Source organism: Micrasema longulum, unplaced genomic scaffold (assembly GCF_059751315.1).
Source record: "Micrasema longulum isolate JH-2025_06_02 unplaced genomic scaffold, ASM5975131v1 h1tg000818l, whole genome shotgun sequence".
NCBI lineage: Eukaryota > Metazoa > Arthropoda > Insecta > Trichoptera > Brachycentridae > Micrasema > Micrasema longulum.
Window position 1 is genome coordinate 252,370 of NW_028278010.1, and position 144,179 is coordinate 396,548.

Consider the following 144,179-nt stretch of genomic DNA (forward strand, 5'->3'; position numbering starts at 1 on the left):
TACCAATGAATTTGTTTTATATCAGGGATTTCAGAGATTTTTTTACTTTTTTTAAAAGACAAAAGAGAAATACTACAGTTCTTATTATTTACTCAAATATTAAAATTTTCAGACCGTTTCCTAAAAGTCATAAATAACTTGTGCTGGAAAAATGCAAATCCAGTTGCGCTAGAGTGGGATTTGAACCTGGGACCTTTGGTCCGTGAGTCCACAAGACTACCATGGGACCACAATCTGGCTGTGGTCTTCAAGAACGCCATGGACTCGGGTTTATATAATTTAATCGGGTCGCGGTCCCGCTGCTAGTGTCCTGGACTCGCAGCTCAAAGATCCGTGATTTGAATCCCACTCGACCCCAACTCAATTCCCATTTTCTAATAGTGAGTTACTTACAACTGGTTGAAAAAATCATGTACAACTTAAACCATTTTTCAATATAATTAGATGAAATTGGTCATTTCAGCACGCCACAGATCTTTATTTATTTACTAAAGTAGAAAGACACAATGGTATATAGTAGACTCGGTGGGAGTGGAAGCGGGAGAGAGGTGTTTATAATTGCATTTGATTCAGTGATCGTTTGAAAGAAGACAACTTGTTATCAAAGAAATCAAGACGGGTATGTTTGTTGGCAGTCCTGAGAATTCTGGGCATAGGGGAATATAAACCATAGTCAGCTCTATGGTTATCGGTATGAAAGAGTCAATTTTGTCTGAGGTTTCTAGTTGGGATATGTAATTTTATTGAGCTAAGTAGTTCAGGCGCATCGAAGAGTGAGTTGAGAATTTTAAATAGGACTAGAAGGTCGGATTTATTTGGACAGTCTTGAAGAGAAGATATATTTAAGCTAGTTACTACTACCATCACGCCATTTCCCCGTAGGCGTAGGCAGAGAGAATGGACCGCCACACACGTCTATCCTGGCATACATTCCTAGCTTCTTCCACATTTATACATCTTGTCATACATGCCCCTTGGTTCTGTCTGCTTTTAACATGACCAGACTGAAGATGCCACGTCTTCCTCGGTTGTCCTCGTCTCACGTTACCGTTCATTTTCGCCATATATACTTGTTTTACCATTCTTTCGTCGTCCATTCGTTCTACGTGACCGAACCATCTCAGAGACCCTTTCTTAATCTTATCAATTATACTTCTTCTCTTAGTGCCCTGTCAGGTATCCCCAACGTTGGCAATCATTTTGGCAATAGTCTCTCTGTCCTGTGCGGCCCGGAAAATCTGCTCCACAGTCCTGAAGCCAGTCCAGTCTCGTATATTTCGCAGCCGGGACATCTGTCTTCTTCCAGCCCCTCTGTGACCCTCAACCTTGCCTTTCAAAATTAAATGAAGCAAGTGGTACTTTTCTCCACGCATTATATGCCCCAGATATTAAATTTTACGAACTTTTATGGTGGTTGAGAATTCTCTTTTCATTCTAGCTCGACTTAAGACTTCCGAGTTCGTTATCAGGTCTATACAAAATATCTTAAGAATTCTGCGATGCAACCACATCTTAAAAGCCTCCAGCCTATTCATTTTTCACTTTCAGAGTCCAAGTCTCACAGCCATACAACAATACAGACCACACATAACATTTTACCAATCTTTGCCTTATTTTCAAGTTGAGATTCTTGACTCAGATTATACTTGATTTCAATTATACTTGACTCAGATTTATACTCTCGCCTGATTTCAACATTCGTAACCCTGTCATACATTGATTTCCTACGCATTCGTCTAAGAGATCGCATTTCAACCGCGTTCACTCGGCTTTCATCCTTCCTCTGCTAGTTCCATGTTTTACTTCCATACACAAGAGTCGGGACTAAAACCTCATTGTGCACTGCCAATTTAGCTTCGATTGACATATTTTTATTAGCAATTACTGTGTTTAGTGCTCCGTTCATTTTGTTGCCCGCATTCACTCTCCTTTCAACATCTAGCTAGTTTCTAACTCATTATACGTATATTGGTCTCCGGATAAGCCCAACCTCCGGCCTATCTTTTTTAAAATGCCATTTTGAACTGATTACTCATTGTAAACTGGGACAGTCATTTATCCCGGGTTAGATAAAGAGGTTAACGAAAGTTCCAACTAACCGATTGACAAAAAAACTTGATTCTTATCAACCTGTTGAACAAGCAGGCTTTCGCAAAGGCTTTGAAACTAGAGACCACATCCAATCAATTCGACTACTCATCGAAAAGTCAACTGAATACAACATTACATTACATTTAGCTTTTATTGACTATCGAAAAGCGTTTGACTCAGTTGAAAATGGACTGTTATTGAAGCACTCCAAAATGCCCGAGTTGATTCGAGATACATTCTTCTTCTTCTAGTACCTTGCCCGGTCCCCCGGACGTTGGCGATCACAACAGCGAAAGCATATGAATCTTTCCTGCGCTACTTTTATATTTCGCAGCCAAGACGACTGCTTATTGATTTACTCGCCCTAATGATTCCTAGAAAAAGATGACCAGAGTGGTTTCCCGTTGCCTTCTCTGGTGGATTTTTCTGTCGGGGTTACCTTCCCTTAGCTGGTTGGTTTTGGTTTTGAGGTGCCAAAAACTCACCATTTATCCTTTCGTTATCTGCTGTGATCACACCGCTATGAGTGTGATCACATTGCTCAGCGTTCGCGACGTGGATGCTAACGAGTTGGACTAGTCAGTAGTGTTGCTGATGGAATGCGACTGGGCATTTGCTGCATTTTATAGAATCGCATCCTCCAGCAAGATGCGACTCACTGCGACCCACTAACATTAGATTTATCAAATTCATTTTTTATGACAACGCTACTATAGATGTGAGGATTAATGAGGACACAAAAACTGATAAAATCAAAATAGAGAAAGGTGCCAGACAAGGGGAAACTATATCGCCAAAGCTCTTTACGCTAGCCTTAGAGAATGTATTTGAAACCCTCAATTGGGAAAATAGGGTGTAAAGATCGATGGCATGTACCCGAGTCAACTCAGATTCGCAGATGATATAGTGGTCATAAGTAAAGACATGGATGAACCAGGCGAAATGATTATGGAACTACACGAGGCTTCAAAAAGGATTGGTTTGGAAATGAATATTCATAAAACAAAGATTATGAGTCCAACAGGACGAGACATTTTCATTAACAATAATAAAATCCAAGTGGTTGATGAATATATATATATCTAGGACACAAAGTCAAACTTGGTAAAGATAACCAGATAGCGGAGTTACCAAGAAGAATAGGGCTAAGTTGGGCGGCTTTCAGCAAACTAAAATATATTTTTGAAAATAAAGAAGTCCCCATATGCTTGAAAAGACAAGTATATGAATCGCGCATGTTGCCGGTGACAACATACGGACTAGAAACCATGTCTGTAACACAAAAAACTAGCTTGAAATTAAAATGCACGCAACGTTGCATGGAAAGACAGATGCTCGGTGTATGTCTAAGAGACAGAGTAAGAAATTAAGAAATAAGGCGACGAACTGGAGTCGTGGATATCATGGATCGTGCAGCAAAATTAAATTGGCAGTGGACAGGACACTCGGCGAGCAAAATGATGGCAGGTGGACACCCAGAATGATAAAGTGGAGACCATGTCAAACAAAAGAAGTGTTAGAAGGCCACAGAAAAGATGGGTCCGGTAAAACGTGGATGATGAAAGCGGGTGATAGGAAGGAATGGAGACGTTTGCAAGAGGCCGCCATCCAGCAGTGGAGAGAATAAGGCTGAAGAAGAGGACAAAGTGGTTTCTGAAAGTTCAACGGTCAAATCCACACGTAAGCGTATTTTCGGCATTAATTTGCAAGTGTAGAAAGCCTCAAACCCCTGTAAAATCACAGATTATTCTAAATTGTGTTAGTTTTACAAACAATGCTAACGCCTATTTGCTGAAAACACTCTTGTTTCTGATTGCTCGTGAGAATTCGACAGGGAGCCATCACTCCCGGGGCAGCTTTGGTATTTCTCCCGAGTTCGATTACTTGTCTTGTCCAAATACTTGTGTATAAATTAAATTAGATTTATTTATTTATGAAAAACTTTACATATTTTATTTGTACGAAGTGCTGGTATGAGGGGATATTATATATAATAACACAATAATCTAGATAAAAAGTGGATAAAATAACGTCACATATCACTCGTCACACGGGCTGTAAGAACTGTTTTATTTAGGTGTTTTTTAAGTACGTATATGTTTAGTATATTTTTTAGGTCATTAGAAAGTGAATTGTAAAATGTGTTTATTTAAATAAATAAAATTTACTATTGAAATGAAGCATTTTTCATGCATAAATTCCATCTAAAAATGAAATAACTCAAGGAAAGGCGTATTGAATACGTACACAACCCATATTAGGAAAACATAATACGAATTACGAATAAATTCAATTTTAAGAAGTTGATAAAACGTGATTGAACATATTTTTAGAATGTTTAATTTTGACATTTGAAATTTCATTTTTTTTTTAATTTTTTTTTTTTTATTTATGGCTGTCGAGTTTATGTATTCATTTTTTTTTTTAATATTTTTTTTTTTGATTTATGGCTGTCGAGTTTATGTATTCATTTTTTTTTACAGACATTAGAGGGAGATAGTGCGAAAGTTAAGAAAAAAAGTCAGAGAAAAAACATTTTCATACAAAGAGTGTAATTTGTGGTCAGTTCTTCTCGAAAATTCGATCGCGCAGCACGCGTGTAAAAGTACTGTATTTGCAAACGTTTTAACAAAAAGTTGGTGATTTCGCGAAGCGTTTTTTTTATTAATTTAATAATAAACATCTGATTGCTGATGTTCGTATAAAAAGTGGTGTACTGGGGTGGCAATTTCTCTCTTTAAAAATAAATTGTTCAAATTTTACTACTAAAATCCTACCGTTTTAAATGTTTTTTTTTTGTGTTAGTAAGTGAAGTGCGAAGTGTCGGGTTAGTGATTGTAACTATCTTACTGTTTTAAAGAATGGGGAATCGAACCCCGAATACACAAACGTGAATGAGGCATCGTCTTGGCCGTTAGACCACGTTATCCGCCAAATCGGCGATTTTGTTATTTTATTAATTTAGTTACATACATAAGTTTACTGTACATCATAAGTCCCAACTCCATGGGACTAAAAGTCCTGTGTAGAGATGGGCCGAATTGGAACTTGTCCAATCTCGAGTGTTATAAAGTGTAATTAATAGTAAAAAAAAACTTAAATCGGTTTAATAAGTCTTGGCCGTAAGACCACGTTATCCGCCATATCGGCGATTTTGTTATTTTATTTACATATATAAGTTTACTGTACATCATAAGTCCCAACTGGGACATGGGACTAAAAGTCCTGTGTAGAGATGGGCCGAATTGGAACTTGTCCAATCTCGAGTGTTATAAAATAGTCAAAATAACTTAAATCGGTTTAATCACTAAAAATAAAAATAATTGCCCCCTCGCGTTTTCTAAAAATGTGGTTTTAAAAATAAAGTACATTTATTTTCGGGAGTGGTTTGCCCAGGCTTTAGGAAATGTAATTGTGACCTGGCTGAAAATCGAACCCGAAAATTCAGTACGTTAAGCAAACGTCCTAGCCATTCACCACATGGCCTGCCAAAGATAATTCTGGCATTTCGAAAATTATTTTTGCACAATAATAATTATTGTTAAATCTCGGGAGTGTTCAAAGTGAGTGTTGGTTCGATTTGATTGAAATTAAAAATCGTAATGTCGGTTTAATAAAAGCGAAATTAAAAATAATTACCTTTTGCTATTTTTGATAAATTTGTGTTATAAAATTAATAATTATTTTTATCCGGGCGCGATTTATTAAAAATAGTTACTAAAGAAAGTGAGTGAGTGAGTGCATCATCAGGGATGGCGAAATGCATTGTAGTCAAGCAGAAGACAGCAGTATGTCAAAGCTTTAAATTATTATTAGATTTAAGGGATATTGATATGTATATGTTATTTCAGCTTTTCTTGTCTTTTGTATTGTGAATATTCTAATCAGCAATCACACGTTTTTCATAAACGCTTTGTTTGATTCAACAATACACATCGTAAATCACTGATTATTTTCTTCTTTTTTCACAAATTATTTATTATCAAAAAAAAAAATATTGAAAACTTGTAAAATAATTCATTTAGCAATAATTTTTTGTACAATTAAATTTAATTTTGTGCATTTTTGTGAAAACGCAAGGTAGGTTTTTTAAAAAAAATTTATACTTATAAACATTTATTGCAGATATGACAAATAAATAAAAGGATGCATAATAAATATACCGAGTGAGAACCAATGTATATTATGAAACAAAAATAATACAAGAATCGTTATTTTAAGGTGAGAAAAATGAAGATTTTTAAATATTATTTTTTACATTGGGATAAAATACAGTAAAATAAAGCCAGATACTCGAAAACCGTTTGAAAGACTGTGGCTTTTTCTATCGGCTTTCCCCATACTAAAACACGATAACCTGTAATAAAATATATTGTCAATAACCGAGTTATGCTTTGAAACTTAAGATACATAAACTTAAAATAATTGCATGTTATTCAACTATTTAGGTTTCCCATTAAACTGTCAATGTGGTTAGTCATACAAAAGCCGTATATTGGATATTGTCAATCATTCATTGTTGACTTGTAATAAAATCTATTTCTATTTTAGTTTTTTATACATTGAATAAAATAAATGTATGAGAACACAACTCTGGCGTCTTTTGTATAAGTCACTGAATGATTGACTCCATATTCATACAATCAGAGCCCACATTAAGCGATGATTTAAAAAAAATCGTTTAATTCAATTACCAAAAAGACTTTTTTTTTAAATAGATTGAGAGCAGATAGCCGATAGAGACATCGAGACGCTGTTTGATATGGGGTAATGATGTTGAATATTGGTTGGTTCGATTCCCAACATGAATTTTTTTTTTAGATCGATTGACAGCAGATAGCCGATAGAGACGTCTAGAGGCATTTTGTGAAAGCCATATGCTCCAACTATGGAGCGCACATGGAGTGATGTTTGTTGAATGTTGTTTGGTTCGATTTCCAAGAACACTTTTTTTAAACTTTTTTTTTACAGCAGATAGCCGATAGAGAGATCAAGAGGCCTTTTGTGAAAGCCATATGCTCCAACTATGGAGCGGACATGGAGTGATGTTTGTTGAATATTGTTTGGTTCAATTACCAACAAGAATTTTTTTTTTACTGTGTTTGACAGCAGATAGTCGATACCGACGTTTAGAGGCTGTTTGTGGAAGCCATATGCTCCAATTATGGAGCGGACATGGAGTGATGTTTGTTATATATTGTTTGGTTCAATTCCTAACATAACATTTTTTGACAGCGATTGACAGCAGATAGCCAAAAGAGAAGTCTAGAGGCTGTTTGTGGAAACCATATGCTCCAACTATGGAGCGCACATGGAGTGATGTTCGTTAAATATTCTTTGGTTCGATTCCCAACAAGACTTGTTTTTTAAAGCAGATAGCCGATAGAGACGTCTAGAGGCATTTTGTAAAAGCCATATGCTCCAACTATGGAGCAGACTTTGAGTGATGTTTGTTCAGTTTTTTGACAGCGATTGACAGCAGATAGCCAAAAGAGAAGTCTAGAGGCTGTTTGTGGAAGCCATATGCTCCAACTATGGAGCGGACATGGAGTGATGTTTGTTATATATTTTTTGGTTCAATTCCTAACATAACATTTTTTGACAGCGATTGACAGCAGATAGCCAAAAAAGAAGTCTAGAGGCTGTTTGTGGAAGCCATATGCTCCAACTATGGAGCGGACATGGAGTGATGTTTGTTATATATTGTTTGGTTCAATTCCTAACATAACATTTTTTGACAGCGATTGACAGCAGATAGCCAAAAAAGAAGTCTAGAGGCTGTTTGTGGAAGCCATATGCTCCAACTATAGAGCGGACATGGAGTGATGTTTGTTGAATATTTTTTGGTTCGATTTCCAACAACACTTTTTAAACTGTTTTTTTACAGTAGATAGCCAATAGAGCGTCTAGAGGCATTTTGTAAATGCCATATGCTCCAACTATGGAGCAGACATGGAGTGATGTTTGTTAAGTTTTTTGACAGCGATTGACAGCAGATAGCCAAAAGAGAAGTCTAGAGGCTGTTTGTGGAAGCCATATGCTCCAACTATGGAGCGGACATGGAGTGATGTTTGTTATATATTGTTTGGTTCGATTCCTAACATAACATTTTTTGACAGCGATTGACAGCAGATAGCCAAAAAAGAAGTCTAGAGGCTGTTTGTGGAAGCCATATGCTCCAACTATAGAGCGGACATGGAGTGATGTTTGTTGAATATTTTTTGGTTCGATTTCCAACAACACTTTTTAAACTGTTTTTTTACAGTAGATAGCCAATAGAGACATCTATTGACTGTTTGTGAAAGCCATATGCTCCAACTATGGAGCGGACATGGAGTGATGTTTGTTAAATATTGTTTGGTTCGATTTCCAACAACACTTTTTAAACTGTTTTTTTACTGCAGATAGCCAATAGAGCGTCTAGAGGCATTTTGTAAATGCCATATGCTCCAACTATGGAGCAGACATGGAGTGATGTTTGTTAAGTTTTTTGACAGCGATTGACAGCAGATAGCCAAAAGAGAAGTCTAGAGGCTGTTTGTGGAAGCCATATGCTCCAACTATGGAGCGGACATGGAGTGATGTTTGTTATATATTGTTTGGTTCGATTCCTAACATAACATTTTTTGACAGCGATTGACAGCAGATAGCCAAAAAAGAAGTCTAGAGGCTGTTTGTGGAAGCCATATGCTCCAACTATAGAGCGGACATGGAGTGATGTTTGTTGAATATTTTTTGGTTCGATTTCCAACAACACTTTTTAAACTGTTTTTTTACAGTAGATAGCCAATAGAGACATCTATTGACTGTTTGTGAAAGCCATATGCTCCAACTATGGAGCGGACATGGAGTGATGTTTGTTAAATATTGTTTGGTTCGATTTCCAACAACACTTTTTAAACTGTTTTTTTACTGCAGATAGCCAATAGAGCGTCTAGAGGCATTTTGTAAATGCCATATGCTCCAACTATGGAGCAGACATGGAGTGATGTTTGTTAAGTTTTTTGACAGCGATTGACAGCAGATAGCCAAAAGAGAAGTCTAGAGGCTGTTTGTGGAAGCCATATGCTCCAACTATGGAGCGGACATGGAGTGATGTTTGTTATATATTGTTTGGTTCGATTCCTAACATAACATTTTTTGACAGCGATTGACAGCAGATAGCCAAAAAAGAAGTCTAGAGGCTGTTTGTGGAAGCCATATGCTCCAACTATAGAGCGGACATGGAGTGATGTTTGTTGAATATTTTTTGGTTCGATTTCCAACAACACTTTTTAAACTGTTTTTTTACAGTAGATAGCCAATAGAGACATCTATTGACTGTTTGTGAAAGCCATATGCTCCAACTACGGAGCGGACATGGAGTGATGTTTGTTAAATATTGTTTGGTTCGATTTCCAACAACACTTTTTAAACTGTTTTTTTACTGCAGATAGCCAATAGAGCGTCTAGAGGCATTTTGTAAATGCCATATGCTCCAACTATGGAGCAGACATGGAGTGATGTTTGTTAAGTTTTTTGACAGCGATTGACAGCAGATAGCCAAAAGAGAAGTCTAGAGGCTGTTTGTGGAAGCCATATGCTCCAACTATGGAGCGGACATGGAGTGATGTTTGTTATATATTCTTTGGTTCGATTCCCAACAAGACTTGTTTTTTACAGCAGATAGCCGATAGAGACATCTAGAGGCTGTTTATGAAAGCCATATGCTCCAACTATGGAGCAGACATGGAGTGATGTTTGTTGTCTGGCGGCGATCCTAAAAATATAACTTAATTAGAATAACAGTTGTCAGCAAAGTGACGACATATCTTTGTAGTAACATCTAAGGAGTGATTTATATCGACACATTAAAAATCATTAGTATCTGGCATGTTGATTTATTTTTTTAATACAATGCTTGACATATAAATCAACATAATGTATAGAATCAGCTTTATAACAAAAAAAAACCAAAATAAACTTAATCATTAACGATGTTCTTACAAGGTTACATCATTTAGAAAAAACGTTAGAAATGGGACAAATTGATAAATGTAAATTGATCGAATAAAAAAATAATTCATGTGATCTTGTTCATGAAAAAAGTATAAATGTCTTAATTTTTGGTGAATAATTCATTTTAATAAATAAATAATATATCATTTTCCACGGCTATATAAGTTATTTATCAAGTGTATACATTAAAATAACTCAGTAATATGATAAAATTAATTTAAAAGTTAAGAAATGTTAGTAATTCAGAAACTGCAAAATAAAAAAGTAAATATAATAAATAATAACAAAAAAGTTTAAATAATAATAAATATAAATAAAATACATATGTGTGATAAGTTTGTTTTCTTTTTTATAGAAATAAAAATAAAATAAAAAAACTATAAACAATATTGAAGATAGTACAAACATAAACATGAATATACAGTTTTAATGACATACTCATTCTTTCTTGAATTTGTCCTGGGTATCGGCAAATTAAATGTAGTTTGGAGTCTTGTCCTGTTGGGCACAAGAGATTCTAAATAACTTGTAAGTATAAGGCAATATATTACATTGTTCACAAGTTTAAATAGAAATAATTGATTTCAATCACTCTTCCTGTACTCCTGAGTTTGAATTGCATTTGGAATACAATCAAATTTGTATTTTATTAAATTTAAAAAAAAAATCTGTATCCTTTCTAGGTTATTAATATATATCTTATATTGGGGATTCCATATAATAGAAGCATACTCTAATTGACTTCTCACATATGTGTTATAAATTAGTGCTAATGTTTTTATATTTTTGAAGTCATAAGACATTCGCATTAAAAACCAAGCATTTTGTATGCTTTATTAATAATTACATTAATATGAATATCGAAAACAAGCTTGGGATCTAAAACTATTCCCAAGTCTCTTATGACGTTCTTTCTAGGTACAATTTGATTCATTAGGGAAATTTAATGTGTTATGTTTACGCGAGAAAGATATACAATTATATATATAATATATAAAAACACATACCTATATTAAAGGGATTGCAATATTTTGTTATTCTGCAAGCACAGATCAATGACAAGTGTGAAGCGATGCCATGACTTATCTACAAATACATTTAAAACTAATTCAAATAATTTTATACCTTTACCTCATATCCTGAGTTTTAACTGCTCCTATTTCTTAGTGGATACACAGAAGCCGACTGATGTAAATCGCCATTACATTACTGCAAACAAAACAAAGATGTATTGATTAGCTAACACTTTGTGTAATAATATTATGTTCACTTGTTTACTAAACTCTCGAAGTAAAACTGCCCGTGTAAAACACTTTTGTGACGCCGTTAGGCGTCCTTGCGGACCAACCGCTGGCAACTGCAAATCTCCATTAATTGAAACACAAAAATGCATGAATTAGTTCGTACTTAACGTTCTCAGACTAAGCGTATGAAGTAAAATTGTAATTGTATACAAACCATTCCATGTACTCTATCAAAGTGGTCATCTGTGAATCGCTAAGTCGCCTAGAAGCCACAATTGCGTCTGTAAAAAGTAATATTATTTTGAGTTTGTAAAACAATATTTAAGTATTTCAAATTCATTTATGTAATTTGTTTTAAAACATTAATAACTCACCTAAATAAACGACCGGCTTCCGAGGTTTACAAAACTTCAACAACATCGTACCTAAAGATTGTATCTGTGTATATAATATTAAATACGTTAAACTAATTTATACCTATGAAGATTAGAAAGGAATCAAGAATTAATAATTTAGAAATGATCCGCCTCTTGGTGTAGTGTTGGTGCGTTCGCCTACCATATTTGAGGTCCTAGGTTCGATTCCTGGCAAGGTGGATGTAAAATACCTTCATACATATAAAATAATCGCTGATACGTTGCGATTGGCGCACTGGTGCAATGCCTTATGTACCACGGGCGCGGATTAGAAAATGATGGCGCAAAGGTTAAGTTAATATGTGGCAAGTTAGAATAATCGGCGCGCGTACGAATGAAGATATATGAAATTTGAAGAAGAAAGGTTTATATGTATTACTGAGGAATTGGTTATGCGTTTTATTTTGTTATTTTGATATAAGTTTTTAAAATACAAATATTATTTTAATGGCCATTGGTTTGCGAATTATTATTAAAAGTGTTATGTTTTTTCCCCAGCGGAAAAACATGGGTCAATATTTATTGTTAAAGTTATTATTTTCAATAGAAAAGGTTTGGAATTCCGGGTAATTCGCCGCTCGGTCATTTGAATTTAACCCGAGGTCGTAATTGACATTAACAATGGACGAAATATTTGTAAATACCTAGTAACGGCTCGGGAAATGGGGATTTATTTCAATGTTATGTATCTTTTTTGGGTGATACCGTGTATGTTGGATTTGATCCGACGTTTCGGCTACCATTGCAGGAGCCATCTTCATCGTCGGATCAAATCCAACATACACGGTATCACCCAAAAAAGATACATAATATTGATAACAGTGACCGTGAAAACCTTCGCACCTATTAAACTCAATGTATTTATTTGAAAAGGCTGTAATTAAAATGGGGTTATTTTCGGAATCGGCTAGCATGAACTAAAATATTATATTTAAATGCATTATTGCTGAGAAACCCCAGATTAGAGAACAATATAATGTATTGGAAAGTTATATTTAAAGTATTGAAATATTTTGAAACATCGCCGCGTTTTTTCCCAAAGATTGATTTTATAATCTAAAACGAAAATACCTGCGTATTTTTACGGGGACAGAAGATTTTAATGCCTGAATATTTTAAACAGGTATGTTTAGCTCGTATCAACTTGTGCTACTGTTTTATAAAAGTTTTCGCGTGGAAGAAGGATGGTAACGAAAAATGATGTGATCGGGCCCCAGATATTTTTCGGGAAATCCCTCAAACTCAAACAAAACAAAATCGTCGATTCTAAAAGATACGAGAATTTTAGTAACGCGTGGCAATGTGCAATCAAAATATTGACGTCAATATTTCGGCCAGCACTAATGAGTATACCTTTTTATAATTTGCTTCAATATTACTTGTATGGTTTGAAATATGTGTGTACGTTTATATATGGATGACACAACTTTTCGTATGCGCTCAGCGCTACTCAAAGTGTTCACAGTTTTATTGCACATTATTTACTTATTAATTTTACTTACAACATTTAAGTTTGTAAGTGAAAATTCTTGATAGTTCATTGTGATTTATTATATAAATAAAATACGAGTGATACTTTAATCCACAAATTTGGAATATCCAAGGAAGAAAAATTTTCGATAATGATCCTTAAGATAAAAATAACTTTATTTAATTTACTTTCGTATAACTTTGAAATATCTATCCTTACCTCTGTTTTGTATAAATACATTGAACTCCTTAATAAAGATACCAGTCTCGAAGATGTCACGAAAGCGATGAAACCGGTCACTGGATATTCCAAATTTGTGGATTAAAGTATCACTCGTCTTTTATTTATATAAAACATTTTTTTTACAATACATTAATACAACAACAACACACTGTTGTTGTACATTTATGTAACGTTTAATTAAGACACAAATCTTAACTCCATGGAACTAAAGTTCTGTGTTAAGTTGGGACGAATATATGTATGACACTTTAACAATCAATATAAATTAAATTAATTAATTCAAATACTTAGCCCAAAATGAGTCTCAAGTCTCGAATGGAAGCCCTAATACAAACCGATCTCTTTCAGTATATTTAGATTATATTAATACATACCTCCAGAAATCAGCTTAAAGAAATGTTTCCCTAGAAAAATATGACGATGAGATTCTAGGTTGTTGTAATCCAGCATCCCTGCTAGAAATAATGATGGATACAATAGTGGATAGTAATTATATTATTTCATTTTTAATTAGGTACTAGCATCTTCTTCTTAAGTTTTTTTTTTTGCTTTTTTCACTCCTAACTGGGGTGTTCTAGCCAGTGTCGAGTTTGAGATTGACTCATTTAAATAGTTACACATATGTTAGTACTATACATACAAGTTAGTGTGTTAGTATTTAATATTACATACAACATACAACTTAATACCATTTATAACTACATATTTACATAAATTTTTTAATATATGTTTATTGGGTGGGGACGAGAGAGTTAAAATATGAATAGGGAATGGGACGCTGATATCGGAGAGGTCCTATAGAAACTCAGGATAACAATCATTTATGGGGCATCCAAAGAAAACATAATGTAGATCTTCCTCCTCAAGCTGACATTCGCACATGGTAGAGTCCCGGACATGGATTCTAAACAAATGATAACCATTAGGTACTAGCCTCGAATAAGAAGACATTTTATAGGAACCTATCTAAAAATATAGATCAAACTTAACACTGTCTAGAACACCCCAGTAGGGAGGTGAAAAAGCCAAAAATCAAAGTAGAAGATTTTTTTATTATTTGATGGCAGCTTAACAGTGTAAACATACTGCGAGATGCTATTCTGAATCCTCTAGCACAGGTAGATAGTGATTTATTTGTGGATTTTTAGTTTTTGCATGCAACTTCAGTTTACTTTATATTTGGACAAATTGATAATTAAACGTCAAATTACGTTAAATAAAAAGTTTTATGATTGACATTTCATATAATTCGACATTATAAAACTATTTTAAAAACGGAAAAAACTAATACGGTTGGTCAATTCAACCCAATTAAATGTCTTGGGTAATGCTTGAGGTAGCAATTCATCATGTTTAGTTTCACGTGTTCGTATTTATTTTACGTAATTTGACGATTAATCATCAGTGTGGCCATACATCATGCAAAAAATAAAAACCGACTAATGAACCTCTCTCTACCCCCGCAAGAAGATTCTGAATGCACACCTGAACACACTCGTGTCTCATGCAAAGCATGCCTTAGGCATTGTTAGATTAGGTTAAACAGGGGTTCTTTAAACCCTGTCACAGCCGAAACCACCATGATCAGTATGGGCAAGAAGACATATTAGCATATTCAAAAAAATATTTAGAACGAAAAATTAAAAAAAATAAATAATTGTGTTAAGCTTTGTAAATCATTCATGAACAAATATTTACGAATGAAAAGTTACAAAATCCTTTTTCCAATGTTTATCCGAAAGGTTTTATACTGTCTTCATGACACAAGTAAGCATTTTTGTATCAATTCTAACGTCACGCCTAGCTGGCGATCGAAGAACGACTAAATGCGCGTTGGGCATGACTGAGCGTTCGGGCATGAGTTGAGTGCCATAATTTTTTGAGGGCGCAGGGTATGTCTATGTATTAATATGTCAATGTCTGTGGTGGACCAGTGCAGGCTGGCATATTATATGAATGCGCACGCTGACACATAAACTTTTTTGTAATGTAATGATAATTACGGCCCCGTGGTGTAATGGTCAGCGCGTTTGCCTACCATGCAAGAGATTCCCGACATGGTTGAAATGAAATATTTATCTAAAAGGGTGTTTTCACCCGAGAATATTTCATAGTCCCTGAAGCATAAGACTGATCATCTTACCTTCATGTAACAAAAAATAGTCCCTGAAGCATAAGACTGATCATCTTACCTTCATGTAACAAAAAAATGATCAAGATACACTGCGATTGGTGTACCAATGTAGTGCCCTATGCACCATTAGGTGCGGAAAGAAAATGATGATGACGATTAATGATTTATTGTGTTTTTGGAGGTTCGTATTTCAAAGCCAATTTTGTGTCGAGTTTCTATTACAGTTCATAAAATTGATTATTTAAAAACCCACACAGTTTGAGAATTTGCGCTAGTCATGACGTTCGCTTTTTGTTTTGACATGTTTCGTTTGCAGTTTGGCAATTTTTGCGAGTTACGAACATTGCGAATTTTAATAAAGTTTTTTGTTTTTACAGCAAGTAGAAGTACTTAGTTCGTCCATTATTTGTAATCCAGTGTCTAGAATTCAACATGTTTCAGATTTGAGTTAAGTTTTACTGCATTGCATAGATATAACTTTTTGACACTTATAAATAATTTCTAGAATTTGATAACACGAACAAAAAATACGTGGAAACCGATTATCCGCAATCAATAATCAGTGAGTACTTGTTCAAATGATTGTTCGCGGTGTCAGTGACTATAAAAGTACTAATAACAGTGTTTTTTTTTAAAAAAAGTTACAAATTAATCTGAAAATAATTTTGCACTCCTTATGATGGAATCTAAGCAATCAAGGAATTCAAAAAACACCCAAAACTATTTGGACTTATATTCTAAGTCTAAAAATGTGTTTCTTGCCGCGTATAGAAAATGTAGCGAGTCCAGTTTACTGGAACATCACACCCAGTTATTTAGAGAAATGGAGAAAAGAGTCATCAGAGGTGATCTCAGCGGCCTGAGGGCTCTGTGCCGAGTTCTCGTGTGGATCACTTCCGTCTCACCTGCAGTGCGCGAGATCTACAGCGGGCCGTCCCACGTTCCTCCTGTATTCGTGGGGCTGCTACACCTGGCGTGCAAGCTGCGGAAGGTCGACATCTTGAGGCATCTCGTCAGCGATTGCGGGAATATCGGACCCGCACTTGCTCTCTCCGCGCGGGATGACGAAGGCCACCACGCCTTCTACTACGCCATCCGCTCCGACGATGTTGAGATCCTCGACACGCTCCTTCTCGTGTGGCCCGATTCCGAGAAGGTGGACTCTCTCCTTACCTCGGCTTACGAAGAATTGAAGTTAAAGAATGTGCTAATCTCGCCAGAAATGGATTTGTTTTTCCACCGCAAGCTTCTCGGATTGAGTTTCTTTTCCGACAGCAAAGTGTCGCAACCGTCTCCCTTCGAAATAAAAGAACGAATAAATCTGCTTCTTGAGAAAATTCACTGTGTTGTTAATGAATATACGAACCGACTATCCATCGACGAAAAGTTCATCTACATCGTCAAGTTTATAGCGTCCAATATACACAGTATCAAGCAAATGCCGGAGTGCGCGTCTTCCCTTCTTCCGTGGGAGGAGATGGAATTCTGCCTTGTGCGCTTCCTGGCCGCACAGACCCCCGGGGATTCTTTAAGTTGTTTCACCATAGACCAAGGAAGCCTGATAGATAAATTGAAAAATTTTTGTGGACCTCTAGAAGATTTACTAGTAAATGTGGAAAGTATTAATTTGAACAAAACCGTACGGCCAAGCAACGACCGAGATAAAAGTAAAAGTTCCATTCTAGGTAAGTATCCCAACTTGTCAGATCTGTACGAGGATTATGAAGAAATGAGAGATTTATCTTCCCTCAACGTCCTATCAAGCTGTATAAATATTGCTCAGCAAGCCGACGGCGGAACTAGGAGCGGCCAACTGCTGATCATGCGAGCTCTGCAGGTTATAGGGGAGAACCTGAAGAGCACTTCGGACACCCCTAAGTTATCCACATCCATGCACGATCTACTGCTTCTATCGCTGCCCAGAGAGTCTCAACAGCTTCTCAAGGATATACGTAACTCTTTATCCCACCCGTACTTCTTGGACAAGGAAGAAACTGCGCATTCTCGATTGTATTCCAATATTCAGAATGATATTACAAAGGTCGGGTTATTGATAACTGAAGTTCTTTACTTTAAAGAGTTGAACAAAATTCGTTCATTGCTGTCTCAAGTAGTTAAATTTGAAACATTAGAAGAATTTCGCAAATTTCCTTTCAAATTTAGTAACTTTGATAAAAGAGCATCGATTACAGATACGCAAGAGGTAATTGAAATTAAGGAACTCATTGAAGAAATTAATAGCAATATTGTTTACAAATCGCCCTTAGAATCAAAATTGCTCTCAGAAATTTTTGAAATGATCGAAAAATCAAAAACCTTGAAAAATATAAACATGGAATATGTGGCTGGATTATACTACTTAGAAAATATGCCAAAAAAAATTGCGGAACTTAAACTGAACAAAAAAACTACAGAGAATTTAATACGAGGTACAAAATTCACCGCCAGCAAAATGCTGGAGAATTTCACATCTTGCAGTTTGAATTTTAATGGCATTTCAATGAAAAAATTGACGTCTTTATTAATGTTTTTTTATCACAGTGTCAAATATAGAATATCTTCAGAATGCAATCTGAAAATTCAGTTCCTTATTACTAAAATCTGCAATATCGCTTCCTGTGGAATAGGAGATATCAAGTGGATAAACGAATTTCGAGTTCAGCTGGCAGATTGCAACAGACTTAGTTCTCCCAAAGTAAAACAACCCGAGGTAACTATGAAAGATGAAACTGATAATCTAGAAACCCAATTAAAAGAAAAGATTGCCGAGCTCAAAGAAATATTAAAAGATTTTCCTAAAAAAAGCCAAGAAAAAGAAAGTCCAATAAAGAATATGTCGCCTCTTTTTAAAACGATAAAAAAGCTAACTCTAATATATCCGGACAAAAAAAGGGATGATAAGGAATTTATGATTGAGATTTTAATGCTAGATATCCTAAACTTATTGAAAAAGGCGAAGTGTCTACCGAACAATTCTCTGTTTCTGGATGCTGATGTTCCTCTGCTGAGTGGAAGGTGCCTGCGCAACTACTTGGCCCACGGGAACGATCTGTATGATATACTTCATAGTGGAAGTCCATTCACCGCTGTACTGATTAATGCTTTAGAACTTGTGCAGAATGACATTACAATTAAGACAAAATTGGGTAAAGTTGTCACTCGGAATGCTAAAGAATTAGAGGAAAGGTATAATTTAAATTTAAAGATCATACAGAATAACCAGGAAATGTGTGCAACCGCAATTGATGGTAACATGAAAGAATTTTTGAAAGCTTTGAAAAAAGGGGCAGACATCTATTCTAGAACCGTAGATTTATCCACCATGGTCCATTTAGCCGCTCGGGGACCAAGTTTGGAAATTGTACAATTCCTAATAAAAAACCACGTTAGCCCAAATGCCTTTGACGTAAATGGGCAAACTCCCTTACATATCGCAGCAGCATTTGGTAGGGAAAACATTGTAAAATTCCTTGTAAATGAAGTTGGATTATTGATCGAAGAACAAAATTGCTTAGGACAGACACCATTATTTTTAGCCGCAATGAAAGGACACGAACAAACTGTTCAAACATTGATATCTCTGGGAGCAAATACTGCGGCCAAGGATAGTGGAGGAGACTCTCCTGTTCATTTTGCAGTGAAAAACAATTATTTGGCAATAGTAAAATTTTTATTAAAAAATGAAGTCAGTGTTGATAGTAATAAAGTAATTGGTGATTTTACACCATTACATGTTGCCTCTGATTATGGTCATATAGACATAGCCCTGTTCTTAATCAGTAATGGTGCTAATGTTAACGCTGAAACCTTAACCAGAACAAGACCTTTGCATTTAGCCGCTTTTAATGGTCACATACTTGTAGTGAAAGCTTTGTTTGACAATGGAGCTGAAATGGATGTCTCATCTAGCGTGTCTACGCCGTTGTGGTTAGCTGTGGAAACTAAGCGGGAAGATATTGTGGAGTATTTATTAGGGAAAGGCGCCTCTGCAAATGCGTGTTGCAGGGAATACAAACACACAGCATTACACATGGCCGTGGCCAATGGTGATAGAAAAATCGTCGATCTATTGATAAAGAAAGCCGACGTCAATGCTGCGAGGCGTGATGGGTTTACAGCGCTGTTGTATGCAGCCAAGAAAGGTTATAATGACATTTTGATAAACCTGTTCGAACAAGGTGCTCGCTTGGAATGTAAAGATTCTTTGGGCTCATCACCTTTACATTTAGCTGCAGTGGAAGGTCATAATGATATACTTAAGTCTCTGATAGGCAAAGGATTGAATGTAAATTGTAGAAATTTCCAAGGGCTGACTCCGTTGCACTTAGCAGCAGCACTTGGCAAAAAAGAAACGGTAGATTTTTTGCTAACAGAAACAGATGACTTGGATGCTGTGGATTGTAAAGGAAATACTCCTCTACACTGTTGTGTCCAAGAAGGTCACACCGATGTAGTGGAAGCTTTACTAGCAAGGGGTGCCAATGTCCATGCTACCAATAATAAAGGATACACACCATTACACAGGGCTGTTGCAAGACCTAACAATGAGAGAATAGTCCATCTTTTAATCGCATACAATGCTAATTTTGATGTAAAGCACCAATTTAACTTCCGAACTCCACTGCACATAGCCTCTTTCTTAGGCCACAAAGAAGCTGTTAAAGAACTAGTTCTAGCAAATGCTGACCTTCATCCCCGAACTGATATCGGTGAAACACCTTTGTGTTTGGCCGCTCAAGGCAATCATAAATCTGTTGTTCAAATCTTACTAAGTAGAGAAATAGATAAAAAAACAATAGAAATTAATCACTCCCTCGCATTGTGCAGCGCAGCCAAACATAACAATAAAGAAATAGTAGATCTTTTGATAGCGGCAGGAGCTAATGTCAATGCCGAGGGAGGACAGCCTTTAATAGGCGCTGTCTCAGCAGGGCACCGGCTCGTTGCTAAGGCTCTGTTGACTAATAAACATATTGACCTCGCTGTTAAGAGCCGCGATGGTTTATCCCTGTTGCATATAACAGCCGGGAATGGAGATTGGAACATCGGCAAAGAGCTCATTAAAAAGGGAGTTAAAATCGATGTAGAGTGTGGAAATACAACACCTCTATTAATTGCAGTTCAAAATGGTCACAAGGAGTTTGTAGATGTCCTTTTAAGAAACACTAAAATTAACGCCTCACCAGGATACATGTTTTTGTTACACGAAGCGGCTGCAAGAGACTGCTCCCACATTGTAGAGAGCCTTCTTTCTTGGGGAGCTAAGTCTGATATTAAGCATGATCAATACGGTACACCATTAGAAATTGCAATTCGGAATGGTCAAATAAAAAATGTTAAATTGTTATTTAACTTAGAAAATAATAAACAAAGTGATACGAGTTCACTGTTACAAATTGCTTCCCAATCTGGTAATATAGATACCATAAAATTCCTGGTGGAAATTGGAGGTTGTAATATTAGTTGTAAAAACAAGTCTGAATTGCAACCGATACATACAGCAGCTCACTTAGGCCACAAGGCTGCTGTTCAGTATTTTATAGACAACGGTTGGAACCAGGACCAGCCTGATGAAGAACAGACTACTCCCTTATTCTATGCTGCAGCAAGAGGTCACCTCGATGTTGTGGAGTGCTTGATAGAAAACAGAGCCAGTGTAGATGCTGTAGATTCTACCGGTATACAGCCTATCCATGCCGCCGCTGAAGGTGGAAACATCCACGTTGTGAAAGCCCTTTTGCAGTGTGGTGCCACATACAACTCACGTGACAAAAATGGAAGAAAACCACAGGATTTCACTAATGATAAGAATGTTAAAAAACAATTTGACTCCATAAAATTGCTCTTTAAAGCTGTAAAATCTAATAACATTTTATTGGTGAAAGAGTTACTAGATAATAATGATGTTATTGTCAATGCGAATAGTGAAAAGAGTTCAACTTTATTAAATTTGGCTTCTTGGAAAGGCTATCAAGAGATTTGTGATATTTTACTCAAGAATGGAGCTAATGCGAACGCTGTTGGAAAGGGAAAAATGGCGCCCCTTCATTACGCAACTCAGTATTCTCATTATGGAATTGTAAAATCACTTTTGAAGTCTGGTGCCATGTACGATATGAAAACTGAACATGGAAAGACCGCGCTGGATTACGCTTCTCAAAATAAATGCAGAGCAATTATTGATCTATTAAATATAGTTACGAAATCATTCAGAAAAATTCAAGAAGGTCACATCAAGGTGGTTCAAGATTTAAAGAAAATAAAGGATATTGAAACTCTTAAAGCAGTGTTAAAAGCTAGAAACTGCGATGGTTTCACACTGGAAGCTGTAGCCGTGCAGAGTGGGTTTCCCCGAGTAGATTTGATAAATCAAATTCTTCAAGAAAATATTAATATCATTTTAACTGCGGCAAGTGCAATGTGCATGAATGAAGATTACCCACAAGCCTTAAGTCTATTGGAACAGGCTCTACAAGAAAGAATTGAAATATTTGGAGATGATAATCCGAGTACCTTAGAAATACTGCAAAAGATTGCTGGAATATTGTACAAACAATCCAAGTATTCGGAAGCTTTGTCTTTGTGGGAGAAAGTTTACAAAAAACAGAAAAAAATACTAGGTGCAGATATAGAAGCTACCTTGGAGACCAGGAGTAATATAGCTTTATTGTTGTATCGGTTAGACAGGAACCAGGAGTCTTGGGAAATTCTGGAAGACATTATTCCTAAATTGAAGAAAATTCGAGGGAAGAACGACGATGCCTACCAAAATGCTAAAAGTCGGGCTGTATTGACTCTCGACGCCCTGGGACGGCACGAAGAAGCTCTCCAATTGAATACCGAGACTTACGAATACTGTCTTAAACAACTCAACGCCTGCCACCCGTCCACTCTGGTGGAGTACAATAATAGGGCCATGGTGTTGTTGCACCTCGGAAAGTTAGACGAAGCATACAGTATTTATAAAAAGGTTTATACTGCGAGAATAAAGAAATTAGGATTCACGCATTCTGATACCATGAGAGCTCACCGAAATATGGCTACTGTATTGGAAGCACAAGGAAAAACAGACGAAGCTCTTAAAATTTACGAAGAAGTTTTAGCTCTGCAGAACAAAGTCCTCGGGCCTGACCATATTGACACAGTCATGACACAATCCAGTCTGACCTCATTTTATTTCTCTCAAAAACACATCTCCAAGGCTTTGAAAATACACAAGAAAAATAAAGTCCACAAACAAAATATATTAGGCGAAAATAAAGAATTTTATGATGATATTTTAGAAACTGTTGAAAAATATGATCAACTTTCCGGTCATGACCTTTTTAAACTCAATTCATTAGAACCGGAAGAAAATGATATAGTTGAAAATTTATTAGGTATGTTTTTGGACCTAACTCAGCCTCGACCCGTTTAAGTTTTCATCTATAAAATGACAAATAAACATAATATTTATTTTTTACATAAATGGAGTTTTCCTGGGTTATTGTGCCATGTGTCGTTCGCACTCTTTGCCAATGTTTCGGATCGTTTGTAGCGTTCATTATCAGGGTTCATATGAATTATAAATGACAGTGACACACAAAACTTACTGATGAGTCCGCTAATTTTCATAAAATTCCAAATCACGCAATCGGCGTATCATGTTTGATATGAGCTTTCTCTATAAAATTGTTAATAACCTAATCGATAGCTTATAAATTGTTAGAAGCATTTCGTATTAAGTCCCTGTCCGCAGAACTCGTCATTCTATATTCTCTGATATTCTGAGCTCACAAACTAACTATACGAAGAATACAGACTACCTATAATGACAGTTTTAGTGAAAGACATATTACACTGTAAATACTATAGTTTCTGTTAAAGACATTTGAAATTTATCTCCCGTTTAACTTTTACATACATCTTCTACTTGTATCTAATGAATTATTGTTGGTTGTGAATTTTTAGTAATAAATATAAATGTTCATGGAAGCAGAGAGAGAGAGAGGAAAGTAAAGTGGAACTATACCATGTCTTCTCCCTTTTTTGTACTTTTTCTTTAGTATTAATTTTTCCCCCTCTCCTTCTGTATTCATAATACATTAATGTGAAATATCATGATTTATTTTTTTGCATTTTTAAAGTAATAAGGGTCTTTATAGACATTCTTTATCTTTATAGCTATTTTATAATACTGTCCAGTAAAAAAATAATCTTTTGCTACTTATTAGTAGTACTTATTGTCGGCCTCGTGGTGTAATGGTCAGCGCATTTGCCTACCACGCAAGAGGTCTCGGGTTCGATTCCCGACATGGTTGATATGAAATATTATTTAAAAGGGTGTTTTTACACTAGAATATTTCATAGTCCCTAGACTGGTACCTGAAGCGTAAGACTGATCACCTCTTATTCGTTTAACAAAAATGATCAAGATACGCTGCGATTGGTATACCAATGCAGTGCCCTATGCACCAATAGGTGCGGAAAGGAAATGATGATGATGATTAGTAGCATAAAAAATATTTTTAAATTCCCGCAAAAACGGTCATTACCACGCCCCGTCACAATTCATGTTTTTTTTCAACTTTGTTCTTTTCCATTCAAATTTTTATGGAACATCGTCATGAATCTTGGCGTCACAACTATCAATTCCAAACATGTCGCGTTTTTTTACAATATGCATAAGAGGTAAAACAGAGTATTCAAAAAAATAAAGCATTATTACATAGCAATGAAATACATATTAATAGTAAAAATAGTTTTATATTGACAAATTTTTCTATATTTTCATTTTTAAAGTTATATATAAAAACGTTTCTCCACAATATCCATATTGATTTTGAAAATACAATCAATTATTTTTAATCCATTTCATATATTTTTATCGGTATTCGTAGAATGTGATATTTCCCTATTGGTCAAACTTTTTAAAATAGTTTTCTTGTACCCTGAGTTTGTTTAAAAGACTGTTTGATTTCCATAATAAATAAATAATATTGCGGGATAATTTCTGCAACTAGGTAACTTCAAAATCAGGATTTTTGAATACCACTAAAGCACACCTCTGTACCTTCTCCCACGAATGCCGCAAATAGACAAGTCATGATGCAAATACTGTAATGTTCTGATGATTTGAACGCACGACTTTTCTATTTTTGTAGTATTAATTTCTTTCTTTTGCAATTCATATTAAACATGTTATCAATAAATCCTTAAAACTTCTTGGATTTATTAACAGCAGCACGGCTGACTTAAAAAATATCAATACCCTTAAAACTCTCTTCTGTTCCCTAGTTCGCCCGCACCTAGAGTATTCCTCTGTTATCTGGTCTCCATATTATGATGTTCACATCAAGAATATTGAATCAGTTCAACATCGATCTTTGAGAAAGATAGGCTGGAGGTTGGACCTTTCCAGAGACCTATATACGTATGAGTTAGAAACTACCTTGAATATATCTTCTCTTCAAGACCGTCAAAATAAATCTGACCTTATAGTCGTATTTAAAATTCTCAACTCACTCTTTGATGCGCTGAACTACTGAGCTCAATAAAATTAAATATCCCGACTAGAAACCTCAGACAAACCTTACTCTTTCATACCGATAACCATAAAATTAACTATGGTTTTCATTCCCCTATGCCCAGAATTCTTAGGTCTGCCAACAAAAATACCAGTCTTGATTTCTTTAATAACAAGTTGTCTTCTTTCAAACGATCACTGAATCAAATTCAATTATAAACACCTCTCTCCCGCTTCCACTCCCACAAAGTTTACTATAAACCATTGAGTATTTCTACTTTTTTTATAATAATTTTCTATGTATAAATGTGTCCATAAAAATGCCCATTGGGCGTATATATAAATGAATAAATAAAAATTAATGGAGGAGTATATAAAAATGTGTTTTTAGTAATTACCCTACAATATTATAATCTTCTGTAAGTAAATTACTATGTTATTTTTAAATCAAGATGGATAAACTTTTAAGTCACTAATTTAATTTCTTAGATTCTTAAAACCACTCAGTAGCTCAATCGCAAATGATTATCGACGTGCTTAAAAACGTGCTGAGCATTTGAGGGATCACTATGAACAATAATGAACATGCTTAAGTTATCGCGGTCATAAGTCATCGCGTGTGTAATCTCTAAGCCAACGCTCGTGTCAGTTTGTTTTTTGTTTTCCTCGTAAATAAATACAGTTTCAAATAAAGAGTTATTTTTGCAAATGTCAAACTCCGCTCTTCTCACCAACAGGGGAGCAGTTTATTCATGAATGCGATTTTAAGAAATGTATTTATTAAAAAATAAAAAAAATGGGAAGAAATTATAAGGAATGTAAGGAAAGAATCCGATTGGGACCCATAAAAATCTAATGTTGTTTGTAAACATTCAATTAACAAACTTTAAACACAAAAAAACACTATCTTTTAAAAAAAAATTGTAGATGCATTCTCTTCGAATGCGTTCCTGGTAGGTTGATGAAAAAAAGATTTATGCTTTTAACTTTTTTTTCACAGATTCGATTGAAAATTTTAATATTTACGAACACGCATAGCACAAAGATCTACATTTCGCTGAAAATCGACTTGTGTTCCATTCAACATAGGTTCCGGAGCTTATCTTGTATTTGGTGGGAAATAGTGTTGTTCCTTGTATTTGCTACGCAAATGTGAAGCAGCACGAAAGGGCGCGGCGACATACAGCTTTGTATTCAGAATAAGCGCTATGAAGAAAAGGCAAATTCACAAAATATAATTTTATATAAGGCAGTAAAAAGATATTATGATATGGGAAAAATCATTTGTGAAGAAAAAAAAACTAAATTCAAAGTGAAGGTTAAGAAATATGTGTTAAACAACTTATAAATGAAATATATGTACATTGTTATTTTTAGAGGACACATAAGAATATGTTTATGTGAGCCTTATTTTAAGATTCAAAATAAAATAATATAAACAACTAAGGACTTTTTATTTCACTACCCGTTTTGCACAGCAATGTTGATTGATAATTTTTAGAACACGATTTCAAATTCGCATTATAGTGTCATGGTGGTTTTTAGACAACATTTTCATTTATTTATTCAGATATTTAGAACATTACAGAAAAAAGACCCAATTCATTCTAAATACAATAAAAGATCACAAATTACAGTAGATAGTTATGTTATTAAAATAATATAACAAAATGTAAAAAGAAAAATTAAAAGTTAGAAAGTGCTTTCCAAAGGGAAGGCCCACTGTAGTGAAATATGTCGACATCCGAGGCGATGCAATTAAGTAGCAAGATTGCTCTACCAACCGGCATAACCATTGGCAGGTTGGTTCTGCATCGCGGTAGGTAAAACAATCGATGCTGTCTTTGTCGAAGATAGTTATCAGGTACGAACAGACCTACATCCATCAGAATTTCTGAGTTATGTATGCGACCACCGATCACCTGGAAAAAGTGAACACCCAAATGAACGTCCCTCCTCCTCCATTATGACTGATAGCCTGGCGTCCCCAGTAAAAAGTCGGTTGGGAAGAGCCAAGGATAATATCCACACTCTTTTAGGTACAGGTAGCGCAGAAATTTTTTCTGCACTCTCTCCACCATCAAAGAGTATCGAGTCTCATGTGGCGACCAAATAATGGAACTAAACTCCAAATGACTTCTTACCAAGGAATTATACAATGTCCTCATAATCTGAGTGTTAGAAAAGATCTTGGCATTTCTAAGAACAAAACCAAGCATTTTAAGGGAGTCATTACATAGATTAACTATATGAAGATTAAAAGATAACTGAGCATCAAACAACACCCCGAGATCTCTGGACATTGAAGCCCTTTCAAGCCTTACTCCAACATCTGGACCTTTGTGGTTTTTAATGCAAACTAAACAAAAGTTAATATACATAGTTGAAATAAAAATAGCGGTTTTTCAAAAACTACTGGAGTTTTAGTGCCAACACTTACGTATAGAAGTGAAGCATGGAACTGGCAGAGGAAGGATATGGGAAATCAATGTAGGACAGGGTTACGAATGTTGAAATCAGGCGAGAGTGTAAATCTGAGTCAGGCATAATTGATAAGATTAAAAAAGGGTCTCTGAGATGGTTTGGTCATGTAGAAAGAATGGTAAAAAAAGTATATATGGTGAAAATGAATGGTAACGTGAGACGAGGACGACCAAGGACGAAGTGGCATGATTAGATAAACCAAAATCTTAAGTCTGGTAATGTCAAAAGCAGGGAGAACCGAAGGGCATGTATGACAAGATGTATGAATGTGGAAGAAGCTAGAAATGTATGCCAGGATAGATGTGTGGCGGTCCATTCTCCTATGGGGAAATGGCGTGATGGTAGTAGTAGATTAGTAAAAATATTCAGTAAACACTGCTAAAAACTAAAAACCTAAATAAAAGAATATCTAGAGAACATCTTTGAACTGGCAAACAATGAGTGATGGATAGATTGATTGGCGCTACATAGTGGCAGAAATGATAATTAAAGGATATATTTTGTTCATATAAATTGATGTGGACAATATATGGCTGTTTTTAAATAAATTGATATGGACATTGCTGTTTTTAAAGAAATTGATATGGACATTGCTGTTTTTAAACAAATTGATGTGGACAATTGCTGTTTTCACAAAAACACAGTTTTTAAAAAAATAATTTAAGGTACCTACGATTTTTTTTTTAAATATTTGGAAAGAATGTATGGACGCGTAGACAGAATTATAAAATCCAATAGTATCACTTTGGAAAATTTGATGTCTTTAGAACCAAGCCTTCATATCAAGAGGGCTTGTACCTTGTAACCTATCTGTCATTGGCTGGTTTAAAGATGATTCGGTCATATTGGTAATATACCCAGGACATCTCTGTTGAATCCCATAGAAAGTTCATGCAACATATCTTTAGATGGGTTCTCCCCAGAAGAAATACTGTTCCTTATACTGTCACGAAGATTCTGTAAATAATAAAATAATTCGATGTATTAAATTTTTCTTATTTATTTTTTGTTTTCACAAAATACTTTTCTTTTTTCTTTTCTATATGAACACCTCACTGGGCACAACCCGTGTCGAGACATTCATTTACACTATTTTTATTATGTTCCTAGGTACAATAGTCGGTATCTATAATACATAAATAGTAACAAATATGAATAATAATGTAAGCACAAAATTTCGTTATCCAAGTGACTTGCAAATACTTATATATGTATAAAACAATGTTATAGTTAATCAAAATAGTATATGGATATAAATACTACACACGACATGAGATATTCATTTGAATTCAATTAGACTACTGCATAAGGCAAGGAGTTTGGAAGGAGACAGAGGGAGGATTCAGAAAGAGATAAAAGATACACTATTTACATTGGGATCATGAAAAATTACTATGCATATTTACCTGTAAAATCATGTAATCAAAATGCGGCACATTCTTCATGGCAACATTGGTGTAATTTTTTACTATCGATCTCACGTTGTTTAGTATAAACATATAAACATCCCAGCAAACTTTTACATCCAAACTAGAAATCTTTATCCTCTCAAAGTTATTTTCCACTTTTTCATTTAGAAAATCTACATCATTATTGCAAAATTTTAGGATGAGAGGTTTTCCACCGACAAAGTCTTTGCTGCATATCATTTCTTTTAACTTTGCCGCATAAGCGAATGGCATTTTTTCTGCAAAACAATCTGATAATTCTGACACGATATCTTGAAGAGAAAATGGAAGCTTTATGTAATAAGATGTGATCTGTTTCTTGAAGTTATTTCCAGCCGGGTTACTAATGTCGACGAGCAAACCACAATTTTGCGATGCTAAATGAAGGATTCGTTCGCATAACGTACCCCCAGTTTTGACAATGGATAATGATCTTTTGAGAGTATTACAATTGGGTAGCTCTAAATAATAAAGTGAATCGATTATCACAGAATTTGAAGGTAACGAGCACCAGAAATAGTTTTCTTTATTATGAACGCCCGGAACGAGAGCGATTAGTTTAGTGTCTATTTCAATCTGCGGATTTAGATTCCTCTTCTTGATGGGAATAGCAAATCTGATGCATGGAGTCTTATTTATCGTAATGCAGGCACTGTATGAGTCAAGACCGGTGTTGAATTTCACATCCCAATTCCAAATCTCATTACAATACTTCATCATATTTTCAACCTTTTCTTTCAAATGTTTAAAAACATTGAATTCGACAACATAAATAAAGACATCTTCGTCGCAATATTTATTACAATTTTCAATCAAAGTTACATCAGAATCTTTTTCTAGTTCCGACACGTTATAAACTTTTAACGCACACTGAATATTTTCAATCAGATTCCTTTTTTTATTTAAAAATATTGCCGTAATGTAATTATCTTCCGTAATAACGGCATTTAGAATTTCTTCATTTTGTTTTGTTTCTATTTGAATATCTGTTATGATTTTGTTTGTATTAAACAAGTTTTTAGGCACGTTGATATCATCGCTAACATAATTTTTGGTTGATATGTCATAAAGATTGACATCCATTTTGTAAAGAATATTATGTAAAGTAGTACAGAGCATCTGGTTGTTTTCTTCGATGTAATAAAAATCATAAAGAGTGTAAATATTCAATAATTTATGTTTGATACTAAAATCATTGTTACTTGATTGGATAATGCTGCACCATGATTTATCTCCATCGCTGTATATTAAGGAATCACTTGCATAGATAATTCTTTCTATTTTCGCATTCAAATGGAGAATCTCAGTTGCCATGCACCGGTCTATTATGTCGCAGTATATAATCAATATGGATCCTGTAGCCAAAATGAGATAAATCATCGAATTCGATTCCTTCATCATGTGAACATTATTTATGGTACCCGGACAAGATAAAATGGCCGACAAACACGCAGTCTTATTTTCACTGTCTTCTATGAGTGCCCAATACAACGTATCGCCAATTGTTAACAATAGTAACTGCGATTCAAGAGCCGTTGGAGATATTTCTACATGAAAAACACTCGAGATAAAATCGATTGAGAACGATTTTAAAGGTCTTATATTCATTCGAATATTTGAATCTCGAGATCGAAGTTCAGTGATGATTCTGATAGTTTTTTTCATTTTCATTTTTGAAGATCCCAAGATACTGTAAACATATAGAAAAACACTGTTTTCCCTTTTTAACAATACAAATATTTCGTCATCGCTATGCGAAACGCTCAAAATGTTTTTCAATATAGATTTAAACTCGAGGTTCTTAGACAATTTTGAATCGCTTTCCTTCCTTTTTAGCACTGTGAAATGCAAAATTCCCACTTGGTCGAGGCAAAGAAATATATTTTTGACGAAATAAATATTACTGATAGTGAATTCAGAGTAGTGAAAGGTTTCCGTGATAGATATACAACGGAGATCTTTTACTAAAATGGTAAATTTGTTCCACAGAATAATGTAAGATTCGTTGTTGTACAAATGATAAAATAAACGCAGGGGTTCAAAAGTTTTCTCACAAATGGTGCAGCAGTCCTTAATACTTGGAAAAATTATATCTTTTGTCGAAACCATTATTAAATAAATATCTATCGAACAAATCAAATCTGGCCTGTTAACCTGAACAACCGAAACATCAATTCAAATGTCAAATTAAATGTGACAGTTCGTTACCGCCATTTTCCCATTTTTGGGCTACGTTCTTATTGGTTTTGCTGCGACCAGAAAAATAATTATTGTCGAACGCTCACACCTATCATAACAAACAAACCATCTTTAGTCTTTGCAAACAAAACCACCGCTACAGAACAAACTCTAGAAGGGGTTGTGGTGCAAACCATCACGCCGTTTCTCCGCTAAAGTAGACAGATAACTCCGTTTATTAAAACTAGTGTTTTTTTTCATTTTTTTATTGATTGATATAATGACAATTGAAACATTTTTTTTCTATACCATCTACATTTATATTTTTTTTAATTTTAAAGCTGTTACTTTCCGTCCACTACTTACTTGTTTATCTAATTCTTTTTTCTTTAATTTCTGGTAAATTATTTTGAGAAAAATTTATAATTGACACATTTGCTGCATAACATATTAAACATGGAATCGACTAATCAGATTATAAGTGGAGCATATATTAATGGAAGCTAAAATTCTTAGAATTAGAATCCCGCGAAAGCTCACTTTTTTATAACAAACTTGATTCACTCCAGAAAGGTAGAAATCAGGGTATTCGTGGTCACGCTGCGGTGGAGAGGGAGTTGAGCAAGAGACTGCCCCGGGGTTCTGTTCTGAGCTCAATTCTTTTCAATATCTAAACGTATGAAATTAGCGATATTGTTCCCACGGGGACAAGTTTGCTTCTATACGCGGACGCTGTTTTCATGTATACACATGGGAAGGACCCAAAGAATCTGGAAAATGTACTAAATTTAGGTATGAGAAATATCAGGAATTGGTTAGTGAAACATGGCTTAAACCTGTCGACTGGTAAAAAATATGCCATAACCTTCTGTAGACTATAAAATGCTTCGTCCGAAAAACTAACCTGCTCTTCCAAAAAGTAAAGTTCCTCTCTGACTGGGTGACATCAGCATCATCTTTCTGATTCCATTTCTCTCTTTACTAGTCAACAACTCTCATTTTTACAAATCGTTTGAATTTAACATTAACCCTGAAGGAATTCTTCCCCTTTATCGTTTTTCATTTAACGTTTCTATATTGAATTCGCATTTGGAGTTGAAAGCCATCTACTGCCACAGTTTACGTTCAACCGTATTCGTATATTAACAATTGTAGAAAATAATTTCTTCAAATAAATAAATATAAAGCATTGAAAAAAATATCAAAAACTTATTTTTGTTGTATTTTACTGACACCTAAACGATTCAATTACAACCGTCTAACACAGAGCCGTGGGCATTAGGTACAGAGGTGAGAGAAAAGTAGAATAGACACATAACAAGAGGAGAAATGTTTGTACAAGGAAAATAATCCCATGTTACTAACTTGTACTTTCATTTCTGGTCTCGAATAGACATCGTGCATCAAAATGTTGATCAAGGGTGCAATTTTGGACCACTCTCGCAGCACGAGAAAAAACTTTTTCTCTTGTATTTTGTATGTAAATGCACGAGATAATACGGTCGCGAGAGCGTTTGGAATACCAGCCCAGATGATAAAATATGACAGCGTACATATGAACGCGTAAGGAATAAAATGAACGTAGCCCTATTTTTGAAATGTCATGTGTCAAATGTCAGCGTCAAAACTAGTCAAAATATGACACTTTGTCAGCCAAAATCTAATGTTTTGGATTTAGTAAATTTATCCAATCAAAACATGGACAAAATAAGCTTGACATGCCGAGTATGTCTCACAGAGGATAAACCTGGTAGCCCTATTTTCGAATCGGTATATTCTTCATGTTTCAGCGACATGATTAAAGAGTACACTGGCTTAGAATTCATTCAACATGACAATCTACCCAGCAATATTTGTGACGATTGTACCAACGAGCTGATGGTGGTTGTTAAGTTTACCGATAAGTGTCGTTTGTCGAACAAAAATTTCGAAAAAGTACTCAATTTAAATGCGTCTCTATTGAAAGAAGAAAGTAATAATTTTTATGTGAAGGGTGAAGATGTTAATATTAATGCATTTGTTATGACAGATTGTCAGATAAAGTCTGAAGACGATGACTTCGATTCGTATAATGATCCCCCAGTGTATAACGATGATTATCCAATTGATGATAAAGCAAAAATCAAACAGGAAGAGGATACATCTTCTACGAGAATAAAAAGAAAGTACACTAAAAGAATATCTAGGATAAAAAAGCGATTTAAACAAGAAAAAAAAGTTTTTTTGAAGTGCGAGGATTTGTCCCTTGCGAGTCAATCTGCATTAAAAATCCACAGTAGAAAACATACTGGAGAGAAACCGTTTCAGTGTCCCACCTGTCTGAAGCGCTTCGCTCTCCTCGGGACCCTGAAGGAACACATTAGTCGACTGCACGCGACAGACGCCGTCAGAAAGCGGTACACCTGTGACGTCTGCGGCAAATGCAGCGTCAAGAAAGCCGACCTCGTTGTGCACATGAGAATACACACAAAAGAAAAACCTTACAAATGCCCCCACTGTCCGCGAGGTTTCTCTCAAACCGGATCCCTCACAAACCACATCCGGCTTCACACGGGGGAGAAGCCGTTTGCCTGCCACAAATGCGGGAAGTGCTTCAACTCTCAGTCCTACCTCAAGGTGCACGTGTCAGCACACACTGATGAAAAAAAATTCCAATGCCAAATTTGCAACAAACTCGTAAAATCGAAAAAGAACCTCAAAGTTCACATGATAAAAATGCACACGACGGAAAAACCGCACATTTGCGATAAATGCGGCGCGGCGTTCAACTGCATAGCCAACCTCAAGTGCCACATGAGGTCGAAACATTCTGGACGCTCCGGATACTGCGAGGACTGCAAACGCCCGTTTTCCAACTTATCGCAACACATGCGCATCCACAGCGGATATAAACCTTTTGAATGTGATTTCTGCCAACAAAAATTCACAATCCAACGAAGCCTCACCAAACATTTAGTTAAGCATGTCAATTCTAAAAAGTTTTCTTGTACTCACGGTTCGTGTTCCGCCGCATTCTCCCTGGAGTACTTGTTAAATTACCACATTTTAAAAGACCACACCAAACGCCATACTCATGTTTGCGATATATGCAGGAGAGGATTTTTCCGTTCATCTGACCTTGTAAAACATGTACGGGCTAATTGTTGTCATAAATATAAGAAAGCACTTGCCCTCATCGATCTAAAAAAGGAATAATTAGTACTAAATAAAGCCATTGTAGTCAAATATTATTTCTTGTAATTACCGATACATTTTGAGTATTAATCAGGAGAGCCTTAACCCAAGTTTCCTCTTTACGCCTGCGGGCTCCCTCCGTCTTGGAAGACCGTCGATGATAATCCTTCAGGCTTATTCGTTTTATTTATTTATTTATTTGACACTTTATATACATATACAATAAATATAAATATAAGGGCGGGCATATTGCCTTAAGGCAATTTCTTCCTACCTACCCAAACCGTTCAGTTTGAGAAAATTATAAATACATGGACATATTGAATCTTACAATTTTATACAAAAATTAAAAGCAAAGATTAACAAAAATAAATATATATATAAAAAAAAAATAACACTATACTATGAAGAGAGGAGAGGGGATGGGAAGGGAAGAAGAAGTTTGTTGGAACTAAGGAACGTTGGATTGACATGAAAGGAGGCGAGAGTGCTGGCTAGCGATAGAATCTCCCGGAGGAGTCTGGTTATGTCCACATGCTCCACTTAGGAGCGTAAAAATCCTGTAGATAAAGAATATAAACATAAAAAATTATGATATAAAAATGTTGCTATGTTTTCAATGGTTTTTTATTTATCCCTTAGAAAACCATTCTCTTAATTTCGGTAGATATTCCCTGAATGTACAGACATTCTAAGCAACACGAGCACAGAAGAAACTAAGCCTATTTGGTTTAAACATTTCCTGCGGTAAATAATATTAATCATTTAACAGTTTTTGTGATGAAGTAAAATGAAATATTATTTACTAACACCCTTGATATGATTTATTATACGTTTGTTTCTTTTTTTTTTTTAATAGTATAATTATACATTTTTACAATTCAAAAAAAAAAATTCACTTGTTATATTTTTACTAAAACTAAAATCCCACCAAGCCACTTTTTGTAGCTTGTTGGTGAAGATTATATTTATACTAACTTAATATTATTATTTACATTTATAAAAATAATGAATAACAGATAAAAGTTAACAGCCGAAAAGATCAGAATAAACATGTTTATACAAATAATAATGTATAAATTTATTTTTTAAATACAAGAAAATATATGAAAAATTAAAATATTTACACCCAAGCTACTATTCATATATAAACTCTTGATCGAGTAGCCACTCTCTTATTTTGCTCTTGTTACAATGTGAGTTAAATTTAAGTTCTTTTGGTAATAAATAAAAAATTCTAGGTACTAAATATTTGACAATTCTATTTCCATACTTTTGGTACTACCAAGCCATCATTAGACGTGAAGCGTGTATTATGGTTATGTTTGAGAGGAAACTTGAATTTATTACTATTAAATTGTTCCAAAATGATGCAATGCCACAGTAGTCCTCGAACAGGCAGAGTTTTGATTGTTTTGTACAGGAAATCATTATTACTTCTTTGTTCGTAAATCCCTGCAGGTACAATTGACTTAACTATAGAGTACTGTAGACCCTGGATCATAAAAATGGTTATATAAAAATTTACCATTAGATTAGTACTATTTGAAATTGTAAATTAATTGTGTTTTCTTGGATAAATCGGTAGCCCTATGCGAAATTTCTCAAAAATGTTGAAAAAAATATAAATTATTATGCAGTGGATTTTAAATACGCACGCATGCATATTTTGTCATCACTTTCCAATTAGCTTTTCCACAGATTACGCAGAAAAATTAGGCGGAGGTGATGTCACAAGTATAAATAAGTCGCTCATTTCCAAAGTTCATCTTGCTTTGTTTTGATATTCACAAAAATATGTATGGACCTCTGTATTTAAAAAGAAAAAAAAAACATTTTGAAAGAAAATTGAATTATGTTAATTAGAGTGATAATGAAAAGCCCAACATTTCTAGTATACATATTTTTTTATTATTAATAATACACTAGCAGCTATTAAGCTGATGCGTGTACATAAGTGTACATGATTATTGAAGATTGTAAATTGATGTGTGCATCTAGGTGGTTTTTGATCACATTAACTGAACTAGCACCAATCACTTTCTCGGGAAGAATGAGAAGGAGGTTGTGTTTAGTTTCAATTAATGACCTCTGAGATAGTGGTTTTCATTTATAGTGAACATTAATTTCAACTTGGGTACATTATATTGCTCAGTTAAAATTTTGAGCATTTGAATCAAGTCACCACGCTGCCTCCGCTCTTTCAGTGAACTTAACCCGAGCTCCCTTAAGCGGTCCTTATATGATTTATTTCTTAGAGAAACTACCATTTTAGTGGCTCTTCTCTGGAATTTCTCCAAAAACTCTTTGTCTTTTTAAAAATAGGGACTACAGATTTGGTAGGCATACTCCAGGAGTGAACTCACATATGCTTTATACACATATTCTTAGACACTGTTATAGTTATTTAGTACTTTGAAGTTATGTAATTTCGAATATACGTGAGAACATAAAAAACAAAATAAAGAGAAAAACAGTAAATAATACATAAATGTATTGAATGTTGCGGATTTCTTTAAAATTACTTTGTACTGATTTAAGAGGGTTTAATATATTATGATAACATGATATAGTTTTTTGATCATTTAAAGATATATCATGGACAAGATGAGTTTTGTAACTGTTTCGTGAATATTATGCATTCTAACATTTAGAACACTCCTAAGAGAAATGTTTTAAAGGGACAATACGAATGATGGTAATATTTTCAAAAGTAGTTTTTAAGGGTAGAAAATAAACCGTGTTTATTTTATTATAACAACGAATAAATACAAAAGCAAACAAAATAAGTAACCTCAAAATGGACAAGACAATATTATTTGGAAATAGGAAGCAAACTGGAAATGAAAACGGTTCTTGATGTCTCTATGGTGGGGATAAAACTGATGCGTTTTACTGAATTTTTCAACTGATTTTGTTACCAAGATATTTAAAAAAAAAAATGGTTTTAAGATCACCTTGTGAAACATTATCAATCAATAGGTTAAAATTAAATTACTTTGTCTTTTATGCACCACTTTATTTTTTCAATTTATAAACGGATTACCGTATTTTTTAAACCATAAGAAGCACTTTTTTACTCTGAAAATTTATAATACGGTACTTCTGAATATGGTGCGAGACATCAGTTACTAGTAAGAGATAATTCGGCAATCCGAGGAAACACATGTTTTGGCCAGCCAGACCCATAATTCAACCCCATGTCGTGAAACAATAACTCCACCGCCTCTCAATCTGTAAAATCAGTGCTTGTCAATCCGTGTAACCAACGATATTGTATTTCTTTAATTTCCTAGTGCTTTTACTGTATGTAATGTGTGAACTGAATCAATAAATATATTTGAAATATAACCAGACGTGTTATATAATTCATTTTCATATTCATCATATGAGGGGGTTTAATTAGGCTTACCATACGTCTCGGTTTGACCGAGATTGTACCGGTTTCAGGTATTAGGTTTCTGATAAAAATGCTGCAGTACATGTTGTGCCTCTCGGAAACTTCCGTACCCTTAGAGCATGTTTTTTCGATGATGAAACACATTTGGTCGGACGATCGAGGCCGCATGGTGGAGTCTATCTGTTCGGGCCAACTCTCAATCAAATCCATATCTACCTACCCATTCTTCCCATTTCCTAGCGCACTCCACGCAACAATAATTCTAGATGTGAGTGCCGTCAAAAACATTAAAATGGCAGTACACAAATAACATTCTACGAGTGAAGTGCTTTTTTCTTTCACTAAGCGAGCTGTGCCAGCGTTCATTTAGACCGCCAGGTTTCAGCACACATCACGCCTCATCATCAGCAGGTTAGTGGAGTTGGGCAACCATCCTTCCCCAATAATACAGTCCACTCTAAATTTTCCTTCTCCTAGGACGAGGTATTCTTCACACCTTGTCCGCTCCTCAACACTACCGTACAAGCGCTTTTGTATTGCAAGCTAAACATTGGAATTTTGTCAAATGACTTTTATGAAAAAATTAAAAAAGAACAGTAAAGTTCTGAAAAAGGTACACTTTAATGAAAAATACAAATGGTACAATAAATAAATAGGTGCGAAGGTTTTCACGGTCACTGTTATCAATATGTTTATTTTTTGGGTGATACCGTGTGTTGGATTTGTTCCGACATTTCGGCTACCATTGCAAATCACTAGTACTTAAACACACACTTTTCACTTTACCCAGAAGATGGCTCCTGCAATGGCCAGTCCTTGTCTACAAAAAATTGGACAAACTCAAACTATTGTTAAAAGAAATAGTCATTTGGCTACTGGTTTTGTCGGTCTTCCCAATAACAGTGATCGTAACAGTGCCGGTTTTCCATTTAACCCCCTCATATGGCACTGAACTGAACTAATGGACTTATAAAGAATAGACTCTGATCTAAAGATCATTTATTTCATATTATTGAATAAATATACATAATATTCCGTTTACTTAACAATCTGAAGATTTAAAAATATCACCCCTCACCAATGGCAAACTTAAATGTACTTAAAATAGCTTTTAAAATATATATATTACATAAACAATCATTACTAATATCATCATTCCATGCTCGCTCCCTAGTTGGAGCATATGGAGCCCATGAAGATCCTCCAGGAATCTCTGTCGACTGCCAGCTCTTGTGCATCCTTCCAACTCAGGTTTGCATCCTGTAGTTCTAACATAAACTGCCGACGAATAGTCAGCAGCGGACACCCAGGAGGTCGAGAACCTGATGCCTTGTAAAGTAGGCAAGCGTGGTTAACTCTCCCGGGAGGCATCCACAGTATATGGCCCAGCCAACCGCATCGCCTCCGCTTGATGAAAGTTGTCACCCAAGATTCTTCTTAGACATCTATTCTCAAAACTCGGAATTTTGCTGTTTCGGGCCCAAAAAATTCTAATACTAAAAAATATGCACATATTTATAGAACACACGGTATTGCTTTACAGCTTATTTAAAAAATAATCATGTAAATATAAATAAAAGAAGAGGAAAATTTATAAGTGTTCCTTTCCAAACACAATAATTTTTTTTTTTTTTAAAAGGTACTGCAAATTTAATTATTATAAGTAGATTATTATTGTAAAAATACATGTGTTTTAAATAAATAAAACACAGAATATATTCTCTTAAAATTGGTATAACTTGTAGTATAGGCGACCACTGTAAGAGTGAGGTAGGGAAGATACATACATGATGGCATAATATTGTTTTAAGGTTGAAAATAATTTTACGAGGTAATAGTAGAGATTAGATATATTTTAAATATATATTTTTAAATATATCAATCAAGTTATTGCTTATCAAATTTATTTATGAATATATGAAATACTTTGCAAGGATTTTCAATAATACCTTTCTTAGCCATTAAAAAAACATATGTAACAAAAGATAAAACTAGTTAAAATAAGTAAATAGTTGAAGTGTAAATAATTTTCATGTAAAATAACATTATTTAAAATTAACCTAATTGAGTAAATTATTTCTTGTATTTTTTACAGCAATTAGCTTTAAGATGTTTAGCAAGATCTGATGATCGGAAAAACCCTCTGGAACAAATTTCACAAACATGGGTGTAGTGTTTATTGTGAATTTTTAAAATGTGTAAATCTAATCTAAACTGCTGAGAGTAGGCTGCGGTACAGGAATCGTGAGGACAGGGGAATTTGTTGGAATTTTGATGCCTTATCAGATGTCCGGTCAAACTTCTTTGAATTGTGAATTTCCTGTGGCAAATTTCACATTCAAATGGTTTCTCTCCATTGTGAAGTCTCATGTGTTCCGCTATGTTAGAGTAAGGCCGTTTGCACTGTTCGCAGTTTCCAGAACGTTCCGAGTGCTTGGCGCCGATGTGGTGTCTGAGATTCGCTATATTGTAGAACGCGGCTCCGCATTTGTCGCAGATGTGTTGTTTTTCTAATGTGTGCATGATTCTTATGTGGTTTTTGAGGACGTACGTGGATTTGAGAGGTTTGTCGCAGATGTGGCATTTGTAGTTTCTCTCGCTCGTGTGCGCGATCATGTGTCGCCTGAGAGCCGAGTGCGACATGAAGCGCTTCCCGCAGACGTGGCAAGCTACCCGTTTGTCGCCGTTGTGGAGCCTTATGTGGGAGGAGAGGGCCCCGCTTTGAGCGAAGCTCAAGGGGCACCGGGGACACTGATACGGCTTCTCCTTCGTGTGAGTCCGCATGTGCACGACGAGATCGGCTTTCTTAAAGCAACATTTGCCACAAACATCGCAAACGTACTCTCTCTTTTGCAGTTTGTCTTCGGTGTGTAGCCGGCTGATATGCTCCTTCAAGGTCCCGAGGTGAGCGAAGGTCTTTTGGCAAGTGGGGCACTGGTACGGCCTCTCCCCCGTGTGCTTCCTGTTGTGAATCAACAGAGCAGACCTACTTGGAATGGTTAAATTGCACTGCTCGCATCTGAATATTTCCTTTTCCTTTTTAACCCTCGGTTTCTTTTTCTCCTTGGGGTGTTTTAACTTATTTTTAGAAGACTTTCGCTTTTTTAATCGGCCGTATTTTTTTTTCAATGTAATTATATCGTCCGCACAATCATCACTGTAATTTATCGGTTCACCAAATGACTCCGAGTCGTCTAATTCTACCTTTATATGGTTGTCTTTTCTCCGGCTGTCCCTAACGAACAAACTGCCGAGAGGAATATCCTCTTCTTTAACGACAGTTTCCTTCTTGAACTGTTCGGCATTTAAATCGAGGATTTCTTGAAGTTTATTATTTGACAGGCGACATTTATCGGTAAACTTAATAACGACCATTAGCTCGCCGGTACAATCGTCACATATAATATTAGGCAGGTTATCGTGTTGTATTAATTCTAATCCTGTGTATTCTTTAATTAGATCGAAATATTTCGCTGAATTCGACGAATCGCAAACATAGCTGCCGGATTTATCTTCTGTGAGGCACACTCGACAAGTAGAGTTTATTTTATCCACATTCATTATTGCATTACCAATTAATGTATCTAAAATCGACGAATGAAAACTATCCAGTTATAATATTGTTACATTCATTTGATATTTAGGAGTTTGACATATATTTATTTTGACATTTTGACGTTTCTCAAACACAAACATCACAGATTATAATCGAAAATAAAAGATACTGAAACATAATATGGTGTTCATAAACTAACGCGAACGCTTTTCGATCGCCAATGTTATGAGTCATAGAGAATAGAGGTGGTAAAAAAAAATGTAACTGCTGTTTTAAAACAGTTACCCTTCTGGAACACTTAAAACAGTTTCTTTCTGTGCCATATCAGGTCTCCCCGAGGTTGGCGATCACTCTAGAGTAGGCATTCCGGTCCTGCGCCAACTGGAACAGCGCCTCAACCACGCGCATTCCCGTCCAGTCGCGGATGTTTCTCAGCCAGGACATCTGTCGCCTTCCAACTCCACGCTTTCCCTCAATCTTTCCCATCATAATCAGCTGTAGAGGCGTATATTCGCTTCCGCGCATGATATGGCCCAGATATGCGAGTTTTCTCTGTTTTATTGAAGACAGTAGTTCTTTTTCGGCACTGGCTCGTCTCAACACCTCCACGTTGGTCACTAAATCTGTCCACGGGATTTTCAGCATTCTCTGGTGAAGCCACATTTCAAAAACCTCTAATCGGTTCATGGAGTTCACCTTGAGAGTCCACGTTTCAACCCCGTAGAGTAGTATTGACCACACTATTTCTTTAAAATGTCGACCCTGCCTTTTGTATAAAACGAAAGCTAAGTTTACTTAGTGCCTTAATTTTAGTGTAAGCTCGCGTAAACATTGTAAGTAAAAAAAACCCACCCAATTTGAATGTGCATTTTACAACGACAATTTCTTGTATTTATATTTATTTATACTTATATAATTCCTCTGTACGTGTGATGTTACCGCGTGTACTCCTCCTAAACGGCTTAACCGATTTACGTGCTGTTTTCAGAGAAATATATAGATCTTTGCGCTTTGCGTGTTCGTAGATATTAAAATCTGCAATCGAATAAGTAAAAAATAAAGTTAGGAGCATAAATGTTTTATTCATCGATCTACTAGGGTTGCATTCGAGGAGAATGCATTTGCAAAAAAATGAAAAGATGTTGTTTTTTTGTGTATTTAAAAGTTTGTTTTTGAATATTTACAAACAGCATTTGTTTTTTGTGGATCTCAATCAGATTTTTACCTTAAATTCCTCATCATTTCTACCCATTTATTTCTTTTTATTGGATTTTTGGAAACACTCAAACAATATTAAATTTAATACATTAAAAAAAATCGTATTCCTACATAAGTACACCCCTTTGTTGGTAAGACGACCGGAGTTTGACGTTTGCAAAAAGAAATCCACTTTTGAAAAAAATATATTTTATGTTTTGGAATTCAACCATAAACAAGTACCTAGGTACCTACTTATATTAAATATTATCAATTTTAAGTTTTGGACAAGTACCTAGTTAGGTACCTACTTATTTATGAATTTTTTTTTTCCAAGCTAATAGTACTTATAGCGGGGAAGCCCATCCATAATCGTTCTACATTATCTCTGATCCTCTGATATCTCTGATCTGATAAAATGTGTGTACTTTTTATGAAATTTGGTCTATGGGTCTATATAAATTGGTTATGTTTTTTATGATTATTTTAGTTTTTTACTGTTCATTATGTTAATGATAATTAGGTTAATTGGATTAATTACGTTTTTTATTATTATTATTATGTTTACTTTGGTAAACAACTAATTTAAGGCATGTTTCACATTTTGTAAAATGTTTCCCTCGGCACGGGACACCCCAGTGAGGGAACATTATTCTGTATAAAAAAAAAGAATACAAACAATGTAAAAGTATAAGTATAAATAAATAAATAAAATAAAAAATAAATCTTAAAAAAATAAATAATGAATGAGTACTTAGTTATTTATTTATGGTTATTGGTGTGCGCACAGTTCTATGTTAGTATAATATATGAAAATTGTTACAAAAAATATATAAACCCAACACAACACAACCCTGAGCCCTACTGTGGGTTGCCTAAATGTGCTCCTCGTAAAGAGCTTAGGTCATGGGCCACAAAGCGGAGCATACATTCTTACACACTGATAAATGTTTCGTTATTTCGTTCACTAGAAACATAAATAAAATTATTTTCAATTATGAAATTAACGGTAATTGTCTTGTCCGGAAAAACGAGCTAAGAGATTTAGGTGTGATTATGGATTGAAAACTCTTATTTGATTCCCATATTCAGACGTCTATAAATAAGGCTTACAGAAATCTGGGCTTTATTATACGCACCACTCAACCATTCAAAACAACCGCATCCCTCAAAATCTTATATAATGCATATGTTCGCAGCCATCTTGAGTTTGCATCTGTTCTTTGGAATCCTCGATGCACAATTTATATATCACAACTAGATAAAATACAGAATAGATTCATTAAACTTCTGGATCGTAAATCTCTTACATATTTTGACTCGTATGAAGACCTTTCTTCCTTTCATAGTTTAACTTCACTTACTAAACGTAGAAGCATTTCTGATCTGTCTTTCCTCTTCAAAATTTTAAACAATTTTATCGATAGTCCATATCTCTTGGAGCGTATTTCCATCAATTGTCCCGTAAAGTCAACACGACAAGTTAATTTTTTAAATAATTTATTGCCCAAAAAAAAACTATGTTTAAAACTCGTTTATTTATCGTTGCTACTCCAAATTTAATTTATTTTGTCCCCATTTAGATATTTTTAATACAAAATTTTGTGACTTCAAAAAAAACTTTTTGAAACACTGTAAAATAAAACATTTGTCAGTGTGTAATAAGTTTATGTTCCTTTAATTATGTTTATTTTATTATAATATCAAAATTTTGAATTGGTCAACTATATTATGAAAATCCCTCTCCTCCGCTCAATTTCCTCATCCCTTAACCTTCTTAAGAGCTCTTTTTTTTTTTTTCTCATGTCTTATATAATATATTATTTTTCTCTTTACTGTGTAACATGTTGTCTCATTATATTTGTGAAAAACTTTAACTGGATGTATGTACTATTTTTTATATTTTGTATTCTTATATAGCTGTTGTTTTTCCTTAATAAATGAAAATAAAATATATATAAATATATATTGCTCTGGTACCTACTGAATGCAGTTAGCACTGATGAAAGGGTACTCGCAAAGGTTTGCTTTCGATCTAATAAAGCTCAGCCCAAATCAAGTGAGGGTGTTCACTAGAGCTGCACTGCAGATTACCCAAACACCGCTCTAAAATGAACCTTTCCAAAACTTTTAGATGTAGGTTCTGCAGTGTAGATGAGGAAATATATACACATTCTATGTGAATGTGAGGCTTTACCTTATACCTTCACATTCTATGTGAATGTAAGGCTTTACCTTATACCTTTACATAAAAGAGGCCTCACCCTTAGGCGACCACTGGTTAAACCTGAGGATGTTAAGAAGCTCGCCTTCTACCTAATAGCTCGATACTTATATACGAAGTTTATTCTCTTATTATACTCGATACTTATATACGATTTAGCAAAATGAGAACTCTCGACTTTTACACAGTAGCCAGGCGCTTTAAAGACCTGGACTTGGAGGGCAAGAACTATTCATGGTAATCCGTCAAAATAGAGCTTTACAGGTCGCAGTGACGTCCGTAGCTCCTATAAAACCGACACCCACCTCTAATAGTAATAATAAGAATACAATACGTCTTTTTAAATGTTTGCAATTGTCTGCTACACATCGATAGAGACAAGGTTGTCTACTAGTGATTAGTGAAAATTTTCTATATTAAATTTTTCTATTAAATTCATTAAATGAAATAATTAATTATAACATTTATTGCTTTCCTTCCTGACCGTTATTTCCTCTTTATATGTTTTGATGTTTTGTTTTCTATTTAATATCGTATAAACTGTTATATCGTTACATTATTTATTACTTTTAACTATACTCAACAGTTTTAAATTTGTAGCAACAGAGAGGCGGCCTCCGTGGTGTAGTGGTCAAGACGCTTGACTCTATATATGTAGCGTGAATATATGTTCACCCAATAATTTTTATTTTTAGTATTCTTCAATAATATGCATGCTTCCACTTTCCATTACCCAACTCAACACTGGGCTCTTGGCCTCATAGAGTTAGGGATATATTATATATATTTTTGTAATTGTATGAATAAATAAATCTTAAATTAAATGAATCTTATAATTGTATTATAAAATAGAACATGTGGTGACGCGAGAGAGAGGCGCAAAAGTTAATTCCTCGATAGCTTAGAGAACGTATGAACAGATCCAAGATGGTCCAACAAGGTCAGCCAACACACACGTTACTAAGAACGTTTTCTGCCACTTAATATGCAATGGAAATCAACTCACCTGTGTTGAAGTGTTCCCCCTTGCTCCACCAGATATTAATTTTTATTTATTTATTTTTTTTATTTTCTTTTATTCAGGAAACATACAGTACAGTTACAAAGTTCAATATTTTACACAATTAGACTTAATTCTAATGGACCAGTGAAGTTTCCATATTAAAAAGCAATTATATGTAAGGTTAATTATGAAAGCATAAAAAAGAGAAGGAAAAAGAAAACATAAATGAAAGTTGTTTAAAAATTAAAATTTAAGTGAAAAAAAGATATTTTAAGGTTTGTAGTTTGTAGTGAGTATTTACAAATGGTAATAATATTAAAAATGAAGAAAATTTGTAAGAGTAATTAAAAATTAAGAATTATTAAAAGAATATTAATGCGGGAATGATGCGGATGTCAAGTTCTTTCTTATTCTATTTGGTGTATCAGGATTAGATATTGGTTGCGGTGATGATATAAATGCTGACACTTAAGCGGTAACTTCCTATAGCAAGATAGCGGTACGAATCTTATTTGTTGTTGTTAGTTTATAGTGCGGATCACAGAAGACATAATTTATTTTAAGGAAAAATACAGCTGTCAGTTTTATTTGAAAATGGAATTTGTGAACTGTTGCAATGCGGTAGGTACTGCCAGGCTGCTCAGGTTCCTACTTCTCAAGGAAAAGCCGACAACCAAAACATATAAATGGCAGTAAACATTCACGCGTAACCAACATGTATACAGTAAAACTTCAATTATCCGGCTTAATGAGTGCCAGATGTTATTCCGATATTATTAAGAAATTCAGATAATTGGATTAACCATTAAATTAAGGAAATATTTTGAAAGATAACTCAAATTTTACTCTAAGTTCACTTTTTAATTGCTTTTAAAATAATACCGCCAATCGGAACCACATTAAAACTTACTCAATTAGAGCGACGGGCAGGCGCGCCAGCAGCCAGTGCCCTCTTTTTATTTGTGTTTTATTGTAACATGTCCTTTATTTTTTATTTTCTGATGATTCAGATATTTGGCAATCCAGATGACTGGAGTTAAGACAAATGTAGTTCTAGTGTAATTTTTTTTACAGAAACAAAATATTAACTAAAAATCTGCACTATATCCTGTGGAAAGGAAAGGAGGAGAAAGGAAAAACTAAAATATTCAGACAGTGACATTTCAGTCTAGATTTAAATGTAAATAAAGAAGAATTATCTTTACAATATCGTCATTTTAATTAGGTAAGTATGCATGTTATAGAGAATGCGTAATTGTAATAGCGTAAATTGAAGCTACGAGAAAAACTAATTATTAAAGACTAAGAATTTTTTATACTTAATAAAGGGATATCACGAGTTAGAGAGAAATCCATCTTGTGGAAGAAGTCCAATAAGATGGACAGACTTGGTGACAGAAGTGACTGGCGTCTCGTCAGAAGTGTACTGAGGCGGATCCTAACTACTTGTTTTGCTCCTGCCGAGGTGACCACGACTGTTCCATCAAGAGTAATCTACTCGGAATAATTGACGATTTAAAATAATAAGTATGAAAATGAGAAATGTGTATGTTGGCAGAATGGTGAAGTGATAAGTCAAACTAGCCAGACAGGTCATATGCAGTGTAAATGCGTAAACTAACTTATTCCTTTCTCAAAAAAATTAGTCTGTGTTAAATCAATAAATTTTTCCGACTGCTTTATAAATAGATGTGCTAAAAAATTGAAATCAAATTGTAGCAGTGCGGATCAAGCTAACATTTTTTTTTATGAAGTCTGCAAGATCTCACTTTGATGAGGGTTAGGAATACACATGTAATAAAAAAATTGTGACAACATATAAATCTATTTATCCTGAATAGTTCTAACACATACATTATTCCATTAGAGTAAATACAACAAAAATATTAACATGTTACAAAATTTTTATTCCACTTTCAACTCGACGCGTGCAATAGCTTTTTTATATCTATAACAACAATTAGCTCTCACGTGTTTCAGCAAATCGGACGAGCGGAAAAATCCCCTAGAGCATGTTTTGCAAACATGGGTGTGACATTTATTATGAACTTTTAAAATGTGATAATCTAATTTGAACTGCATCGAAAATGCGGCCGTGCAAGGATCATGCGGACAGGGAAATTTGTTTAAATTTCGATGGATGACCAGGTGTGTGCTCAAACTTTGTAAAAGAGGGAATTTCTTATTACAAATATTGCATTCGAAAGATTTTTCTCCATAATGTAGTTTCATGTGTTTGGATAAATTGTTAAATGAGCGCTTGCATCGGTCGCAGTGCCCCGAACGCCCGGAATGCTTGGCTTTAATATGGTATTTTAGATTTGTTAACACGTTATAAGCCGCCCCGCAAGTTTCACAGACATGCGGCTTCATTGCCGAGTGCATGTTTTGCACGTGCAACATGACGGAGCGTTTGGATTTGAGAGGTTTATCGCAGATATGACACGCGAACTTCTTCTCGTCCGTGTGGGAAATCTTGTGTTTGTTCAAGGCCGTGCGGCAGATGAAAGATTTGCCGCATATTTCACACGCGAAGGGCTTTTCCCCCGTGTGCGTTCGTCTGTGGGTGATGAGGCCGTTCGATTGGGAAAAAGATCGCGGGCACTGACTGCATCTGTACGGCTTTTCTTTGGTGTGCGTGCGCATGTGGACGACGAGATGATTTTTGCTCTTGCTGCACTTGCCACAAATATCGCAGATAAAATCGCTGTTTTCGGGTTTGAATTCTGCGTGGGTCCTCAGATGTCTCTTGAGGGTCCCGTACAGACCGAAGCACTTAAGGCAAGAAGGGCATTGGAACGGTTTTTCGCCGGTGTGTTTCCTGCTGTGACCTATTAAGAGAGATTTATGCCGAGTGGAATAATTGCACAGATCGCATTTAAAAACTGGTTTTTCATCCGTTGCACTTTTACCCTTTTTTCTAATTCCCTTTTTTCGCTTAGATTCGGTTTTAATATAGTTTGCTTCGATTTCCTCGCGGTTGTCTTCACTTTGAGGTTCGGGAGAGTTCTGCGTGTCGTCGTAATACTTGTCTTCGATTTCTTCCTTTATATTGCTCACTACAGAACTTATTGGACCGCCCTCTTCCTTCGAGGTGGATTCATGTTTTAAATTCAGATGCTTATCTTTCACTGAACGACATTTATTGACAAATTTTACAACCACCATTAGATCACTCGTGCACTGGTCACAAATAACACTCGACAGATTTTCATCATGAGTGAATTCCAAGCCAGTGTACTCTTTGATCAAATCACTATATTTTGCATTTGTATCATCTCTTGACTCAAAAACACTGCACACGGATTTATTTTCTAAACGGCATATGCAACACGTGGAGATATTTATATTAATCATAGTTACTCAATTAAATTAAAGAAACTGATCAATAAACGAATCCCCAAATACAATAATTATAAACTTTATTTTTGACGCCTGTCTAATGTCAAACGTCAAAGTCAAAATTCAAGATGTCAACTTGTGTCTTGTGTCAACTATTTGACATTTCATGATCGGGGTGCGTTTATAAACACAATTCGACTAGTGAAGAACTTTTCAAAGTATCGAATAGTTTTGATAATGGATACAATATAATACCAATAAAAAAATTGTACTAGACAAAATGGCTGACTTTTTATTAAAATTATATACAATGCGTTTTAATGTTTAATAACCTTATGTAATGTGATAGTGCCTCTAGATGAACCAAATAAATATACAAATTTTGTTTGTACCTAAGGTACATTAGAATATTTTATTTGAAAACGTTCTGTTAACAAGCTTTAGACAGCCACGACTGCGACATAGTAGAAATACAAAATACATAACGTTACACATTTATCTACACAAATAACATCGAACTTGATGATGGACGCTGTAATGCAATCCGAAACTTCAGTCGGGAGTACGATCGATACATAGTAATCCAGAAAATCTTACTGTGCATCTGAACGACTGAAAATTTAAAAAAAAGTTTCAGCACTGTACTTATTTTATCCCTATGCTACCACTTGATTCTTCAAATATAATTATTTATTTGTACATAATTATTTGATCTTTTTTTTTGTGATCTTTCTCATTAATTTGACGCACTCCAAGAAACTAAAAACATCAACAAATCTATGGAATCTTCTCGTCAAATCTCCCTCAAAACTTCAAACTTATAAACATGCCAGAAATATTATTTGCATTTTAGTTTTTTTTTTAATTTGTATAAATTTTCACAACTTTGAAATGTTTTAAATATATTACATCCAAAATAAAAATAATTATGAATAAAATCAACTCGATGTGCCGAGTTTGCCTGATAGAAAAAAAATCAGGTAACTTAATTTTTGAAGGGAAGCATTCTAAAATGAAGTACAGTGAACTTATAAGGGAATACACAGGACTGGAAATAATTTACCACGAAAACTTACCCAGCAATATATGCGACGATTGCACTAAGGAACTAATGGTTGTTGTTCAATTTAACGACAAATGTCGACAGTCAAACAACAAATTACATGAGATATTTAATTTTAACGTATTGTTGAATAAGAATGAAGTTGAGATTGTTTTTAACGAAGACGAGGATATTTCCAAAAAAGAGTATCAAGTAAAGGAAGAAATAACAGAACTTGATGATATTTTCTGTGAATCCCTAAGCAATACGGACGCCGTAGATGAAGTTAAGAATAAATCTGTATGTATAAAAACTAAAAACAAAATTTTGAAACGAAAATTCACCAAACAAAAAACTAAATTTAAATCGAATGTGCAAAAAAAATTGTTTAAATGCGATGTTTGTAATTTTTCCGTTCCAAATAAGTCGGCCTTGATAATACACAGCAGAAAGCATACAAAGGAGAAGCCTTATCAGTGCCCAGTTTGCCAGAGATGTTTTGCTCTTCGAGGCACTCTTAAAGAACACATTGACAGAATTCACAGGGACGACAAATCCACAAATAGAGAATTCATTTGTGATGTCTGTGGAAAATCTAGCATTAAAAAGTGTCATCTTGTGGTGCACATGCGAACACATACAAAAGAAAAGCCGTACATATGTTCCTACTGCCCACAATCCTTTTCGCAATCTGCATCCCTTATCAAACACACCAGAATCCATACTGGAGAAAAACCGTTTTCCTGTGATATATGCGGGAAACAGTTCTCGTCTCACTCTGGTTACAATTCACACAGAGCGGTACACACAGATGCAAAGGAACACGTCTGCCCCTTCTGTGATAAGCCTCTAAAAACAAAAAACATTCTCCGGCAACATATCACAAACATGCACGAAACAGGGCGGCCGCACATCTGCGATAAATGTGGCGCCGCCTTCAATCTGCTCGTCAATCTGAAGTCGCACATTTTAAAAGTGCATTCGGAACTTTCAGGAGATTGCAGAAAATGCAAACGGTCGTTTTCCAACATAGAGGTGCACATGAGAATCCACAACGGGGAGAAACCGTTTGAATGCAGTTTTTGTAAACAAATGTTTTCTTTTCAAAGAAGTCTCACGAGACATTTGATCAGGCATCACGATTCTAATGAATTTCCCTGCCCGCACGATTCGTGTGGATCTACATTTTCTCTTCAGTTTAAGTTGAATTATCACATGTTGAAATGTCACCCGAATCCTTCGCATAACTGTGATGTTTGTTCTGAAGGATTCTACCGTTCTTGCGACCTTTTGAAACACATAAATAATTGTCACAGAAAAGAAATTAAATTAAAACCAGAAAAATAAAAATAATGTTATTTCGATTTATTATTTTATTATGCACAAAAAACAAAAATATTAATAATTTCATTTGTAAATATACTGTAACATCATTGTTCACAAAAACATAGATAAAACAAAGGATTCTAGCAAGATTGGCATGTTACAACAGAGATGGAGAATATTTTAGAGAAGGAAATATTGAATTCAAATTTCTGTTGATTTTTGTGAAGTTAAAGAGCCGAGTTAAATCGATGGAGTAAGATTCATCCGATTGAATTATTTTACCTGCTAGGCAAGGCCTGAAAACATTTTCCAATATTTGTATTTCTTGAAGAATACAGATGACTTGTCCAAATATTTGTAGACAGGCTGAATTTTACTCCCTAGGGAGCTAAGATCTAAATTGATTGCAACAGAGGGAAAACAATTTTGACAAGGTAATATGGAAATCTAGGCATTTACGGGGCTTGTGACTTGCTATTGGCTGGTTTAAGTGGCCACTCAACACACTGTATAATATTGACCATTCTGCCCGTGTTTAAACATCCAATTTTCCTCAACTCTTCCATCTGTTGACTTCTGTGAAATAAAAGAGCTAAATCCTTTCAATCCTTTCAATGTATGTTATTTACATATTTTTTTTGCACTATAACAGGCCAGGAGGCCTAATTACAGTGGTGAATTACATCACAGAGCACCCAGGCTTGAGAAAAATCACATTTTTTAAATTTTTGTGTTCTCACCGGTAATCGAACCCGGAACCTTCCGTGCGTGAGTCAAGCATCTTGACCACTACACCACGGAGGCCGCCATTGATGTGGGTGAGATTTATCTGACTGAATTTTTAAATGCCTAGACTTCCTTATCCCTTACTAAAAATGTTTTCCCTCTCTGTTGTAATAAATTGAGAGTTGTAAATAATTTACTATTGGAAAACTAAACTCCCTTCTTTAAACTTTAGTTAACTTTTTTCAACTCTATTTATTTAATGAACTCTTCTGGCTCTAAATGCAACTGGCTCTAAATGACATTACGAAAATCAATTTATCTTGCTAGGATATTTTCCAACCAACTTAAAACCATAATATTATAGTAAAACTGTGTCACTTAAATTATCAAAAGTGATGCAGTTTTTATTTTGACCTGTTAATTTCAACCTGTTGAAATTTGCTTATATCTAGTGGCATTGTTAAAATTGGATACTCTGTAGGTGTGTTTTAATATTAATGCTATTTGGATGTACATAAAATTATATTTCAATAGAAAACTGGTATTAAACACTTGTAAAATAACTAATCATTGAGATTTATTTATACTAAATCTGTGAGGAAGATAGTGTCCATGGGGCTCGACTGTGGAATCATCTCCCATCCACTATCAAAGATGTTTCTACAGTATCTCTGTTTAAATCACACCCGAAAAAACATCTTTCTCTTCCTTAATCTCTCCTCTTTTCCTTTCTCTTAATTCCCTTTCCCTATATTCATTAATTTATATATGTACACGTATTTCTAGTTCTATTTTCCTTTTCTTGCATACATTTTGAAACTTAAATAATATAAATAACACCCTTTTTATTTTTTAATCTTGAAGTACTTTGGCGGACTTATTGCTAAAATTAAAATATTCCAGTCATTCAAAACACAGTTTGGCAAAAATATGAACTAAAAAATATAAAAAAATACGTATATGAAAAAACCTAATTAATAAAAAATAATGTCTGTTTTTTATTAGGGAGATAAAGCTTGCACGTATTAACGGAATAAAAGTACATTATGCTACACACATCAAAGGATGAGGAATGTAGGACCAGGTAATGAGTTTGGAAGGAGACTGGAAGAGGAACCAGGAAAGAGAAGAAATAAAAAATATTTTATTGGCTGGTTGAAGATTTGAATTGCCATTTGGCAATAAACCCGCCAATGTACAAATATCTACATATAAGATAGAAATAAATAAGATAGACGTTTTCTTAATCCTTGCTTCCCATCATTTTGAACCTGGCTATTGTTTTTCCTATCGTATTTAATATTTGCTTCGCCCCTTCGGATCCCGAGCCCTGTGCCTCCACCCCCAGAGCGCGTGCGCTCTCCCTGACCAAGAAATCCAACTCCGCTTGGACGGAAGTGTTGTTAGCGCCGCTGTTGGTGCTCTGGTTTATCGGCACGAGACAGCTGTTGGTCAGCTGAGCCAGTCGAGCTCGCTCGGAACTGAACGCCTCATCGAGGTCCAATAGTTCTAATGGAGGAGGGGGCAAGTCGCTGAAACTCGGAGGAAATACCTGTAATAAAAATAATTGAATTACCAATTTATTAGATAAAAAACAAATTCTCCCAAACTTAATAATACACATCAATACGATTATGTGCATAAATTTCTCATGTAATATAATGTATATTAATTGTATTGAATTTTGGTTTGCCAGTACATCTGAAAATACACGTGAAATACATACACAGATTTGGTATATTGGTAAATATGTGGATGATTTATGCGAACATTTTCAATTCAACTTACCGCTACTTGGTGTGAAGGGAGAGGTGTTTCAAATTGTGGAGTAATTAACTTGAGAGGTTCATGTTTTATTCCCAGAAGTTTGTACAACTCTATCGCTTCAGAGACTAAAAAATACAGCTATAATATTATATTATGTTCATAGGTTTTATTTTACATTATTGTATCCACCTAAAAACGGACCAAAGTATTATAAAATGAGTAATTAGTATTCATAAAATTAGGGCGAATTAGAAGTATGGTGTAAACAATAAACTTATACGTGCAGTATCACCTCTATGAGGAGAGTTCAGCTTAAACAGGGAGGCGTAATGTCGCCATGGTTGTTTAATCTATACATGGACAACTGTATGAAAGAGATAGAATGTATGGGTATTGGAGCGAAAATGGATAATTTTTCAGTAAGCTGCTTGTTGTATGCTGATGATGCCGTTCTGTTAGCAAGCAGCAAGGATGATTTGCAACAAATAGTCTCTAGAATGTATGATTTATGCCTGGAGAGCGAATTGGTGATGAACGAAAGTAAGTCAAAAGTGATGGTATTTGAAAGGGGAAGTGAGGTTGCTGACTGCATAATAAATGTAAACAACTAATGTCTCGAACAAGTAGAAGAATTTGAGTATCTGCGAAGCATGTTTTTAAGAGATGGAAGAGTAGAAAAAGATGTTGAAAGGAGAGTGAATGCGGGCAACAAAATGAATGGCTCACTAAGCACAGTAATTGCTAATAAAAATGTGTCAATCGAAGCTAAACTGGCAGTGCACAATGGAGTTTTAGTCCTAACACTTATGGAAGTGAAACATGGAATTTGCAGAGGAAGGATGAAAGCCGAGTGAACGCAGTTAAAATGTGATCTCTTCGACGAATGTGTGGGAAATCAATGTATGACAGGGTTACGAATGATAAAATCAGGCGAGAGTGTAAATCTGAGTAAAGTATAACTGATAAGATTAAGAAAGGGTCTCTGAGATGGTTTGGTCATGTAGAAAGAATGGACTACGAAAAAATGGTAAAACAAATATTTATGGCCAAAATGAACGGTAACGTGAGACGAGGACGACCAAGGAAGACGTGGCATGATCAGATAAACCAAAATCTTAAGTCTGGTCATGTCAAAAGCAGACAGAACCGAAGAGCATGTATGACAAGATGTATGAATGTGGAAGAAGCTAGGAATATATGCCACGATAGACGTGTGTGGCGATCCATTCTCTCTGCCTGGCCCTACAAGGAAATGGCGTGATGTTAGTAGTAGTAGGACTTGATAATTGGCAGTTTTTAATACTGTAATTTGATGTTATGATGTAATTACTACAACTAGGTAACTTTAAAACCAACATTTTTGAAAAACAGATATTCTACAAATAGACAAGCCATGCATTCAAATCATATTATGATGATTTGAATGCATGACTTGTCTATTTGTAGCATTTATTGAGGAGGGTAAAAAAAAGGGGTTTTAGGTGGGTAACTCACAAATGCTGATGTTGAAGTTAATGTTGAACTTATTTACAATAGGTAGTCAAAAATAGTTTATATATGTAAAATTTTAGTAAAAAATATCAAAATAAAAATATGTGGATTTAGAAAAATTAATTGTATTTTCGAAATCAATATGGATATTGTAGAAAAATTTTAAAATCAAATTGTTAAAAATTATGTCCCTAGCAAAACGCGACATGTTTAGCTTTTAAAATTGTGACGAAAGATTCATGACGATGTTCTTTTTAAATTCAAAAGATCAAAGCTCAAAATTTAACCGAATCGTGATGTATTGTGAGCGCGGCTAATGCAATGGACTATGGACTGTTTTCGAAGGAGTTAAAAATTATAAATTTAATATATTTTTTTTACTCTACAGTATTTCATAAGCCCGTATTGACTTAAGATTGTAAAAAAAAATAATCGTGGTATTTCCCTATTTTATACAAATTTAACTAACATGCATGAAAATCTGCGGAGCTGGACCTACCATGGGTTCAGTTGGCACAAAGAACCAGACACCTGCTTACAACCCTTTTAATACCCTATCATCGCTCTAATTTTTTGCCTCCTCTTTCACAGTAGTAGCCGCTCGATTGTGGAATAATCTACCCACTAATGTTAGAGACGCCCCTTCTTTATTTACATTTAAGTCAAGATTGAAATGTCACTATCTATATATTATATTGTTCCTTTATTCTTCTTCTTTCCTTTCCATCCCCTCTCCTCTCTTCATAGTATAGTGTTATTTTTTTTCTAAATATATTTATTTTTGTTAATCTTTGCTTTTAATTTTTGTATAAAATTGTAAGATTCAATATGTCCATGTATTTATAATTTTCTCAAACTGAACGGTTTGTGTAGGTAGGAAGAAATTGCCTTAAGGTAATATGCCCGCCCTTTTATGTATATTTATTGTATATGTATATAAAGTGTCAAATAAATAAATAAAAATAAAATACAAGGGAGGGGAGAATAATATGCTCGTATTAATTTTTAAATGTGTATATTCCCGTCCCCTTTCAGAAAGTTACGGGGCGCTGGGTCCCTTCAGGTCCGGCCTAGAAGGTCCGAAGTTCGATTCTCTATAAAATAAATATTTCTCGTGACATTTAATATGTACCATTATTGTAGTTGAAAGAGAAGAGATGCATATCAAACATTCCTGTGAAGTCGGCATTCTTCGACTTGTTGTTCAAGTCTCCGAGGTCTCCTCCGATATCACTCACTGCCAGACCAGGGCGAAGTATCTCCGACATGAACACAGTGTCCGGGAGAGTCCTGTACGGATTTATCTGGAAAACATTTACATTAGTTACCTCGAAGGGATTGGTAATAAACTGAATTTCCAAAATGAAAGTGTCAGGATCATCATTTTCTTCTAACTTTAAATAGAGGAAGGAATTCATTTTCATAATATTGATGTTTTTTGTTGATATTTCTTGATAAAACTCCATAGTTAATGATTTTGATAAAATTATAAATAAAATTATCAATGAAACTTCTTGGTTTAGTTTTACTCTTTTATTATTTTGACCAACGAGCGCTTTCACCTAAGTAGGCATCTTCAAGACTGGTATATTTCCCACTCTGTTGTATTTCGCCATGTGTTATTTTCCCACCTTTTAAACAATAATTGCTTAATCCCAATTTCGGTCTGAAAACTTCCAAAAATGAACTGTTTAGCAAACTAGTTGTAAATATTTATGTTTTCTGTCCTCTGTTAAAATACTTATTTGATCTTCTTATCTCCAAAATATGTTAAGAATAGTATAAAAGCTGTAAACGTTGTAAACAATTCACCAGTCTTGAAGATGCCTACTTAGGCGAAAGCGCTCGTTGGTCAAAATAATAAAAGAATAAAACTAAACCAAGAAATTTCATTGATAATTTTATTTATAATTTTATCAAAATCATTAACTATGGAGTTTTATCAAGAAATATCAACAAAAATCCTCAATATTATGAAAATGAATTCCCTCCTCTATTTAAAGGTTAAAGAGAATGATGATCTTGACACTTTCATTTCGGAAAACTTAGTATGGATCAACAATATTATGAGTTTGTCCAAATGTTTGCAGACAAAAGACTGAATTCACTGCTCAGGGAGGGATTGAGATTAACATATCGTCCTTGGATGCGTAATACCTCCAATTTGACAAAATTGAAATTACACAGGAGAGTGAAAAAACCGATTTTTAAGCAAGGAAATGAAGGAAAACTGCCAATTTCTTTAAAAAACGTGTAAATAATTATGTATTTTTATAAATATATTTTTATTGTATTTGAATAGATACATTTAGAAATATAATTTAAATTGAAATTATATTATGATGATTTGAATGCATAACTTTTCTATTTGTAGCATTCATGGAGGATGATAGAAAAATATGTTTTTAGTGGTTAACTAAAAAATACTGATTTTAAGTTACCTAGTTGTAAAAATTACCCCGCACCATGAAACTCTAGGCATTTACAGGACTGCCACTTTAAACACTGTAAAATTCACTATCCTGCCTATCTTTATTTAAACATCCGCATTGCCTCAACTCTTCCATATGCGGATGTTTAAGCATGGGCAGAATGGTGAATGTTACAATATGTAAAGTGGCCACTTCAATCAGCTAATGACCGGTCACAAGCCCTGTGAATCCCTAGAGTTCTATAAATTCTTCTCTAAAAAGTCCTCTATCTCTGTTATAATATGTTAACTTAGTACAAACTTAATACATATTTTTTTGAACTCACATCTGGATCATCAGCATCGACAGGATGCAACTGCATCTCAAGAGTTGAGGTTAAGAAGCCGAAGACAATTTCCCTTATGAGATCGTTACTCTCCTGTTCTATATATTGATCCTCAAAGAAATGACCGGAGCCAAAGACAACCAGTTTTCCTGTGAATAATTAATAAAATGTCGATAGATTTTTTACAAGTCATTTGACAAAAAGAAACAATAAGATTCAATAAAATAAAATAAAAACATTTTTTTTCAAATTTTTGTAGACAAGAACTGGATTCAACCCCCTAGGAAGCTTTTAATAATAACATGTTACAACAGAGATGAAAAACATTTTAGATACATGGCTTATGACCTGTCGTTAGCTGTTTTTAAATTAAAAGAATTTTTTTTACATCAGCATTTTTTGAACATTCATCAATTCCCGTCAAACTGCAAAAGCAGTTTTTTTGCAATTTTAAGTGGCCACTTTACACACTGTGTAACATTCACCATTCTGTATATATTTGATCATCTATATTCCTTCAATTCTTCCTTCTGTTGATGTTTGTGAATTTTTAAAAGATAAAGTTTGTGTTAATTCAATTTCAATAGTTTCCCATATAATTAATAATGTATGTATATTATTTACCATTTTTTTCTGTGTTGCAAAAGGAAGCCAATGGTCTCTTGACTGGATATGCCATTTCTCCGCTGGAGAGGATCACAATAGACGGTTTCTTCACATTCAGGGTGGCTCCGTGTGGATAAACAAAACTTGGAGACTCCTCGTCACTGTAACCATTACAATCGGTCATTTAAGATAAAAATAAAATAAAAAATAAATAAGAAACTAATATTTCAAAAACACAACCTCCAAAAAAAGTTTGGAATCACATTTTTATTTTTTTGTTTTAAGACTTTTTTGCAATTAGTTTACACTACTTGAATTTTTAGATTGTACTAACCAGTTCCAATTAAATGTCTATTATCTTACTTATGTTCTGAAAAAATATTGTATTGTCCGGGAACCAATCAAAATAATCCAATGGTGTAAAAAATGTAATAATAAATTCTCTAAATGAATAATTAACATGAATATTTTCGCATAAACATCACAAACCTGTATTCGATACTTTCAGTTCTATAAGAAGATAATTTCTTGATTGATTTTACAACAGAACGATTAACAATTCCATTTGTAACAAGACACTGCTTCGGGTGGAAATATTTATTATATTTTGCTCTCACTGCACAATCTAAAAAATTAGAATAACCAGGATTTAATTTACTAACACGCCATGTAAGATATCTTCTCTGCCTACCTAAACGGGGATACGGCGTGATGGATCGTTTGTTCTTAATACATAAATAAAACATTTTAATTAGTGTTTTCTATTTTGCTGTTTTATTATATTTAATTTAACTACATATTTTTTTAATACGAAAATAAATACAGTCAAACTTGGTTATTAAGAGGAAGACGGGACCGACTAAATTTGCTCGTTATACCAGATAAAGGTTTTTTAAATCCAATCGCCATTGAATAATGTCACTATTGATAATTGTAATTGAACGTAGTTATGCAGAAAGCAGCCAGTCTACAATTTCGGAAAAATGATATATTGATGTTATCGGGTGCAGTAAGGTCGATTCTATGTTCTGCTAAAAACAGCCAGACCGCTTTCATATAAAAAAAAAACTGTATTAATCACCTCTGGAAAAAGGTGTCGATCACAAAAACGGCATTTCTCAATTTGCAAAAAACACCCACAAAACTAAAAAATTTTTATCTTACTTTAAATATCTTTTAAACTGGTCAAATACACAATAAGATTCTTGTTTGTAAAATATAAAAAAACTTATGTATTCATTGTTTATCGTTTTTTATAGTCAAAAACATTCAAACTATTGTGTAGATTTTATAATTCACTCTTTTCACAAAATGGCTATTATCTCAGTTTCACTTTTCTATGGCTGGCTGCTTTCTGTATAACTACGTTCAATTGATGCTTGCAAACATACCAGTTCAACAATTTCAAATTCAGATAAATAAATGTTTGTATTTTTTCACAATGTTGACAATGTGATAAGGATAGAGAAAACTTTTTACACACTTTAACATATTTCGCGTCACATTCTATTTTATATATAATTGCCACTTTTCTGCAAATTCAAACACTTCTGCTTGTTAGTAGTCATGTTTATAATTCAAGGGTTAGGTTTTAACTTAACTGACATCACCCACTCCTAATGTTCATTATGCATTGACCATAGAACTGTTAAAAAAAAACATTATAAAACCCCCCAAACGAGGATGTCATTCATAAACTACAAAAGACGTTGTAAATTGTAATGAGGTGCCGAGCCTGCGCTTACTAAGTCCACAAAGCTCGGATTTTTTACACGCAATTCCAACCATATGTGTGATACTTTGTCAATGTTGTCGGCCAAAACACCACTTAGGTATTTAGACGCTTGCATAGTATCATAAACGTAAACCAATCCCATCGCCCAGCGGCATCGGTAATAAGTTAGTCCCCCATTTGGATTTATTATATAGGTTCTTATTTCGACAATGATTTTTTTAAACAATTGAAGAGTTAACAAATTACAACAGGGATGGAGAATACCTTAAATAAGGGAATATGGAAGTCAAGGCATTTACAGGGCTTATGACCTGTCATTGGCTGGTTTAAGTGGCCACTTTACACACTGTGTAACATTCACCATTTTGCCTATGTTTGAACATCCATATTATTTGTATGTGATGTATTGTAGGGGTTATGTCTTTCAATTGAGTAAGAGTAGTTTTTGAAACTGTAAGTGAGTATTGTTTTAGCTTACAATTGTTTTGGTGTCATAAGTTGTAAGATTCAGCATACTCGTTTATTGCAAGATTGACTCTTAACAGATCTAGCTGTTTACTCTAGGAGAGAATATCCTGGAATGGCCCTACCGGGGTATGTGGGTATTTAGATATTGTTACAGTTATCATACCTACTCCCTTACCATTATTTATCACGACTCCATATTCTTCCAGAAAGAAATTAATATTTGTGTTGTTATTTTCCTCTCCTCCATCGGTCAAGGTGACCAGAACTGCTCCTCCGTCTGCCACGAACTTCTTCAGGCAGGTCAGTTCAGAGTCAGTAAACACGTCTTGAGGAGTTCCGATGACAAGGACACGAGCGTCTTCCAGAACAGTCGCAGAGAGCTCTTCGCGATTTCTAAAAAGAAATAATATTTGGCTGATTTATATAGCGCCATTTTTGTAAAAAATCACCTCAAGGGCGCTTTACAATTGTATATCTAAACTTACATTCTAATTAAACTTAAGTGATATATTATATTTCCAGATTAAAAAATTGAGGGTATGTTAGTTTAAAGAAGTGGGATTTTAGTTGGGATCTGAACTGACTAGGACTGTCGATGATTCGTAAGTTTGAAGGCAATTAGTTCCAGGCAGAGGGGCCGGCGGCGGCAAAAGCACGATCTCCAAATCTAGTGTTTGGGGAGCGTCGAATTTCGACAAGTTTTCCTTTTCCTGAATCAAATGCTGACCTAAGAGTAGGTTTTTTTTGGCATGTATTTTCCCTAATACAAAGGTCCGATAGGTATTTTGGAGCCATTTCATGAAGGGATTTGAATACTGTCCAGCACAGCTTGTATTTTATTCTCTCTGGGCTTTTTAACCAGTGCAAATCTCGAAGATGTTGTGAGATGTGAGAATATTTTTTTACTCCCGTAATCCTTGCCCGTAATAATCATGTAACATGAAGGATTAGAGGCAGCGCCGGATCTAACGCCCCTGCACTTACTGAAAAGGGATGGAAATAAACATGTTTGCAAATGACTACGAGCATATTATTGTCCCCTCCCTTGAAAGCAAGTGTCTGGTTCTTTGTGCCGACTGAATTCATGGTAGGTCTGGCCTTGATGGAGTTAAAAAAATGACACCAATAATGGCACACCTATACCAGTAACAGTATGCGGTGTGAAATTTGGAGTCCTTATTTAAAAGAATACAGAGTTGCTGAAGCAAGTCCAAAGAAAGGCAATTTAAACGGTAATTTTTATAAGGAACAAAACATATCAGGACTGCTTAAGAGAGCTTAGTTTGAGTTCACCGGCAGAGCAGAGGCAGCGTAGTGACTTAGTTGAAACATTCAAGAAGTTGAAATCAATGTTCACTTTGATGATAGCCGCCATCTTAGAGGTTATTCCTTAAAATGAGAAAGTTCAGTCGTTTTTTTTAAATTGTTAATAGACTATCAAACAAAGACACAAAATACACTTTCATGTATTGTATTATCAACGCTATGATTTTTTAGAGTTAGATCATTTAAAAATTACTACACATGTGACATCACAAGTTTTTTTCGGTGAGTTTTGCTAATTGGTGAATGGTTTCCTGAAAGCCAGAAATCTATCACACTATCATTAGTTGATTCAGAAGAACGAGTGAAGTCCTTCAAAACAGTTCATTTTCAAAATCATTAATTTTGTATTTTTAAGAAACTTTGCAATATTTACTGCGCGTCCTAAAACATTTTTCATATCCAATTTCCCGTGGCACTTAACTTTCTTATTTATTTATTTCGACGACTTACGCCTTTGCCAAAGTATAAAATAATATTGAAAAACAATTATAATAAAACAAAACACCCGAACACAGAATAAAAAATGTAGACACGTGAAATAAAATCAGCAGAAAATAAGGAAATAATAAAGAAAAATTAAATAAGAAATTATAACATAGGTATGCAGCAAATTAACAATAAATAAAGGGTTTAAATAAAAAAAGTATTGAAGTAACAGAGGCGATGTATCATAGCATAAACAATAAAACAAATATAACACTTAGTACATTTTTATAATTTAGAAAAGAAGTGATGAAAAAGTAATGATTTTAATTATTATTTTTTTTATTTAACTTTTTGTACATAATGTTATTTGTACATTGGCGGGCTTATTGCCAAATGGCAATTTCTTCCAACCAACCTATAAAATTTTAGCTTTATTTTTATAATTCAAGTTCAGAACATATTCAATAGAGAAAAAAAAGATTAAAAAGTTAAAAATATATAAAAATAGAAATAAACGTATTTGTTTATAAATTACCTTAAATCAAAACTATTACTCAATGGGAAAAGGGAAAAAAGAGGAAAGAGGAAAAAGGAAAGGAGGAGAGATTAAGGAAGAGAAAGGAGATGTTTCTTCAGACGTGATTTAAACAGAGATAATGTAGTAACATCTTTGATGGTGGATGGGAGATGATTCCACAGTCGAGCCGCATGGACACTATATGAGTTAGAGAAGAAAGAGCAATTGTGGATGGGTATTAAAAGAGTGCCTTGAGAATTAGAACGAAGAGGTAAACCATGAACTGATAAGGGTTGAAATTTTTCACGCAGGTATATAGGAGCGTTAGGACTATGAAGTACATTGAACAGAAGTGAGAGGGAGTGATAGTTTCTCCGCTGTCTAATTTTGAGCCGTTTCAGTTGCCTGCGATAATCAGAAATGTGGTCATATTTTCTAAGACCAAAAATGTACCTTATGCATGTATTCTGAAGTCGTTCAAGTTTATCGAGTTGCTCACAGCTTAAATCAGTCATGGAAACATCAGCGAAATCTAGAATGGGTAGTAGTGATGCTTGTACAATGGTGCATTTAGTATTAATGGGTAAGAATTTTTGCAACAATTCTAAGTGAGTGTAGACTGAAAAATATTTTGCGGCTTAATTCATTAGCATCAGAAAAATTATTGAAATAAAGATAAATTTAATAAGTCTAAGTTTCCACGTTTGTTTGCCAACATGTGGAACATATTAAACACTACCTTTATCTTATCCAACCCTAGGAAGAACTTCGAAATGGAATAGCCTTCCCGAGAAAGTGATTGGTGCTAGTTCAAAAAGCGCCTGGATAGCTTGATAGTCCAACAAATAAAAAATATTTAAAAAAAACGCCTTTTCATCATACACGATGGCATATTTCTTCACTGCATCACGTCATCGTTCAGTTAGAGAATTATGGCACAGGAGGCAATTACCCGCGAATTAAAATGCCATTTTCTTCGCATTAGTAACGTGCTTATGTAATTATACATTGTGGACATAGAATTGAGAATAGTCTTTGCAGAGCTAAACTTACATTGTAACTTTCCAAGATCCCTTGAGTTTTCTGTGTAAAATTTTGTAGTTCTCGTTTAATTTAAACATTTCATTCTTAGAAGAGTTGAATATGATTGTATTCTTTACATTAGGATCCTTCATTTTATTTATAGTATTTGTTCTCAATTATAAGAAAAATCCCTTTCACAACCAACCAAAAATTCAAAACATAAACCACATTGTTTGAATTGTATACATTTCGTCAGTCGTCAGTATTTCGTTGCTTAGCAACCAAATTTTTCTTTAAACACATTTATGGTTGTTCATTAAAAATAAAACTTTCACCCTGTCAATAATCAATTCCTAGATAAGCACCTTTCTTTTTATTATCAAGGATACAAAAGTATTGCTATTGCATAAATTTCGATATTTGTCGGTAAAAATAACAAGAAATATTTTTCTAATAAAAATATTTGAATAGAGTGATGGGTTGGAATTTAAATTTTCAGACCTTTTATTAAAATAGTATCTGTAAATAATTTTTCGGCTTAATTTTTATTTTGAAATTCAATCATCAGAGTAAATTTTTAAAAAGGTTTACGGTTAATAATTAGGTAATAAGGAAAACAATAAAAAAGTTCATTGGTTTAAAAAAAATAGAAAAATTAAAGACTATTAAACTAAGCCAAAAAATATTTTTTTTAGCTTTTGTGTATCGTATTATCAGCGCTATAATTTTCTAAAGTTTTCATTTTTTTTTATTACTCCGTGTGACGTTTTAAGTTCTCTTCTTTGTCAGTTCCACTGATTGGTCAGTTGACTTACGATAAACCGGAAATATATCACAACTCTAATCGTTCGTTGATTCATAAGAACTAGTAACGTCGTTCATTCGTTTTTATTAAAATATTATATTTTTTTTTAATACTTTTTCAAGAAACTTTGCCGTACAATTTAATACTTAATATTTTTTGTATCTAATTTCCCGTATGGCTGAACTTCCTCATTGCAGCTTTTGTGAAATAAAGTGGTGTTTTATCCATTTTTCTTTCGTTTACGTGTGGCAAAGGGAGTGAATTAGTTAAAATTTGATATTAAATATAATAAGTTCACGGAATTTAAACATATATTTAGTTTTTTTTGCAAATTACAAATGGAAATCTGTTTTTGTTTAAATATCTGTCAACTTATAGGGTTAAATCCATTTAACACATTTAGTTGAATATAATTCATATTAATTACGAATTGTTGAAAATAATTCATATTAATTACGAATTTATAACACATTTCCTGTAAGAAATGTAAAATAGTTAGGTAGTAGGTAAAAATTATGAAAAATAAAATTTGGGTGGATATTAGTTCGCCCTTTGGTGTACTGGTTAGTATGTTAACTTACCACATCTTATGTACTGAGTTCGATTCACTACGAGACCAACTTGAAATCCCTTTTAAAAATTGTAATTACACCAATATTTCAATGGCTTTGGACTAGATTTAAAACAAAACTAATTAATTTGTCTCGATGTATGAAATGCTCTAGGTGCGCCGTATTCGGAGAACATATCCGGGCAAAAAGAAAAATGAGAGTGAACAAAATGTTAAGAACCGGTTTTAACGTGAATTTAATAACAAAGTTTTTTCATAATTTTTATTTTTATGAAAAATGATATTCACAAAATTGAATTCAGTTTTCTTATTTTTTATTATTTTTGCACCACAGTAGGCAGAGGGGCCCAATTACAGTGGTGAATCACATCGCAGAACACCCAGGCTTGAGAAAAATCAGATTTTTTTTTGTTCTCACCGTGAATCGAACCCGGAACCTTCCGTGTAAGTCAAGCGTCTTTACCACTATACCACGGAGACCACCAGTTTTTGTTATCGTAAATCATTTATTGAAATTCTGTACGTTCTTTTCAAAAGTATCGTGCATAAAAATAAAACAACTAGGTATGTTATTATTTTCCTATAAAATCTGTAAGTAACTTTTACTATTTTCGTAAGTTGTATTACTAGTTAAAGTGTACGTGCTGTCAAAAAGATCTTCATAGGTAAAATCTGATAATTTTTTTCCTAGAATAAGTTGTGTAACTCCTGGATATACAATATGCAGATGTGTATTATATGTTTTGAAAAAAACAAACAAAAGGTATTAAATTCGTATATTTTATTCAATTTGGATGTGAAAAGTTTGTAGAATTCCGTTTATCCGAACTCCATCCATCCGGATCGCCAAATATCCGGATCGTTATCAGGAAATAAAAAATAACGGAGATAAAACCACGAGTTCCTTTGTCAAAGCAATGAACTTTGCTGGATATGGTTTAAATACATTTTTAAGGTGATTCCAATTCGCTGTATTATTTCAAAAGCAATAAATAAGGGATCCTAGAGTTAATTTTGTGTTATCTTTCAAAATATTGCCTTAATTCAATTGTTAATCCAACTATCCGGATTTCTGCTCATCCGTATAAAGCCTGGCACTCATTAATCCGGATAATTGTAATGTTACTGTAATACCGTAATTTAACTTGGTCCTCTTGGTGGTCAGCGCGTTTGCCCACTTACAAGAAGTCTCGGATTCGATTTCCAACATTTTTGTCGTGAGATATTTATTTAAAAATGTGCTTTTACACTAGAATATTTCAGAGTCCCTTCACTGGCACGTGAAGAGTTAAATTAATTATCTTACCTTCATGTAACAAAATATGATCTAGGTGCGGTGAGTTATTTGGTTTACTAATGCAGTGCCCTATTCACTGTTAGGTGCGGAAAATGAAACGATTATGATGATGAATATTAATTCATGACAATCAAATTATTTTTCACATATACGTCAAAATATAAAGTGAAAAAATCTATTAATACAGCGTATTCTTTTTAGCCAAATACGTTTTTTGCTTATGGGCATACTGTGGAAATTAACGATAACGTCCGTCGGAGATTGTTCAAATACCTGCATTTTAATCAGAACGAACACAACACACGTCGTTTTACTACGCAAGGCAAATACAGGAGATAGACAAAGACAACAATATAAAATTATTCATTTATCTGGCGATTCCTCAACTGTTGAGGCAGGTGCACGTACGTGACGTCACACACTTATTTCTGACTCGTGCGATGGGGCTCCGCCGTCGGTTTTAGTTTAGTGTTTTTATTCGTTTAATGAAGTTTTGCAAGTTTGCACACTTAGTAAATAGTGTTCTAATGATTAGTTTTGTGAAGTGTAGTGTAAGTGGCAGTGTTGTGTATTAAATGTGTCCGAAATGTCGAAGAATAAAATCGCTGCGAGGATTGACAGTCAATGTGTCGAGGTAAAAAGCAAGGTACGGCCACAAATACTTAAAACTTTATTTCTCCCGTGATTTGATCGACTCAGTAGATGAGTCGGATGCATATTTTACTCATCATTATTACTTTAATAATTGGATATCACGTGTTAATTTTACTTCCTCTTCCTTGTTTTCGTGATTCCGTTTGATATATGTAAATTCCTCGATGCAAAGTTGGACATATCAACAGTTGGAAGTTGGGAATTGTCATTAGACGTAATTGTTGTGTATTATTACTGCTTAGCCTTAAAAGATCGACGGTATCATCGATGTGATGTGAAAGCAGTTTTTAAACAAAGTCTAGCAATCGAATTGGTAAAGTGAAAATTTCTCTTTGGACTTTCCTAGAGGTATCTGTCAAGCAATTAAGCGAGATCCGACATAGCTCAGATTCAGATCATACGAATCAAGAACAATTTGTGGTTTGTTTTAGATGTTTTACCATATTAATTAATTGTATTCGCATAACATCCGGAATTTGAACAATTTGCTCCGAAATTATGAGCCACCCTAGGTTTTTTCTTAGAAATAAAATTTGTGAATCACCTGTCATTATCTTAAATCTCATACAGTATTTTCTAGTGAAAAGATCTTTTCGATTAATGCATATTTAAGTGGCCTCCGTGGTTAATTGATTAAGATGCTTGACTCGCACACGGAAGGATCCGGGTTTGATTCCTGGTTGGAAAATAAAAGTTAAAAGTAATTATTTTCAAGTCTGGGTGTTCTGTGCTTTAATTTACCCCTGTAATAGGGCTTCTTGGCGTGTTATGATGCAAACAAAAAAATTGTATCGTATTTTAAAGCCTGTAATCTGTCATCGGTTGGGTTAATGGATCATTTTACGCGCTGTAACATTCACCATTCTGTCTATGTTTGGTCATTCATATTTGAAAAAGTAAAAAAAAACATATTATCAGGCGTTTGTAGATGAAATAATTCAGTCAGATGAATATCACCCGCATTAATAAAGGTTTTTACCTCTAACTTCACAAAAATCAACAGATGGAAGAATGAAAGAAATGGGATGTTTAAATATAGGCAGAATGGTGAATGTCAATCGCTGTATGACGTAAACCAGCCAATGACGGGTCGTCAGCCCTTTAAATGCATAGACTTCCGTATCCTCTTTCAAAAATGTTTTCACTCTCTGTTGGAATAAATTTCAATCTTAATAACTCGCGTGGGAAATGAAATTTAGCCTTGTTTAAATAATCAAAACTTTGTTGATTCACCACTCTGCCCATGTGAACATTTGTATTTCTTCAATTTCTCCATCTGTTGGATTGTTGCCAAGTGAATAATTGGCTTTTCAGGATTATACCTGAAGTGGCCATCGGGTCTAAAATACTCTTTCAGGTTTCTTGTCCTATTTCACACACATAACTGAATCCTTCATCTGCCCGGTCGAGGACAGTAGCAAACAATAATAATGAGTACTAATGAGGAAGATTAGTGCCTAGGGAAATTGGATGAAATGTTTTCTTTCACGTGGTAAAAATTGGAGCATTTTATTGTACAGCGAAGTTTCTCAAAAATGCATTAAAAAATTAATGAAAATGTACTACTTTGAAACGTCACAAGTTCTTGTGAACAATAACAAACCAATGAGTAAGTTGAGCCCTATGGAAAATTTGATTTAAAAAAATTCTTACATGCGGTCAAAATTAGAGCATTAAATTGCAAGGCAAAGTTTCTTAAAAACGTACGAAAAAAATAGTAAAAAATATTTTAATAAAAATAACTTTGACTGACGTCACTAGTTTGGATGAATCAATCAATGATAAGAGACTTCTGAAAGATTTCCGGTTTACGGTAAATCAACGGACCAATCGACAGAACTGACCGAAATGCGTAAGAGAATTTAAGACTTAAAACGTGGAATAATTTCAGAAATACAAGGTTTAAAAAAATCATACCACTGATAATACGATACATACAATTAAAAAAAAAGTTTTTGGCTTAGTTTAATAGTCTACTAACAAATAAAGAAACCACTGAACTTCCTCATTATAGCGGTTTTTGTTGTGATAGATTTCCGGTTTCTGGGTAGCCAGTTTTTTTAATACATTTAGTGTATTTTGACAGCTACGGGGTTCTACTTCTCTAACAGCACTACTCGCCGACGACAACTAGTGACGTCACGGGCGGACTAATTTCAAAAAAATGATAATACGATACATAAAAAAATATGTTTTTTGGACAATTTTGATAGTCTATTACCAATTTTAAAAAATTAAAAAAACCTCTGAACTTCCTCATCACAATTGTTTTAATTTTGCAGTTTGACGCCGAGTTCCGCCGGTTTTCGGTGAACCGTTCACAGTCGTCCAAGTATGAAGAGTTCCGCTCCCTCGTGGAGCGTCTGCACCGCCTCAAGGACACGGCCTTCCTGGTCTCCTACACAGACCCCGGGGACGGGGATCTGCTGCCCATCAACAATGACGACAACCTCGGCCGAGCCCTGCACACGGCGCGACCCCTGTTGCGTGTCATCATACAGAGAAAAGGTATTATTTATAATATAAAGGTATTATAAATAATTAAAGATAAAATTGTATTCAATATATCCGCAAGACTTTAAATCAATTAAAAAATATCAAAATGTTTGACTCAATGAGGAGGTTCAGTGCTACCGGATATTGGATTTAAAAAATGTTTTCTTACATGCTGTAAAAATTCAAGCATTTTACTCTACTGCGAAGTTTCTCAAAAATCTAAGACAAAGTTACCATTAACATATCCATATATGCAGTGGCGGTTTCCCCTTATGTCCATTGGGTCAATGACCCCTCAAAATTTGCCACCAATCAAACTAATTTACTTAAAATACATTATAAAGAAAGTTTATAAAATAATGCAATTAGGTTTTATAATATTTTTTAAAAAATCATTCACTCAAATATATAAGAACATATTTCAGTTTCAGTGCCGCAGAGCAGCGTTTATTTTATAATTAAAAAATACATATAATAATTTGTTACCCACTAAGTCTAAAGACTTTTTGGTGGGACACATTTTTTTTTTTATGCCAGGTTAGTAATTTGTTAGTATTTTAAAAGTTAAATGTAGGTATTAGAAATTTTTGTTTGTGGAATTATGATGGCGATAGTTGAGAGTGAAATATATTTTTCGACACTAAAGCGAATAAGACCTTTATAAAAAACTCTATGAGCCAAGATAAAGTGCACTCGCACTCGCTATGTTAGGTATTTTGTAAATTTGTGTAACATATTAGAAAAATCCATGTACACAAAGATATATTTATGTATTGTTACAAAAAAAAGTTGCATTAAAATTATTGTGAAATGTACCTGTATGTACATGTATGACAGGGTTACGAATGATGAAATCAGGCGAGAGTGTAAATCTGAGACAAGTATAATTGATAAGATTAAGAAAGGGTCTCTGAGATGGTTTGGTCACGTAGAACGAATGGACGACGAGAGAATGGTAAAACAAGTATATATGGCAAAAATGAACGGCAACGTTAGACGAGGACGACCAAGGAAGACGTGGCATGATCAGATAAACCAAAATCTTAAGTCTGGTCATGTCAAAAGCAGACAGAACCGAAGGGCATGTATGACAAGATGTATGTATGTGGAAGAGGCTAGGAGTGTATGCCAGGATAGACATGTGTGGCGGTCCATTCTCTCTGCCTACCCCTACGGGGAAATTGCGTGATGGTAGTAGTAGTAGTAGTAGTAGTGAAATGTACCTATTTAGTAAAAAAATGACCCCCCCTATTTTTAACCCCTTCAGCCGCCACTGTGAATATGGTTTTATAAATTAACTGCTTTAAAATGTTACAGGTTCATGTGAACACGTTTTAACAATAACCAATCAATTATAGCAATGTGATAAATTTCTGGTATCTAGGTAGCCATGTTTTTTATGTTTGGTGTGTTTTGACGGAAAACACACAAAATCAGGAAAATTAGGTACAAAATAAAAAAAAATTGATTTAGTTTCAACAACGAAAACAACAAACCATCACGCCGTTTCTCCGTAGGGTCAGGCAGAGAGGATAGAATGCCATATCACTCTATCTTTGCATACAGACCTCGCTTCCGCTACATTCATACATCTTCTCATGCACGCACGCCGATTATTCCTACTTTTGACAGATAGTCTTTTATTAACAAATAAATTAACCCCTGAACTTCCTAATTATTGAAAAATAACTGTAATGTATGTTACTTACTATTTTTATTTCAATGTTAAGCCAGCAGCCTTAAGATGATTTGCGAATGTTTTAACGAAATCTATTTGAAATTTAGTTGTTGGCGTATTTTAGCTTTTCCAATACAAATCTAGCCTATTAAGACCGACTCTTGTGGGAGCTTATTCCAACCATTAAGGATGAATCCGGTTTTCTTCATCTCATTTTAGTTTGAACATGGAATCCAAATTTCGGCAGCAATAGTGACTATTGAGTATTTTATGTCTCTATAAAGTCAACCCTGCTTAAGAGTAAAATATTTCGATACACTTCTACTAGAACAAGACATCATTATTTCCTTATTCACCCAGTGGCGTACAGAGCTCTGCATTATCACTCAGTATCTAAATCATTATTGTTACCTGAAATATACGTACTTAGCCGGTGATTGCGTTTCCCCAAGTAGTAAAGTTATACGAATGAACTTAGAAATTACAATATTAAGTCACGTTGCAAGTCTTTAATACAGATTGTAGACAAATTTAAGATCATTTTCTTGATTGTTGTAGTGGAGTGAGGTGACTTAATTTACCTAACCATCCATGCGCTTTGTAGCTGCAATAATAATATAATTATTATAAACCTGCAAATGGGTATTCGGATCGAATTGATACAATTTCCCATATTATTTTAATTGTACCAAAATAACATGACAAATAAAACAAAATTAAGGCGTCAAATTCAATTCAATTTATTTATTTTAAATATAACATATACATTACAAACATATATTTAATACGTACATATTATAAAAAAGAAAAAAATACGTGAAAGAGACTCATGTCAAAGTAGTAGGAGAATCCTGCTCCGGAAAACCCATTCGGATACATGGAACAGATCAATATCCGGAGCGATGTTGTTCAGCATAGCGATAGCCCTCCTAACAGGCATAACCATAGGCAGGTTGCTCCTGTGTATCGGAATATGAAACAATCTATGCTGACGCTGTCTTAGGTGATTATCAGGAACATACAAACCAATGCTCATCATAATATCAGAATTATCGATCACACCGCGCAACAATCGATAAAAATGTGCAGTCAAATACACATTCCTTCTAGTCTCTAAACTGTTGTAGCCGAGCATACCCTGGACAAACTCGGTCGGGTAGAGCCGAGGATAATACCCGCACTCTCTCATGTAGATATATCTCAGAAACTTATTTTGGAGTTTCTCTATCATAAGAGAGTACTTCAGTTCAAGTGGCCCCCAAATCATTGAGCCACTCTCGTCTCTACTTCGCTAAATTGGGACAACATATCAGACCTTGAGCGATGGTCTGATATTATAAACGCACAATACTCTCCGATAGCAAGAGTACTTGCCTCTTAAACATAGTTTCACACAAAGATGTCGATCGCCAAAGTGATCTTGCAGGGGGCAATTATAGTGGCCATTAAGGAACTTCTACATTAATTTATAATTTATATTAGAAATTATTCTCAATCAAGAGTTTATATTCCATCATCATTCTGCGTTTGTTATTTTTTATATGTTTTTTTCCCCTAAGCCAGGCATTTTTCTGAAAAATCAGGCAGTTTAAGCACCCTGAACAGGCATCTTTTAATTTTGAGATGGTAACCCTATACACAATGATATTTCTACTGCATTGAATTTTGTCTATTGACTTAATGATAATAAAAATGTTTGCCTCGTGATAGACTATCATCATCCTGAATTGACCCACTGTCTGATAACAACACACTAATGGTGATTACTAAATAATGCTTATCAAACAATTTCCTGCGAGTGGATATACTTATACTTACTGATTATCTGTTGTCCCTTTCAAATCTACTGTTGACTTTTTATTCAAGGATTACATATGATGATGTAATAACTTATATTTACATATAAGTATATAAGTTATTCATTAAAAATACTTGGTACACTTCCACTTATTTGTTTGACCAATTAGCGCTTTCACCCTCTAATGGGCATCTTCAGACTGGCGAATATAATACAATGTAAAAATAATTTTTAAAAAACAATCAATCTATAGGGGACAATCCCATATTGAATTTACAATTTTGAATAAATTTAAAAGGTCTATGATTTTTCTTCTATCGTTAAGTTTTGACAAATTTAATGCTTTTAGTAAAAAACCGTAATTTAAAAATTTGTGACGGATTCTATGTTTAAAATTTATATATCTTAAGAATTTTTTTTTGGACTCTTTCGAGATAAGTTTGGTGACAGTTGTAGTAAGGAGTCCATATTGTAGAGTTATACTCTAACTGGCTTTTCACTAATAAAGTATACATCAACTTCAGAGTGCCTATGTTTTTGAATTCCTCAGTCACACGTAATATGAAGCCTAACATTTTATTTTTTTATTTATTAAGGAAATCATACAGTCTTTGTATAAATACAAGGTACAAAAGTACAATTAAAAAAAGTAAGACAAATTACAGATTTCACATTAATTTATTATGAATGCAGGAGGAGAGGGAAAAAAATAATTGAATTCTAAAAAAATCTAAATATAAATATTTTTTAAAAAGCACATAAAAAGGGAGAAGACATTGTACAGCTGCAACTCTACTTTCCTCCCTCTCTCTCTGCTTCCATGAACATTTATATTTCTTAGTAAAAATTCACAACCAAAAATAATTAATTAGATGCAGATACATAGTAGATGTACATATGAATAAGTATAAACTATGAGTTGAAATTAAAAGTTTAAATTAAAAGTTAAAATTAAAAGTTTAAATTAAGAATTAAAATTAAAAAGTTAAAATTAAAAGTTAAGAGTTAAGCAGGAGATAAATTTAAAATGTCTAACAGATCTGATAAAAATATGGTATTTACAGTGCAATATGTCGATGTCACTAAAACTGTCATTACAGGTAATCTGTATTCTTCGAAGAGTGCTATTTTTCATATAATTAGTAATATTTCATATCATTGAGTTAGGAATGTCGAAGAGTACAGATTGACGAGTTCTACGGACAGGGACTCGATATGAAATGCTTCTAACAATTTCTGGGCTATCAATTAGGTTATTAACAATTTTGTAGAGAAAGCTCATATCCAACATGTGAAAATTAGCGGACTCAGTCCTACTTGAAAATAAAGCATTATTTTTTAAATCTAATTGTTTAAGAAAATAGTTTTGAATATGTTCAATACGATTTTTGTGAGTATTGTATTGAGAATTCCAAATCGGCGAACCAAACTCTAGGACACTTCGTACATATGAAAAAAATAATTCTTAATGACTCAGCTCTTGTGAAAGGTTTGGTTGATCGTATAACAAACCCCAACAAGATAATTTGAAGTTAGGCTAAATTGGTAGGTATTACAGTAAAACTGCAATTATCACATTAAAAACTTACTTAAACATACTTCAGCCCCACGGGAAACTGAATACAATAAATGTTTTCTTGCGCGCGGTAAAAATTGGAGCATTCAATTGTACGGCAAACTTTCCTGAAAATGTACGAAAAATTTAATAAAAAACATTTTGATAAAAACGAACTACTTTGAACGACGTCACTGGTTCACATTTATCAACAGTCTGTATTAAATGCTGTAGCGAGACTTATTTTCGGCATCTCTAAATTCAGTCACATCACTTCTTCGGAAATTACACTGGCTACGTTTTCCACAAAGGGTGGAATACAAACTCTGTTCCGGAATATCTAAGGGAACTATGCATTCCAGATGAACTAGCTGACAGGCGTCTTACGCTTATATCAGCTACGTCTACGGCGAGAGAAAAGGTTATTATACCTCTACGCAAACAGCGCACTAAGTTCGGTGAACGCGCATTTGCGGTCGCAGGCCCTATGGCATAGAATGCTCTCCCAGTAGAGGTGCGAGGCTGTGAGAGTGAAGCGATGTTTCGAGAAAAACTTAAAACCCACTTGTTCTCTAAATCATTTGAATAAGTCCGTAGCATGTGATAACAAAATATTTTTTACAAATTTAAAAGTTTCAATGATAATAATATATTTATCTATAGAATGACTTTGTAAAGCGCCCTTGAGGTATTATATTACAAAAACGGCGCTGTCTAAGTTATCCATAATAACAATAACCAATGATGAGAGAGTTATGGAAAAATTCCGGTTTTCTTGCCGTAAATGGACCAATGGGCAGAACTGATCGAAAATAAGCGGAAGAGAACCTCTGACGTCACACGCGGAGTTATTTCAGAAATACAACAATTAAAAATCGTAGCGCTGATAATACGATATAATATAAAAATTTGAAAAAAAAAACCACCGAACTTTATCATTAAATTAAAATTAAAAACATATTTATTTTTTATTTCTTGATAACGATTTGGATGTTTGACAATCCGGACGACTGGAGTTCGGATAAACGGATTTCTTCTGTGTATTTTTTAAAAGATAAACACTAAATAAATTGTATTTATGATCTTTTTTCGACGCAATTGGCCTTATGAATAAATTGAAATCAATGCCCACGTAATAAATGCTGGAAGCGTGTGCTAGTGATTAACAGGCTCGGTTGTTGGCATTGTCTGTATTCATTATGCAGCAATTATTTAGCACATAGTAATTACAATACATTATCTGCTATGCACATTGCGCTTTGCAACAGTCATTTCATACTTTAGTATTAAGCTAGTGGCTGTAATATACTGCTGCAAAACAGAGTCGTGTGATTAGGGAAATATCACATACTACTACCGATCAAAATATGTTAAATGAATTAAGAAAAAATAATTGTATTTTCAAAATTAATATGGATATTTTTTTATCTTATTTGTTTTTTTTATTTTTTATATTTATTTTGTTTTTTACAATATACATAAAAGGTAAAACATAGTATTAAAAAATAAAGGATAATTACATAGCAATGAAATGCATATTAACAGAAAAATAGTCAACAAAAAATCCCACAAAGGCATGGCCTGTTCGTGGGTATACAAAAAATGTTTATGAATTTTCGCTCCTATAATAAATAGACAGTTATAATATTTTTGTGCAATATAAGAAAGAGAAAATAAATTTTCCGTAAAAGATTATAAGGTACTTATATTGTGGAGAAATGTTTTCATATATAACATTTAAAATAAAATTGTAAAAAAATATGTTCCTACAAAAACGCGACATGTTTGGCCTTGATTTTGTGGAGTCAAGATTCGTGACGACGTTTTTTTTATTTTTTTTATTTATTTATAAATCATATAACACAAAGTATAATACATTGAATTACATTCCCAGGAGTTACTATAACTCAATTCGGGACATAAATAATATTAACATTTTGAAAATAACACATATTGAGAACAACGAAGAAATAAAGCAAGTTTAGCACCTTTATAACTAAATATTCAACAACAATATATACGCCTAAAACCTTTTCCTACACAAGCAGAATAAATATATATAAAAAAACGCTTTTAAGAATATTAAAAAAAGGAGTGAATCCACTAAAGCTAGGGTTTCCTAAGACAGCGGTGCCCGTAGCTTAACGGCCGTAGTGAACGGTGATGCGGTGGACAGCCGTCGTAACGGTGACTAGAGAATGGTTTCCTATGAAAACGGTGTTAAATGGTGTTGATATCGCCGTTTTCCTAGGAAACCAGTCTCTAGTCACCGTTACCACGGCTGTCTACCGCATCACCGTTCACTACGGCCGTTAAAATACGGGCACCGCTGTCCTAGGAAACCCTAGCTTAAGGGAGATAAAGGCATTAGCATCACATGCCATGCAGATGATGCTGTCATAGTGATGATGAGAACATATCCATCTCAGTTAGTAAACATCTGGATGCCTAAGAAATATATTTAAAATTTAAACGTTCAAAGTTCAACATTTGACCAAATCGTGACGTATTAGGGGCGTGGCCATGGCAATGAACCGTTTTCGCGGTAATTAAAAAATATTTTTTATGCTACTTGCCAGTCAGTGAAGAATTCATTTCCTTCTTTTACACAGTCCAATAAAGTGAATATTTATTATTTATTTATTTATTTATTAACGGACATTGTCCATGTATACAATTTATAAGGTTTAAATATTACAATAAAATAATAGTTGAAAACATTTAAAAAAAGAAAAGAAGCATTGACAAACATAAGGGACATCGAGACAAGATCTGGATTATTTATTTAGTGCTCGTTTAAATCGTTTTAAACTTAAACCAAAAAAGTCCAGATCTTGTCTTGAGTTAACAATACGACAAAGACTGGTCATAATTATTGTTTTTTTTTATTTTTATTTTTTTTTATTTAATGCACCTCTTGATTACCTTCTTTAGGCACAAAGATGCCAAGGCCATCATATTACAGAGAGCTACGGGCAGCTTTTCTCGTTTGGCAACGAGCAATTTTTCCGCGTGTGGTGGGCAAGCTGAACTGTTTTCTTTGTAGATAATTATGTATTAAAATGAGGAAGTTAATTAGTTTTTTAAAAATATATTTTTGTTAACTAAGCCAAAAAAATATATGTATCGTATTATCAGCGGTATGATTTATTAAAGTTTAGTATTTCTGAAATTACACCGCGTGTGACGTCTCAAGTTCTCTTCCGCTTCTCAGTCGATTCTGCCGATTGGTCCGTTCACTTACCGTAAACCGGAAATCTTTCATAACTCTCTTATCATCGCTTGATTCATAATATGGGTATACTGGCAAAAAACGTTAACTCGAAAATATGCGGATTTGACTTAATGATGCAGTTTTGTAAAGTTTTTTAACGCTCTACAAACTGGCAAAATACACTAAGCCACATTAAATTTTATATATCTGGAGTTTAAAAAATAATTTTAGGTTAAGGCTGTAGTCGGGTAAAATCCACGCAAAATGAGGAAATCATACGATTTTGCCATTTTAAAACTAATGTTTTTTAAAAATCGCGCAATAATAAAATATAAGAAGTTAGATAAAAACAATATTTTTTAAAGGTATTTCTACGAAATAATATACTTAAAAGTTTTATATAACTAAAATACAATTACTTTTAGACCGGCAGATTAAGCCATTTCAAATTTAGACTAAACTTAAGTATCTGGATTGTCATGTAAAGACTAAATGTTGAACTAAAATTTGTCGCAATGATTTGAAGATAATAAATTTAACATGAAAGTGGCCGAAGCAAAATCTTTTTTTTTTTTTTTTAAGAAATACAAGCATTTTAAATCACATAAATAAAATTTATTTTTACGTAAAATTATGCCTTCGGTAATACTATAAAAAAATTGACATATTTTAGTTAAAACATTTTTCTCTCTAATTCTGGTTGTTTGGTGTCTGGTGGTCTGATAATTCTAACAAGATCTTATTAAGGTTTTTATTACCTTGATACCTGCCCTTATTGGGTAATATGAATTTTTTATTATTGCGCGATTTAAAAAAAAAACATTCGTTTTAAAATGTAAAAATCGTTTAATTCATTTTGCGTGCGTTTTACCCGACTACAGCCTTAAGTCGTATACCGGGTATTTTATGCAGGCTAAACGCTTTAAATAACTTAATATTTACTCAATTTATAATTAAAACATGTTATTAAATTAACGAGCACTTAACATCTTATTAATTTGTGTACCTGGGAAGTATGTTTACTAGGGACGGAAAGGCCGAGAAAGATATTGAAAGGAGGGTGAGTGCCGGGAACAGGGTGAACGGTGCACTAAAATCTACTTTGGCAAACAAATGTTTATCGCAGGAGGCTAAACTAGCAGTTCACAACGGAGTTCTTGTTCCAACTCTAATGTATGGGAGCGGAGTATGGAATTGGAAAAATAATGATGAAAGTAGGTTGAATGCTGTCGAAATGCGATCCCTCAGGCGAATGTGTGGTGAAACGATGTATGATAGGTGCACAAATGTCGAGATCCGTGAAGTGTGTAAGGCTGAAACGTGCATTACTGACAGAATCAAGAAAGGGGTGCTGCGTTGGTTTGGACATGTAGAGCGAATGGACAGCGAAAGAACGGCTAAAACGATCTACGATGCAGAAAACGAGGAAGACCGAGAAAGACATGGCACGATCAAGTCCATCAAATACTTGAAGATGGACATGTCAAAAGTAGGAATAATCGGCGTGCGTGCATGAGAAGATGTATGAATGTAGAGGAAGCGAGGTCTGTATTCCAAGATAGAGTGTTATGGCGTTCTATCCTCTCTGCCTACCCCTACGGGGAAACGGCGTGATGGTTTGTTGTTGTTGTTGTTGTGTATTTAAATACGATATAAAAGAGTAAAATTGGAACAATACTTAAATGCTTGATTTCTCAAAACAGGGATTTGAGAGTTAAAGCTTTTTTGCCAGTATACCCACGATATATGTATTTTTGTTCTTTTTTGTGTTTCTGATCCTATATTTGAGGTGATATACTCATGTGTCTGTGTCAGCTAATTGCTCGTCCCATCTCAATACAGGACTTTTAGTCCCATGGAGTCTCAAATAATGTGTAATAAACCACATGTATGTAAATAAAGAATAATCCAGAAGGGGCGTAGAATCATATTTGAATACATCGGACTGTGTCTAATAATTCCCCCACTATGCCTCACTTTCGCCGCGCGCATTCGTGATGCCGCCGCGTAATGTTGCACGATGGGAAAAAAATATAATTATAACACAAATGTAAGGTAAAAAAAGAGCAATCTGTTAGTTTCTCTAAAATTTTATTGTGCACGCGGAAATATTGATTGACACAACAGAGTAGATAAGTAAAGGGTCATTTAATAAGAGTAATTGAATTAATGAACTTTAAACTCAAAATATAAAACAAATTTTATTTTCCATAAAACGGATATTTTTATATCATGTTAAATAATATTTGATGTTTTAAAGATAATGTCGGTCAAATGTCCACGACAGAGTTGTTTAATCCGAGATCCAATTTTCTCTCATTAGATGAGCAAAGTAGAGTTTAAAAAATTACTACCCTGGCAACACTAACGAAATGTTCATTTTGTTTCTTCGACAATCTGACAGGTGGAAAAAATATTCAATTTTTAAGTAATGCATTTGTTGCATACACATTCATTTGCTAATTACACATGAAATGTGATTGCATCCTGTTTCTTAAAGATCCCAGCAGTATTTCTACACTTTAAAAGGACACAACACGGCATAGTTGAATTCGAAAGGAGTTGCGTACTAAGCGACGTCTTCAAAGAAACTAATGGGTCAAAACGTAAACCTACTCATTTATGAGTAGTTTAGTCGCCTTCTGTTTGATGTTCGTATGCGGTTTCTGGACTATTCTTAATTCTATGGAACAAATCTTAAATGCTTGAATTCTCAAAACAGGAATTTGAGAGTATGATGTAGTGACGTCGTTCAAAGTAGTTCGTTTTTATTTTTAAAAAAAAAATTCTATACTTTTCCGTACAATTAAATGCTTCAATTTTTACCGCGCGTAACAAAATATTTTGTATACCGAATTTCCCGTTGGGCAAAAGTTCCTCATTGCGAGTAAGCATTGGATCACGTAAATAACTAACTTATCACATTAAAATATATGTAATTATCCATGCATAGTAATGAGAATGAGTGCTGGGACTAGACCAGTACTTATTAAATTAGTTACTTGCGTTAGTACACATTTATATTATGGTTTCCTTTCCTCTTATTTCACTTCAGAGATTACCAATTACCTTATTCCCCCATTGTTATAAATTAACCCACGATTAGCAGTCGAATGAAGGAAATCGTCGCTTAAGCTCGGGTTCCCTAGGACAGCGGTGCCCGTATTTTAACGGCCGTAGTGAACGGTGATGCAGTGGACAGCCGTCGTAACGTCGACTCGAGAGTGGTTTCCGAGGTAAACGGTGTTAAATGGTGTTGATAATACCGTTTTCCTAGGAAACCACACTCTAGTCACCGTTACGACGGCTATCCACTGCATCACTGTTCACTACGGCCGTTAAACTACGGCCACCGCTGTCCTAGGAAACCCTAGCTTTACAGCTTACATTATGACTTAAAACTGTTTTATTATTAATATTAGAAGCATTTACTTTGTGGTCAAACATTTAACTAAATGTTTTTAAATATTTGTATATAATCACTTACCGACTTTTCTATGTCTACCGGTTTCGAGACGTACCCGTCTCTTCGTCGGGACAACAATGAAACCAACGGTTAAAAGTAAATAATATGTGAAATATTTTACATTAGGAAAGCTTTAAAAAATAATGTTCCTTTGATTGATAAACAAACAACCGTTCAATATAGTCCTTTATACGATGTTCCACTGTAATGGTCACCCTAAACCTACTAAGTTCACCCCCTTCCTCCATCCCCTCTACCTTTTTTCAACTATTTCTCAAACATAATATTTTCATAATTTAATCAGTGCAAGTTCTTATTAAAATGCATTTCGTGTTAGTTTTAGTATTTCGTAGTAGTTTTTTTTTTACCCTACTTTGCTCATTTAATAAAAGAACTAATGAAAATTAGACTTCGGAATAAACAACGCTGTGGGGGACATTTGAACGACATTATCTTTAAAACATCAAATCTTATTTAGCATGATATAAAAATATCCGTTTTGTGTCAAATAAAATTTGTTTAATATTTTATGTTCAAAGTTCATAAATTCAATTACTCTTATTAAATGACCCTTTATTTATCTAATCTGTTGTGTCAATTAATGTTTCCGCGTGCACGGTAAAATTTTAGAGAAACTAAAGCTAGGGTTTCCTAGGACAGCGGTGCCCGTATTTTAACGGCCGTAGTGAACGATGATGCAGTGGACAGCCGTCGTAGAGGTGACTAGAGTGTGGTTTTCTAGGAAAACGGTGTTATCAACACCATTTAACACCGTTTTCCTAGGAAACCACTCTCTAATCACTTTTACGATGGCTGTCCACTGCATCACCGTTCACTACGGCCGTTAAAATACGGGCACCGCTGTCCTAGGAAACCCTAGCTTTACAGATTGATTTTTTTACCTTACATTTGTGTTATGATTATTTTTTTTCCCCATCAAGCAACATTATCCGGCGACTCAACGTATGCGCGCGGCGAAAGTGTGTTTAGACACAGTTGATTCTTTGTTGATATTGATTCTTAATTCTATGCATAGCACATTGTACTCTACTATTAGGGATTATATAAAAATATTTGTTTCATATAAATATTATTTGCGCCATGTAAATGTGATTTTTTTCTTAAAATGCCTAATAAAATTACATGTCGACCCTGTCTAGGCTTATACAGGGTATATGGCCAGTGAGTAAACTTTGTTTTATAAAATTTATTGAGTTGTTTTAAACATCGGGTACTAATTTTAGATTTATTCATTAAGTAAATTAAAGCAACGCTCTGAGGCAGTGCTCTATGCACTATTCAATGCGAATATGGGAAGAAAGAAAAATAATTACGACTTGACTGTCATGTGATTTAAAAAAATAATTTATCACTGGATTTCATTACCCTTTCGTCAGTTTTAGGGTTACTGAAAATAATAATAGGACCAAAGACTGTTCGCGTTCGCTAGACTGTTAACTGGGGAATCATAATTATTATATCTCACCAAAGCCTTTTGTGTGTAGAATTATATTAATATTTATGATTTGAATTATCATTCTAGACGATTTTCGGAAAGTACGAGATGAGAATTTTAATTGAATACACTGTTATAATATATACAATATATATTGTATTAATTTTCATCGTATTTTTACCTAATCTACGTTTTAGTTCAGCATTTTGGGCATAAGAATCGGGCTGTGGTCCCGTGGCTTATGTCACGGACCCACAAATCCAAGGTTTGAACCCCACTCTACGACAACTTAATTACCATTTTCTAATATTGAGTTATTTACAACCCGTTATAAATGGCCCTAAAAATGAAATATTTTAGTAAATTATATGAATGGAAATATTTATTTTTTATTTCAAAATAATTTCTTTACTTAATTTTATAAAGATATTTCAACCTTAACAACAACAACAAACCATCACGCCGTTTCCCCGTAAGGGTAGGCAGCGAGGATAGAACGCCACATCACTATCTTTGCATACAGATCTCGCTTCCCCTACATTCATACATCTTCTCATGCACGCCCGCCGATTATTCCGACTTTTGACATGTCCATCTTCAAGTATTTGTTGGATTCGGTCATGCCATGTCTTTCTCGGTCTACCTCTATTTCTGCATCCATCAACATTCGCATTGTAAATATTCTTAGCCGTTCTTTCGCTGTCCATTCATTCATTTCAACCTTAACAGAGACATAAATATGTAAATATGTGTACGAATAATGCATTAGTCTTTCGATCCACGTTTTTTACATTGGTCCTTCGAGACCGATTTTAACGTTGGTCTTTCGAGCCGGATTCAAAATTGGCCCCCATTATCAGCGCTACGATTTTTTTAAGTTTCGTATTTCTGAAATTAATCCGCGTGTGACACCGCAAGTTCTCTTCCTCTTCTTCTCGGTTAGTTATGTTGATTAATCCATTGACGATTAGCAAACCGGAAATCTTTCACAACTCTCTTATCATTGGTTGATTTTTATGAACAAGTGACGTCGTTCAAAGTAGTTCGTTTTTATTAAAATATTTTAAATTATTTTTTATTCATTTTCAAGTAACTTTGCATTACAATTAAATGCTCAAATTTTTACCGCACGTAAGAAAACAAAAATTGTATTCAATTTTCCATAGGGCTGAAATAGGTACGAAACTAAATAATAACCCGTCGAATAAGTAATTTTTGTGTTTTGAAAATGTTTTATACCACTGACGGTTAAGTGCAACAAGCAGTTCCCGAATTCATTTACCCTTTTGGGGATTATGACGTCAGCATCAGTCTAGTTAGAACTTTATGATAGGGATTAACAACGACGATATATCGTTGTTTAGCAGTCTAAGGGTTAACATCGGTCTTGGCCTGGCCTATCGAGTCGAATTTTGTCATTAGTGTTTCTAGCCGGATTTTAACAAGAATCCTTCGCCGGATTTTAACTTTGGTCTTTCGAGCCGGATTTTATCACTGATCTTCCAATCCGAATTTCAACATTGTCATTGGAGCCGGATTTCAATATCATCGCATTACAATGATTACTTAAGTTTATTCTGCTCAATGGTATATATTCGTATTCTGATACTTTGGAAAACGTAGAAATACTCATTTAGTCGATGTACGTAAAATGTTCGTCGGCTTAATTTGTATGGATGCACTATTTATTCTCGCTACTTATGGATGCTTACGGGCATTTTATTTTGTGCACTTAAATATCTATATTTATTTTTACTATAAATTCATAATTCTCTTATACGCACCGACTGCAATCCATTTTTTTCAATGTTTGCAAATGATGGAGTATTTACGGTGGATTTTTACGATTCTAATATCAGCGTATAAAAATACGTTTTTATTCATAATTTTAAGGTTTAAAAACGAACACCTGCAAAACTACTCGCAGTTGGCGTTACGTCGTTTTCAGTTTATTCAAAATATACGTATTTTAAACCATTGTAGAAAATTTATCCGACATCGCTCGGAGAAAAAAATATATTTACGTTAAACTGGCAGTGCACAACGGAGTTTTAGTCCCAACACTTATGTATGGAAGTGAAACATGGAACCGACAGAGGAAGGATGAAAGCCGAGTGAACGCGGTTGAAGTGCGACCTTTTAGACGAATGTGAGGGAAATCAATGTATGACAGGGCTCCGAATGATGAAATCAGGCGAAAGTGTAAATCTGAGTCAAGTATAATGGATAATATTAAGAAAGGGTCTCTGAGATGGTTTGGTCACGTAGAACGAATGGACGACGAAAGAATGGTAAAACAAGTATATATGGCGAAAATGAACGGTAACGTGAGACGAGGACGACCAAGGAAGACGTGGCATGATCAGATAAACCAAAATCAGACATAACCAAAGGGCATATATGGCAAGATGTATGAATGTGGAAGAAGCTAGGAATGTAGGCCAGGATAGACGTGTGTGGCGGTTCATTATCTCTGCCTACCCCTTCGGGGAAATGGCGTGATGGTAGTAGTAGTAGAATCAGTAAATTTACCCAAGCATTTCAATTTTGGGGCCATTTTCAACGAGCTGTAAATAACTCACAATTAGAAAATGGGAATCAAGCTGGGGTAAAGTGGGGTTCGAACCTCGGACCTCCGATCCGTGAGTCCGCGACACGAGACCACAACCCGATTCAAAGCTGAGTCAACAATTTTTAAAAGATTATGTTTACTGGGATCTCTTTCCTCGTAATTACGAAACCCTCCTTCCCTCGGCTTCTCGTCTCCCGGGCCGCGAGCTTCCCTATAGAAGGGGGCCGTGCACCCCCGGGGGGTTGCTGAATTCAACCCTCGGCGAAAATGACGCCTAAATATTTGATGAGCTAGCCATTTGCAGAGATGTCTCCTTACTCCTTAATGGGGTCACTTGGGACGATTGCCAATTTCCCAGTGACACGAAATGCCACTAGATGTGAGCAAATTTCAACGAGCCGACTTAGCGATTTGAAAAGAAAAAAAGGCAACTTTAATAATAACGGCAGATCCATGCCAAATTTGCGAATCAGAAAAAATCTACTTTATCATCATCATTCAATTCAATTTATTTATTTAAATATAACATATACATTACAAACATATATTCAATACGTACATATTATAAAAAAGAAAAAAATACACGAAAGAGACTCATGTCAAAGTAGTAGGGGAATCCTGCTCCGGAAAACCCCTTCGGATACATGGAACAGATCAATATCCAGAGCGATGTTGTTCAGCATAGCGGTAGCCATTCCAACAGGCATAACCATAGACAGGTTGGTCCTGTATATCGGAATATGAAACAATCTATGCTGACGCTGCCTTAATGTAATTATCAGGAACATACAAACCAATGCTCGCCATAATATCAGAATTATCGATCACACCGCGCAACAATCGATAAAAATGTGTAGTCAAATACACATTCCTTCTAGTCTCTAAACTGTTGTAGCCGAGCATACCCTGGAGAAACTCGGTCGGGTAGAGCCGATGATAATACCCGCACTCTCTCATGTAGAAATATCTCAGAAACTTCTTTTGGATTTTCTCTGTCATAAGAGAGTACTTCAGTTCATGTGGCCCCCAAATCGTCGAGCCACTCTCGAGTCTGCTTCGCGGGTATTTTCGAAAACCCTGGCAGAACGCAGAACAAATCCTAACATCTTCAATTCATTACCACTGATTTTTTTATTTATACTTTTACATTTTTTTGTATTTTTTTTTTATACAGAATAATGTTCCCTCACTTGGGGTGTCCCGTGCCGAGGGAAACATTTTCCAAAATGTGAAACATGCCTAAGATTAGCTATTTAACAAAGTTAACATAATAATAACAACAAAAAAACGTAATTCATCCAATTAACCTAATTATCATTAATAATAAAAAACTAAAATAATCATAAAAAACATAACCAATTTATAATTAATAATAAAAATCGATCCACTCATCGATCCGTGCGCAACCCACCTCCACTATCCATTTCTTAATAGAAATTTTGTATTGTGAGTACTTACTAATTGTCCTTATGGATAATGGAAGTAGATTGTACACTTTAGCCGAGTAGTAGGCCAATCCTCTTTGACCGAAGGTTGTATTTATTTTTTTGCAACATCAGGGTGGAGTATCTAGTAACTCTTGTATTTGTAACGGAAGGTAGAGCATAATGTTTACGTGCGTATAGTAACAGAGCTTTTACATAAAGTTGTTTTATAGATTTTACATTAAGATTTTCAAATATATCGAGGGAGCTAAATCTGATTGGGACTCTTAAGATAATTTTTATTAAAGCTTTTTTTGCAATTATTATTTGCTTGATCAGTGTGTCATTGTCTCTTATATGTTCATGAAATGTCAGGGTGCTCACAATGCATCATCATTCTCCCATCCGATGGTTCTTAGGGCACTTCATATTAATTAATAATATAATAACGTCTTATCGAATTCGCTCACTATGACATAAACACAATAATATTACATACAAAAATGGAATTGGAATTCCATAATGTGGGTACACATAACTTGTACATATTCATAGTGACTGGTATCTGCCTACATTACAATACTATTTGTATTTTCCGAATGGAATCGAATCCCAACTTGGGCAGACCGGCCATTATGTTGCGATTGCATTAGTACTAGTGATGTGCATAACCTATCGTTTTAAATAGTAGAATAATTAATAAACTGTTATTAAATAATCGACAATGAAAAGATATCCTTGGGCAAGATTTAATTTTTGAATCCTCGTTCTTTTTTTTTTACTAGTGGGGTGTCACCCACTGCACTAAACTGTTAATTTTTTAACGTTTTCACGAAACAGCTTGATTTTTGAAACGGTAACTGTTATTGCGATTTTTATAAAAGAAAACCGAAAGGCCCATCTCTAATGAGGAAGTTCTGTGGTTTTTTTTAATTGTTTTATTTGTTAATAGACTATTGAACTAAGTCAAAAAATTTTTTTTTCAATTTTTATATATCGTATTATCAGCGCTACGATTTTTTAAAGTTGTGTATTTCAGAAATAACTCCGCGTGTAACGTCAGAGGTTCATTTCCGCTTAGTCTCATTCAGTTCTTCCATTGGTCCAAAATCGACAAGCAGACCGGAAATCTTCCATAGCTCTCAGATCATAGGTTGATTCACATGAACCAGTGACGTCATTCAAAGTAGTGCGTTTTTATCAAAATATTTTTTATTATTTTTTCTGTACATTTTCAAGAAACTTTGCCGCACAATTTATTGCTCTAATTTTTACCCCGCGCAAGAAAACATTTTTTGTATCCAATTTCCCGTGGGGCTGAAGTTCCTCATTACAATGGGAAGTTGAGTGTACTACTTGCAAACCCGGCAAAATCCAAAATCTAAAAAAAAGTGAGACATTAATCGAAATTTATTCAGAATACGATTAATAACAACAATTTTAACATTGTCAGTTAAAAATACGGCTTTATTTGTAATAACTTGACTTTTAAATTGTCGGGTTTGTTGCAAACATGGCAACCTCTACTTGAGTATTATAAAGTTCGAATGTATAATTTAAATAATTTTTTTCACCACTGTTTCTTGACATAATCATGCTTATGTCACCACTGCTTACGTGTCAAATATTTACTGATTATAATAAAAAAAATGAAGTTTAAAAAAGTTTGAATTAAGTATTGTATCAGTTTATTGCGATTTGCTCAAAATAAAGAAAGATGGATTTTGCCGGGTTTGCAAATAGTACTCTCACTTATCTTCAGTTTTATTTATTCATTTGTTTTATTAGGTAAACAAACAGTATGTACACAAATATTGTCAATTTCTTTGTATATTAGTGTAAGACACTCATGCACACACCAAAAAAAATGTTTAAACTTAATACAATAATTTAAAGTATGTTAAATATAATAAATGTAAAAGAAACGAAATGAAAAAATATGTATATAATAATAAAATTGAATATCTGCTTCTCTCAAATTTTCATTTAATTTATCAAAGTTTCCTGTGAAAAATAGAATAAGTACACATGTTTATTCTAAACTATTAAATTACAGTTAACCGACGAAATATGTATTAAACATTTTCATACACATTTCCGTACATAAATATGAATTTTACTTTATTCCGTCTTGGTATGTACCGATTTAATAAAAACGCTTAATTTTGGGCGTTTTGGAATGATTATTTATAGATGCCAAAACTAGAACAGAAGCCGAAATTCGGCTTCGACTGAAAATCTTGTTTCGGTCGGTTACTGATGACTGATGACTGATAGCTTAGAAAAATCTTGAAACTCTTCGTATTTCTACAACCTCTTTTTTTCATTGCCTTGTCGCGATCGACAGTTCTAATAAGATCGACCAGTCGGTCGCGATCGACCGGTTGCCCACCGCTGGTATATATCATCGCATGTCGTTCGCATTACTAATTTTATTAATAATACATTTATAGTATGTATAAATAAAGTATGTAAATGAATTAGCATATTCCGCGTAATGTAACCTTAGCGTCATATAATTACAAAACGGGCTATGCGCATATAAGCAGGAACAATATCCACTGTAACAATGCCACTTATCTTTCTGTTTGGGCATACTCGTGCGTCGTGCGTCGTGCGTCGTGCAACCGACCAGCTTTGTCACTGTACGATAAGGAAATAATGGGTTGAGAAATATTCCGTTTTATTAATTACTTGTTCGTGTCCAGGCCGACGGAGAATGCGGTTCTGCGTGCAATAGAGCCAGGACCTGGACTGGTGGTTTCCACTCGAAGGCTGCTCTCGGGTAAAAATCCCGAAAAAGAAAATCGACCGGAGATAAATCCGCCTCGCAGTGAAGTGGTTGGAGTGTTCGCACGTCGTGTTTTAACACTAGAGCACCCGCGCATACAATTTTACCTCAATGTTCGCGTGGCCTAATATAATAGTCCAAAATAGCATACGATTTTTATTGTTACGAGTATTTTTTTTTAATAGAAAATACACTGATTATGATTATATTTTTTGAAATGATCTTTGACAAATTACAATAGGAATGGAGAACATTTTGGCGAAGGGAATTTATTTATTTAAATTCACAATACAGCATTACTGCCAATTACAATGTACACAGATTATATAATTAAGTATCTACGAAAACATAATAAAAAAAAGCACAACAGATTATTAAGGTCCATATAAATGATAGTAAACAAAAAGGAATAAGTTATTAATACACATGATGATACAAAGTTAGAGAGGAAGAGTCTTAAGCTGGTAATCCCAGCATTGGAAAAATCCACTTCTCTCGGCAGGCTGTTCAACAGACCGAAATTTCTTCCCACAGGTATCATCAACGGTAAATTTGCCATGCATTCTGGCCTAGCTCTCAAATAGTTGTTCGGTACATATTGATATGCCATATATTTATTAAAAAATATATTATGTTTCTATTCCTACATAATATTTGTGGTGATATTACACTCGTATGTCTGTGTTTACTAATTATTCGTCCCAACTCAGACAGGACTTTTGGTTCCACGGAGTTGGGACTTAGGTCTCAAAAAATGTGTAATTAACTATTAAAATGTAAATAAATAAAACGCAGAGAAAAATTAAACATATTCTCCAATTCTATGAACATGGTTGAAAATCAGTATTTTTGGATTTATGAGACATCAACAAACTTTAAAAATAAAATTACAAAAAAAAACTTAGAAATCATTCGTTTCATATCTTAAGATCATGTCACAGTCTGATGATCCGGACATGTCAATATCCCATACGTTCTACACCATTTTTTTGTAGACCAATGAAATGTTTTGTAAGTTCCTTGCTATTTGGTTTACCTTATTACCATTGGACAAGAGACGGCTGATGATGATTATTTTAATCAAAACGAACTACTTTGATCGACGTCACTAGTTCATATGAATCAACCTATGATAAGAGAGTTGTTGAAGATTTCCGGTTTACTTACCGTTAGCGTGCCAATCGGCAGAACTTCCCGATTACAAGCTGAAGAGAATTTGAGACGTCACACGCGGATTGATTTTTTTTTTTTTTTTTTACATTATACAATTTTTTTTCAAAAATCGCTGAAATTCCTAATTGTGAAAAACAAAACAATACAATTTATTGAATGAATATTTATCTATTTAACACTTTATTTGAATATACATTGTATATACATATAAGGGCGGGCATATTTCCTTAAGGCAATTTTTTCCTGCCTACCCAAACCTTTCAGTTTGAGAAAAAAAAAGTATGTGGACATATTCTAGGTAACACAGAATCTGAACAATGTTAAACTAAAAATCTACACTATAATATGAAGATAGAGGGGGGAGGGGAAGGAAAGAGGAAGAAAGGAAAAAACACAAATATTCAGATTGTGACATTTCAATCTTGATTTAAATGGGGCGTCTCTGACATCAGTGAGTAGATTATTCCACAATCGAGCAGCTGCTACTGTGAAAAAGGAGACAAATTAAAATAGAGCGGGGAATAGGTATTGAAAGGCAGCTTATTAAAATAGCAGATCTTTAACTTCACAAAAGTCAACAGATGTAAGAGTTTTTGTAAACAATTTTGTTCCCAAGCGTCTCACAAATAATAATTGCCGATATCCTCCATGGTACACTCGACCGCTAATTAAGTTAATTTCAGAAAAAAAAAAATTTCACAAAAAATGGAAAAAGTACTCTCAAGCGTCTGATTATCATACTTTTTCTTTGCTGAGGGAAAGACAAAAACGCACGAATAAGGAATGTTACCTACATTTTATCACAACTGCTGAATATAACATTAACCGAGAACCTAAACTTTTCTGGTCTTTTGTCAAGTCCAAGCGAGCTGGGTGTGATGTGCCTCTTCAAATGTCCTACAAAGATAATTTGGTAATTGGCGGTCAGAATATTTGTAATGCTTTTGCGGAATATTTCCATTCTGAATTTATGGAAACTAATGCATCTAGTTGTAGTGTTCCTGCCGAAGAAAATAGTGTAATTGATCTTAATGCTATAGAAATAAATGAGTCATTGGTAACAAAATATCTCAAAAAACTTAAAGTCAGCAAGGGTGCTGGCTTTGATGGCATACACCCTTTTTTTATTTCTAAATGTATTAAACAGTTTGCGCGTCCTCTTACTTATCTTTTTCAATTATCAATAAAGGAAGGCACGTTTCCTGAAATATGGAAAAAGGCAAATATTACACCTGTGCATAAAAAAGGAAATAAGAGTCTTGTAGTAAATTATCGACCCATTTCTCTTCTTCCCATTTTTAGTAAAATCCTTGAAAATATAGTAACCGATCAGCTCTTCGATGTTATAAAACCACATATTAATCCCAATCAACATGGATTCTATAAGAAACGGTCAGTTGAATCAAATCTTTGTGAATTTACCGATATTGTTTTGAATGCAATGGATGCAGGTTTTCAGGTAGACGTTTTATATACGGATTATTCAAAGGCTTTCGATAAAATAAGTCATTCGGTCTTACTTCGCAAGCTTTGGAACATTGGTATACGGGGGAATCTGTATCGTTGGATATGTTCCTACATTAGTAACCGCAGTCAATCGGTCTCACTCAAGGGATTTAATTCATCATTTAAACCAATCCCATCAGGTGTCCCTCAAGGTTCGCATCTTGGACCCTTATTTTTTATTATTTATATCAATGATATAAGTTTATGCATTCAAAACTCAATTTTTTTGCTATACGCTGATGACAATAAAGTATTTAAAATTGTGTCTTCAATAAATGATTGCGAAGTTCTTCAAGCTGACTTAGATAGAATCTGTTGCTATTGCAAGGACAATCAGTTATTATTGAATTCTGATAAATGTCTTGTCATGTCATTTACTCGAAAGAAAAAAAGTATACTATTTGACTACAAACTATCTGGGAAAATTGTCAATCGTTCAATGAAAGCGAGAGATTTGGGTGTACTGATGGATGATAAGCTTTTATTTAGAGATCACATAAATACAATAGTAGATAAGGCGTACAGACTTCTAGGGTTTATCTTACGAATCTCCAAGCCATTCTCATCACCAAATACATTAAAACTTCTTTACTATACTTATGTGCGAAGTCAACTCGAATTCGCTTCATTAGTATGGTCCCCTCAATATAATGTATATATTAATCAAATTGAAAACATTCAAAAGAAATTTATAAGGAGCCTGGAATATCGTTTTGGTAACATTGAAAATGATTACGGCGCATCTTTGATCAATTTTAATATAGAATCACTACAAAAAAGGCGCCTTAGATATGATTTAATTTTTCTTTTCAAAATTCTCAATAACATAGTTGATTCGCCGTATCTTTTACAAAATATTGGTTTCCGTTGTCCTCTTCGCTATACTAGATTAAATTCCCTTTTTTATGTACCAACTTGTAAAAACAATTATACCTCGAATTCATTCATTAGACGCACCTGTAGAAATTATAACGGACTCAGTATTGATGTAGACATTTTTAACTGCACGTTGCATTTGTACAGAAAATTTCTTCATGGGGTCGATTATTTGGGATAGTTGCTGAATGTACATCTTGAGTGGTTTATGCTATGCATATGTGCCGCATGTAATGTATATGTTTGTATATGTTTTATATGTGCGTTCATGTGTGTGCGTGGATGGCTCGGAGTGTACATTCGGTATTTTTATTTATTTTAATTTATTACCTCCATGGAAAACGCAAATGTCAACAATTATCTTTTTTTCACTTAAAATTCTTATTTTTTTTTATTTTTTGTCACATTTAATGTTTATATCTTTTTAATTTATGAAAACTTAATTGGTCTTTTTATGTTAAATTTTTTTTATTTTTATTACTGATTTTGTATGACTGTATGTTTTCTAAATAAAAAAAAAAAAAAATAAAAAAAGAGTTGAGAAAATGTCGTTTTGTAAATATTGGCAGAATCGTGAATGTCACACAGTTTGTTAAGTGGCCACTTACACCAGACAATGACGGATCATAAGTCCTGTAAATGCCTAGACTTTCATATTCCGTTCTCAAACAAGCTACAACAAGCAACATAAAGTGGCTTGGTAGGATTTTAGTTTTAGTAAAAAATAAGAAAATTGAAATGTTAAAACTGTAAACATGTTTACCCCGTCTGTTGCAATAAATATAAAAATCGTTATCGTTTGCAATGAATTATCCGGTCACCTAGCAACGTCTGCGGAGTGTTTCGGGACGAACTGTCTGGTCGATATTCAATAAAGTCAAGCAAATATAAAACTGATTAAACCCCTACTTATATATTTATTTATATATTAGAAAAATCACATAAGCTAAATTACAAACAAATGTTCTACTTAAACACTAAGGATAAATCAAGCGAGCGAAGGAGTGCGGTATAGCGGAATTCTTTAGAGGATCTATCGGTTCCTATATAGGCAATGCCTGTTATAATAAGCCTGCCACACACTCGACGAGTGGCATGGGAAGTAGCGAGGAAAGGAGGCAGAGACGGAGTGCGGCAACATTACTCGTCATGCCGCACGTCATGCTCCTCGTCGTGTCCACCGCTCCCTATTTTGACGGTTTTTTGAGCGCGAGTCAAAGGACCGGCAATGTGAGCGCGAGTGAGTGGCCACATAATCGCTCGGTCGCAGTGCGCATCGTACGCATCGAGCGCTCACGCAAGACCTCGCGTCATTTTTGAATGATGTATATTTCTTTGTGCGACATTTAAAAAAAATATACATTTTTGTTTTTTTTTTAGGATAATTACATAGCAATGTAACACGTATTAACAGTAAAAATAGTCAACAAAAATCCCACAAAGGCATGGCCTGTTCGTGGGTATTTATTTATTTATTCATATTTTTTCTCTTGCAAACTTTAATTAATAATAAAGATAATGTGACCGCACTGGGGTTACCCGAAATAAGAAATGTTTATGAATTTTTGCTCCTATAATAAATAGACAGGTATAATATTTTTGTGTAATATAAGAAAGAGAAAAGAAACTATTCTGTTAAAGATCATAAGGTACTTTTTTTATTTTATAGTAATTAAAAAAAGGAAATAAAAAATACAAAAAAAACATAAAAATATTCCATTATTCCATATTAATAATATATATTGATATAATTAGCTGTACTAAAAATGCATAGCGCGCACGCTGTCACAGTTTCATTGTCCATTGTATAGAAAGACAAATGACAAGTGCGATTAATTGCGCGAGTAGAGTAGAGTATGGGCGGAGAGGGCAACATCGGGCGAGAGGGCGGCAGCGCGAGGAGCATGAGCATGAGCAGCGCAAGGAGCATAGTTTGGCGGGGCTATAAGGAACCGATATGTTGCGGCAATAATAATAATAATAATATAGGGTATATAATTGCCTATTCTGAGAAAAATCCATTTGAATGTTTGACTCAACAAAAGTTTTTTCCGGTCTTCCTTATTCATATATTAGACATGATACATGCTCGTGAAAGCATCTTAATTCCTTTAAATTGTTTCCATAGTTGAAATTTTGAAAACGACATCTGGTAAATGGAATGAAAGGGCTCATAGTCCTTAAAATGTAAGATGATTAGAATGACAGTTGTCAGAAAAACTGACGACATAACTTTGTAGTAACGTCTAAAGGAGTGATTTATATTGACACACGAAAAACCATTCGTATTTGGTAAATTAATTTATTTATTTTATACAATTCTTGACATATAAATTAACATAAATATATACAATTTAAAAAAAAAACTAAAATAAACCTAATTATTTACGACGTTCTTACAAGGTTATATCATTTTGCAAAAACGTTAGCGATGGGACAAATTGATCAATGAAAATGGATCGAATAAAAAAAAATCGTTTGATAATGTTCACGAAAAAAGTATAAATGTCTTATTACTATAATAAGCTTGTTTTTGCGTTTTTTAAATCAATTTTCGGAAACAGAGTTTCACGTTTGCATGAAAAAATTGATGAAATCGATTTGATCGGTACATGATCAGTGATCAGTAATTTCCCATCACTATTGATTTGAGTTTGACAGCTGTCATTCTAATCATCTTACATTTTAAGAACTATAGTGTTTTTTATTATTATTTGTTAATGATCTTTTTCTTTTCCACATCCGCTCCCAAGTGGATCATGTGAACATCATCACCAGTTGTCTCCGGAAGACCTTATCCTGTCTTTGTCGTATTGTTAACTCAAGACAAGATCTGGACTTTTTTGGTTTAAGTTTACAACGATTTGAACGAGCACTAAATAAATAGTCCAGATCTTGTCTCGATGTCCCTTATGTTTGTCAATGCTTCTTTCTTTCTTTTTTAATGTTTTAAACTATTCTTTTATTGTAATATTTGAACCTTATAAATTGTATACATGGACAATTTCCGTTAATAAATAAATCACCAGCCAGCACTCGAGCCAAACGTCAAACGATGTATAAAATTGTTTAAAAAACTTTAAAAAAACTAAAATAACTTAATTTTTTAAAAAAGGAATAACCCTCTAAGCCTCTATTTTGAGGCTTGTCAGCAGGAGGGGATATAGAAGGAGGTAATGATAAATACACCACAACACTCAGACCAATTGAGAAAAAAAAATCTTGGATTTTTTTCTTGCAACTGGCGGGAATCGAACCCGCGACGCCAGTTTCACTGTTGGCAGTCTAACCAACTGCGCCATGGCGCCTGTTTGGTCAATTCAACCTAATAAAGTGTTTTGTGTAATGCTTTAGGTCGCAATAATGGTCTAAATGAAAATTTTCGTATTTAGTTTTACGTGTTCGTATTTGTTTGACGTTTAATCATCAGTGTGGCCATAAATGAAGCAAAGTTAACGTGCATGCCAAAAAAAATTCCCCAAATTAACCACTCTCTAGGGGATAGAGAAGATTCAGAATACCACCACTGGTTATGTCTGTAGACCTCTATACAAGAAAGCATGGATATAAGAGAAAAATGTTTCGGTGCCTTGGGCGCTCTTAATTCCAGGGCCTCAATTATGAACGCTATATTCATCTGTATATATCGAGACGGTATACTTGTGTATACTTCTGTAATATATGTATCTTCTTAGGTATGTTCTATATACTTGCCATATTGACATCATATGAACGAAACAAGCCAATGAATAACCGCAAAAATAAGTCCGCGTTCCTTACTTCATTGACATTTAAAATAATTCTCATTTATATTTGAAATAGGCTCGAATAAATCCCAATTCAAACAAAAAATGCTCGATTGAACATGATTTTTAAAAGACTTTTGACACTTGCCAAGACGATATGCTTTATATCGTCTGTATTTATCTACCGAGCGACTACAAAGCCGGCTCCTTTAACGTCTCGATTCGTTCACTCCGGAAGATAGTAAAACAGATTGTAAAAATATTGGTAATAACTAATTATTTTTTTATAGTGGCAACTTTCCTACGCCTAGAGATACTCGTATATGTTAAAAGGCTAGAATCTAGCGACATTATTTTTCGCATCTAGCCACTCGTTTTGGAAACTGACAGTTATGTCAGAATTTAATTTGACTTCAAAATTTACTTTTTTCTCTCTTATATTTTGAATAGGCTTTTAAGAAACAAAGCATTACTAAAAATTTCAGTAAATCGTATTTAAAGGAAAAATTGCTCTGTGGAACAAAATTTTTGTCACTTTTAATATGCATAGATAAACGTATCGAGGGGTTCTAGACCCATGTACTTACATCAAAACTTGATGGTGGGGGGATCGGTAGTGTATCTTAGTAGTCGGTCGGGAGACTTTTATCTTCAACTATGACGTCATGCTGAAGCTATGTCATTCCAGCGCGTAGATATGTGTACCGTGACGTACGCTTCCCCCTTGTTTCATAACGATGTATCTATCCAAAACTTGATTGGGGGGGGGGGATCGGGAGTGTATCTCGTAATCTAGAGAGAATTTATCTTCCAACTATACCGTCAAGGTGAAGGTATAACGTCTTTATCTTCCCATCATAATCGAGGCCCAGGGCCCCGAGTACAATTATCTTCGACTGTCTATAAAAAAAAATCGATATTTGTGTACGAAAGAGTATATTTGCATGAATATTTAAAGTATTTTCATCGGTAACCTATAATTGAACATGTTTTGAAGAAAAAGATGTATGCATATTCTGCTTTTCATGCAGAAAACTTCATTTTACTTTGTAGATAAAATTGAAGATAAATGTTAACTTCCCATTGAAATCGGACCCAGGGTATGTATTCTGATGGGAAGTTAAAATTTATCTTCAATTGTATCTATAAAGTAAAATTAAGTTTTCAGTCTGAAAAATATAATATGTTAACAATTTTTTTTTCTAAACATGTTCAATTACCGGTTACCGATGAAGATACTTTGAATTTTCATACAAATATACATACTTTCGTACATTAATATCGATATTAGTTTTACAGTCTCAGCATATACTGACGAAGATAGCTGTTCATAATCGCGGCCCAGGTTCGACTGTATACCGTGTATACCAACGAGACGATACATCCAATCAAGCAAAATGAAATATTTCATTCTACTACAAAACTTTAATTCTTGACATAATCTATGACTGAATTTGCTAGCGTGAATCTAATCTTTCTTTTGTTAAACATAATGGTTTATTGTATCATTTCCACAATGGCTATTATGGCATAATACAATAACTGCCCGAATCGATGATCGTTGGCGACGACGACCCCCTATGGAACTTTCTAGATTTGTGATTCTTTGGGTTCGAAGGTATAAATAAATCCACATCGCTTTCGTCTCGGCGAACCAATTGTAAAATTTTGCCAATGGACATTCGCAACCTTTGGTGAAAATGACATATTTTACTTATTCATTCATTTTATTTTCAACCGATCGACAGGTTTGTTAAATGAACCCCTATGGATCGATATACAAAAGTAGTAATTGATCAACAATATTTTGAGTTCGTCCAAATTTTTGTAGACAAGGACTGGATTCAACTCCCCGGGGAGCTGTTTATATTAACATATTACAACAGAGATGAAGAACATTTAAGAGAAGGTAATATAGAAGTCTAGGCATCTACAGGGCTTATGACCTTATCTTAATAGTATCTGAGAAAGTGATTTGATAAGGTGACCACTACTACTACTACTAGTAGTGGTCACCTTATCAAATCACTCATTGGAGAATTATAATCTACTTCCGTATCCCTTCTCTAAAACGTTCTTCATCTCCGTTGTAATATGTCAATTATATTATAGATATTTTTTTCAAGTCTCACTTGTGTATGGCCGCCATATTATGACAGGTTGTTCAAGCGCATCATGATTTTGAGTAAATAACACATCGCTTCGGTCCGCATGGCTAACGGGCACGGCCCAGTACCCAACTCCCAACTCCCAACTGCCCAGTGGGTCGTGGGTCGTATCGGATTACTCACGGCTCACGGGACATGGGAACGGCTAAAGCTGAAGGGACTCACCTTCCTACATATTTGCATTATGTTAAATGTTTCGTTTTTTCGTTCACTAGAAGCATAAATAAAATTATTTTCATCCATGAAATTAACGGTAATTGTCTTGTCCGGAAAAACGAGCTGAGAGATTTAGATGTGATTATGGATGAAAAACTCTCATTTGATTCGGGCGTCTATAAATAAGGCTTACAGAAATCTGGGCTTTATTATACGCACCACTCAACCATTCAAAACAACCGCATCTCTCAAAATCTCATATAATGCATACGTTCGCAGCCATCTTGAGTTTGCATCTGTTGTTTGGAATCCTCGATATACAATTTATGTATCATAACTAGATAAAATACAGAATAGATTCCTTAAACTTCTAGATCGTAAATCTCTTACATATGTTGACTCGTACGAAGACTCTTCTTCCTCTCATAGTTCAACTTCCCTTACTAAACGTAGAAGCATTTCTGAGCTGTCTTTCCTCTTCAAAATTTTAAACAATTTTATCGATAGTCCATATCTCTTGTAGCGTATTTCAATCAATTGTCCCGTAAAGTCAACACGACAAGTTCATTTTTTTACAATGCATTGCCCAAAAAAACTTATGTTCAAAACTCGTTTATTTATCGTAGCTGCTCCAAATGTAATTAATTTTGTCCCCATTTAGATATTTTTAATACAAAATTTTGTGACTTAAAAAAAAAACTTTTTGAAACACTGTAAAATGAAACATTTGTCAGTGTGTAATAAGTTTATGTTCCTTTAATTATGTTTATTTTATTATAATATAAAAATTTTGAATTGGTTAACTATATTATGAAAATTCCCCTCCTCCACTCTATTTCCTCAACCCTTAAACTTCTTACGAGCTCTTTTTTTTTCTTTTTTTTTTCTCATGTCTTATATAATGTATTATTTTTCTCTTTACTGTGTAACATGTTCTCTCATTATATTTGTGAAAAACTTTAACTGGATGTATGTACTATTTTTTATATTTTGTATTCTTATATAACAACTGTTGTTTTTCCTTAATAATAATAAATTTAGACAGTTTTTATAGCGCCGTTTTCGTGAGTAATCACTTCTTGAAGTGAAATTAAATGTACAGCTGTACGCTGTACATTTCATCGTGATCGCTCAAGTGCTTAGCATGTTTTTAAGCACGTCAATAGTTATTTATGATTGAGCTACTGACCCCCGAGTCCCCGACACACGGGATCGCAACCCGGGTTCCCTATTATTTGCAACCGGGATTCTTAAATCTAACGACATAATAATACATATTATATGACATAATATATCATATACATTTACGTATGTATTGTAAGTATTGGGTATTACGTTATCTTGCTTTACGGTAGTTACCCAACACGCACACGCATGTACGAATCTCGTATGGGGCTTAGAATGTGAGATGGGATTGGGTACTTTTATCTTCGGATAAGCTTTCAAAATGGGATTCTCTACTCGACTGGTTTTCTCGCTGTTTCCACACAATATCCTATTTTATATGATTTGATTGAACGGACAGTTCAATTCGCACGTGTTGACACGACATACGATGAAATAGACAAACACAAATAGGCAATGGTAATGAATGTAAGAGAAAAATAATAGTTGCGTAAGTATATTATACAATATTATTGTTTAGGTTTAAAAGTGTAAACAAAATGCGTTTTTATGTTAGTTTTACTATAATTTAATTTTGATAATTTACTTTGCTAATTTTATTAGTGTGTACATGTGTATAATATAGTCCTTAAAATATAGCTTGATTAGAGTGACAGGTGTCAGCAAAAGTGACGACATAACTTTGTAGTGACGTCAAAAGCTAGGGTTTCCTAGGACAGCGGTGCCCGTATTTTAACGGCCGTAGTGAACGGTGATGCAGTGGACAGCCGTCGTAACGTCGACTAGAGAGTGGTTTCCGAGGTAAACGGTGTTAAATGGTGTTGATAATACCGTTTTCCTAGGAAACCACACTCTAGTCACCATTCCGACGGCTGTCCACTGCATCACCGTTCACTACGGCCGTTAAACTACGGGCACCGCTGTCCTAGGAAACCCTAGCTTAAGGAGTGATTTATATTGACACACGAAAAATCATTCGTATCTGGTATGTTATTTTTTTTTTAATACAATGCTTGACATATAAATCAATAAAAATAAATAAAATCAGCTTTAAAACTAACTAACTTAAACAATAATTTAATTCTGTGTTGAAGGAATTTTGGTGATCTTTTTAAAGTCTGGCTTACCCCACTATCTAGAATATGCGTTATGTATTTATATATATATATATATATATATATATATATCTAAATATGCAGATGCATCAGACGTATTAGGGGCGTGACCAATGCAATGAACCGTTTCCGCGGGAATTTAAAATTATAAATTAAAAAATATTTTTATGCTACTAACAAGTATAAAAAAACTTTTTTTACTCGACGGCATTCCATATGCGACAGTTTCCCACGTCCACGTAGAATACAAGAGTACCCATTTCCCATAATACACCTATAGCCTATAGCCCCGCCGAATCGGCAATCAGCCTGCCTATTGACTGTGATTCCTGATGCGTGATCAGATGAACACGACACGTAATATATGTCCTATAATTTAATTACAGACGTCAGCCACGGTCAGTTGATAGTATTTTTTCTTCGCTTCACTAAACAATGCGTCATATTTAATTTTCATCGACTACAATATCATTGTCTTCTTTCTAAAAAATAAATTTAGTTATTATATTTTTTTCCATCTATTTTACTATCTTCCTGAGTGTACGTATCGAGACGGTAAAGGAGCCGGCTTTATAATCGCTCGGTAGATAAATACAGATGATCGTAAAGTAAACCGTCTTGGTGATTGTCAAAAGTCATAAAAAAATCATGTTCTAGCGAGCATTTTTATCTTGAATTGGTTTTTATTGGAGTTAATAATAGCTTTGAAGCCTATTTTTTTTTAAAAGGAATAACCCGCTAAGCCTCTATTTTGAGGCTTGTCAGCAGGTGGGATAGAGGGGATATGGAAGGAGGTAACGAAAAATACGCCACAACACCCAGACCAATTGAGAAAAAATATTTCTTGGATTTTTTTCTTGCAACTGGCGGGAATCGAACACGCGACGCCAGTTTCACAATCTTAATAAAGTAAGGAACGTGGACTAAATTTTCGGGGTCATTCGATCGAATATACCGAGGTAGATAGAGATAGTACAGAAGTTAAGTGTACCGTCTCGATATGTACAGATGAAGATAGCGTTCATAATCGCGCCACTGGGATTGGTTTGCAGTTTTGCGGTCAACACTTGCATCTCCTCAGAACTTTTCGGTCTTCGACTTATAGTGACACCACCAGGAACGACCCATGGCCTGTGAACTTTTCTCGACTCGCTAGAAAATCCACGTCGACTGTTGATTCGGGGCGCTTGTAATGCATTCGATACGTGCAAATATATATTCATAAACACATGTACAAGTACCTTGTAAAAAAATGAAAAAAAATAACGATGTTGCATAGGAGTTTAGACCTTTTACGCGCAGATTTCTTGAGATATTTTAATTTTGTATTTGGCCTACTAGAGTATTCTGATCATGTCTTATCTCGTATGCACATGGATATATTTATAAAAAAAATTAAATCTTAAAGTAGGGCACACATGTCATACATATTGTTATGTGTGTTCTAATAATAACATTGCAAATATATTTAATTTATAAATTGTTTATCACATATGTCTTGACCATTATTTTAAATTTTGATATGTTTTTTTCTTCATAAATATATTTTTTTCCATTTTGTAATACTTTTTAATTGCTTTAAATAAAATTGAATTTTGTGACTTTGCCTTTTCCCTAAATGGAAGTCTAATTTTGTTCTTTTCTCTAGTATTGTGATCGTGTTCATGCTGGTTCCGATCAATTTTTTTCCAAAATTCTGTTTTTTTATTAGAGTTTATAATTTTATGAACAAATATCAATATCAATATAAAATTTTTTTTGTATTGTATAATTTACTAACATTTTCTCTGTACATGTAAACGTCATTTCACGCCGGGGTTCCGTTCCGAGAGACACCGGCGTGAAAAAATCTGCGTAAATGAACACAAATACAGGGTGTTCTTTAAACCCTGTCACATCCGAAACCACAATGATCAGTATGGGCAAGAAGACATATTAGCATATTTTAAAAAATATTTAGGACAAAGATTTTTTTTTGAAAATTAAAAAAAACAAATGTTTGTTTACTTCTGCGTGCTTTTTCGACTTACACGACTGCCAAGATCCAGAACCAAAAATACGAAATAATAGGTTTTCTTGTATAAAAAGATTTTCGGGATTTAAAAAAAAATAGTTGAGGTTTTTTTTTTATTACTATGCGCGTGACGTCACTAGTTCTGTTCTGATTGGTGGGGTTGACTTCATAAAAATAAAACATTTTTTATATACAATCTCCTGTAGCACTGAACTTCCTCATTTACATTGACACTGATAGCATATATAACCACATTGGCAGCATATCCGCACACCGTGGTGCATAGGGAACTGCATTGGTACTACGATTGTATCGTATCAAGATATTATTTTTGACTAGGAAGGTAAGGTGATCAGGCTTACGCTCAGGATGCCAGCAAACAATTAAATATTTCAGTGTAGACCACCACCTTTAAAACCGATATTTCACATCCACCCTGCCAGGAATCAAACCTTGGACCTCAAGCATAGTAGGCGAGTGGGCCAACCACTACGCTACAAGGTGGGATTATCGCCACTCGCATTGAGCTCTGTTTCTTTTTCACACACAGATCTGTATTCTTCATCTGCCCGGACACAAAAATTTAATCTACTCATTGATAAAAGTGATAACAGAAAATTTAAGTGCGTACAATTTTGATTGTGTCCGGGCGGAAGAAGAATACAGTTCTGTTAACTAGAATCCCGGATGAGTATTTTTGACTCCATGGCTGCTCTCAGGTAAAAATCCTGTAAAGGGAAATCTAGTGTGTTCGAATCATAATTGAGGTTCCGCGTTCATTTCCCGGGAAGGTTGATGTAACATATTCGTTTTTAAAGGTGGTTTTACACTGAAGTATTTCATTGTCCCTGGGCTGGCATCTGAAGCGCAAGACTGATCACCTTACCTTCCCGTAACGGATGATCAAGATGCGCTGCATTTGATTTAACAATGCACTGCCCTATGCACAGTCGGGTGCAGATGAGGTATTGGTGAGATAATCTATTTTTGCCTTTTTAATAATATCAGGTTTTGTGATCATAAAACCAGAGTTTATCGCTGGTATTTTACACTATGGTAGTTTGTACTATTCAAATGTAAAAAATATATAATGCTTTTGTTTTTCATTTTCAGGAGACAGTTTAGAAGAGCTGAATGGATACGGGACTATGCGACCGAGGAATATAATTTCCTCAATACTCGGTACTCCCGGCAAGACCAAATCTTTAGCGATATCAAATCCGCACGACTTTAGACAGGTGGGTAGCGACGTTTATATTCCTGATCATTAGTGCATTAATTTCCTATCCAATCTTGCATTTTGGTCTCTACAAGTGTTCTCTATTGACTCCTTTCTCTAGTGATCCAATATAATACTTCAGTTCCTTTCCACACACTACGACCCATCTCTTCTTTGGTCTTTCTCTAGGCCACTAATGTGTAATTTGATCTCCTCAGCAAGTACTCGCCCTTGGCTCCTGTCTCTGGTAATCCTTCTACAGTTTCTGCTCCCTCTTACCTTACTTCAGTCCCGTTCCTTATTCTGTCCATCCCTCCTTTGGCCTTTCTCTAGGCCACTTTTATGTATTAGATGTATTTTCTTCGATATTTCTTCCTATGTTGTGATCTGATTTCCTCTACAAAAGCTCGCCATTGGCTCCTGTCTCTGGTAATCCTTCTCCAAATGTCGCACACTGCAGTAACTGTGTAACTGTTATTGCTACTTTTATAAAAAAAAATGAAATGCCCATCTCTAGTCCATGTTTACTACATTTTTTTACAAGTTTAAGTTCTTCATTTACAATTACATCAGTAAGTAATTTAAGAATAAATTTTAAGGGTTCTGGTTGAAAGAGTTCAGTTATATTTTATTGTTTAAAGAGTTCTTTAGTTGCTGTTTAGAGGACATATACTAACTTTAATATTTCATTTTGCTGTCTTTGTAGTCTATTTGTCATTTTGAAAATTTCAGATGTAAAAAATAAATTTCAGGAATAATTAGTGACCGGTTTCATTGAAATCAATAGGATAAAAAATAAACCCGATGTGCATAAATGCATTTAATTTTATAATAAAGACTTGCGAACGCGATTAAACCAATCACTGGTTATTCCATATTTGTCGATTCAAGTATCGCCCGTCTTTAATTACTATCTTATTTCCAAGTTATTTCTCCGGAGTCTGAAAATATGTCAGTTCTTACCCAATATTTTTTTATTTCAGGTTTCTGCAATCATAGATGTAGATATTGTACCTGAAACATGTCGGAGAGTCAGGCTACTTAAACACGGATCTGATAAACCTTTAGGATTTTATATAAGGTAATGTACTCCTTTGCAGTAGAGACTTCAATTTAGACCTCCGAATTGTACTTTTTTATGGCGTCGAAACGTAGACGCTCACCCAAACCGCTTCAAAACAGATTGAAGCCTTTAAAATGTGGTGCTACTGAATGATTTTTGAATATTTCCTGGGTGGACAGAGTCTGAAACGATGACGTTCTCCAACAGACGAAAAGCTGAGGACTGAGGACTATAAAGAAATGAAAGCTCGACTTTGGGCATGTGGTGAGGGGTGAAAAATATAACATTTTACAATTCATTCTGCAAGGAAGGATTGAAGGAAGAAGCAGTGCAGGTAGAAGACGCATCTCTTGGCTAAAGAACTTGCGTGTCTGGTTCGTGCAGCACTCAGTCCTTGTTCAGGGCAGTTGCCAACAAAGTGATAATTGCTGCAATGATTTTCAACCTCCATCGAGGGGTAAAAAGATATGAAAAATAAGCTATAAAAAAAAAACATTTATTTATACCTACATAGTAGGTACATAATATAATGTAATTAATATAGGTATATACTTTAAATGGCTATTTTTCTGTGATTCTGTGTGATACAAAAACTCTCATCTATGAAATCAACTCAAACTACGAAACTTCGTGATATATTATATTGTGTAGCTATATTATCCTTTCATTTAACACATAACTCTTATTAAAGTTTATAATTCAGTCAGCATTAGCATTAGGTATTCTCATAACGACTGAAATGTTAACTGGCGGATTAGTTCTAGAAATGAATAATGCCAAAAACGGCCGAGTCAAGCGCCATAAGTGTTGCGAGTCATATGTCAAAAGTATCATCTCAAAGAAAAATAGTCCTTAAGAAATAATGTTTGCAATACTTTTTTCCAAATCGAGAATCTTCAAAGAATTTGTGTAATCTGCAAGTTAACTATAGGAGAAAAATCCCGCTACTGGGTTTAATATATTCAAAATATAGTACACTTATTTGGATTAAGAAATAAGCTGGAGTAATCGGCTAGTTCCTTGGCTCATTGCTGGCGCTGGGCGCGCTTTATCAATATCAATATAGGAATGGTGGCAATGATTTATAAGAAATAGTCATAACCTACATAAAATAACATTTGTTTTTGGCTTAGTTTGATAGTCTATTAACAAGCTTTTGTTTTTAAAAAAACCACTCAACCTCCTCATTATGATAAAACAAAACGTACAGATTATTTATAATTATTATAACCCAACTTAACAAAGTGCGATTGTCTTTGCAGAGACGGCACCAGCGTTCGGGTGTCAGCGGCAGGGGTGGAGCGCCAACCCGGAGTGTTCGTGTCCCGCCTGGTGCCCGGGGGGCTGGCCGAGGGTACGGGGCTGCTGGCCGTCGGGGACGAGGTGCTCGAAGTCAACGGCATCGAAGTTGCGGGGAAGACCCTCGATCAGGTAACTTGATGCGTTCTTGGAATTGCAATAAAGGCGTGATGTGAATGAAATAACTATTTATTTATTTACAATACAATGTTCGTCTTTATCATTTTCCTATCTACCCTGAGTGGTACATAGAGCACTACATTACTATACCAATTGCAGCATATCTGGATAATTTTTACTGTATTTGAGTTTGTCCAAATGTTTTTATATAAAAGACTGGATTTCACCCCTTCAGGAGTTATTAAGATTAACATATTACAACGGGGATGGAGAATACCTTAAAGAAGGGAATATAGAAGTATAGACATTTACAGGGCTTATGACCCGTCATTGGCTGGTTTAAGTGGCCAGTTTACACACTGTGAAACATTCACCATTTTAGGTATTCTCCATCCCTGTTGTAATTTGGATAATTTTTGTTTCGTGTAAAGTTAAGTGATCGGATCTCACCATGAAATGTTCCAGTGTAAAAACACCCTTTTTAAATAAATATTTCATGTCAACCATGTCGGATAATGAATCCGAGACCTCTTGCATAGCAGACGAACATGCTGACCAGACAAATGTATCAACCTTATTATCTACTTATTCAACAAATTGTATTGTATTTACAAATTAAATCATTTACCTGGGGCTTGCATCTAAAAGGAATAATAAATTTCTGAGAAAGCAATTTGTCAAATTTCAACAGATGAAAATGACCCTGATTTAGCATTCATACCACGATACTAAGGCTTAAATTGTGCGCGAGTGTAAGGACAATCAATCAATTCTGGAGTAATAATTATTAGATAGATTTCTGAACTAAAAGTTCAATCCGACTCAACTAGATTGTGTTTCCTAGATCGATCTCTATTTTAATCTACGTTTTAATCTTAAATTTAAGAAGTTTCTACATTCTACATTTTTATATACACAATTGCATTCCGTCAATGCATTTTAGTCAACTTTTATGTAAATTGCAACAGAATGCACTTTAAAATATCTATAGCTTGGATCTAGAAGGGCCAATGTCAGATTTCATAATTTTCTTGCCACCATTTTGTAGATTTAACTATTTTATACACACACACATACATACATACATACATGAGTTGTAATGTTTTTTATTTTTATTTGTTATCAAAGGCGTCAAGATATTCATTATAACCCCATGAAATGGCTAAATAATTACTCTCTTGTGATATTACGATTTACGACAACGGCACTTATAGTTCCAAGCCACAGATAAATTTATTCTGTTTTTTACCATAGTAGTGTAATTTAAGCATTTTCTCACTAATACCCGTATGCAGAGACAAAACTTAAGGTGTGGAAAGTACACTCTAATCTCATATGCAGAGAATAACCCAAATGTGAAGACAATAGAATGTACTTTCCTCACCTTAAGTTTTGTCTCTGCATACGGGTATAAGTAGACATAGCGGCAGTTTTCTTGGTTTGGCCGAATATCGAATATTCGGCCACGCCCTCGGCCAAAGCGCCGAATATTCGGCAAAAGACGTGTGCATTTTGTGCGTGACAGGTTGTGACCTGTCTCATTGCGATGCGTGCGGGGGTGACGGGCAGGCGTATTTGTTTCATTTGCGAGTAGATCATGTCGCTACACGCGTTATTTGTTCATCATTACATGACATTGTGTTACTAATCGTCCTTATTAGTAATTATTCGTTCATTGTACATCATGGCATCATTTAATAAAAAATTGCCTATTTGGGAATGTTATGAGATTTGTAGTGAAGATAATAATCTGGCTGTGTAACAACAATATCTTTGCCAAATATTTTTTAATGTAGCCGAATAGGCCGAATACCAGTGCCGAGCGGTGATTTATTTTATAGGTTATCAACAAAAAAATGTTCATTAATTTGTACCTACTTCAACATAATATTATAAGTAGTATAATTATAAATGGCTATTTTTTTTGTGATACTGTGAAAATCAACTCAAACCTCAATATTATTATTAACTTCGCGATTTATGTACTTTATTCTACAGTATTTTAATACAGCACTTGTGCAAAAGTTTATTAAAAAATACCACAATGACATTCAGCAGATATTTCTGTTGAGATTGAAATGTCAACACTGAGCATTGGTCGATTGCTTTTAATATGAATAATGCCAAAATCGGCCACTTCGAACGTCACATTTCGTATGTGATACATAATATGTCAACTGTATCCTATCGAAGAAAAATAGTCCTTCGGAAATAGTGTTCAAAATACTAGTTTCCTAATAGAATCTTCAAATGATATTTGTAATCTGCAAGCTTGTTTTAGTACTTTGACTGAGTTAAAGATGTAAAATATAGTGTACTTTTTTGTATGGAAGAACAAGCTAAGGTAATCAGCTAGTTTCATCATTCACTGAAAACAGGCTAGGGACGCTATATAAATATTTTTTCAAGGGAGATATAAACGGTGGTGGTGATTTATAATAAATAACAATTATTTTACTAAATGTTGTATAATTAAAATTATATCTGTTCAATTACATGTCATCGGCGTTCTTAAATCACATTTGTTTTGCGCAGGTGACGGACATGATGGTGGCTAACAGCTCCAACCTCATCATCACCGTGAAGCCGGCCAACCAGCGTGCCGTGCTGTCGGGGGCCGCGCCGCCCCCCGCCGCGCCCCCCCGCCGCGCCTCCCTGTCCCAGGCCTCCAGCAACTCCCACCACAGCGGGGAGGACCCCGACGACAGGTAACCATCCTTATAAATATCCTCAAATCTTTTTTATTATAACTGTATTATTTTGTATATGATTAGAATTCAATTATAAAAAATATCACAATCTTCATACTTATAAAAAAAAATCTCTGCGCGCTATTTAAACGAGCCACATTTCAGATTCGATCAAGATGAGATCGTCGACCTTACCGGCGTGACGCTCGAGGACTCGGGAGCCGCCGAAGGTCCCCTGTTCCCGCAGCACTCTTCGCGCCGGAGCCTCCACTCCGCCGCCGACGATGGCCAGGTGCTGCATCTCTAGTGACGCCCCCCAGATATGTAACTACCGCTGGTTGAATGGGCTATTGTGCTACGAATTGTAAAGAAAAACAAACTCCTAACAGATTCTAAACAATAATGATTTATCGATGGTTAACGGTCTATATAACTTAACTATGGTACGTTACAGTTATATTTGTTATTATATGCTTCATTTTAAACCAGGCAATCTCTGACTTGTCAAACTAATGGCTGACAGATAAAATCTATAGACAGAATCTATGACTTTTCTGTTTGTTGACCATAGTGGAAAGAAAGGTTTGCCAGTTAAAAGTGACACAAAAAAGGTTATTTTTAGTTTGGTTTGACAACCAAAGTTTAATGGATGGCTTTGTCGCTGTTCTTGAAATGACTGACTCGAGTACCCATGGCCCATTGTGTTGCTGCAAACTGTAGCTAACTTCGTTGATAATCCTAGAATGGTTTGTGTCTGTATGGACAGCTCTACAAGCGGCAGAGTGTTATTCCCTTTATCTTAATTGCTACATTATGAACTTATATCATTAACATTGGGTAGAACGCGTTATTTTTATCCACTTTTGAAATTAGTAGTTATCAAAACAAGTTCCGTCTATTTGGACAAAATTGGTTAAGATATTTTAGCCGTTAACCATTGATAGTATTATTAAATTTGTTGAGTGCGATAACTCAAAAACAACAACAAATGATAATACATTTCTCTTTTGTGAGACCTATGTCTCAAAACAAGGTGTCATTTTGCTACTCGTCTTGTTTTTGAGCCAATTGACAATGTATAATATGACGGAGAGGTAATTTTGTCAGTGAGCGTGCATTATCCTTAATCTACAAAAATACTTTCCTCTTTATATGCCCCTTCAGGTGGTTTTTTAATCAATTAAAACATAATTTATTTTGCTACGTTTTTCGGGAATCACAGCTGCGATGGCAAAAAATAAAACAGAACATACTTTCTGGGTATACCTTGTATGTAAATAGCTTCAAATCACATGATAGAAATTTAAATCAATATCAAAACTTCTTTTTCAATAATTTTTGATATTTTTATATAGTTATCCTCGACAGAAAAATAATTTCTTCATTAATGATTTTTTCTAAAGCGTTCATAAAAATTTTCCGTGAACAAATGCCCGAAATAATAATTAAATTATTCACTCTGCTTTTTAGAAATGAAATTTTTAAAAACTGAAGCATTAAAGTTTTTTTTAACATTTTAAGAATGTATATAACTTGAATAAAAATGCCATTCATTTAAAGTCATTTTTCTGATCAAAATTCTTTTTTTAGATTAAACGGTATTGCACGTCTATTAACAATATGTTATTTTAAAAGAGTTGTTAAATCTCTGGCACTGTCTTCCGCAGGGTATACTTAATTTCTAGGCTAGAGAAGACAGGGAACACGACTAAATTAAAAAACTTTATCATGTATGTTGCTCTCGGAAGCACACAATAATCTTAGGCTGCCTTTATACCTTGTGAGCGTAAAGACATTATGTAGAATGTTTGTAAATTTTATCGGCACAGAATAATTGTTGTTCGTGGCTGTTATCATTAGTCATACAATGGATGGATCCATTCAGAATGTTAAATAATTATCACAATTGCATTGTTTTATTTTTAACGTAATGTAAAATGATTGAAACCTTCAACAGTGTTGAAAATACATTGATAAATATGCAATTGACATTTGAGCGATTTATTTTTAAAGTGGGATTGATCAAAATGGAATATTTTATGTTTTGGTAAAAATTGTCATCGAAATAGCCAATTTATTTACTTTTAAAATCGCATTGGTCTCGATTCTAATTTTTGCGGATATTAAATACTGAAACACAATGGTCCCAAATTGACTAATACCACATGCTATAAAATACTGAAACGCAATGGTCCCAAATTGACTAATACAATGGTCTTATTTGTTGAGTCAACACTAAAATCGGGAAACTGCAAAATGTAATTTTAAAATATTGTATTGAGTTAATAAGTTGCGTCCGTTTTTTTCCAAATGAAGAGTAAAAAATACAACAAATTAGTAAATAATTCGAAGCATCTTCAGCTTTATTCCCTCAATTGAATGTGAACAGAAGAAGGTGTCAAAAATGCTCACTTTCGTCTACTTGACATTCCGTTTTCAAGGCTTGTAATCAAATAAGATAATTATATGTAATTTGGAATTAATTACACTATCTTGTAGAGCAAAAAAAATTATTTCGAATGACGTAAAAACTTTACCGTTTTCTTTTATTTTTGGTGCTCATTTTTAAATTTTGAAAAACATGGACACAACTTATGTTTACATCTAATAGTTTGGACACATATAACATTCTTTGGAATATTTCACATTCGATCGGACCGTAGTTGATGGTTCGAAGTAAATTTGATTTGACTAATATCCCGAGACACTTTTGTCGCTGACTGTTTTTTGTACGGATACAATATCTCATCCTACCATGTAATGATTTCTGTTTCACATAGGCTATAGCTTTCTTTTTATTACCAATGGCTTTTGAACTGATAGCTAAAGCCGTCAGAGAGACATGATTTTGAAGGCTGCAGCCGGCATGACCTCGAACATGTTAAAGGTTAAAAATAGTATTATAAACCTATTAAAATTGTACTTAAATTGGCCTTTTAATACTACTTCTGAACATCTAATACACAATACAATTTTGAATTGGCCGTTTTAGTAGTGCGTTTAGTAGTTGTATATCCCAAAACTGGTTAAAATGCAGATTGATGCCTTTAGCATTGGCCTGATAATATGTCACTCGGCTGTTTGTGAATGTAAGCTTGTAAAAATGTGACTTAAATTTGATTGTTCTGTTTCCATTCCATAGCAATATATATTTATAAAAAAATTAATGCTGATTACATTTGACTTGAAGGAAGCCATGTCATATAAAGATTTTGTAATAATTATAATGTCTGGGATCAAAATGAGGAAGTTTAGTGGTTTTTTTAAAGTATTGTGTTATTTTGACACCAAAATTTTTGAAAGATACAAATTTTGCATTTTTATTTGTGACATCACATCTCTATATCTTAAGCTAAAAACACTGCGTAAGTCATTTTTGTTATTTTTACAGGACAACAACAAAAATAGTTTATTTTATTGAAAGTTCAACTAAATTACGCCTTTAACTGTATTAAAATGAAATTTTTATCCATAAATTGTCACCTATTAAACTGTGCGGTTCGTCATGGTAACACGCAATACTATGTTTACTGTTTTAGATGAAACATCGTAGTGCGGTTTGACCTTAAGTCTACTTCCTCTTCAATTCAATAAAACAAGCAGTTTTTTTGTCGTCCTCTTAAAAGAACAAAAATACTCGGTGCTGTAAGCTGAGCAACGATATGGTAAAATAAGTGTATATTTTTGAGAATTTCTGCCTTGTAATTAAATTTTCTTATCGATATTATGTTCTAGAAAACTTTAAAATATAATTTCAGATCGCACCGAACTTCCTCATTCTACACTGCATGATGGAAATCTACAAGATTTCAAATTCCGTAATTTGTTTGCCATTAGCAAAAATTGTTAGTTTAATTACATCGGTAGCGACTTTGAAAGTAAGTTGTTAGTACGTAGAAATAATCATAGATCTTCGATATAAGAATGAGACAATTATTCTAAAAGTATTTACTGCGCTGTGGTTGATATTTACGGGCGATGGCTTTGAATGTTTCGTACGCAAATATTTTTCATCAACGTCGGCTCCAATATTGACCAAATAGGTAAAATAATGATAAGATGGATGCCCGACTGACGGATTATTTCGCCAAATAATTTACCACTGCATTGCTGATTCTGACTATAATCAGGGAAATGTAAACACAAAATATGTATATTCCGAATGCCTTATTATATAGGCAGACATGTTACCTGTGTATTGAGGAGTGTAAATACAGTAACAAGATTGATTTAAGGCCAGCAGCCTCATCTTTCTTAAAGTTAGTTGTTAATGTATTTTTAATTTTCCAGAACAAATTTAACCCAATTTTGAAGTTATTGAGACTATACATGAAAATCAGCTCTTGTGGTTGTTTACTCCAACCATCAACAACTCTATTGGTCAGGAAGTTTTTGAAAAGATTGAGCCTGGTTTCCTCCAGCCAGAGACTGTAGCCTCGAAATCGAGCATCTTGTTTTAGCCTGAATGTTAAATACAAATTTGGACAGCTATAGTGATTTGAATATTTGATGTCTCTATTAAGTCACCCCTTTCTCGCTGTTCCAATAACATTACAGTTGAACGTTGTACCCTTCAAAGTAATTATTTGGGAAACCACACAGCGCTGGAGATGTTTCTTCCTTTCCTCATAGAAGTTCTGGAACTCTGGACACTGGCATAGTCTTTAGATGGCCGATTATAGCATTTTGAATGCTGTTCGGGGCCCCAAAACGCTGTCCCTTGAGGTGTCTTTTCAACCTTGGAAAGAGGGTAAAGTCACAAGGTCTCAAGTCGGGCGAATAAGAAGGCTGAGGAGTACCGGGCTGGCCAAAAAACGATTTACTGAAATTGCTGTGTGACAAGGCGCATTTCGAGGTTAAACTTCAATTGACTCTCCCTTCTGCAAATGCCTTGACCACGGAAACACCTGACAAAACACTGTCTCCGTAGGCCTGCTGAAGTTTTGCAAACGTTTCCGATGCACTGTATCCAAGTCTGAAGCAAAACCTGATTGCACGCCGTTGCTCAAAATTCCTGTTGCTCATTGTCAGAACGCACACGCAAAACTTGCTTCACTAAAACAAGCGTTACGGACAACCAAAGTGACTCTCGCGAGGTCCAACTTCAATCACATGTTTATCTGTCTGCCCTCCGAGTCCCGCTTCACCGGTGTTGCCTGATGGAACACTACGCTACTAGTCTCATCACTTAATTTACACACTTCGTATTCATTATTATCGGGTAGCATTAAATGTGAATATATTTCCCTTTTTATATTGTTGAAATTCCTTTAGATATACATTAAACTTACGCTCAGAATTAAAAATCCTTAATCAAGTATATTTGTTATTTGAACATATCACAAGTTAAATATATTAACTAAGCAATGGTCAATTTAATATCATCTTTCTCAGATGCACTATCCTTAAAATTATAGTTTCCTGTTAGATAGCCCTTAAATGTTCCATTACAGCAATACTTATACATTAATAATACATAATTCCATAAATGATTAGGTTTTACTCAGATTTGTCCTCTTGGATGATGGTCACATAAATCAAATTAACGCTACAAATTGATGAGTTGGGATACATATATATTTGAGTAGGAATTATCATAAACTGAAATATGTACGTTGGCAAATATTTTAAATGCTGCAATGGGTAAAATGTAAATCATTAAAGAAAGGGGAAAGAACATTTAAAAATTGTATATTTCTTGGTTTTGTTAATACAATATTTTGAGTTTGTCAACAAATACTGGTTTTCACCCCCCTATTAAAATTAACACATTACAACATAAATAGATAACATTTTAGAAAAGAAAATATTGAAGTCTAGGTTTTTACAGGACTTTTGACCTGTCATTGTCATTGTAAACGTTTAGACAAATTCAAAATATTGCTGACTACCAACCGGTTTAAGAAGTATAAAAATTGAAAAATCTTTTCAGGCATTGCCTAGTAGGTGAAATAATTCAGACAGGGCTGCTATTCTGAACGCTCTCATGACTGTAGAAAACGATTTTATATCACATATTTACTTACTAAATATTTATTTATTTATACTTTTACAGTGTTTGTATTCTTTTTTTTTATACAGGATAATGTTTCCTCACTGGGGTGTCCCGTGCCGAGGGAAACATTTTATAATATGTAAAACATGCCTCAAATTAGTTATTTAACATAAAAATAAAACAAAAGCGTAATTAATCTAACTAACCTAATTATCATTAACATAATAAGCAATATAAACTAAAATAATCATAAAAAACATAACCAATCTATATAGACCTGTAGACCAAATTGAATAAACAGTACACAAATTTTGACCTATTTGGCTTGATCCACTCATCGGTCCGTGCTTTAAAAATGTTTTCTACGGCCGCGATAACATTCAGAATAGCAGCACAGATGAATCTCACCCACGATAATAACGGTTTCATCTCTTTTAATTAACAAAAGTCAACAGATGTAAGAGTTGAGGAAATGTGGATATTTAAACATAGGCAGAACGGTCAATGTTACACAGTGGCCATTTAAACTAGCCGATGACAGATCATAAGCCCTGTAAATGCCTAGGCTTCCATATCCCTTCTCAAGAATGTTTTCCCTTTCTTCGCAAAAAATTAAAACTCAAACTACTCGGGATTGTTCTGACTCTAACCACGTATTTTACCTACCCCATTGATTGAATAATTTATTTCTGAAAGAAATACATCTAACCATTTCAGTGTGAACAATTCAACTTGATATGTGTATCTATATTTTTTGTATATAAGAAATCTAAAGCAATTTGATGCCTTCTGTATAAGAAACATATTAAGTAGGATCCGTCCATCACTATTGATATTGTTAATGTTGCTACTTCACGTGTTAATCTATGCATCGTATTCCCCATTCCATAGACGTTAGAAAAATCCAGATTAAAATTAATTGACGCTAGCAATACTGTTTCTTTTGTTAAAATTTAGCCACTATTTTATAATCATAGATTTAGATTATTAAACACCAAACTGCGTCTAGTAAGTAAAGAAATATCTGTTTAGTCATTGACAATATAGAGGAATAATAATTATCATTAGGTGTGTAATGTGTATGTGTAATGAGGGATGTTGGATCAGTTGTTTTTGGTAGATCTTGAACCCCAATAGGGAAATATCCCTTTTTTTGAACAATTATAATACTGTTGAGTAAAAAAAAGGTTTATCATTTTAAATTACCGCAAAAACGGTTCATTGCATTGGCCATGCCCCCAATACGTCACGATTCGGTTAAATGTTGACCTTTGTTTGTGATTGTTTAAATATAACATTCACTGACGTATTTTTTAACTATTTTATTTTTAAAATTATGAATTAAATCATTTATCCACAATATCCGTGTGAATTTTGAAAATACAATTAATGTTACTAAATCCATTTCACACATTTTTATCGGTATTCGTAGTATGTGATATTTCCCTATTCTATTTTTACATTTGCAAAATTTATTCTGACTTCAGGCAGTATGATTTCTTAATAAATGTTTTTTTAGAAATGTAGGCATCACCGATCTACACGCAAATCTGCGCTGGTAAATGATATGATTGCCAGATGTTCTACAAATGTTTTGGATGCAAAATATATTCATATCACCAATGAATTAAAAATGCATATTTCACAAAGAACAACACACCGGAACTACCCCAGAACACACGGGAGATACATTCCACGCCGTACCATGTAAAAATGGTCAATGGTGGATAGTGGAGATGCGCCGAATATTTCGTAGTTATTTGTATTCGGCGTGGTTTTATATGTTCGTTAATCGGCATAATATTCAGTTGAAATACCGAATATTAAACTATGTACTTATGGCGGAGACACACCAGGTCAGCGAATGGGACCGCATGCAAGTGGAAGTGTGATTATCAAAAGCGCTATCGCTATCAATTTAATATCTTCCATCTGACTAAGTGGTCTCCGGAAGATTATTGAATAGTTCAATTTAATATTTGTACTACGAAAATTTTGTGATTCAGGGAAGACAAGGGAACCTGCATTTTTTATGTGGATTGGTGTTGATATGCGAGTTTTTTTAAAAACTATTTTACCTTCAAATTTGAATATTTTTTCTATGCCTCATATTTAGAATTTAAAAAGTAATAGAATCGGAGAGAATTAACTACCGTGTTGATGTTTGACTGTATCTACAATGTCTAGTGAATGTTGTGATCGTTTTTACTGTCAGAAATAAAAATGACTTGAAAAAATGAGCTTATTTTCTAACAAGAATTACGGAATTACTGAATAATGTAATCGTGGAGCTAATTAATAAATTTTTCGGCCAAATGAATAGACCCGTCTTGAGTTATTGCCAGATTTTTTTCCTCGCTTGTTTCTGGCTCAGATAATTAAATTAAATAATGTAAACACCGAGTGTGTGTATATCCAATGTAAACATTCCATTTTGTGTTTTAAATTTGACTTACGTCACGTACATTCCTTTTTTATGGCGTGTACATGTTGTTTTGCTTTGCAGCTGATGTTACTAGAACAATTAGTTTTGTGCAGCTTTTATTTTATTATTTTTGCCTTGTACTTAATCTATTTCTGAATCTTCGGAATATGATGATAAAATTAAATGATGTACCTTCAATTTTTTATTTTTTATAATTGTTTTTTTTTTGTGGTGTCTGAGTGTGTTGAATGCAAATCACTTTTAGATGCTTTAGAAAGAGAAATATAATTAAGTGGTTTAAGCTATTTAGGATTAATATTCGATGCACTAATCTTGTAATTTGCAATGTTAATTAACATTATATCTGCGGCTTGGATCTATAAAGGCGAATGTCGCAAATCTTTTTATTACAAGAGAGTAATTATTTAGCCATTTTGTGGCGTTATAATTTATTGTTTGATGCCTTTGATAATAAATATTAATAAAAAACATTTCGACGCATGTTTGTGTGTATAAAATAGTTTAATGTACAAGTTTTTTAATTGACATCGACCCTCTACAAAATTGTGGCAAGGAAAATATGAAATCTGACATTGGCCCTTCTAGATCCATCCATAGATATATTACATTTAAAAATCACTTATTTGAATAATCATTCCGCAAAAGTATTCCAGAATACAATACAGTGGAACAAATATAAATTAAATTAAAGTATTTGATTGCCATATTGATCTATTAAAATTTAACAAATCCGTGCACACCATTTATAATTATCTTTCTTAGCATTCTCAGACACTGCAAGATTTGTATCAAAAGGATCAACATTCTATGACTGATTTCTGTATATATATAATTGGGTACAGTATGTGTATGAAGTATTTAAACCCTGTTTAATGTTAAGACAACACTAAGCTAATAATATCATTCCAGTATAAATATGCTACTATTGGCTTACATACGAACATTGTTATTCTCAAATATAACATTCCGGTAATTTTTATTTCAATAGAGATTAGAACTTCCATAACCAAATGACAATATGTTATCATTTAATCTGAAAGGTGTCCCAAAAGCCGATGTATTCACTTTTGAGGGCTGATTTTTGATTGAGGGAGTTTTCAAGCAATATAAAGTGTCAAAGTTAGATAAAGAATTTTCAACTCATGAATCGGGTATCGATGATTTTACAGCGCTACTAGTACAGCAGTGTTATTCAGGATTACGTAACATAAATTAGAATCCTATAATATGGAAATTTGTAATTGTGACATTCATATTCATGAAATTCATAAAAATGACAATATCTTGGAAACTAACAATTTTCCACTGACATATTGACACTTAAAATAAAAAGAATTTTCATGTAAAGTTGGCTTTCTGCAGATTTTTAACTTTTGCATAGATAAAAATTAAATCGATATCAGTCATGATACAAAAAGTAATTTTGAAACATTTTTGGCTTGTTTACCGAAAACTGTACATGTGGACACTTAATTTTGTTTCTATAACATACCTCACAATTATATTAACTAAAACCTCAGAGTAATAATTCTCTAGAGAAGCCCCTACGCTCTATTGCATGGAACAAAAGCCTTACAAATTTTTGGTTTGATTTTAGTTTTGTTTGACAATAAACGCTTTCGCTTTGCCCTTGAAATTTTCAACCCAAGTACCCACGGCTCTTTGTGTTGCTGTAATCTGTAGCTAACTTCGTGGTCAATAATCATAGAATGGTTTTTCTCCAGATGGGCGACTCTATTGGGTTATTACTCTAAGATTAAAACAGTTCATAGTTGATTGAAATGGAAATATTCACTCTGCTATTATTATGTACCCAGTCTTATTTAAAACCAGGGCAATCTGCCTGTTTAACTAGCGAAAGATGAGTAAAATACATAAGCAAAATTATTATTATTATGCATAACTTACATAGTATCATTTTCATAAAATGAATTTGTATAAAACAATTTACCCACTATAGATTTATTCAAATGATTTAAACCAGGGCCCCGATTACAATGGCGGGCCATTTTCAATTATCTATAAAGTAAAATTATTTTTTTAAACAAAAATGTTCACATTTGTATAAATATTTTTGTCAGTAACATGTAATTGAACATGTTGTAAATGAAAAATCACAAAAATATGTACATTTTCATACAGAAAATTCGATTTTACTTTATAGACAATTGAAGATAACTCTGTTAACTTCCCATCGTACTCGAGGCACAGAAGGGTTTTAAGTTTTTTTTCACAAAACATCACTTTGCTTGTAAAATTTTTCACTTACGCTGGGAGAGCATTTCATTCCACAAGGCCTGCGATCGCAAATGAGCAATTATTGAACTAAGTGCGCTGGTTGCGTACAAGATGTCTTTTCCTACACCTATAAATATAAGCATAAGACGTCTTTCAGCTAATTCATCCGGAATGCTTAGTTCTTTTAGATGTTCCTAAAGCTTTCAATCTGTCTTTACGGCTCGGTTACCCACAGATAGTTAGGTTAGGACAAAAGATATTTTCCCAGTTCAAAAAGCATTTAAGTGGATGTTTCAATGATGCTTTCTTCAATGTGGTTTTAAATAATGACTCAAGTTACATAAAATATTGCCGCCTCAATTTGAATACAACGTGAGTAATTTTTTTCTGTATTTGAGATTATGATTAAATATTTTTCACCATACAAAATAGCATCGATCTATGTCATTTGAACGAGGAAATTGTTGGCAGAAAAGAGATAGAACATGTTTTTTGAATGACGCATATCTCAAAGTAGGAGTATATTTTTTGGAATACAGCGTAAGTCAGTAATACAGTAGTTTACATTTGTTTGGATAAAACACTTAAAAATCAGGTATATCTTAAAACAAAATATTTGGTAAAAAAAACCACCAAAGTTTCATACAAAATTACTGATACAAGAGTGACTCACGTTGTATTAAAATTAAGGCGAAGATATTCATTTTTATTAATTTTCATTATGTACTTAATATACAATTTACAAAGGCAACTTTTGTTGATAATCTGTTAAATTTTTGTGATAATTTAAATGTTGATTCGAGTACTGTTGTACAATCTAAATAATTAATTCTAAAATTATATTTAGGTTAAATGAATCCCTCGTAAGAAATACTTAGCAGGGTTTTATGTATGAGTTTTTTTGATAGTTTATTTTTATCCTTATTTATGAATGGAAGTTTAAAGAATCAATCTGTAATCTATGAATTTCTTAAGATGTATATTTAATGTTTTTATTTGACGCAACTTGTATATATTTTGTTTGAATTGAAAGCAATAAATTCTCTTTTACGCTGTTTTTCTTATAAGCAGAGTATAATATTAAGACAGTGAAAAGATTATATTAAGATTATATTATTAATGTATTTTTTCATTACTTTTTTTTAATATCCTTAGAAAGTAAGATGTTACATACTTAATAAATATACAACTTAATGATAAAGAGAGAATATTTTAACATTTAAGGTATAAGAATAAACAAATTAAAAATTATTGTGTTGTTTTCACCATATTCCATCTTTTGTCTGTAAATTACTCAAAATATTACAAACAGATTAAATTACGCATGTTGAAAGCTGGACTCTGACCCGAGCAAGCGCAAAGAGAATTGAAGCGTTCAAATTGTGGTGCTATAGAAGAATGCTTAAAATATCTTGGGTAGAGAGAGTTCGCAACGAAGTATTAAGACGTATGAAAAATGAAGAGAAATAGTTGATACATTTGATATCCGATTTTTCAAAACACGACATTCGCTTGAAACGTAATTTTTCTGGAGAGTAATAACAATCTTATTTTTTAAAAATTACGTCTTACAACTAAACCTGAATGTAATCTAATTGCGAGTTTATAATTATCTTAAACATTTCATTAGCACCCAATATAAATAATTGAAATTAAACACGGATAAAATATAGTTTTTCCAAAATACGATATTTTATCGTGTAAGACTTCAATATTTTTTTAAGCTGGTTTTTAGCATGTTTTGGTGAGTTTTTTTTTCAAGTAATCGATGCATCTCAATACTGGCTTTAAATTTAAAAAAAAACACCAAACTCAATTAAGAAAATAAACCTGAAGTACTTTGGACATTTTATGCAGGGAGAGAAGTACAAAATAGTCCGTATCATATTACAAGTAGGCTTCCAGTCTCAGCACGAATTTGAGTCTCAAGACTCAGAAGCCGAGTCTTGAAATTTTGAGACTACTAGATACGTACTAAAAATAATTCGTATAAAAATATAGTTCATATAATAAATATAACAATGGTCTAGCTAAAATAACATAACATAAAAATCTTCTCAAATCGACAACTAGTTAAGAGTGAAGTTGGATAGCAAACAGCAGCCATCATGTTCCAGGCAGAACTGAGAGAAAATATGCGCAGCTTTAGCAAACATTCGAACTGTGTCGCACTGGTCCAGCCTCAATCTAATTAAAACATGGCAGTTGACCTGGCGAGTGCATTTTTGCTTTGGATTCTTAATGTTGTCTGCACTAGCACTGAGATTGTAAAATTCTACCTTCATTTTTATTATTATATTTATTTATTCATTCAAAATTACACTTGTTTAAATATAAATGGACTTATTAAGGCTTTTTAGGCTGTGTCTGTGTCAAGCCATAATAATTAACAATAAAAAATACATAGTAAAATTAATTAGATTAAATTATTATGACATGTGATGCAATGGAATAACAATCCAGAAAAACAAAGTGTTAGTAATTTGGTATAGTACTTTTATGTAGGCACCTAGTTGGTGGCCTAATTTTGTGATGTACAAAGTTATGTGGGTGCACAGAATGAGAGCAAGTAAAACAGGGTACTTACGTTTTACACAAAGATTTATTCACGAAACTAAACTACTGAAGCTAACACATTGAAAGAAGGATTCTAATAACTATATTAGGCAAAATAAAATGAAGTTGGTAAATCTAAATTGGCGGTAATTTTGTGCCTCGAAGACGCGTGCGGTGAGGTCGGAATCCGGTAGTATTCTCCCAGCCGGTTTGGCCCGTTCGTACGCTCTACGTCGGCGTTCGGCAATGTTCGGCTCGTGTCGTCGTTGTCGACCCGCCACACAGCCCCCTTCCAAGTTTTGAAATCTGTTTTTCAAAACTGACGCTGTATCACCCTCCTGCCGCTACGCGTTGTGTATGCCGGTTGTTCTGTTGGTGTTTCCGTTTCTGCTGGACTGGCTCGTTCTTCCGCTGTCTGGAACGCCGGCTTGCACCTGTCCAGCGAAACCTTTTTATGTTCGCCATCCACGTCCAGTGTTACCGTCTTTTCCGCCCTGGTGATGACCTTGTAGGGCCCCTTGTAGTTCGGCATCAGGGGTTTGTACACTCTGTCGTCCCTCAGAAACAAGTGTGTGGCTCTCTTTAGTTCCGGGTGGATGAAAACGTTACCTTTATTGTGGTGCTCGACTGGCCTTGGTTTGACGTTTTGCATGAAATTTACCAGTTGCCTAGTGTAGGAGTCCGGGTCAATGTAGTCGTTCGTCTGCTCCAGGATGTCTGCTGGTAACTTTAGTTTGCACCCATACAGCATCTCTGCTACTGAGTGCTCTGCATTCGTGCGCAGTGTGGCCCTCAGTCCGAGTAGTATGGTGCTGATCGATTTTGTCCACGGAACAGGGTGGTGAGCTTTAATGGCCGTCTTCAGCGTTCTATGAAATCGCTCGATCATGCCATTACTTTGTGGATGGTAAGGCGTCGTGTTGGAGTGTGCTATGCCTGATCTGGAACAAAACAAGTTAAAGTCCGTAGACATGAATTGCCTACCCTGATCAGTTATAATTTTCTCCGGTACGCCGTATCTCGCAATCCAGTTGTCCCAGATGGCTCTGATGATTGTGTGGGTCTGGATATCTGCGATAGGGATTACTTCCGCCCATCGAGTGTATCGGTCGATACATGTGAGGCAGTACCTCAGTCCCTCTGATGGTGGAAAAGGTCCGATGAGGTCGACATGGACCACGCAGAATTTCTGTCTCGGCATGTCGATCTTGATGATCGGTGTCCTCGTGTGTTTGTTGACTTTGCTCTTCTGACAGGGTATGCAGGCCTTCGTCCAAGCTGCGCAGTCTGCTTTCATATTTTTCCAGACGCCTCTTTGACTGATGGTCTTGGTCGTGGCGTCGGCTCCTGCATGGTTGAGGTTATGCACTTGGTTGAAGAAAGATCTCTGTAGCGTTTTTGGGATGTACGGTCGCATGTTGCCTTTGTTGAGATCGAAGACGATTTCTTGTCCCTGCATGTTGGTTTTGATCAGGTTCAGAGCAGTGTTCTTGTCGTCCAAGAGTGCGAGTAGTTCGTTGTCCTGCCTTTGTTCTTTATGGATCTTTTCGAACGATATGTTTGCCTCTTGTTCGATCATGTCGATTCTTGATAAGGTATCGGCGACGACGTTGTCTTCTCCTTTTATGTATTTGATGTCCGTGCTGAACTGTGAGATGTAGTCTAGATATCTGAGTTGTCTGGGGCTTTCTTTGTCGTGACTTTTCCTTCTAAACACGAATTGTAGTGGTTTATGGTCCGTGTATATACAGAATTCTCTGCCCTCCAGATAATGTTGAAAGTACCTTACAGTCTCAAAAATGGCTAGTAGTTCCCTGTCGTACGTACTATATGAACACTGAGCCTTGTTCAACTTTTTTGAGAAGAAACTTATCGGTTTGTAGTTGATGCCGTCTGTGGTTTGTTGTAGCACGCCTCCGATTGCGTAATCTGAGGCGTCTGTCCACACTGACATCTTGCTGCTTTCCTCTGGGTAGCTAAGCTTAGTGGCGTTGATCAGCGAGTTCTTGACCTCTTCGAAATCGTGTGTAGTGACTTCGTTCCACTCTACTTTTCTGTTGTCATTCTTTTTTGCTCCCTTGAGGTAATCGTGTAGTCGTATCAATTTGTGTGCTGCTCGTGGTATGAATCTTCGGTAGAAGTTTCCCATGGCCAAGAATCTTCTCAACTGCTTAATGGTTTCTGGCTTGTTGAGGTTCGTGATGGCTTCCACTTTTGTTGGCGAGGGTCCGATGCCTTTAGCCGAAATTTCATAACCAAGAAATAACAGTGTTTTCTTGGCAAACTCGCATTTAGATGGGTTTACCACCATTCCATGATCTTGAAGTCGCTGGAACAAAGCTTTTAAGTGTTCCACATGTGTTTCTTCGTCTGGTGAAGCGATCAATATATCGTCGATATATGCGTGTACTCCTTCTAGACCTCTTGTGACTTCGTTGATGTGCCGTTGGAATGTTTGTGCAGCGCATGATAGTCCGAATGGCATTCTTACAAATTCAAATAACCCGAATGGTGTGGTTATAGCTGTCTTTTTAATGTCAGTTTCATTAATTGGAATTTGGTGATATGCTCGTTGTAAGTCAATTTTGGAAAAAATTTTACAGTTAAATAAGTCATTGCATATATCGTGGATATGTGGCAAGGAATAACGATCAGGTACCGTCTGTGCGTTTAAGCTACGGTAATCGCCACAAGGGCGATAAGTACCATCGCTCTTCTTCACCATATGCAATGGAGAGGCCCACTCACTCTTGGAGGGTCTACAAATACCTTGAGCCACCATGTGATCGAACTCTTGCTTCGCCTGCCTCAGTAGTTCTGGGGACAGCCGACGAGTCTTACACATAACGGGTTTGCCACGGGTATCTATATGGTGGATTGTGTTGTGTTTATCCAGCCCTGCGTATGGTTTATTGATATCTACTAGTTGTGGATACTTCAATATGAGTGAGTGGTAAATGTTGGTTTTGTCTGTTAATGATATGGAACATGTTATGTTGTTGTTTGTGGAGATGTCAAATGCTCTGACTATCTTGCCGTTTGTATTGTCTACTAACCGTTTGTTCCTAACATCTACTAACAGGTGGAAGTTGTGGAGAAAATCTGCTCCTATAATAGGGCGTGTCGTATCCGCTATTATAAACTTCCATGTAAACATTTGTTTACATCCCAGATTCAGTGTTACCGTGGTAACTCCGAAATTCTGGATCGTAGTCCCGTTCGCTGCATAGAGAATTAGCTTAGACTTTTCTCCATGGCGTTTGTGTAAAGATCTAGGAATTAATGATATTTCCGATCCGGAGTCAACGAGGTATGACACACCGGTATCACGATCTTTAACAAAGAGACGTGTTGTGTTGGTTGAATCAGCCGCCTCCGCTATGATTCGACCATCTAGTTTTTTGAAGCTAGATGCGGTTTAAATTCACATGGTGTGACGCATTTCTTAGCTTGATCGCCAAATTTTGTGTGGAAGTAACAAAGAATAGTTTTCTTGTTATTTCCGTTGGCCCTATAGCTTGTTTTGTTGAAATTGTTGTTGTATTTGTTGTTATTGAAATTGTTACTGCTGTTACTTGTTGTGTGTTTGAATCTATTGTTATTGTTGTTGTGACTATGCTGTTTGTTGATTGTGTGAAATAAACTCTCTACCTTATGGGTTAGAGCTTGTACGGACTGTTCTAAACTACAAATGTTATTTTTATTGTTGGTACCTACTACCGCTACATTATCCTGTGTGTACACCTGTATTAGGCGATCTGCTATCGTCGCTTGCCTATCCCAGTCATCTTCGCTTATGGCTAAATGCGCTTGGATCGTCTTGGGCAGTTGTTGTATCCACAAGTATTGCAACGTCGTTTCGTCTATTTGTAAACCTATTGCTAGCGTCCGCATCTCTCTAAGTAGGCTGGATGGGTTTCGATCCCCAAGCTGTAAGGAAGAAAACAGTTTTTCTCTCCTTCTGTCCTGTGGACAGCCCATGCGTTGGATTATAGCTTCCTTCAGCCTCATATATTTTGCTCGGTTCGGTTCCATGAGTAAAATATCTGAAACTTGTTCTATGTGCGTTTGTTCAAGTTTTGACACTAAGTGACTATAACGTGCGTCTTCTGAAACTATGTTTGCCAACTCGAATTGTGCTTCTATCTGTTTAAACCAAAGTTCGATGTTGTTCACCCATAGCTGTGGTAGTTTAACGCTAATCCTATCCGTGTGGAACATGTTGTTTGCTGTGTTGATATTTGTCAAGTCAGTGTTGTCCTTGTTAGCCATTGTTTACAGTTTAAAAAATATTCGTTTTTAAAAAAAAAAAAAAAATTCAGAAAAATGTATGTAATAATGATTACAGTATAAGTTAAAATATTGAAATAAAAGTATTCAATAATGAGTGTAGTTGTATTAAAAAGTTAAGTTTAAATTATTAGATTTAAATTTAAATTTAAATTTAAATTTCAACCAAAAATATTTATTTTTTAAATGTCAGAGTCACTATTTGTTATGTATGTACTGTGCAAGTTATAGAAAAGAAAATTAAAAACAGAAAATTTAAATAATTATTTTACCATACGGCGGAACACATTTTCCAACTATTAGGTATTTGTATTCTCCAAGCCTGAGTGGTCCCCTCAATATTAATATTCCTTTTGATTGTCCGTTGTACAATATATCAAGTTTAAAAATGTTTATGGTAAAACTTCAAATCTGTAACACATAATAACATGCATAGCCTAGGTTAAAAATATAAACATATATAGTACAGTCACACGATATAATGTATATAGAAAAAAGGTATGGATACTAATGTCCACGTACTAAGTTAAACATTCGTCGGCTTAGCCGCCCGAATATCTGTTTGTTTGATAGTTTCAAGTTGTTTACAAAAATAAAATTTTACAAATTGCAAGTATTGTGAACGACTGCGCCAGCTGAAAAATATTTCCGATAGATTTCGCTGGTAAAAAAAAAACTTACTCCCGCAGTGCGTTCACAAGGAGAAAACTTTCGGATGCCTACGTCACGCTTGTCTCGCCATATAATATTTGTCAAAAATAATTATGTACCGGATTTTTGAAAAAAAAAAAAAAAAAAAAAATTTAAGAACTATAAATAACAATTATTTTCCGGTACCCTGTAAGTACCTCTACTCAATCTGGCACCCTATGTAAATGTTCGTGTGAATTGTTTGTGTGTTCGACTCAAGAAAAATAAAAAAATTAAAATTTATATGTGTTGTAGGAATGTATTACTCGGCGTGCGATTTTTGGTGAGCGAGTCGCTCGAACGTATTATATTATGTTTGTTTATAATAATTTTAGTTAAATTATGAATCACCTGTTTGAATTAATCCCGGCCGAGTAATATTGTTAAGAAATTAATCACAGTTTAATCAATTCACTAGTTACATTAATTACATTTACATTAGTTACATTTACATTGAAGATTGTTACCGACAGAAAAATTCACTCGATTCGCTCGGTCTTTGAAAAATCTAATTCTATTATATATTATAATTATTATAATATAATTCTATTATACTAAATTAATTAACCTTACAATAAGTTAACCTTGAAATAGATTAACCTTGATTAATTACAAATAAATTAAAAGTGCAATCAAATTAAAAATGAAATTTTAAATTTTTCATGTACCGACCGAAAAAAAGTAATTGTTGTACAATTTTGTCAAGCGAAGATATTTCTGTCTGAAATTTTGCGCAATTTTTATGGAATTTGAATGGGGTCACCGTGATTGATTGTTTAATGTTGTGTTTTCGTGTTCAAACGTCGGGGTCACCACTTTGGTATAGTACTTTTATGTAGGCACCTAGTTGGTGGCCTAATTTTGTGATGTACAAAGTTATGTGGGTGCACAGAATGAGAGCAAGTAAAACAGGGTACTTACGTTTTACACAAAGATTTATTCACGAAACTAAACTACTGAAGCTAACACATTGAAAGAAGGATTCTAATAACTATATTAGGCAAAATAAAATGAAGTTGGTAAATCTAAATTGGCGGTAATTTTGTGCCTCGAAGACGCGTGCGGTGAGGTCGGAATCCGGTAGTATTCTCCCAGCCGGTTTGGCCCGTTCGTACGCTCTACGTCGGCGTTCGGCAATGTTCGGCTCGTGTCGTCGTTGTCGACCCGCCACAGTAATAAATAATAAAATTCCAAAGAATACAATGTAAAAAAGATGAACATATATAAATATTAAAATATAACTTATACAAATTTAGATTCATTCACATTCAAATAAACAAAATAATAGTATCATTGAAATCAATAGAAAAGGAATATATATATATATATAAAAACATAATTGACATGTCAATATATATATATTCTTTTTGAGATATGGTTTCTAGAAACTCACTCTATACCGAGAAATAGTAAGAAATAGGAGTAATAAATAATATGCCAAATAAGAGTGAGTAACATAGTGAAAAAATATCAAGATTATAAAATCTGTACCTCAGAGGCAGACGGATGCAAATCCAAACGTCAAATGTTCAACCAAAGCCTAAAGAATTTACTTTCTCTAAGTGGTTTCTAATAATTTATGGCATTCATTTGTATTTTCAGAATCTTAATACATTGGTTCTTTCATTGTAAGACTTACATTTCTTCAAAATCAATGGGCATGATCATAAACTGGATACAAATCGAAATGTCATTTCATCAAATTCTGGATTTGCATCCGTCTGCCTCTGAGGTACCGATATATTATATATGATATTGTCATCGTTATATTTTTTAATTAGTATGTAAATTATGCGCTGGCAACGCATTTTCTACCCCGTAGAGTGTTCAAGAGTTGTGCTGCTAGTCTTGAAATTTGGATACTACTATCTCGAAAGTCTTGATATTGAAAATTTGAAAATGGAGTCTCGAGTCTCGAATGGAAGCTTTAATTACTAGGAAAACATGAATGAAAGTGCAATGTAGGAAGACGGTGTATCTCCTGGCTTAAAAACTTAAGAGAGTGGTTCCACCGTAGCTCCAAATCCTTATTTAGAGAAGCTGCGGACAAAATGAAAATTTCCATGATGATAGCCAGCCATAAAAAGAAGAAGAAGAAATTATGCATATTTTGTAACTGCACTGAAATACCATCTTAAACTCACAGATACATTTAAAATGTAATAGTTCATTAATTTTAAATTTACCAAAATTTTCCACTCGAGATCTTGGCAATGAATATGGAAACTTTACATGAAATAATGTATTATGTGTGAATCTATAACACTCAAATTAATGGCTATGCTTTATGACAAAATAAGTATTTTGGATCCTCCAAGAACGTTCCAAAAGTGCAGGGGTCTGCAACATTTTTATAGTGTAGTGAAAGAACATCAAATATGTTTTTAAAATAAAATAGATAAAATGATAAAAAGACATCCAGGTATCTGAAAATATATCAAAAAATATAATTGGACTTCCGTCTTATTGAAAAATATTTCAAATGGTTAACTTCATTTTTCAAATGGGAAATTTCAAAATATTTTTTTGCAGTCGGACATATTAACAGAGACGAAGGAATCATTAAGAAAGAGAATATGGAAGTAAAAATTTACATGCCTTGTGATCTGTCATTGGCTGTTTTAAGTGATAACTTTTATACACATCTAACATTTACTGTTCTGTCTATGTTAGAACATTTCTATTTCATAAATTCATTATTCCATCAACATTTACAACAACATATTAGTAAATTGCTTTTCTCACTGTAAAACCATGATGAGCAAAATAAAAAAAATAGACTAAAAATAACTCCCCAGGGTGCTTGTCTGCAAACATTAGAACAGACTGCTGTTGATAAAATAATATTTTTGATAAATTTGAATGGTATATTTAATGTAAATTAAATGTTCTTATGATATGAAATATGGTCAGCGTTTCTTCAGATCTTGTTATGACATAGTCCCTGGAGCGTAAGACTGGTCATCTTACCTTCATGTAATAAAAATGTTCGAGATATACTGCGGTTGGTGTACCAATGCAGTGCCTTTTGCGCCACTAGGCGAGGGAAGGTAATTATTATTATCTTTTTAAATAAATATCTTCAATAATATTCAAAAGTTTTCTTTAAAAGCGTGCTTTATTTCACAAGCACATTTCAAACGGCTGATATTTTTCTAAATCAAATAGAACCAGCCAGTAAAAGTGATGAATTCTGTCATAATGAAATAATCCATAGTTTCATCAGTTGTTGACCACTGAAGGGGTCTATTAATAAATACTGGCAGTCCACCGAAATGTCAATCCCCATTTCAAAATAAACACACATCCAATAAAGATCAGCAGTTGGATCGATACGCTGTGCATCACATAAACTTAGTAGGCTACTGATCAGATATTTCTTAACTAAGTTTTGTGCCAATTTTCAAAGGCTAGTGTACTTCTAAAACTATTGTAGGTTAAAGAAAGTTTTCCCACATCAAAATAAAGCTTAAAATAAAGAAAGTAATAATTAATCACCGCTTAATACTTGTGCATAATAAAATCTCCGTGGTGTAGAGTGAAATAAGTGATTTCCTGTTTCTAATAATAATGTCAGAAATCACAGAAACTGAAGAAGTAGATTCGTACCCACCGTGGAATTTCTCTTGGGTTATTCCCGCGGAATTAGCCGCCATGGCGTACCCGAGAAATAAGGAAAATTTACGCTATTTAGTGAACGAAGGAGTAAAACATCTCGTTACTCTGAGTCCAGAGAAGAAGCCTCCCATAATGGAGTGTACGGAGCTGAAATGGACAGAAATCGCAGTTGACGAGTTTGAGGCGCCATCTATCAAGAATATCAGAGATTTTATCGACATTTGCAAGAGATGTCGCATGAAAGGAGAGGTGAGTTAAATAATACTGAGTAATGTGGCATTAACCAAAAGTGCTGATGCACACAAATATAATGTCTGATAACAATATTAAAATTTCTTTCTTTATTTACATTCAAATCACATATGCAATGTCACTTCCGGAATATTTAAGGTTTTCCTTTCACCCCCTCTTTCCCCCTTCGCTTCATAGTATAGTGCAGATATATGGTTAATTTATACTTCTAAAAAATATGTGTTTATCAATATTTTGTTTTATAATGAAAATATAATATACTTACAATATGTTCATATACCACTGGTTTTCTCAAATTCAACAGTTTAGGTAGGTAGGAAGAAATTGCCTTAAGGCAATATGCCCGCCCTTATGCATATGTATGTAAACTATATATGTATATAAAGTGTTTAAATAAATTTTTAAAAAAAAGACAAATGCAGGACAGTCAAAAATACTATGGATGGACTAAAACACTACGATGACTTTATTCAATTCTTTTATCTGTTGTTTTTTGTTAAGTAAATAGTAATAAATTACTCAGTCAGAATCCAAAATATTACTACAACTGCCGACAATATGTTTTGTTATTGTTAACTAGCAATAATATTATTAATTTTAGTAAACTTTTTTATATTCCACTATTAAAAAAACAATTCGTGAAACGAAATTGAATTGGACGAATTGAAAAGCTTAAAAATTTAACATAAAAAAATACTTCGCAAATTATGAATATGTTACATTAGTTATGAATATGTCTTCTTCTTATCAGCTTGTTCTCTCTACTGCTGGATACAGCCCTCTTCCAAATTTTACCATTGTTCTGTCCCGGGCCATGTCCCATGAGTTCAACCACCCATGTCCCATGTCCACATGTCCCATGAGTTCAACTGTGTCATCAGTTCATCTCCTCTGTGGTCTTATCTCCTTCTTTTTATTTTCATAGGGTCTCCAATTCAGAATTCTAGAGGTCCACCAATCAACTTCTTGTCTCGCCACATGACCCGCCTCTGCCATTTTGTCTTCCCACTCTTTCTGCAATTACCGTCACCCATGTACGGCGTCTTATCTCCTCATTCCTTATTCGGTCTCTTAAGGAGATGCCCAACATTTGTCTTTCCATAGACCGCTGAGGTCGCTTGCTTGATTTTGTGAATACTTCTAACAGTGAAGGACATGGTTTCAAGACCGTATTGCAGAACACAAAAGTTGTAGACATTGGCCTTTAGTTTGTTTGGGATTTCCTGCAAAACGGAAGTGATTTAAATACTTTTCATCTATTTTTATGCCTTTATTATTCGAATTTAGCGTTTTGAAAACATCTCCTAAGGCTAATGTAAAAAGTTTTGGAGACAGTGTGTCAATAAGTCCAAAAACCGGCTGGAAGAACACAATAAATATTATAAAATATTGTAAAATCCAACTTTTTGCAGATGATGCACTAGTTTACATATCAGGAGATAATTATGATACAGTGATAAATGAAATTAATTACGATTTAGGAAATATATCAAAATGGTTAAAAGTGAATAAATTAAAATTAAATACATCAAAAACAAAATATATGAATATTGGGAAAAAAATAATACCCCAGGGTATTGTAATATTATTATTATATATATATGTATTGATAATTTGAATATAAATTCTGTGGACGAAATAAAGTATCTCGGGGTCTACTTGGATAGATATTTGAATTTCAAAACACATTCTCAATATGTAACAAAAAGAATTTTAAAAAAAATTCATTTATGGGAAGATTACGAAATGTAATAGATATAAAAAGTAGTATTCTTATATATAAAACAATAATATGTCCACACATAAATTACTGTTCTTCCACTCTTTTTTATGTAATGAAGGAGAAATTGAAAATATACAAATTCTTAAAAATAAGGCGATGAGGATTATACTAAAAAGAAATATCTATTCTAATGTAGAAATAATGCACAAAGAAATTGGCTTGCTCACAATGAAGCAGCAAATTAAATATAATGTAGCAATTTTTATGCATAAAATAATTAAGGGGATGAATAAAATAAAAACAATAATAAAAATTAACCAACAATGTCATACATATGAAACAAGGGGTAAAAAAAGATAAGATTACCAATGAGGAAAAAAACAGAATCTCAAAACTCATTGTACAAGGGATTGAAGCTGTACAATGAGTTACCTGAAGAAATAAAGGAAATAGAAAAAATCGAAATATTTGTAATTAATTTGAAAAAATATGTTATTGAGAAATTTTGATAAAAAAATTGTAATTTAATTAAAAGTTTATCTTAGTTCTTAAGATGTTATGAACTAACTCAAAAGAGCATAAATAAATAAATAGATTTATAACGTTTCCAACCTTTTTAACATATTTATAATTTGTTTGTTTAAAACACAGTTCATTAGAAGTACAACACGCTAGTGTAGTAATAATTAAGGTCTTTTATAAGTTCTCCTGAAAAGTTTATATTTTCAACATATGTGCATGGCATACTAATGTTTAATAACCTGTCTTAGTGCCCGTCGGTGAACCAAGTAAACATACAAATTTATAGTCCTTAAAATGTAACATGATTAGAATGACAGTTGTCGGAAAAAGTGACGACATAACTTTGTAGTAACGTCAAAGGAGTTATTTATATTGACACATGAAAAATCATTTGTATCTGGCGTGTTAATTTATTTTTTTAATACAATGCTTGAAACATTCAGCTTTAAAACTAAAATAAACCTAATTATTAAAGAAGTTCTTACAAGGTTACGTCATTTTGCAAAAACATTAGAGATGGGACAAATTGATCGAATAAAAAAATAATTCATTTGATGTTGTTTATAAAAAAAGTATAAATGTCTTATATTTTGGTGAATAATTGTGTTAAACACACTATAACAGGCTTGTTTTTGCGTTTTTTATATCAATTTTCGGAAACAGAGTTTCATGATTGCATGAAATAACTGATAAAATCGATTTGATCAGTGATCAGTAATTTCCCATCACTAATGAAATTAGTTTGACAGCTATCATTCTAATCAAGCTATATTTTAAGGACTATAGTTAGTGTTAGCAGGCACACTAGAATGATTTATATGAAAACGTATTGTTATCAAACAAAAATCACAGATTATTAAAGATTTTAATGGACTGTACAATAGTTTATGCACTGCCATCGATATTATGTAATTTGATATCGACTACAATATGCCGTACATAAAATTATTCATACTCATATTTTGATGGATTATAGGCTGTGGGCGTGCACTGTAGACAGGGCAGAGGCCGCACAGGTGTAATGCTCGCCTGTTACCTGATGGCCTTCCAGGATCTGGCTCCGGAGAGAGCCATCATCAACATCCGCCTGCTTCGCCCGGGGTCCTGCGAGACCGAGGAGCAGGAGAGAGCCGTCACCACCTACCACGACTGCCTCCGCGGCACGCTCAGCATGGACTGCGACCAAGTCGAGAGGTGCAAGAACGGAGACGTGGAAGCTCATGGTGAAGTTCCGGTTGCTTCTTAGTGGGATGCTTAAACCTTTTGTTACCGTTGTGTTTTTATAAATGTGAATAAAAATATTAGCATAAATATGCTGGCAATAAAAATAATAATATTTTATTGACATCTAGATTCCCACATTTCTTTCTCAAAGGACAATTTTAAAATATGCATATAATTACCATTGCTTCAGACACAAGAAGCAGGTTGTGATCCTGTGGCTAGTGTTGCGGACTCGGGGATCAGAGGTCAGACGTTCGAATCCCACTCCACCCCAACTTGATTTCCATTTTCTAAGACTGAGTTAATTACAACTCGTTGAAAATGACTAGCGAAATTGAAACATTTGAGTCAATTACAAGAATGTTAATATTACATATTTTTATTTCAAATTTTATTATAACCAGTTATTATTTTACATGTAACTTGTGATGAAATAACCGTGATTATGTCAAGAAACAATTGTGAAATAATAAAATAATTTTGGGGATTGCTAATTTTGCAATACTCAAATAGAGGTTGCCATGTTTGCAACAAACCCAATCATTTTAAAGGCAGATTCTCACAAATAAAGCCGTATTTTGAATTATAAACAATTGTAATTTTAATAAGTTTCAATTCATATTTAACTTTTTGAAGATTTTGGATTTGGCTGGGTTCGTAAGTCATCAAGTATTTATTTATATAATTTCTGTTGATTTTCTTAATAATTTAATTGTGAAATGAATAAACAAATTATATAAAAATCTTTATTTTTATTTAAAAATACAAGGTAAACATAAACAGTACCTTAGCATAAACCTTTTTTTACGTCTTTTAAACTCCTTCACAGAGGGCACAAACCATAGATGACAATCCCGCTAAGAGAATCTTTATCTAACTAAAGAATATATTAACTATACATCATATGGCCAGTTGAAAAACGCTGCTGAGGGCTAAAATAAGTGGAGGAGATGCGAGTGTTTGGTTTCCACCAGATTCCGATTCCAGGGGGCTATTGCAATAGAAAGATACGGAAGCCATGTCTTCACTGTGACGGTAAAGTTGAAGATAAATTCCAAGATACACTATCAATCCTTTATCTTCAAGTTTTGAGGTAAGTACATCGATAGCTATAGAGGGCACCCGTATGGTACAAATATCTACACACTAAGAGTAACAAAAATCATGTTTATAGTCCTTAAAATATAACTTGATCAGAATGACAGCTGTCGAACTAATTTCATTAGTGATGGGAAATTACTGATCACTGATCAAATCGATTTTATCAGTTATTTCATGCAATCGTGAAACTCTCTTTACGAAAATTGATATAAAAAACGCAAAAACAAGCCTATTTGTGTGTTTAACGCAATTATTCACCAAAATATAAGACATTTATACTTTTTTCATAAACAACATCAAATGAATTATTTTTGTATTCAATTAATTTACATTGATCAATTTGTCCCATCTCTAACATTTTTGCAAAATGATGTTACCTTCTAAGAACGTCGTTAATAATAAGGTTTGTTTTAGTTTTAATGCTGATTTTATACAATTATGTTGATTTATATATCACGCATTGTATTAAAAAAATTAATTAACATGCCAGATACGAATGATTGATTTGATTTACGAATGTCAATATAAATAACTCCTTTGACGTTACTACAAAGTTATGTCGTCACCTTTTCTGTCAAATGTCATTCTACTCAAGCTATATTTTAAGGACTATAGTTGAGCATTTTTTTATTTAATTGCGATTTACTTTAATTTAAAATCATTTTGAGGTGGCTACTTTTTATCATCTTTTTATCTAAGTAAATAAGTCTTTTTTTTTAATTGAACGCGGAGCAAAATTTTAAACATAAGACAGCACCGTCTAGCAGATAAGATTTGAAAGTTCGTGGTAGTTACAGCATGTGCGTCAGATCATTTGACAAATGCGCCGTAAGGTGCAATGCAATGGCAACACTTTGGAAGAAATGTTGCCACTATGAAAAATAAATTTTACCTTTTAATTTTTTTTCATCTTCCTGAAAGTACATATTGTCATGTCGGAAGAGCCGACTTTGTAATACCTCGGTAGATTCAGATAGTAGAAGAGTTAAGCATACCATCTCAATACATACCGATGAAGATAGTGTTTGTAATCGCACCCCTGGGATAGAAACTAGAAGAAAAGGCTTGACATAAATAGTACAGAGATGGAGAACATTTTTAAGGAAGGAATATGAAAGTCTACGCATTTACACGTCTTATGATCTGGCTGATATTAGCCTCTTGGCTGGTTTAAGAGGTCAATTTAAACACTGTGCAACATTTGAGCATCCAATTTTGTTCATTTTACATAAGCAGCATGAAGTGTCTTTAACTCAATATAACATAGGAAGTGAAAAATTATAATTAAAAAAACAAAATTGCAAAACTATAATATTAGTAATTTAAAATACATAAAAAAAGAACATAACATTTTAAACAGAGCAGTTCTAAAAATTATATTGTACGTAAAAAATTAAGTCAAACTCAACATATTTCTTAATTTCTTCCATGTGTTGAGATTTTTGTGAAACAAAATGTAATATACAGTCAAACTTGGTTTATAATGATCACGGAAATAGCGAGATCTCGGATATAATGAGGAAACATTAGTTGACATTTTAGTTTGCGGTTTTCTCTATACATTTATTCACTTTTATAACGAGCTTCTTCTCGGACTATTGTCGAAAGTTGAGCAAAAACTCTTCAATTGTTTAAAAACATAATTTTTGAAAAAAGAATCAAAGTAATAAAATCCAAATGGGGACTAACTTATTACCGATGCCGCTGGGCGTTGGGATCGATTTACGTTTATTATACTATGCAAGTGTTTAAGTACCTAATTGGTGTTTTGGCCGACAACATTGACAAAGAATCACACATGGTTGAAATTGCGTGTAAAAAGTCCAAGCTTTGTAAACTTAGTAAGCGCAGGCTCGGCACCTCATTACAATTTACAACTTCTTTTGTAGTTTATGAATGACATCCTTGTTTTGGGATTTTTACAATGTTTTTTTATTTTATGTTCTATGGTCGATGCATAATGAACATTACGAGTGGGTGATGTCAGACAAGTTAAAACCCAACCCTTGAATTGTAAAAATGACTACTAACACGTTGAAATGTTTCAATTTGCGAAAAAATGGCAATTATTTGTAAAATAGAATGTGGCGCGAAATATATTGAAGTGTGTAAAAAGTTTTCTCAATAGTGTCAACATTGTGAAAAAATACAAATGTTTATTTACCTGAATTTGAAATTTAGAAAGTAGTATGTTTGTAAGCATTTATTATAATTTTCAATAGTGACAATGTGCAATGTGCAATGGCGATTGGATTAAAAAAATATTTTTCTGGTATAACGAGCAAATTCAGTCAGTCCCGTCTTCCTCGTAATAACCAAGTTTTACTGTATTTTTTAAGGTTTTTTGAACTACAATATTTCATTGTCCCTGGATTGACATTTGAATCGTAAGACTGGTCACCTTACCTTCATGTAACGGATGATCGAACTATGCTGCATTTGGTTTATTAATGCAGCGACCTATGCACCAATGGGTGTGGAAAGGAGAATGATGATGATTAATCTCACCCATGAAGGTTTCAGCTCTTTTACCTTACAAAAATCAACGGATGGAAGAATTTAAGAAATATGGATCTTCAAACATAGAGTGGCAAATGTTACATTGTGTGTATCACATCACTGTATGTACATCACTTAACAGCCAAAGACAGGTCACAAATTATGTAAACGCCTAGACTTCCATATTCTCTTCTCAATAATGACGAAGAAGTATTTCTAGTGCTGATATTCTTATGTTAGCGTGTCAGCTGGTATAATGTTGCATCCGAGGTAACCCCGGCCACTCCAGGAGTGAGGGATGAGAGGTATTTGTATAACTTCCTGTTCTGGTCCTCGCAAGACCTTTAGATTTATCCTTTTGTCGATGGAGTGTTGAACCACCTCTGATAACTGCGTAAGCGCGCTAAAGTTAGACGCATTTATCGATCCGAATTCTAATATCTCATCGTCTACTTTGACGCCCTGAAAACAAAAAATAATATGATAAATCGCTTTTAATTCTTAAAAGACTAAAACATTCAAGTTTGTAAGTGAAAATTCTTGATGGAAGTTTGTTGTAATTTATTATAGAAATAAAAGACGAGAATCCACAAATTTGGAAAAACCAGTGACCGGTTTCATAGTTTTTGTGACATTATCGAGACTGGTATCTTTATTATAAAATTCAATGCATTCATATAAAACAGTAAGAATTCAAAATTCTGACACATTTATATTTTTTTTTTAAAATAGTTTCGTTATTTTGTTAACGTTCCAAAGTTAAAAGGTCGGGAAAATTACAATGATTGATGTTTCGCATTGAAAAACGTTCTAGTGGTCGAAGATTTGGCTTTCGCCATTGAGAGAAAGTTGAATATTTCGTCTACCCCAAAAGAAAACGTAGAAGATTCTAAAGTGAAGACGAAAATAATTTTGACAATAGACGCATCGCTGTACGTACACATAAAGCACGCGGCAACCGTGTACGAATCATGGATTGAACTTAAAAACATATTTGATGATTCGGGGTATGCAAGAAAAATTAGCTCATTGTAAAATTTAATAAACATACGTCTTGATAACAGTGACTCAATACTCAGTATGTAACCAACATTATAGAGACGGGACAGAGACTGCAGGGAACGGGATTTGAGATTACTGAGGAGTGGATCGGCGCATTAATGTTAGCAGGGCAGCCTGAAAAATATTCGCCGATAATTTTGGCCATTGAACACTCGGGGATCGAAATCGGTGCTGACGTCATCAAAACAAAATATCTAGAAATAATAGTAATTTTAATTAATGTGTATTCCCCGTTGCAATATCTTTGCTCATTATTTTTTAATCCTTTTCAGACATCGTAATTGACCGTCATTAGCCTCACTGGGGAGTAAAGAATGGGACAGTAAAGAACCTGAACTACAAAAAGAACATATTATATAAACAATATTTAAGCTCGTTAAAATATTATATCAACTCATTAGTTACCTCGAAACACTAAATTAAAAGGTCCTTCATACAAAAATAACTCAAATAAAATTACTATTTTATAAATGTTAGTAAAAGTTTGCATACGCTGCCCTGCTTCGCCAAAGAGCCTGGAGCCTATGGGAACGCCTAAAAAAATCTAATAACGAAATTCTCCAAGCCACTGCAGAGTGGATCCAATCACCGTTGTTCAAGCGATGGCGCGATATGTTAAGACCACCATAAGTGCTGCAATATAAAATTTTATTTTATGTTTATATTTATGTTTATTGTTATATTTATGTTTATTGTTATATTTATGTTTATTGTTATATTTTTGTTTATATTTATATTTATGTTCATGTTTATATGTTCATATGGTAGAATTGGCTCTGCACTTTATAGCCATTTTACTGGAATAAAAATTTAAATAAAAAAATAAAATATAAAAACTTACCGACTTTTCTATGTCTACCGGTTTCGAGACGTACCAGTCTCTTGATTAGGAACACTAATTACACTAACCCGCAAATCTCACTATACACCTTCACCACAGTTTAAAACCAACAGTCTCAACAAAGGGGAGGGGAGGAAGGGAGGAGTATGAATTTACTAGGTACAGGGTGACCATTATAATGGCGCATTGTATAATGGGCTATATATATTTATTTTTTTTAAAAGGAATAACCCGCTTAGCTTCTATTTTTAGCCTTGTCAGCAGGTTAGATAGAGGGAATATGGAAGGAGGTAATGAAAAATACACCACAACACCCAGACCAATTGAGAAAAAAAACATTCTTGGATTTTTTTCTTGCAACTGGCGGGAATCGAACCCGCGAGGCCAGTTTCACAGTTGGACGTCTAACCAACTAATTTGATTATTGATTAAACGGACATTATTTTTCAATTGCTTTGTTGTTGTCTTCTAATAGTGCGGGTCCTATCGGCACGTTGGTTTTATATTTTCTAAGGTAAGTATTTTACAAGGAAATGCGTCTATTGTACATCGATGATTTATGCTAACCGCGTCTTCAGCTGGGGATCCAGTACTGACAAAGTTGATCTTGGCAATGACTCTCGGGGGAGCGAATTGCAGAGTGGCAATGGAAGAGATGACGGATTCCTCAGAACCGTGGCCGTTGGTGGTCACCGGATGTCTCTCACTGGGCCCCGCCTGACTGTTGTCACTAGAGGAGGTATCCATGGCAACCTATAACAGACAAAAGTCATAACTTAATCCACACAATTTGATTTATGTGTTTTGAAAAATATTCAAAAAATAATGTGGATCATACCTGTTCATTTGAGTGTAAGGCGTGCAGTCCTTTCTCTATTTGTTTCATTAGTGCCTTATGGTCATTCTGCAGGCCTGAAATGTTTATATGTTAGAGTATTAGAAGCAAACTTAGAAATCTCAATTTTTTAAAAAAAAAATTTTTATTGAATATTTTTTTTTTTACAAAATACATTTTTGAAATACAAAATAGGTAAATATACAGAACATATTATATATAACGTTTCTACCTCTCTAATAAAGTAGATACTTGTGTTTAGAGAGGGAGTTCGTTTCACATTTTATTTTTTTTTATAAACAAAGTAAATTAAAATTAAAAATAAACAAGGTAAATAAAAAATAAAAAATAAACATTCTTTGGTATGGAGTCTAGGAGGGGGTGAGTCTTAAATGTTTTTTAATTTTAGTTTTAAAAGTTTGATAATTTTTTATAGATTTGAAGTTTTCCGGAAGTTTATTAAAGTTTTTTTTACCTATGTACGTATAATGGTTTAACGCTGCTGTTGTTTTACATCTGTGCAAAATTAAATTATTAGAAAATCTAGAGTTACTTGAATTTTGCACTTCAATTGTTCTTTCTTTAAAAGATAGAGGCTTTATTAAAAATTTCTTCAATTGTTGGTATATTAAGTTCTTCGAATACTAGTTTTGATGGGTAAGTTCTGGGCTTTTTAAGAATTATTTTTGCAATCTTTTTTTGAATAATAGAGAGTGATTTTAAGTTTGTCATATAAGCTCCTCCCCAGCCTATAATTCCATACTGCAGAATTGACGAGTTACTGAGATATTTGTGAAAAACTTATAACTTTTTTTATAAAATATATACCATTTTTAAAAAAAAGCCTTCATAATAAAAAGACTTTAAAAAAAAAAGTGCAAACGGAAAAATATATACTTCATCTGGTCGGGGACAGAATAAATTTAAAAGATTAACCTTTCCAAGCCTAAAGGAGAAAAAAAGGCGTTCTAGGAATACTCAAGCTAAAATGCTGCAAATATGACATTAAAAAAGGCACTATGATTGTCATGGTAATGTTAATAAAACTGTACCCATAGAATTAAGAATAGTCCGGAAACCGCATACGAACATCAAACAGAAGACGACTAAACTACTACTCTACTATAAATGAGTAGTTTTACGTTTTGACCCATTAGTTTCTTTGTAGACATCGCTCAGTACGCAACTCCTGATTTGAATTCAACTATGCCGTGTTGTGTTCTTTTAAAGTGTAGAAATACTTGCTAGGATCTTAAAGAAACAGGATGGGATCACATTTCACGTGTAATTAGCAAATGAATGTGTAAGTAGCAAATACATTACTTAAAAATTGAATTATTTTTCCATCTGTCAGATTGTCGAAGAAATCAAATTGGACATTTTGTTAAAATTGCCAGGGTAGCAAATTTTTTTACCCTACTTTGCTCATCTAATGAAAATCGGACCTCGTATTAAACAACTCTGTAGTGAACATTTGACCGACATTATCTTTAAAACATCAAATATTATTTAAACATGATATAAAAATATCCGTTTTATGTAAAATAAAATTTGTTTTATATTTTAAGTTCAAAGTTCATTAATTCAATTACTCTTATTAAATGACCCTTTACTTATTGACTCTGTTGTGTCGATCAATATTTCCATGTGCACAATAAAATTTTAGAGAAATCAACAGATTGCTTTTTTACCTTACATTTGTGTTATGACTATATTTTTTCCCATCGTGCAACAATACGCGGCGACATCGCGAATGCGCGCGGCAAAAGTGGGGCATAGTGGGGGGATTTTTTGACACAGTCCGATGTATTCAAATATGATTCTACGCTCCTTCTGGACTAATCTTAATTCTATGACTGTATCATAATATTTCTAGTTTTCTGAGAAATTAATAATTTTTTTCATGTTACATGGCATCGCGC

General features: G+C 34.1%; 11 protein-coding genes and 1 long non-coding RNA gene across 13 annotated transcripts in view; 6 read left to right on the plus strand and 6 right to left on the minus strand.

The window, feature by feature from the left end:
- Positions 1-11,112: 11,112 nt before the first annotated feature.
- Positions 11,113-12,661, minus strand: LOC148278858 (uncharacterized). The gene is made up of 3 exons (XR_015823054.1): positions 11,708-12,661; positions 11,548-11,614; positions 11,113-11,298 (listed from the first exon to the last, which is right to left on the minus strand). It is a non-coding gene; the product is annotated as an uncharacterized LOC148278858 (long non-coding RNA).
- A 3,489-nt stretch (positions 12,662-16,150) lies between these two features.
- LOC148278859 (uncharacterized) lies at positions 16,151-24,294 on the plus strand. The gene has a single exon (XM_088230783.1). It carries the CDS (start codon positions 16,421-16,423, stop codon positions 23,012-23,014), a length of 6,594 nt encoding a protein of 2,197 aa, XP_088086909.1. The 5' UTR covers positions 16,151-16,420; the 3' UTR covers positions 23,015-24,294.
- Positions 24,295-26,310: 2,016 nt separating this feature from the next.
- Positions 26,311-42,583, plus strand: LOC148278860 (uncharacterized; the record flags this gene model as incomplete). Its single annotated transcript, XM_088230792.1, has 3 exons — positions 26,311-26,321; positions 26,673-26,730; positions 42,530-42,583. Coding segments are annotated over exons 1-3 (123 nt in total), but the record flags the coding sequence as incomplete, so codon positions are not given.
- On the minus strand, positions 26,540-31,244 carry LOC148278861 (uncharacterized). Its single transcript, XM_088230776.1, has 3 exons — positions 28,993-31,244; positions 28,385-28,543; positions 26,540-27,024 (listed from the first exon to the last, which is right to left on the minus strand). Exons 1-2 carry the CDS (start codon positions 31,141-31,143, stop codon positions 28,427-28,429), a joined length of 2,268 nt encoding a protein of 755 aa, XP_088086902.1. The 5' UTR covers positions 31,144-31,244; the 3' UTR covers positions 26,540-27,024; positions 28,385-28,426.
- Positions 32,761-34,437, plus strand: LOC148278862 (uncharacterized). The gene has a single exon (XM_088230777.1). The coding sequence runs from the start codon at positions 32,788-32,790 to the stop codon at positions 34,405-34,407; it is 1,620 nt and encodes a 539-aa protein (XP_088086903.1). The 5' UTR covers positions 32,761-32,787; the 3' UTR covers positions 34,408-34,437.
- LOC148278863 (zinc finger Y-chromosomal protein-like) lies at positions 38,453-41,477 on the minus strand. Its single transcript, XM_088230779.1, has one exon. The coding sequence runs from the start codon at positions 41,345-41,347 to the stop codon at positions 39,860-39,862; it is 1,488 nt and encodes a 495-aa protein (XP_088086905.1). The 5' UTR covers positions 41,348-41,477; the 3' UTR covers positions 38,453-39,859.
- Positions 42,584-47,575: 4,992 nt separating the features above from the next.
- On the minus strand, positions 47,576-49,279 carry LOC148278864 (uncharacterized). Its single transcript, XM_088230782.1, has one exon. It carries the CDS (start codon positions 49,121-49,123, stop codon positions 47,672-47,674), a length of 1,452 nt encoding a protein of 483 aa, XP_088086908.1. The 5' UTR covers positions 49,124-49,279; the 3' UTR covers positions 47,576-47,671.
- Positions 49,280-49,889: 610 nt separating this feature from the next.
- Positions 49,890-64,668, minus strand: IFT52 (intraflagellar transport 52). Of its 2 annotated transcripts, XM_088230781.1 has the most exons (8): positions 64,349-64,668; positions 61,202-61,419; positions 59,313-59,448; positions 58,842-58,984; positions 58,218-58,366; positions 56,593-56,764; positions 53,991-54,094; positions 49,890-53,754 (listed from the first exon to the last, which is right to left on the minus strand). In XM_088230781.1, the coding sequence occupies exons 1-8, from the start codon at positions 64,468-64,470 to the stop codon at positions 53,446-53,448; spliced, it is 1,353 nt and encodes a 450-aa protein (XP_088086907.1). In that variant the 5' UTR covers positions 64,471-64,668; the 3' UTR covers positions 49,890-53,445. The 2 variants fall into 2 exon arrangements, 1 of the variants encoding a protein (XP_088086907.1); XR_015823051.1 differs by lacking the exons at positions 49,890-53,754; positions 58,218-58,366.
- Positions 50,037-51,514, plus strand: LOC148278866 (zinc finger Y-chromosomal protein-like). The gene has a single exon (XM_088230780.1). The coding sequence runs from the start codon at positions 50,037-50,039 to the stop codon at positions 51,495-51,497; it is 1,461 nt and encodes a 486-aa protein (XP_088086906.1). The 3' UTR covers positions 51,498-51,514.
- A 2,594-nt stretch (positions 64,669-67,262) lies between the features above and the next one.
- Positions 67,263-112,814, plus strand: par-6 (partitioning defective protein 6). Its single transcript, XM_088230774.1, has 7 exons — positions 67,263-67,637; positions 69,928-70,153; positions 105,088-105,212; positions 106,177-106,274; positions 107,519-107,687; positions 110,211-110,383; positions 110,531-112,814. Exons 1-7 carry the CDS (start codon positions 67,578-67,580, stop codon positions 110,670-110,672), a joined length of 993 nt encoding a protein of 330 aa, XP_088086900.1. The 5' UTR covers positions 67,263-67,577; the 3' UTR covers positions 110,673-112,814.
- A 19,001-nt stretch (positions 112,815-131,815) lies between these two features.
- LOC148278868 (dual specificity protein phosphatase 23-like) lies at positions 131,816-136,662 on the plus strand. Its single transcript, XM_088230785.1, has 2 exons — positions 131,816-132,447; positions 135,672-136,662. The coding sequence occupies exons 1-2, from the start codon at positions 132,151-132,153 to the stop codon at positions 135,939-135,941; spliced, it is 567 nt and encodes a 188-aa protein (XP_088086911.1). The 5' UTR covers positions 131,816-132,150; the 3' UTR covers positions 135,942-136,662.
- The window catches only part of LOC148278869 (26S proteasome non-ATPase regulatory subunit 9-like), an 8,758-nt gene continuing 1,233 nt past the window's right edge, over positions 136,655-144,179 (minus strand). The window contains exons 3-5 of the mRNA XM_088230784.1: positions 142,261-142,334; positions 141,990-142,175; positions 136,655-139,981 (exon numbers count right to left, since the gene is read on the minus strand). Of these exons, the coding sequence (XP_088086910.1) occupies positions 139,751-139,981; positions 141,990-142,175; positions 142,261-142,334 (491 nt within the window). The 3' untranslated portion in view covers positions 136,655-139,750. The remainder of the gene's footprint in view (positions 139,982-141,989; positions 142,176-142,260; positions 142,335-144,179) is intronic.

Coding starts and splice junctions, on each gene's coding strand:
- IFT52 (XM_088230781.1), bottom strand. CDS start 64,470: ATGAAGGATCCTAATGTAAAGAATACAATCATATTCAACTCTTCTAAG. Junction 59,449..61,201: donor TGGAGTCGTGATAAATAATG/GTAAGGGAGTAG, acceptor CTAATTTTTTAG/ATTGTGCAGTGAGAGCAAAA. Junction 53,755..53,990: donor TCCCTTCACACCAAGTAGCG/GTAAGTTGAATT, acceptor TTTTTATTACAG/GTATTTCCTCCGAGTTTCAG.
- LOC148278868 (XM_088230785.1), top strand. CDS start 132,151: ATGTCAGAAATCACAGAAACTGAAGAAGTAGATTCGTACCCACCGTGG. Junction 132,448..135,671: donor GATGTCGCATGAAAGGAGAG/GTGAGTTAAATA, acceptor GATGGATTATAG/GCTGTGGGCGTGCACTGTAG.
- LOC148278866 (XM_088230780.1), top strand. CDS start 50,037: ATGAATAAAATCAACTCGATGTGCCGAGTTTGCCTGATAGAAAAAAAA.
- LOC148278862 (XM_088230777.1), top strand. CDS start 32,788: ATGAACGTAGCCCTATTTTTGAAATGTCATGTGTCAAATGTCAGCGTC.
- par-6 (XM_088230774.1), top strand. CDS start 67,578: ATGTCGAAGAATAAAATCGCTGCGAGGATTGACAGTCAATGTGTCGAG. Junction 70,154..105,087: donor TGTCATCATACAGAGAAAAG/GTATTATTTATA, acceptor TTTCATTTTCAG/GAGACAGTTTAGAAGAGCTG. Junction 107,688..110,210: donor CGGGGAAGACCCTCGATCAG/GTAACTTGATGC, acceptor TGTTTTGCGCAG/GTGACGGACATGATGGTGGC.
- LOC148278864 (XM_088230782.1), bottom strand. CDS start 49,123: ATGATTAATATAAATATCTCCACGTGTTGCATATGCCGTTTAGAAAAT.
- LOC148278863 (XM_088230779.1), bottom strand. CDS start 41,347: ATGAATGTGGATAAAATAAACTCTACTTGTCGAGTGTGCCTCACAGAA.
- LOC148278861 (XM_088230776.1), bottom strand. CDS start 31,143: ATGGTTTCGACAAAAGATATAATTTTTCCAAGTATTAAGGACTGCTGC. Junction 28,544..28,992: donor TTGATTACATGATTTTACAG/GTAAATATGCAT, acceptor TATTATTTACAG/AATCTTCGTGACAGTATAAG.
- LOC148278859 (XM_088230783.1), top strand. CDS start 16,421: ATGGAGAAAAGAGTCATCAGAGGTGATCTCAGCGGCCTGAGGGCTCTG.